The sequence below is a fragment of the Chiloscyllium plagiosum genome, unplaced genomic scaffold, assembly GCF_037043375.1.
Source record: "Chiloscyllium plagiosum isolate Xiang-an unplaced genomic scaffold, Cpla_swu_hap1 HiC_scaffold_11, whole genome shotgun sequence".
Lineage (NCBI taxonomy): Eukaryota > Metazoa > Chordata > Chondrichthyes > Orectolobiformes > Hemiscylliidae > Chiloscyllium > Chiloscyllium plagiosum.
The window spans coordinates 69,436,133-69,577,425 of NW_028270149.1; the positions used below are offsets into that span (position 1 = coordinate 69,436,133).

A 141,293-nucleotide genomic window follows, 5' to 3' on the forward strand; every position below is an offset into this window, starting at 1 on the left:
AGACTTGTGTGTGCGTATGTATGTGTCTGCTCATGTAGATTCCAAGTGTATTCATATCTGTATGCCTTTGCATAGTTCAAACTGTTTGTCAATAGTCTTTGCATCTTTGTTTGAATAAGTTTGATTTTTTGCAACAAACTAAGAATTTATTGTTGCCTAAAAAAACGTAGCTGACTGGAACTTCTACTGAACCTGACAAATCTGTGACCCTTATAATTAGTTATATTACCAAAATGGTTCAATTTAAAATTTGTCGTGACCATGGGAGGAGTGCAACTAGAAAAGAAAATAATGCCCTGTTCTAACCTCAGCTGCACTAAACCTAATAGCATAATGAGATTCAGATCTTTTAATATATCTTCAAATAAACAGAGCCGACACTCAACTTACCAGTCCCATTTTGAGGTTGGTAACATTGTGAAAAGTAAACATAGAACCACAATAGATTGTCTGTCTTTTAATATGTTTGCTGAACAGCCTAGTCCTAAACCCAAACTTCTGCCCCTTTGTTCTTAAAGGGGCAGTTCCATGTGAGCTAGATTATAGAAATGGCAGTATCACTAAAAGTCATCAGCACTCTTGAGTTTTACTATATTTTTCTCTAGCTCTTTCCAAGAAAGATTGAAATCACCTTCAGAACTAGCCAACATGCTGTTATTTATCTGTTGATTGGAGAGCTGACTGATTAGTCAGTAGCTGCTGGAAAAACAGAAAAACAGAAGCTGCTGGAAAAGCTCGGCAGGTCTGGTGGCATCTGTGAAGAGAAATCAGAGTTAACGTTTCAGGTCCAGTGACCCTTCTTCAGAAGATTTTATTTTCTTTCTCACTGGACAGTGACAGTTCCACAACATAACTATTCAAAATCACTGTGTTGCTGCATTTCCTAAAGTAGAGGTTAATGACTAGTATCATCTCCTGCTCTTCATCTAACACCAGCACTTGCACTTCTTCACCTGTGCATTGTGATTGATGCAGTGCAGTGCTGTGGGAGTGCTGAACAGTCAAAGATGCAATCTTTTGGTTCAGACATGCAGTCAAACCCCTCTCTGCTGCCTCATGTAAAAACTCATAGTGCACTATTTTGAAGGTGAGCAACTTCATTCTGATGGTTATAGCTAGTAATATACCTCAATAGCTAAAAGCAATAGAATAGTTCCTTATCACGTTACTGTTTTTGGAACTTGCTTTGAGTAAATTGGTTGCCCTGTTTCCTGCTTTACAAACTGACTACAACATAAAGGTATTTAATAGGCTGTAGAACAATTTGTGGTATCCTAAGGTCATGAAAAGTGTTTTTTAAATGCAGGATTTTCCTTTGCTAAGTTCCTGGTTTCATCTACTGGGATTGATTAATGCTTACAAACACTGATGACAGTAATGCAAGGGGCGATGAGCCATTTTCTTTTTCTGGATCACTGGCACTGCAACAAAATGCTCATTCCGGCAAAAATGACTGAAAAAGAACAACTATTAAGTTGTTTGATCCATGACATACCTTTGAACTCTACTCACATTACACAATACTAACCTGATGTGAATTTTTGCTTTTGAGTGAGTATGTGAGTAAGTAACTGAGTGAGTGAATGAGTGAATATATGATAAGTGGACAAAACATAATAGGAACTTGATGGTTCAAAGACAGTCAAAAGCTGATCATTTCTGCACTCTCCTTGGAGTCAGAATTGGTCTTTGAAATTATCGTCTTTTCACACAAAGAATAAGTCTTGAGAGATTGCAAGTTGAAAGTACAATGATGGGCACATTCCCAACCCACAATTCAATCAATGGCCCTCTTACTGCAATTAGAGGTTTTGGTGCAATGTTTGCTGTGTTAAACCCTTCATTGATGTCATGAGCTGAGAGATTTCCCATTTCAAGCTATATTCTTGTTTCTGTGCTTGGCTTTGGGCATGTACAGTAGCAGCAAAAAAAATTGGATTGTCTGAAGCTAACAGCAATAGAGTAGCATATGGCTTTGCTACATCATTGTTGAACTGTATTTTGATAGTATTTCTTCCGTCCTTTAAACAATGAGCATTGTGTTAATCATCATTCCACTTATTGTTGGATCCACTGCACCACTTCCACCATACAGCAATCAGAGAATCCATTGATAGATGATCCTGGCAATTATGCATAGGTAGCAATAATAGAACACCTCCTTCCTCGCCATGACAAAATGCATAGAGGTGGAACAGGGTCTCTATTAATAGCTTTAGAATATAGCGTTCCCATAAACACAACGGCGAGCTGGTCTTTTAGCCCCTGGAGGACTGTCAATCCCCTTAATCTCTCCCCAAAAAAACTCTTTTTCACCTTTTTCTTTTTGTCATCGCTCTTTATTCTTCCTCCCAAATTGTGTCACTTCATAATTCAGAAAATTCATCCACATGCAAATTTCTGCTAAACTGTCAAAACGTAAAATTATTCATCAGGTTTCATATAGTTTGATGATTTGCACATGTTGGTGGTGCATGCATCTTGTCCAAAAGGTGTCTTTTGAAGAATTGGAAAAGGCAGGTACTTCTCAGAAGTAATGATACGCTAGGTTCAGGGCTGAAATATGATTGAAACTATTGATGTCAGCCAGAGAAATTTTCTTTTGAAGAATTAATAGATTTCTTCATGAAGGAGGTCAACAGAGAAAAGATGTGTTTGCTTGAGGGAAAGAGAAATTACCTGTGGTGAACAGCATAGATTCCATTGCATTAACATTAATGTAATGCCAAAAGTACAAAGGTAGTTGGTAATTTTTTTTTTAAAAAGGATGCAAATACACAGTAAGGTGCTGCAGATTGTCAGGTACACCCCCAGCTAAAGATTAACTGAGAAAGTGGACCAGGATTTTAACTATTGAGAGCAAAATTTCATTTCATCCCTTCCTGTCAGCTTCTGTGCAAGATGCAGCCTTTTTCTGAGGAAAAGAAAAGGATGATGAAGAGAGATGTTATAAAATCAGAACGGAAAACATTGACTAAAAGAATGCATAAGTATTTCAATGATAATGTGTTATTGGTTTTATAACTGAAGGAGAAAGCATTAATGCCTTTGTATTTGACAAATAAATGAAAGCATTTGTACTGCTGATATCTGGTGCAGCATGAATTCATCCTGTTACAGAAATTATCTTTGAATGGAACATTCAAAGCAGACTCTTTGTGATTGTTCGAAACAGATTATCTGCAAAAATTGCCTCTTAAAACTGTTGATTCTTATTCAAAATACTAACAAGTAACATTTAACAAAATGCTCAATTTAAATATTCAGAATTATGAGTAAAATGAAACTTTCACTCATAAATTATAAATTATTGATAGCATAATCATAGCTGTTACTGAGATTAATATTCCATTTTAAATGATGATAATATCAGTTTCCGTGAGGGCATGTGCATCAGTGTCACCAACTCCAGTTTGAACTGAATGCTTTGGCGATGCACATCTGCTGCAAAAGGACAGTTTAATTCTTCCTACATCTAAACTGCTCAATGATTGGAACCACAAGGAGGGACCAGCTTGCAAATACATTCTCTTACTGTATCTAACTTCCTGTGGCCACTAGACAATGTAGAAGAAATATGGCAGCAATCATTCGTAGGAGGGTCTGCATTCTTGGAAGTAAAGGAGGCACCTCTTCGTGAAATGTCTCTTCCCCTTCTGCCTCTGGAAACTAACTCTCATGTGCTGTATTAAAGAGTTACTTATAACCTGCAATACATTGCAGTGCATGGAATTAATTGCTCATGGAGTAAGTTTGGCGCCCAAATTGCCTGCTTGTTGGTTATTGACATTTCTGAGCTATAAATGCATCCTAAATACCATTCAACTCTTAAAGAAAAAGATTGTATTCAGCATGAATACTAAGTATGTAAAATAACCTCGACACACATTCAGTCTGGGTCCTTTTAATTTATTGTACTGGTTCTCTTTACTTCCCATTTTTGTTCAGTTATGCCTGACCGCTTCCACCATCCCCCCCCCCGTCATTCACATTTTCCATTTCTCTGACAATACTTGCTGTTGGTACCTCTGCTTCTCTGACCTTTAAAACTTGCCACCTTATCTGTCCCAACATATTTCTCTTTCATTGATCCTGTTATTACTGTACCGGTTCTCCTGCTGTCATCTGTTCTTTGACTTCTGTTCAGATGACATTCCACAAAAAAAAAGCGTAGCAATCTTTATATATATTGTAAACACAGTTACCACATTGAATACATTTTGCTTCTGTAGTCCATGGTGAACTTTGTACTTAGGCAGTTGAAAAACAACTTAAAAGGGAGGCTTATGATCCCCAGATATAATTTCTCGATGAATTGTTAAGGTCAAACTTGCACAAAAAGCAGGATGCAAATTTTCCTTTGTCTGCTATGTCCAGTGCTGAAATGAATCTTGTCCAGGTGTACAATGGATTTTTAAAGATGGTGCCAGCTCCAGGGTTGACAGTCCATTCCAGAATATCCTGGCAGTGGCAAATAGTCCTGAGTGGAGAAAGTTTTTGAATGGGGTTAGAATAAAGCAAGAGCACTACCATCGGGAAAGGTTAGGTAGTTTACAATGTGAGCTTGGTAAAGTAGAGCGAGAAATCCCACTAGGTCTCACAGAGCAAAACCCTCCGTGAAACATGATAAAATGGAAAGGAGCAAGAAAAGGTAAAGACGCAAGAGATTGTGTACAAGGATAAGAATTTTAAAGTCAAGACATAATTTGTGAGATGCAATGCATGTTAATGACAGGGGTGTTATTGGAAAGGCATTCACTGCAAGTTAAGACATGCAACTGCATTTTGGATGTTCTCAAGGATAGAAAGTCGAAGACTAGCCATGAGTGTATTGAATTAGTCCAGATAGAACAGACGTGTAAATAAAAATATCAGCATTAGGTGGTCTGAAACAGAGAGAAAGTCAGGCGATGTTACCCAAAGTGAAAATAAATTATATTTACGATAGTAAGGTTGTGTTTGGAAGATCATCTAAGGATCAAATTTCATAACGAGCGTGTGAACTCACTGATTTAATCCCAGACTGTTCACAGGGATAAAAGTGGAATTCATAGTGAATAAATGGTTTTTGGACCAAGGACTGAAACAATGGCTACAGCCTTTCTAGTACTTAATTGGAGGAAATGTCTGCTCATGCAGTACTTAATGTCAAATAGGAAGTCTAATAACTTAGCAGAAGTAGGGGAGTTGAGAGATATGGTGATAATGTAGAGCAGGGTGCCAACACCGTATTCAAGTGAGAATTATACAATGTGCCTTCAGGTAATGTCACTAAGAAGATGTATGGATAAGAAATAGGAATGAGTCAAGGATAGATACTGGGATAACAGGGCAGGGGCAAAAAGAGAAGCTATTGCCAATGATTCATTCACAGCATGTGGGCAGCACTGGCTGTACCATTGTTTACTGCCCATCCCTAATTGTCTTGGAGGAAGTGGTGATATGATTTGACTGTTGGATCAATCCTGCATGGTTTAATTACTGTGGAGAGACATTGGACATGGATGGGGTGCTCAACCATTTCAAAGAGTAGGATCACATCGAGATATGGCAGGATGGAAAGTTTGTCTTTGTCACAGTCACATCAGATGTAGATAAGTGCATTTGAGATGTAGTTCCATTTTGATCTCATCGAATGGCACAGCAGGCTTGAGGAACTGCATAGCCTACTTCAATTTTAAATGTTTCCGGAATTTAGAAACAATTTAGGAGTTATATTTTAATCATATCATTGTTTAGATGCAATACAGAGAGTGTAAGTTTGGGAGTTTGTCTCCTTTCTTCACATGTATCTGTACTATTTAGTATAGTATTTAATATTTGCTATTTTTATGTTTGTAAGTAATATATACATGAAGCTCATATTTTTCTTTTGTGCTCACGGAAGATGAGTGCAAGGCCGAGGTAAATGGAGAGCAAATAATTCAGATTTGATTGCAACTCTATGCTGCAGCCACAATTCCATAAATTCACAGTGACTTACAAATGAACCATTTCCAGTTACAACTCCTTGAGTCTCTGGCACATCCACTCTGAAAGGTGGAACACAATGATCCAGATTGTCCAATCAGGATGAGAAAACAAAGTCTGAATTTACCAGAGATTGAGTTCTCATGCTAATCTCTGAAACCCACTGCACTTTGCCTCTAAGGCGCCCCCTTATCTTCCTTTTTGCCAGAGGAAGAAGTAGTTACCAGTGCTGGGACCACCTGGATTCCCAGTGTCAGCACCATTTAGAAAACCCATTTGTCAAGTGCTGCAAGTCAGGAGTTACCACTCACCATGCACATAGTGAGAGGGGAACCAAAAGGTAACCCTTCACAGGGCATATAGTTGTACAACTGACACTTCACTGCAAATAGAAGAACCTATTCCTAAATCGATTGCCATTTAAGAAATGGTCCTTAGCATCATTCCATCTCAGTGCCCTATCTCAGGAATTGCTTTTCCCAATGTCTAATGTCGTCGAACATCTTCTTATTGGTCAATTTGGAACCATCACATACTGGAAAACCTTCAAACACACACGGACACACACGGACACACAGACACAGACACACAGACACAGACACACACACACACACACACACACACACACGGACACACAGACACAGACACACAGACACAGACACACACAGACACACACATACAGACACACACACACGGAAACACAGACAGACACACACACAGACACACAGACAGACACACACACACATACACACACACAGACAGACACACACACAAACACACACAGACAGACAGACACTCATACACACACACACAGACAGACACACACACACATATATACACACACAGATACTCACACAAACAATTTGGGACCATCACATACTGGTAAACATTCAAACACACACAGACACACACAGACAGACAAACACACACATACACACAGACACACACACATGCAGACACACACAGACACACACACACAGACACACACGGAAACAGACACACACACACACAGGCACACAGACACACACACACAGGCACACACACACAGACACACACGCACATAGACGCACACAGACACACACACAGATACACACAGACACACATAGACAGACAGACAGACGCAGACAGACGCACACAGACACACACACAGACACACACAGACAGACAGACACACACAGACACATACACAGACACACATGCACACACGGACATACACACAGACAAACACACAGATACACACACAGACACGCAGACAGACAGACACACACACACACAGACACACACACACAGACACACACACACAGACACACACACACATAGACAGACACACACAGACACACACACAGATACACACAGACACACATAGACAGACAGACAGACAAATGCAGACAGGCGCACACAGACACACACACAGACACACACACACACAGACAGACACACACAGACACATACACAGACACACATGCACACACAGGCATACACACACAGACACACACACAGATACACACACAGACACACGCAGACAGACAGACAGACAGACACACACACAGACAGACACACACACACACAGACAGACACACACACATACACACACACATTTACACACACAGAAACATACAGACAGACAGACAGACACACACAGACACACATACACACACACACAGACACACACACAGACAGACAGGCACACATATGCACACTGACTCACACACAGACACACACACAGACAGACACACACACACACATACACACACAGACACACTCACAGACAGACTGACACACACATACACACACACAGACAGACACATAGAAACAATTTGGGACCATCACATACTGGTAAACCTTCAAACACACACGCAGACACACACACACAGACACACAGACACACACACACAGACACACACCGACACACACACACAGACACAGGCACACACACAGACACACACACAGACACACTCAGACAGACAGACACACAGACACACACAGACACACACGGACACACACACACGCACACACCGACACACACACAGACACACACACATACACACACATACACAGACACACACACAGATACACACACAGACACACACACAGACAGACACACACACACATACATACACACATATACACCCACACACACACAGACACACACACACAGACAGACACACACACACATACATACACACATATACACCCACACACACACACACACACACACATACACACACACAATCACACACACACAGACACACACACACAGACACACACACATACGCACACAGACACACACACAGACAAACAGACACACACACACATTCACACACATACACACACAGACAGACAGATACACACACAGACACACACACAGATACACACACAGACGCACACAGACAGACACACACACACAGACACACACAGACAGACAGACACACATACATACACACAGACACACATACACACAGACAGACACACACACATACACATAGACACACACTCAGACAGACACACACACATACACACACACACTCAGACAGACATACACACACAGACAGACACACAGACACACACACAGACACACACACACACATACACACAGGCACAGACACACACATACACGCACACAGACACACACACAGACACACACACACACACACAGACACACACAGACAGACACACACACATACACACACAGACACACACCCACACAGACAGACACACACAAACTGACACACACACAGACAGACACACACAGACACACACACTTGCAGACACACACACATATACACACACAGAGACTCACACACACAAACAGACACAGACACGCACGCAGACACACACACACACAGATACACACTCAGACAGACAGACACATAGACAGACACATAGACAGGCACACAGACACAGACACACACACAGACACACACACATACACACACAGACAGACACACATACATACACACACAGACACACATACACACACACAAACAGACACACACACATACACACACACATACACACACAGGCACTCCTATACACAGACATGCACACAGACACACACTCCTACAGACACACACACTCCCACACCCATACATGTATCCTCTCACAGACTTAGACACTTTACACTCACACACACATATACACTCTCTCTCACAGACACTCACAACCCCCCACCCCAGACACACACACACACAAACTCCTGAAGACACACACACTCCCACACTCACACATGCACCCTCTCACAGACTTAGACCACTTTACAGTCACACACACACCCATATATACACTCTCTCTCACAGACACTCACAAACCCTGACCCCAGACGCACGCACACACATACACACACAAAATCCACATGCTCACATGCACTTATACGTTTGTGGGGTGAATTTGTACTTGCAGAATTACATTGTACTTTGCTCAAAAACTGCATGAATCCATGTAAGACTCTGTTAACTCACCTTTTAGATTAGAATCAGTCTAAACATTATGGCACAGACAGGGAACACAGGGGGCTAACACCTTCAACATCTTAACATCTTATCTGTGCTGACACCAGTTGTTACACTTAACCTAAGAATGTAACTTTTTAAAAAGGTTTTATGATTTACATATGAAAGAAGTGAAGCCAACAGGGTCATTCTAACATATGAGAGACTTAACAAACAATCAAGGTATTTTTCAATGTATAATTTCAGTTACATCACACTGTAAACTTTTGCAATAAATTCTGTGCCTTACAATTGTGTCCTCCACAACCACCTGATGAAGGAGCGGCGCTCCGAAAGCTAGTGCTTCCAATTAAACCTGTTGGACTATAACCTGGTGTTGTGTGATTTGTAACTTTGTACACTCCAGTCCAACACTGGCATCTATAAATCATGGATGACTTAGTAATGATTGACTGATCATTCCATTTTCACTTTGGGAAACTGCACCAACAGCATTCAGGAATCATCAAGTGCAGAGCTAGAACTTGGTCAGCAAGGTGGTAGCCTTGGATCTCATATCCAATTTTGAAGCATGTGACTATATGGGCGTGGCAGAAGATTTTTTTCATTGCCATCCACACTGAAAAGAGCCCAGACATGGAGAAAAAACAAATTTTCCACAGAAAGACAAACAATGAGATCATCAATGAAACGTACTATCCATTTGAGCTAACTATTGAATGTATAACTAATATAAATTGGTATACAACCTGATTTGGTGATCAAATAGGCATGGCAAATCCAAACCTGATGCTGGATGATAAGTTGACTTGGAAGAGACAAGCTCAAACAGAATATTTGTATTCCTTATCTTTCCAGAAAGAATGTTTAGTAGCGTTAACAAAGATCATTCCAAGCAATAAGCAATCTTATAATATTAGAACAGAAGAAGTGAACAAGTTACCAATATTGCAATGGCTGGGAGTGACTGAGGATGTAGTTATGACACAGGAATACCAAGCCAGGCCAATTCAGACTAATACTAGATTTATAACACAGTGAAATATTTGATGAAACTCAAAATTACTCAATCGTTCCTAAGGAGACCTTACAAATAAATGATCTTAGATACCAAATTTATAACTTAAATACAAATTAATAACTTATCATTAACAATGTAACTTCAGAAGAACAGAGATGAACTACAAAACACTCAAATTAGTTTCTACAATTTTCTTTGATCACTAACCCTCAATCACACACAATGAGAATTAAGGGACTTTTTTTTAAAATACAAAGGAATTGTACAAAGTTAAAAATCACACAACACCAGGTTATAGTCCAACAGGTTTAATTGGAAGCACATTAGCTTTCGGAGTGACGCTCCTTCATCAGGTGATTGTCAACTATCTGATGAAGGAGCGTCGCTCCGAAAGCTAGTGTGCTTCCAATTAAACCTGTTGGACTATAACCTGGTGTTGTGTGATTTTTAACTTTGTACACCCCAGTCCAATACCGGCATCTCCAAATCATGAAAAGGAATTGTAAGTTGCTAGTTAGATAACTATTTCAATAATGAATACCAAGCCTTCAAAAAATCTGATGGTTTGTATTACAGGCATGTAGCTTTGTATTTTGATTGAATTACAATGTCACCAGTCAATGCAAACAATGTCTGGAAATGATTCCTTATAGACCAGGGATCTTTACTCTGGACTTCCAACAAGTTCATAACTGGAGAATAACTGAAGAGAGCAAATCACAAAATCCAAGTTCTGCAGCTTCCAAAGCAACACTGCCTCCTGCCCAAAAGCCTAGTCAAAAAGAAATAGCTCACCCTTTGGTTTCTCTTTCGTTTCAACATGTTCTGTAATTTGCTGGCCAGCACTGGTCAGCACTTGATTGACCGATATAACATCCAACCAGCTTCCAGCCCATGAGCATAACAAGATCTCAGTGCCAGTTCAACGAAAGTATTCTTATAGCGGTGCGAGTTGGTTAGCTCAGTCAGGTGTATGGCTGGTTAGCAAAGCAGAATGATGTCAAGAGCATGGGTTTAATTCCCACATTGGCATAGCTTACCATGAAGGACTCTTCTTCTTAACCTCTCCACTCACCTGAGACATGGTGACCATCAGGTTAAACCATCACCAGTTATCTCTCTCGAATGTGAGAGCAGATCACTAGGTAAGACTGTGACAACTTTATCTTTACTTTAGGGCAGTAGTTAAGCTGTAGTATCTTTCCAGGCCGATTTCCAACATCAGTCTTTTGTTCTCTCCTTTCTATAATAAAAAAGAACAAGCTGCATTTCAAAATTGAAAGCTCGATTCTCAATTGCAACTCACAGTTCAAAATCACAAATGAAAAAACAAATATAAAAATAATGGTAGTTTCAACAATGTCCAGATCAATCAACAAGTTGAAGAGTGGATGCAGTTCAGCAGAGGCCTACAGCCAGATTGAGAATAGAAACCTGCTGACAGAGATTGAAGATGTGGCGCATAAATGGGATCCACCACTGAGAAGGATCAACCAATGTTCAATGATTGAAGAAACTAAAGCCAGAAACTGACTGTTTTGGTGATTCAGGATATTGCAATTTTTCAACAGGGAAGACACCCTCCATGAAATATAGTGAAGTGATTAAAGGCTCTTCAGTTTGAAGATAACTACAGACTTCATACGATCAAGAGAATCAAAGATAACAGACTTTCACCCAGCAAGTTATCAGCCTTATCAGGTATGAAGAACCACTACCCACATTTCAAAAGGATAGTGAAATCTTTGGATTGTCTTTGTAAATTCAGAAATTTGAGGGAGATTGAGTATTGATAATTGTGATAGCATATACAAATACACAAAATTAATAATGAACCGTAAAGCTTGCGGTGTAAGATACATGATTCTGGATCTGAAAAGGTTAATCCTTCGGAATATCAATAATATTACCTATGATGATGTAGTAAGATTTCAGCAGAGTAAAGCTTAGCACCCAGGGCCTCCTCATAGACATTTTCATAGAATCCCTACAGTGTGAAAACAGGCTCTTCAGCCCAACAAGTCCACACCAACCCTCTAAACAGTATCACACCCAAACCCATTCCCCTCCCCTATTACTCTACACTTATCCCTAACTAACACATCCCTGAACACTAAAGGCGATTTAGCATGGTCAATTCACCTAACCGGCACATCTTTGGACTGTGGGAGGAAACCGGAGCACTAAGAGAAAACCCTTGCAGACATGGGGAGAATGTGCAAACTCCATATGGATAGTTGCCTGAGGCGGGAATCAAACCCGGGTCCCTGGTGCTGTGAGGCAGCGCTGTTAACCATTGAGCCACCATGCCACCCATAGTTGTTACAGAGACTATCATATCAATGCAATCTGTAACTAATTGTTGACATGCATAACAGTTTATAATAATTTTTGACTACTACACGGCTTGGTTCAGAATTCATTTAGCTGCCTCATACAATAATGAATAGTTTCCACAATGCAAGCAACAACCAAATTGTGAATGGAGACCAGGGGCAGCTCTGATGCAACACAGTATGCAAATCAACATTCTCAGTAACCGGTCTGATGAGGTGAAGGTACTGTTGTACTAGCTGTATAAAACAAAACAATCTTGATGCTGCATTAGGCTGTCCTGATCTGAAAGATTGATTGCAGAATTACAAACTTGGGTGAAAAGAGAACGAGTACAAACATTTTGCAGGGGTTAAGATAGATGTCACAATGCATATGAAGTTAGGTTGCCAGCATAGGTTCTGTAAATGTTGGTGAGACATATCCACTAAAATTGCTGCTTTTGAGTTAAATGATGTCAACCTAATTACAATTATGATTCACCAGCAATTTCCTCTAGGTAGCAGTGATCTAGTTCTCCAATCTTGCTGTTTGGCTGGGCTGAATCGTTTCATGGTCGTATCTTCTATGCTGTATGCACTCGGGTAAAGCTGGTTCTCATGTAAGAGTCAACACCCTATTTTTGGCCAAGAAGTCTGGAATTTTCCACATATCTTGTTTATAAAGTTGACTCTAGTTATTCATGGATAACAGATCAACATTTGCGAGTCAAGAAAATGAATATTTTTTCACGTTATAATGTGTTATGATGTACAATTCATTCATTGATGCTAACAGTTAAGACACATCAGGTCAGAGTCAGGTGATAACCTCCCTTTGTGTGGAGCTCAGGTGAGCTCGGTTCCCCTGTAGCACTCGTGGAATACTGTCATATACCTATTTGAGGGTTTTCATCACTTTGTGTAAAAATGCCGTCCAGAAAAAAACAAAATATGTACAACAGTGTTTAAACTGAAAGTTATTGAAGTTGCAGAGCGGTAGACGAGATCCAAATGGACTTCAGTAAGGCGTTCAACAAGGTTCACCATGGGAGACTGGTTAGCAAGGTTAGATCTCATGGAACACAGGGAGGAATAGCCATTTGGATACAGAACTGGCTCAAAGGTAGAAGACAGAGGGTGGTGGTGGAGGGTTTTTCAGACTGGGGCCTGTGACCAGTAGAGTGCCACAAGGATCGTTGCTGGGGCCACTACTTTATTTAAATGATTTGGATGTGGGCATAAGAGGTACAGTTACTAAGTTTGCAGATGATACCAAAATTGGAAGTGTAGTGGACAGCAAAGAAGGTTACCTTGGATTAGAACGGGATCTTGATCAGATGGGCCAATGGGCTGAGGAGTGTCAGATGGAGTTTAATTTAGATAAATGCTGCATTTTGGGAAAGCAACTCTTAGCAGGACTTGTACTCTTAATGGTAAGGTCCTAGGGAGTGTTGCTGAACAAAGAGACCTTGGAGTGCAGGTTCATAGCTCCTTGAAAGTAGAGTCGCAGGTAGATAGGATAGTGAAGAAGGCATTTGGTATGCTTTCCTTTATTGGTCAGAGTCGGGAGGTCATGTTGTGGCTGTACAGGACATTGATTAGACCACTTTTGGAATATTGTGTACAATTTTGATCTCCTTCCTATCGGAAGGATGTTGTGAAACTTGAAAGGATTCAGAAAAGATTTACAAGGATATTGCCAGTGTTGGAAGGTTGAAGCTATAGGGAGATGCTGAACAGGCTGGGGCTGTTTTCCCTGGAGTGTCAGAAGCTGAGGGGTGACCGTATGGAGGTTTATAAAATCATGAGGGGCATGGATAGGGTAAATAGACAAGGTCTTTTCCCTGGGGTGGGGGAGTCCAGAACTCGAGAGCATAGGTTTAGGGTGAGACGGGAAAGGTATAAAAGAGAACTAAGGGGCAACCTTTTCACGCAGAGGGTGGTGCATGTGTGGAATGAGCTGCCAGAGGATGTGGTGGAGGCTGGTACAATTGCAACATTTAAAAGGCATCTGAATGGGTATATGAATAGGAAGGGTTTGGAGGGATATGGGCCAGGTGCTGGCAGGTGGGACTAAATTGGTTTGGGATATCTGGTCAGCATGGACGAGTTGGACCGAAGGGTCTGTTTCTGTGCTTACATCTCTGAGACTCTATGACTCTAATTAAAATAACTGGGTAACAGCAAGAGAATTTGGTGTTTCTGGCAAACATGTGAGAGACTGGAGAAAGATATCAGACAATGCGAAAGCAAACGTGTGCCAACAGAGGCAAACCTAGCAAGTGTCCTGAGTACTTGAAAGTGTCAATTGAGTACTTGAAAATCGTCAAAATGGAAACTGTATCAGTGGTGAAGCAACACGAATCCATGCACGAAACAAATCAAAGAAGTACAGAACGTCAGATTTTAAGGCTAGTGCTGTACTTACTGTAATTCATTGTGTTTTATTTTCTTCATTCAGAAATCAATTGGGCTTCTGCTAATGATTCGGTACCCTGAATTGTTGCACGAAATCCAGTTCCTAAAAAGTAGTATCCATGTAATAGTTGACCCCATAAATTTAACCTTAATAGGTCTAAACAATCAACATTTACATGAGTATACACAGTATATTCAATCCACCCTTCCTCCGCTTCACCGAGTTGCTGTGAGATTTTTCTTTCATATAATCTACTCTCAGACACACACATTCAGAGATTTTCTCCCGTATTTTCTGACCTGGATTTAATTCTCCACATTGTACACTATTCACTAACTAAGGGCAGTAATTGCTTTCTCAGATCTTTGCAAATGGTGTTAATTGTACACCTCGCAGTGAGCAGATTGGCCAAGTCTAATTCGATTTAACTGTGTAGCATCCTTTTGTGGAAATAAATGGGATATGCTGGGGAGTATGGACCTCCAACTGACTATTCTGGGATTATGTACCGTAGTACCAATTTACTGTATTAGCATCTGTTTTTCACTAGCCTCATTATCTTTCTCCTCTTTTCCTGTATTTTTGTTTGACCCTCACCTCATGTCTCCTCAGTCTCTTGAATCTTGCTATCGTGTACTATTTTCTTCTTCAGTCAAGAATTCTGTGTTTTACCCCTGCCCATTGTCCCACATCTCCCTCTTTATAACAATCTCAACCTGTGACACACTTGCTTCTTTTACTTCTCCATAATCTGCAGGATCACAAGGACTAATTTTCATTTAAAATGATAGCGGTTGTTTGAGGAATAATATGCTGTGAATAGCTTCAGGAAGCAATGTTGCCAAAGGCAAATTCGACAAAATGTATTGAAAACATCAGGGGTAATGTGATAAAACATCAGCAGCAGACAAAATAAGATGAAAATTTAACATGTAGGCTTCTTTTTTAGGAGCTCAGCAGGATGTTGAGAAATTTACACTTTTAAAAAAATTATCTCTGGAGCGAAATCTTTTTTCCCTCAACAATGTCTTCTTTAGCTCTATTCTTGTACCATCTCTGAAAAAAACAATGGTTGCGTTCAGTTACAGCTGATCTAGGACTGCATATGCTGGAAATTTGGAACAAAAATAGAAATTGCTGGAGAAACTCAGCGGGTCTGGCAGTTTCTGTGCAGAAAGAAACAGATTCAACGTTTCAAGCCCTTCTTCAGAAGAATGCTAACTCCGCTTTCTCTCTTTCCTACAAGGGGGCTAGATTTCAGGTGCTGGATATGGCCTCTGTCAGGGCCATTAAATTCAACCAATTGTGTGAGGAATAACTTGAGAAATTTCTGATACATGTGTTACAGTACTATAAAATTACAAGTTGAGAAGCATTGATAATATAAACAATTGGATGAATGTTAGTTACGTAAGTTTATATCTCTATTCATCCTTTGCATAAAAAAATGCATAAGTACACATGGTTTGACTGCAAACAAAAACTGTGATAAGTTATACACACTGAATCAAAATAATTGATTTTAACTGAGTTTTCAATTTAATTTTAATTTGAGCCAATCTCCAATATTGTACAAAGGTAAAAATCACACAATACCAGGTTATAGTCCAACAGGTTTAATTGGAAGCACACTAGCTTTCGGAGCGACGCTCTGAAAGCTAGTGTGCTTCCAATTAAACCTGTTGGACTATAACCTGGTATTGTGTGATTTTTAACTTTGTACACCCCAGTCCGACACCAGCATCTCCGAATTATGTCCAATATTGTAGTTCAAGTGGGACATGCATGGCCTGCCATTGTTTCTAGCCAGTTGCATAGCTAATATTCTAACCCTTCAATGGTTTGGATATGTTCTGGTCACATTCATTAGCTGAACATGAAGTATGATATTTCAGATGCAATCAGAAAGGTGAGTCTCAGAATGAGTAATTTCTGCTGTGAGAATGTTTGAGTAGATGGAGGTTAAGATTTAACAGAAACATAGGAAGTAGTCACAATCCTAAATATTTATTGCATTGTAACTCAGATAAATAAACAGAGCAAAACGTAGAAATTGATGTTGGTAGAATCTGACTTTCCCCATGAGGAATAACTGGCTAAGTAAACCACTGTGAACTCATTTCATTGCAGGCAGGAAAACAATGCTGGTGTGAGATTGACAATACGTGGGAAACAGGGTTAATCCATGATATTGTTCTCCCTCATATTGGCAAGCCAGCATTTTCATAGAATTTCTCACAGACCCATCCGATTTATGTCAATGCAAGTGTTTTCAAATGTCAGCAGTGGCAGGTAAATGCAAACACAGACAGCGCACTGCAATACACATGGGAGACATGTGGAAGAAACTGCACCTGGAAAGAAGAAGGCTGAACTGTTAAGATACATCACAAAGATCACAATGAGCAGTCTGAAAATTGATCCTTCCTCCCTTCATTTTACAGAATTAAGTTGGCAATTTCCACTTAAAAATTGTCAACCTGCTGTGAAATTGCCTTGAGCAAGCCAGCATCCCATTAATTGGGTCATTTTCTGGCCACTTCTGTGATTACTTTATGTACTAAATAAATTGGATATTAAGCAATGTATTTCAAAGATTGAATGAACAGAATTCAGACAATTTTTTCCATGGTTTTACTTAAGTTTCTCCCCTCCTTTTCTCAAGGCACCCATTCAGGCTCAGGACATGTTCTTAGTGCATCCAACGCAAACATATGCTTCAAGTGCAACTACAGACAATATGTAGAGATGGAATATATTCAATATTGGATGCAATACCACCAATCTAATTTCTGACAAACTTAAAAGGGTTCAGAAAAGATTTACAAGGATGTTGCCAGGGTTGGAGGATTTGAGCTACAAGGAGAGGTTGAATAGGCTGGTGCTGTTTTCCCAAGAGTGTCGGAGGCTGAGGGGTGACCTTACAGAGGTCTATAAAATCATGAGGGCATCGATAGGATAAATAGGCTCCCTGTGCTGGGGGAGTCCAGAACTAGAATGCATAGGTTTAGGATGAGTGGGGAAAGATATAAAAGAGAACTAAGGGGCAACCTTTTCACGCAGAGGGTGGTATGTTTATGGAATGAGCTGCTCGAGGAAGTGGGGGATGCTATTACACTTGCAATATTTAAAAGGCATTTGGATGGGTATATGAATAGGAAGGGTTTAGAGGGATATGGGCCGGGTGCTGGCAGCTTGGCTTGAGATATCTGGTCAGCAGGGACTGGTTGGACCGAAGGATCTGTTTCCATGCTGTACATCTCTATGACTCTATGACCTATGACTTATATTGCACTTTCAAGTAGAATTCACAAAAAAAGGGGCCATTGGCTAGTTTTCCCTCTTCCTAATTTGGGCTGGAGTTGGCTGAATACTAATTCAACCTGTATTATTTCCCTCTTTTCCAGGTACATTTCCTTCCACATGTCTTCTATGTGTATTGCAGTGTCCTGCCTGTGTTTGCATCTGCCTGTCACCGCTGACATTTGAAAATGCTTGTACTGACATAATCGGATAGGTTTGTGAGAAACTCTATGAAAATGCCAGCTTGCATACATGAGGGAGAACAATATCAAGGATTAACCCCTTTCCTTATATATTGTACACTCATTGTAACCCTGTGAGATTAGGTGAGTCAGCTTAGAGCAGAGCCTAAATTAAGTGCCTTTGCTTGCCTGTTCCTCTGACTGTTAAAATTCCAATTACCTACTGACTTGTCGGGAAACTGGGGATTTCATTTGTTCAATCTCTTATAAAAGTTCTTTCTTTTCAATTACCTGTTGCAACTTTTTTTTATTGGGATTTTTCATAAAGGTCAGCTGCACAGAGAAAATATTCATAAAGGAGAAACTTTAGAAATAAACAGAATGGAAAGGTTATGTTTTAAAAAGAGGACTGCATGAGACTGGGAAATTGGTCTCACGAAGCAATGTTGTTGTCAGTGTCAAGGTAGGGCTGAAATTTAAAAAAAGATAAAATGAGTGCTATGCTTCTGGCTAATTCTGCTATTACCAGCACAATATCCTGTGCCAGTAAGACAGCTAGTGGAAGCACAGCTTGTGTGTATTGGCAGTGATGGGTTTGGCCAGATCATGAGGTTAAACAGCCATTCCAAGTGGTGCAATGCGTGTTTCTTGAATTTGAACTGTGTGGATTCATTAACCATCTGCGATAGTCACTCTCTGCTGAAGAAGCATATTTCAAAGGGTCAGCCATTAAATTACTGGTGAGCTACTTTTGACTTACCTCTGCTACGTTAATGTTTCTGGAAGTGGCAAGGTTGGTTTGTGAAAGTCGACGAGTCACCTGGTGCATCTGTTCAGGAAAAGCAGGGTATTTGGTCACCTGCTAGTCTGCAAGAGCCTCTGGGTCTGCATCATGACTAGCAGACAGGAGCAGGAACTGCAGAGAGAGAAGAGCGTGAGGCAGTTTCTCTATAGCAGGCTCTCCCCACCACAAAGGCGTTTCTTATCCTTCCAGCTCAAGCAAATGCAATGTCAGACGCAATTGGGTGATGGTTACAGAAACGTGCTTCCTCTTTCAAAGAGTTCCTACAGCTTATGGGGTGAGGGTGGTGCTGCCTGTGATTGCAAAGCTGAAAGTCACATTAAACCTCCAGCAGGCAGAGGGGACACATCAAACTGCTCCAACACACAGAAGATTGTAAAGGCCTTTAAACATAGGAAGGCAATTTTCATCACATTCTCTCTAAGTCAGAGAAGTAGCATAATCAGGCACATGGATTTAGATTTGCCAGGACAGTGGGATTACTGGCTGTAGAATAAAGGGTCAACTATTCTAAGAATACCCACTGAGTTGAGGATCTATGCCAATAGTTATGTCAAAGGGTGTGGAATAGGGATCTGAGTCTGCAGGGTTTCTGTGATGTCCTCTCTTATCATCCCTTCTAATATATTTATATTTAAAAGGCCTGTTAGTGTTCACTCACTTGAGAATAGAGCTGATGTTACACCAAGTGCAGGGAGCCATTGACTGCACTTATGTGACTGCACGCTCTACATACGAGCAGAAAGAGCAACAGAAATTATAAGGGCATTCCAGCAGCGTACAACTGATCTTTAACATGTGCCACATGCAAACCCATATGTCAGTGCATGTCTGTTTTCCTGTCAGTAGCCAAGATGACTTGACCTGTTAATTCCTACAATCAAGAAGAGCAGAAAGAGGCTAGTAGGAGATAAGGAATGCAGCCTCAACATTGGCTGATGACCACGGTTCTCATCATCCACACTGGGAGTCATGCAGCTAACACAACCATCACCAAGAAGACCACTGGCATTCTCAAGTAGCAGTTCTTATGCCTGGATTTCTTGAGAAAGCCTAACAATGCAGGCCAGTGCGTGTCTTCAAATCTGTGCTGGAATGCTGTACCCCCTGACAATATCATCATCATCAGGATGTGACCTTTATCATGAGGGCTCCGTAGCCCACCTCAGGAACAGGAGGAAGAGGAAGCAGAGAAAGGACAGCCAGGACTCCTTCAGACCAAACAGAGTGTCCAGGATACCTGTTCAGACTCATTACCTTGGCCTTACCATCATTCCCCACTTCGCCATCCATTGTGTCATCTTATGTAAGATGCTGCAATTAAAATGATCATCAGCATCTTACCAAAACATCTTTCGCCAAAAACACATGTCCTTATGCAAACAACAGCTGTGCGATTAACCCTTGCTTGTCCCCCAACTGTCTTTTCCTGTTTTAGTACACCTCAAGTATCGCAGGACTCTGCATGTCACATCCAACCAACCGGCAACAAGCATAGATCACATGATCTCAGCTTGAGCTGGTACTACAACACTGAAATGTCAGATGATTTAGATATTCATGCTGTACACTAGCTAAGAGGATGCCCAGCAGATGTTTGTATGTACCTAGGTCCATAAATGCAGTCATGGTGATTAATACCATTTTGCACGAGAAAAGGTAGGGTTCCAGTCTCTGCACTGTATCTTGTGCTGTGTTAGAGCTGGACTCCTCCATTGCGCTTGGCAGTGGTCTGATGTTATGACTTACTTGTTGATGTCACTGAACATCCTCCTCGGCTGTGTCTTGTATGCTACCCCATCAAAGTCCTCACCCATGTTCCCTGCCGTAGACCCTGTCTATGACCTGTATCTCCATTTAGATTATCCCTTGTACATGAAGGTAGCTCTTCATCATTGGTGCTACTTCTACCTCCCGAGACTGCATTGGCTGCACACGTGTAGGATTGTTTGTTTGAGAGAATATTTAGGATTAAGGATGGAGTCAGAGAAACAGTAAGGATGAGGAAAACGCTCAGAGTTAGGGAGAGTATCAAGGTTAGAGAGGGGTTCAGGGTTAGGGAGGGGTTCAGGGTTAGAGAGGCGTTCAGGGTTTGGGAGAGGGTCAGGAAGGGGGTCAGGATGAGGGAGAGGGTCAGGATAGGGAGAGTGTTGGGGTTAGGGAGAGATGAAACATCTCCTGCTCTTCGATTACTGCCTGACTTGCTGTCATAATTTTCGATTCTGATTCTCCAGCATCTGCACTCCTCGGTTTCTCATAATTAGGGAGAGTGTCAGGACTAGGGAGGAGATCAGGGTTAGGGAGAGGGTCAGGGTTAGGGAGAGGGTGAGGATTAGGAAGAGGATCAGGAAGAGGGTCAGGATTAGGGAGAGGGCTAGGGTCAGGGTGAGGGCCAGAGTTAGCTAGAGGATCAATGTTAGTAAGAAATTTGATGTTAAGGAGAGGGTCAGGGGTATGGAGAGTGTCAGGGATTGGGACAGGGTCAGGGATAGGAGAGGGTCAGAACTAGGGAGAAGGTCAGGAGTAGATAGAGGGTCAGGGACAGGAGAGGGTCAGGGATAGGGAGAGGGTCAGGGGTATGGAGAGTGTCAGGGATAGGGACAGGGTCAGGGATAGGAGAGGGTCAGAACTAGGGAGAAGGTCAGGAGTAGATAGAGGGTCAGAAGTAGATAGAAGGTCAGGGACAGGAAGAGGGTCAGGGATAGGGAGAGGGTCAGGGTTAGGGAGTGGGTCAGGGATAGGGAGAAGTTCAGGAGTAGAGAGTTGGTCAGGGATAGGGAGCGGGTCAGTGATATGGAGAGGGTCAGGGATAGGTAGAGGGTCAGGAATAGGGAGAGGGTCAGGAATAGGGAGAGGGGAGAGAGTGTGTCAGGGATAGGGAGAGGGTCAGGGATAGGGACGGGGTCAGGGATAGGGAGAGGGTCAGTAGTAGGGTGTGGGTCAGGGGTATGGAGAGGGTCAAGGATAGGGAGAGGGTCAGGGATAGGGAGAGGGTCAGGAGTAGAGAGTGGGTCAGGGATAGGGAGAGGGTCAGGGATAGGGATTCGGTCAGGGATAGGGAGAGGATCGGGGTATGGAGAGGGTCAGGGATAGGTACAGGGTCAGGAATAGGGAGAGGGTCAGGAAGAGGGAGAGGGGATGGAGTGAGTCAGGGATAGGGAGAGAGTCAGGGATAGGGAGAGGGTCAGGGATATGGAGAGGTTCAGGAGTAGTGAGAGGGTCAGGAGTCGGGAGTGGTCAGGGATAGGGAGAGGGTCAGGGATATGGAGAGGTTCAGGAGTAGTGAGAGGGTCAGGAGTCGGGAGGGGTCAGGGAGAGAGAGAGGGTCAGGGGTACGGAGAGTGTCAGTGATAGGGACAGGATCAGGGATAGGGAGAGGGTCAGGGATAGGGAGAGGTTCAGGAGTAGGGATTGGGCCAGGAGTAGGGAGAGGGTTAGGGATAGGGAGAGGGTCAGGGATAGGGAGAGGGTCAGGAGTAGGGATTGGGCCAGGAGTAGGGAGAGGGTCAGGGATAGTGAGAGTGTCAGGAGTAGGGAGAGGGTCAGGGATAGGGAGAGGGTCAGGAAGAGGGAGTGGGTCAGGGATAGGGAAGGATCAGGAGTAGGGAGAGGGTCAGGGATAGGGAGAGGGTCAGGAATAGGGAGAGGGTCAGGAGTAGGGAGATGATCAGGAGTAGGGAGTGGGTCAGGTATAGGGAGAGGGTCAGGAGTAGGGAGATGGTCAGGAGTAGGGAGTGGGTCAGCTATAGGGAAAGAGTCAGGAGTAATGAGAGGGTCAGGAGGAGGGAGTGGGTCAGGAACAGGGAGAGGGTCAGGGATAGGGAGAGGGTCAGGAATAGGGAAAGGGTCAGGAGTAGGGAAATGGTCAGGAGGAGGGAGTGGGTCAGGGATAGGGAGTGGGTCAGGAATAAGGAAAGGGTCAGGGATAGGGAGAGGGTCAGGAATAGAGAAAGGGTCAGGAGTAGGGAGTGGGTCAGGGGTACGGAGAGGGTCAAGGATAGGGTAAGGGTCAGAGATAGGTAGAGGGTCAGGGATAGGAAGAGGGTCAGGAAGAGGGAGTGGGTCAGGGATAGGGAGAAGGTCAGGGATAGGGAGAGGGTCAGGATTAGGGAAAGGGTCAGGAGTAGGGAGATGGTCAGGAGGAGGGAGTGGGTCAGGGATAGGGAGAGGGTCAGGAGTAGAGAGAGGGTCAGGGATATGCAGAGGGTAAGAACTAGGGAGAGGGTCAGGAGTAGGGAGATGGTCAGGAGTAGGGAGTGGGTCAGGGATAGGGAGAGGGTCAGGGAAAGGGAAATGGTCAGGAGTAGGGAAATGATCAGGAGGAGGGAGTGGGTCAGGGATAGGGAGTGGGTCAGGTATAAGGAAAGGGTCAGGGATAGGGAGAGGGTCAGGAGTAGAGTGTGGGTCAGGGGTACGGAGAGGGTCAAGGATAGGGAGAGGGTCAGAGATAGGTAGAGGGTCAGGGATAGGAAGAGGGTCAGGAGTAGGGAGTGTGTCAGGGATGGGGAGGGGTCAGGGGTACGGAGAGGGTCAGGGATAGGGTAAGGGTCAGAGATAGGTAGAGGGTCAGGGATAGGAAGAGGGTCAGGAGTAGGGAGTGTGTCAGGGATGGGGGAGGGTCAGAGGTATGGAGAGGATCAGGGATAGGTAGTGGGTCTGGGATAGGAAGAAGTTCAGGAGTAGAGAGACGGTCAGGGATAGGGAGAGGGTCATGGATAGGGTGTGAGTCCGGGATAGGGAGAGGGTCAGGCATAGAGAGAAGGTCAGGGATAGAGAGAGGGTCAGGGGTATGGAGAGGTTCAGGGATAGAAAGTGGGTTAGGGATAGAGAGAGGGTCAGGGGTATGGAGAGGGTCAGGGATAGGGAGTGGGTCAGCGATAGAGAGAAGTTCAGGAGTAGAGATTTGGTCAGGGATAGGGAGCGGGTCAGTGATAGGGAGAGGGTCAGGGATAGGGAAAGGGTCGGGATTAGGGAGAGGGTCAGGTGTAGGGAGAGGGTCAGGGAAAGGGAGAGTGTCAGGAGTAGGGAGAGGGTCAGGGAAAGGGAGAGTGTCAGGAGTAGGGAGAGAGTCCAGGATAGGGAGAGGGTCAGGAGTAGCGTGTGGGTCAGGGGTAGGAAGAGAGTCACAGATAGGGTGAGGATCAGGGATAGGGAGAGGGTCAGAAATAGAGAATGGGTCAGGGATAGGGAGAGGGTCAGGAGGAGGGAGTAGGTCAGGGATAGGGAGAGGGTCATGGATAGGGCGAGCGTCATGGATAGGGAGAGGGTCAGGAATAGGGAGAGGATCAGGAGTAGGGAGACGGTCAGGGATAAGGAGAGGGTCAGGTGTAGGGAAAGGGTCAGAGATAGGGAGAGGGTCAGGAGTAGGGAGAGGGTCAGGAGTAGGGAGAGTGTCAGGGATAGGGTGAGGGTCAGGAGTAGGGAGAGGGTCAGGAGTAGGGACAGGGTCAGGGAGAGGGAGAGGGTCAGGGGTAGGGGGAGGGTCAGGGACAGGGAGAGGGTCATGGGTATGGAGAGTGTCAGGGATAGGGTAAGGGTCAGGAATAGGGAGGGAGTCAGAACTAGGGAGAGGGTCAGGAGTAGATAGAGGGTCAGGGACAGGAAGAGGGTCAGGGATAGGGAAAGGGTCAGGGATAGGGAGAGGGTCAGAAGTAGATAGAGGGTCAGGGACAGGAAGAGGGTCAGGGATAGGGAGAGGGTCAGTAGTAGGGAGTGGGTCAAGGGTATGGCGAGGGTCAAGGATAGGGAGAGGGTTAGGGATAGGGAAAGGGTCAGGGATAGGGAAAGGGTCAGGAGTAGAGAGTGGGTCAGGGATAGGGAGAGGGTCAGTAGTAGGGAGTGGGTCAAGGGTATGGAGAGGGTCAAGGATAGGGAGAGGGTTAGGGATAGGGAGAGGGTCAGGGATAGCGAAAGGGTCAGGAGTAGAGAGTGGGTCAGGGATAGGGAGAGGGTCAGGGATAGGGATTCGGTGAGGGATAGGGCGAGGGTCAGGGGTACGGAGAGCGTCAGGGAGAGGGAGTGAGTCAGGGATAGGGAGAAGTTCAGGAGTAGAGAGTTGGTCAGGGATAGGAAGCGGGTCAGGGATACGGAGAGGGTCAGGGATAGTTAAAAGGTCAGGAATAGGGAGAGGGTCAGGATGAGGGAGAGGCCGGGTAGTGTGTCAGGGATAGGGAGAGGGTCAGGGATAGGGAGAGGGTCAGGGGTACGGAGAGAGTCAGGAATAGGGAGGGGGTCAGGAGTAGGGAGAGGATCAGGGATATGGAGAGGGTCAGGAGTAGGGAGAGGGTCAGGTGTCGGGAGTGGGTCAGGGACAGGGAGAGGGTCAGGGGTACGGAGAGTGTCAGTGATAGGGACGGGATCAGGGATAGGGGGAGTGTCAGGACTAGTGCGAGGGTCAGGAGTAGGTAGAGGTTCAGGGACATGAAGAGGGTCAGGGATAGGGAGAGGGTCAGGGATAGGGAGAGGATCAAGAGTAGGGATTGGGCCAGGAGTAGGGAGAGGGTCAGAGATAGGGTGAGTGTCAGGAGTAGGGAGAGGGTCAGGAGTAGGGAGTGGGTCAGGTATAGGGAGAGAGTCAGGAATAGGGAAAGGGTCAGGAGTAGGGAGATGGTCAGGAGGAGGGAGTGGGTCAGGGATATGGAGAGGGCCAGGAAGAGGCAGTGGTTCAGGGATAGGGAGAAGGTCAGGGATAGGGAGAAGGTCAGGAGTAGAGAATGGGTCAGGAACAGGGAGAGGGTCAGGGATAGTGAGAGGGTCAGGAATAAGGAAAGGGTCAGGGATAGGGAGAGGGTCAGGAATAGAGAAAGGGTCAGGAGTAGGGAGATAGTCAGGAGGAGGGAGAGGGTTAGGGATAGGGAGAGGGTCAGGGATAGGGAAAGGGTCAGGAGTAGAGAGTGGGTCAGGGATAGGGAGACGGTCAGGGATAGGGATTCGGTCAGGGATAGGGAGAGGGTCAGGGGTACGGAGAGGGTCAGGGATAGGTAAAGGGTCAGGGATAGGAAGAGGGTCAGGAAGAGGGAGTGGGTCAGGGATAGGGAGAAGGTCAGGGATAGGGAGAGGGTCAGAATTAGGGAAAGGGTCAGGAGTAGGGAGATGGTCAGGAGGAGGGAGTGGGTCAGGGATAGGGAGAGGGTCAGGAGTAGAGAGAGGGTCAGGGATATGCAGAGGGTAAGAACTAGGGAGAGGGTCAGGAGTAGGGAGATGGTCAGGAGTAGGGAGTGGGTCAGGGATAGGGAGAGGTTCAGGGAAAGGGAAATGGTCAGGAGTAGGGAAATGATCAGGAGGAGGGAGTGGGTCAGGGATAGGGAGTGGGTCAGGTATAAGGAAAGGGTCAGGGATAGGGAGAGGGTCAGGAGTAGAGTGTGGGTCAGGGGTACGGAGAGGGTCAAGGATAGGGAGAGGGTCAGAGATAGGTAGAGGGTCAGGGATAGGAAGAGGGTCAGGAGTAGGAGGTGTGTCAGGGATGGGGAGGGGTCAGGGGTACGGAGAAGGTCAGGGATAGGGTAAGGGTCAGAGATAGGTAGAGGGTCAGGGATAGGAAGAGGGTCAGGAGTAGGGAGTGTGTCAGGGATGGGGGAGGGTCAGAGGTATGGAGAGGATCAGGGATAGGTAGTGGGTCTGGGATAGGAAGAAGTTCAGGAGTAGAGAGACGGTCAGGGATAGGGAGAGGGTCATGGATAGGGTGTGAGTCCGGGATAGGGAGAGGGTCAGGCATAGAGAGAAGGTCAGGGATAGAGAGAGAGTCAGGGGTATGGAGAGGTTCAGGGATAGAAAGTGTGTTAGGGATAGAGAGAGGGTCAGGGGTATGGAGAGGGTCAGGGATAGGGAGTGGGTCAGCGATAGAGAGAAGTTCAGGAGTAGAGATTTGGTCAGGGATAGGGAGCGGGTCAGTGATAGGGAGAGGGTCAGGGATAGGGAAAGGGTCGGGATTAGGGAGAGGGTCAGGTGTAGGGAGAGGGTCAGGGAAAGGGAGAGTGTCAGGAGTAGGGAGAGGGTCAGGGAAAGGGAGAGTGTCAGGAGTAGGGAGAGAGTCCAGGATAGGGAGAGGGTCAGGAGTAGCGTGTGGGTCAGGAGTAGGAAGAGAGTCACAGATAGGGTGAGGATCAGGGATAGGGAGAGGGTCAGAAATAGAGAATGGGTCAGGGATAGGGAGAGGGTCAGGAGGAGGGAGTAGGTCAGGGATAGGGAGAGGGTCATGGATAGGGCGAGCGTCATGGATAGGGAGAGGGTCAGGAATAGGGAGAGGATCAGGAGTAGGGAGACGGTCAGGGATAAGGAGAGGGTCAGGTGTAGGGAAAGGGTCAGAGATAGGGAGAGGGTCAGGAGTAGGGAGAGGGTCAGGAGTAGGGAGAGTGTCAGGGATAGGGTGAGGGTCAGGAGTAGGGAGAGGGTCAGGAGTAGGGACAGGGTCAGGGAGAGGGAGAGGGTCAGGGGTAGGGGGAGGGTCAGGGACAGGGAGAGGGTCATGGGTATGGAGAGTGTCAGGGATAGGGTAAGGGTCAGGGATAGGGAGGGAGTCAGAACTAGGGAGAGGGTCAGGAGTAGATAGAGGGTCAGGGACAGGAAGAGGGTCAGGGATAGGGAAAGGGTCAGGGATAGGGAGAGGGTCAGGGATAGGAAGAGGGTCAGGAGTAGGGAGTGTGTCAGGGATGGGGAGGGGTCAGGGGTACGGAGAGGGTCAGGGATAGGGTAGGGGTCAGAGATAGGTAGAGGGTCAGGGATAGGAAGAGGGTCAAGAGTAGGGAGTGTGTCAGGGATGGGGGAGGGTCAGAGGTATGGAGAGGATCAGAGATAGGTAGTGGGTCTGGGATAGGAAGAAGTTCAGGAGTAGAGAGACGGTCAGGGATAGGGAGAGGGTCATGGATAGGGTGTGAGTCCGGGATAGGGAGAGGGTCAGGCATAGAGAGAAGGTCAGGGATAGAAAGTGGGTCAGGGGTATGGAGAGGTTCAGGGATAGAAAGTGTGTTAGGGATAGAGAGAGGGTCAGGGGTATGGAGAGGGTCAGGGATAGGGAGTGGGTCAGCGATAGAGAGAAGTTCAGGAGTAGAGATTTGGTCAGGGATAGGGAGCGGGTCAGTGATAGGGAGAGGGTCAGGGATAGGGAAAGGGTCGGGATTAGGGAGAGGGTCAGGTGTAGGGAGAGGGTCAGGGAAAGGGAGAGTGTCAGGAGTAGGGAGAGAGTCCAGGATAGGGAGAGGGTCAGGAGTAGCGTGTGGGTCAGGGGTAGGAAGAGAGTCACAGATAGGGTGAGGATCAGGGATAGGGAGAGGGTCAGAAATAGAGAATGGGTCAGGGATAGGGAGAGGGTCAGGAGGAGGGAGTAGGTCAGGGATAGGGAGAGGGTCAGGAATAGGGAGAGGATCAGGAGTAGGGAGACGGTCAGGGATAAGGAGAGGGTCAGGTGTAGGGAAAGGGTCAGAGATAGGGAGAGGGTCAGGAGTAGGGAGAGGGTCAGGAGTAGGGAGAGTGTCAGGGATAGGGTGAGGGTCAGGAGTAGGGAGAGGGTCAGGAGTAGGGACAGGGTCAGGGACAGGGAGAGGGTCATGGGTATGGAGAGTGTCAGGGATAGGGTAAGGGTCAGGGATAGGGAGGGAGTCAGAACTAGGGAGAGGGTCAGGATTAGATAGAGGGTCAGGGACAGGAAGAGGGTCAGGGATAGGGAAAGGGTCAGGGATAGGGAGAGGGTCAGAAGTAGATAGAGGGTCAGGGACAGGAAGAGGGTCAGGGATAGGGAGAGGGTCAGTAGTAGGGAGTGGGTCAAGGGTATGGCGAGGGTCAAGGATAGGGAGAGGGTTAGGGATAGGGAAAAGGTCAGGGATAGGGAAAGGGTCAGGAGTAGAGAGTGGGTCAGGGATAGGGAGAGGGTCAGTAGTAGGGAGTGGGTCAAGGGTATGGAGAGGGTCAAGGATAGGGAGAGGGTTAGGGATAGGGAGAGGGTCAGGGATAGGGAAAGGGTCAGGAGTAGAGAGTGGGTCAGGGATAGGGAGAGGGTCAGGGATAGGGATTCGGTGAGGGATAGGGCGAGGGTCAGGGGTACGGAGAGCGTCAGGGAGAGGGAGTGAGTCAGGGATAGGGAGAAGTTCAGGAGTAGAGAGTTGGTCAGGGATAGGGAGCGGGTCAGGGATACGGAGAGGGTCAGGGATAGTTAAAAGGTCAGGAATAGGGAGAGGGTCAGGAAGAGGGAGAGGCCGGGTAGTGTGTCAGGGATAGGGAGAGGGTCAGGGATAGGGAGAGGGTCAGGGGTACGGAAAGAGTCAGGAATAGGGAGGGGGTCAGGAGTAGGGAGAGGATCAGGGATATGGAGAGGGTCAGGAGTAGGGAGAGGGTCAGGTGTCGGGAGTGGGTCAGGGATAGGGAGAGGGTCAGGGGTACGGAGAGTGTCAGTGATAGGGACGGGATCAGGGATAGGGGGAGTGTCAGGACTAGTGCGAGGGTCAGGAGTAGGTAGAGGTTCAGGGACATGAAGAGGGTCAGGGATAGGGAGAGGGTCAGGGATAGGGAGAGGATCAAGAGTAGGGATTGGGCCAGGAGTAGGGAGAGGGTCAGAGATAGGGTGAGTGTCAGGAATAGGGAGAGGGTCAGGAGTAGGGAGTGGGTCAGGAGGAGGGAGTGGGTCAGGGATATGGAGAGGGTCAGGAAGAGGCAGTGGTTCAGGGATAGGGAGAAGGTCAGGGATAGGGAGAAGGTCAGGAGTAGAGAATGGGTCAGGAACAGGGAGAGGGTCAGGGATAGTGAGAGGGTCAGGAATAAGGAAAGGGTCAGGGATAGGGAGAGGGTCAGGAATAGAGAAAGGGTCAGGAGTAGGGAGATAGTCAGGAGGAGGGAGAGGGTTAGGGATAGGGAGAGGGTCAGGGATAGGGAAAGGGTCAGGAGTAGAGAGTGGGTCAGGGATAGGGAGACGGTCAGGGATAGGGATTCGGTCAGGGATAGGGAGAGGGTCAGGGGTACGGAGAGGGTCAGGGATAGGTAAAGGGTCAGGGATAGGAAGAGGGTCAGGAAGAGGGAGTGGGTCAGGGATAGGGAGAAGGTCAGGGATAAGGAGAGGGTCAGGATTAGGGAAAGGGTCAGGAGTAGGGAGATGGTCAGGAGGAGGGAGTGGGTCAGGGATAGGGAGAGGGTCAGGAGTAGAGAGAGGGTCAGGGATATGCAGAGGGTAAGAACTAGGGAGAGGGTCAGGAGTAGGGAGATGGTCAGGAGTAGGGAGTGGGTCAGGGATAGGGAGAGGGTCAGGGAAAGGGAAATGGTCAGGAGTAGGGAAATGATCAGGAGGAGGGAGTGGGTCAGGGATAGGGAGTGGGTCAGGTATAAGGAAAGGGTCAGGGATAGGGAGAGGGTCAGGAGTAGAGTGTGGGTCAGGGGTACGGAGAGGGTCAAGGATAGGGAGAGGGTCAGAGATAGGTAGAGGGTCAGGGATAGGAAGAGGGTCAGGAGTAGGGAGTGTGTCAGGGATGGGGAGGGGTCAGGGGTACGGAGAGGGTCAGGGATAGGGTAAGGGTCAGAGATAGGTAGAGGGTCAGGGATAGGAAGAGGGTCAAGAGTAGGGAGTGTGTCAGGGATGGGGGAGGGTCAGAGGTATGGAGAGGATCAGGGATAGGTAGTGGGTCTGGGATAGGAAGAAGTTCAGGAGTAGAGAGACGGTCAGGGATAGGGAGAGGGTCATGGATAGGGTGTGAGTCCGGGATAGGGAGAGGGTCAGGCATAGAGAGAAGGTCAGGGATAGAGAGAGGGTCAGGGGTATGGAGAGGTTCAGGGATAGAAAGTGTGTTAGGGATAGAGAGAGGGTCAGGGGTATGGAGAGGGTCAGGGATAGGGAGTGGGTCAGCGATAGAGAGAAGTTCAGGAGTAGAGATTTGGTCAGGGATAGGGAGCGGGTCAGTGATAGGGAGAGGGTCAGGGATAGGGAAAGGGTCGGGATTAGGGAGAGGGTCAGGTGTAGGGAGAGGGTCAGGGAAAGGGAGAGTGTCAGGAGTAGGGAGAGAGTCCAGGATAGGGAGAGGGTCAGGAGTAGCGTGTGGGTCAGGGGTAGGAAGAGAGTCACAGATAGGGTGAGGATCAGGGATAGGGAGAGGGTCAGAAATAGAGAATGGGTCAGGGATAGGGAGAGGGTCAGGAGGAGGGAGTAGGTCAGGGATAGGGAGAGGGTCAGGGATAGGGAAACTGTCAAGAGTAGGGATTGGGCCAGGAGTAGGGAGAGGGTCAGAGATAGGGTGAGTGTCAGGAGTAGGGAGTGGGTCAGGAGTAGGGAGTGGGTCAGGTATAGGGAGAGAGTCAGGAATAGGGAAAGGGTCAGGAGTAGTGAGATGGTCAGGAGGAGGGAGTGGGTCAGGGATACGGAGAGGGTCAGGAAGAGGCAGTGGTTCAGGGATAGGGAGAAGGTCAGGGATAGGGAGAAGGTCAGGAGTAGAGAATGGGTCAGGAACAGGGAGAGGGTCAGGGATAGTGAGAGGGTCAGGAATAAGGAAAGGGTCAGGGATAGGGAGAGGGTCAGGAATAGAGAAAGGGTCAGGAGTAGGGAGATAGTCAGGAGGAGGGAGAGGGTTAGGGATAGGGAGAGGGTCAGGGATAGGGAAAGGGTCAGGAGTAGAGAGTGGGTCAGGGATAGGGAGACGGTCAGGGATAGGGATTCGGTCAGGGATAGGGAGAGGGTCAGGGGTACGGAGAGGGTCAGGGAGAGGGAGTGTGTCAGGGATAGGGAGATGTTCAGGAGTAGAGAGTTGGTCAGGGATAGGGAGCGGGTCAGGAATACGGAGAGGGTCAGGGATAGGTAAAGGGTCAGGGATAGGAAGAGGGTCAGGAGTAGGGATTTTGTCAGGGATGGGGGAGGGTCAGGGGTACGGAGTGGGTCAGGGATAGTGTAAGGATCAGGGATAGGGAGAGGGTCAGAACTAGGGAGAGGGTCAGGAGTAGATAGAGGGTCAGGGACAGGAAGAGGGTCAGGGATAGGGAGAGGGTCAGGGATAGGGAAAGGATCAGTAGTAGGGAGTGGGTCAAGGATATGGAGAGGGTCAGGGATAGGGAAAGGGTCAGGAGTAGAGAGTGGGTCAGGGATAGGGATTCGGTCAGGGATAGGGAGAGGGTCAGGGGTATGGAGAGGGTCAGGGAGAGGGAGTGGGTCAGGGATAGGGAGATGTTCAGGAGTAGAGAGTTGGTCAGGGAAAGGGAGCGGATCAGGGATACGGAGAGGGTCAGGGATAGGTAAAGGGTCAGGAATAGGGAGATGGTCAGGAAGAGGGAGAGGGGAGGGAGTGTGTCAGGGATAGGTAGAGGGTCAGGGATAGGAAGAGGGTCAGGAGTAGGGATTTTGTCAGGGATGGGGGAGGGTCAGGGGTACGGAGAGGGTCAGGGATAGGGTAAGGATCAGGGATAGGGAGAGGGTCAGAACTAGGGAGAGGGTCAGGAGTAGATTGAGGGTCAAGGACAGGAAGAGGGTCAGGGATACGGAGAGGGTCAGGGATAGGTAAAGGGTCAGGAATAGGGAGAGGGTCAGGAAGAGGGAGAGGGGAGGAAGTGTGTCAGGGATAGGGAGAAGGTCAGGGATAGGGAGAGGATCAGGGGTACGGAGAGTGTCAGGAATTGGGAGGGGGTCAGGAGTAGGGAGAGGATCAGGGATGTGGAGAGGGTCAGGAGTAGGGAGAGGGTCAGGAGTCGGGAGTGGGTCAGGGACAGGGAGAGGGTCAGGGGTACGGAGAGTGTCAGTGATAGGGACGAGATCAGGGATAGGGAGAATGTCAGGACTAGGGCGAGGATCAGGAGTAGGTAGAGGGTCAGGGACATGAAGAGGGTCAGGGATAGGGAGAGTGCCAGTAGTAGGGAGAGGGTCAGGGATACGGAGAGGGTTAGGGATAGGGACTCGTTCAGGGATAGGGAGAGGGTCCGGGGTACAGAGAGGCTCAGGGAGAGGGAGTGGGTCAGGAATAGGGAGAGGGTCAGGAAGAGGGAGAGGGTCAGGAGTAGGGAGAGTGTCAGGGATAGGGAGAGGGTCAAGGGTAGGGTGACGGTCAGGAGTAGGGACAGGGTCAGGGATAGGGACAGGGTCAGGGGTAGGGAGAGGGTCAGGAGTAGGGAGAGTGTCAGGGATAGGGTGAGGGTCAGGAGTAGGGAGAGGGTCAGGAGTAGGGACAGGGATAGGGTCAGGGGTAGGGTGAGGGTCAGGGACAGGGAGAGGGTCATGGGTACGGAGAGTGTCAGGGATAGGGTCAGGGTCAGGGATAGGGAGAGGGTCAGAACTAGGGAGAGGGTCAGGAGTAGATAGAGGGTCAGGGACAGGAAGAGGGTCAGGGATAGGGAGAGGGTCAGGGATAGGGAGAGGGTCAGAAGTAGATAGAGGGTCAGGGACAGGAAGAGGGTCAGGGATAGAGAGAGGGTCAGTAGTAGGAAGTGGGTCAAGGGTATGGAGAGGGTCAAGGATAGGGAGAGGGTTAGGGATAGGGAGAGGGTCATGGATAGGGAAAGGGTCAGGAGTAGAGAGTGGGTCAGGGATAGGGAGAGGGTCAGGGATAGGTATTCGGTCAGGGATAGGGAGAGAGTCAGGGGTACGGAGGGCGTCAGGGAGAGGGAGTGTGTCAGGGATAGGGAGAAGTTCAGGAGTAGAGAGTTGGTCAGGGATAGGGAGCAGGTCAGGGATACGGAGAGGGTCAGGGATAGTTAAAGGGTCAGGAATAGGGAGACGGTCAGGAAGAGGGAGAGGGGAGGGAGTGTGTCAGGGATAGGGAGAGGGTCAGGGATAGGGAGAGGGTCAGATGTACAGAGAGGGTCAGGAATAGGGAGGGGGTCAGGAGAAGGGAGTGGATCAGGGATATGGAGAGGGTCAGGAGTAGGGAGAGGGTCAGGAGTCGGGAGGGGGTCAGGGACAGGGAGAGGGCCAGTGGTATGGAGCGTGTCAGTGATAGGGACGGGATCAGGGATAGGGAGAGGGTCAGGACTAGGGCGAGGGTCAGGAGTAGGTAGAGGGTCAGGGACATGAAGAGGGTCAGGGATAGGGAGAGGGTCAGGGATAGGGAGAGGATCAAGAGTAGGGATTGGGCCAGGAGTAGGGAGAGGGTCAGAGATAGGATGAGTGTCAGGAGTAGGGAGAGGGTCAGGGATAGGGAGAGGGTCAGGAGTAGAGAGTGGGTCAGGTATAGGGAGAGGTTGAGGAATAGGGAAAGGGTCAGGAGTAGGGAGATGGTCAGGAGGTGGGAGTGTGTCAGGGATAGGGAGAGGGTCAGGAAGAGGCAGTGGTTCAGGGATAGGGAGAAGGTCAGGGATAGGGAGAAGGTCAGGAGTAGAGAATGGGTCAGGAACAGGGAGAGGGTCAGGGATAGGGAGAGGGTCAGGAATAAGGAAAGGGTCAGGGATAGGGAGAGTGTCAGGAATAGAGAAAGGGTCAGGAGTAGTGAGATGGTCACGAGGAAGGAGTGGGTCAGGGATAGGGAGAGGGTCAGGAATAAGGAAAGGGTCAGGGATAGGGAGACGGTCAGGAATAGAGAAAGAGTCAGGAGTAGTGAGATGGTCAGGAGGAGGGAGTGGGTCAGGGATAGGGAGAGGGTCAGGATTAGGGGTACGTGGAGGGTCAAGGATAGGGAGAGGGTCAGAGATAGGTAGAGAGTCAGGGATAGGAAGAGGGTAAGGAGTAGGGAGTGTGTCAGGGATGGGGGAGGGTCAGGGGTACGGAGAGGGTCAGGGCTAGGTCGTGTGTCTGGGATAGGGAGAAGTTAAGGAGTAGAGAGACGGTCAGGGATAGGGAGAGGGTCATGGATAGGGTGTGAGTCAGGGATAGGGAGAGGGTCAGGGTTATGGAGAGGGTCAGGGTTTGGGAGTGGGTCAGGGATAGAGAGAGGGTCAGGGGTACGGAGAGGGTCAGGGATAGGGTGTGGGTCTGGGATAGGGAGAAGTTCCGGAGTAGAGAGACGGTCAGGGATAGGGAGAGGGTCATGGATAGGGTGTGAGTCAGGGATAGGGAGAGGGTCAGGCATAGGGAGAAGGTCAGGGATAGAGAGAGGGTCAGGGGTATGGAGAGGGTCAGGGATTGGGAGTGGGTCAGGGATAGGGAGAGGGTCAGTGGTATGGAGAGGGTCAGGGGTATGGAGAGGGTCAGGGATAGGGAGTAGGTCAGGGATAGGGAGAGGGTCAGGGGTATGGAGAGGGTCAGGGATAGGGAGTAGGTCAGGGATAGGGAGAGGGTCAGGGGTATGGAGAGGGTCAGGGATAGGGAGTGGGTCAGGGATAGGGAGTATTTCAGGAGTAGAGATTTGGTCAGGGATAGGGAGTGGATCAGTGATAGGGAGAGGGTCAGGGATAGGGAGAGGGTCAGGATTAGGGAGAGGGTCAGGAGTAGGGAGAGGGTCAGGGAAAGGGAGAGTGTCAGGTGTAGGGAGAGGGTCCAGGATAGGGAGAGGGTCAGGAGTAGGGTGTGGGTCAGGAGGATGGTGTGGGTCAGGGATAGGAAGAGAGTCAAGGATAGGGTGAGGATCAGGGGTACGGAGAGTGTCAGGGATAGGTAGTGGGTCTGGGATAGGGAGAAGTTCAGGAGTAGAGGGACGGTCGGGGCTAGGGATAGGGAGAGGGTCATGGATAGGGTGTGAGTCAGGGATAGGGAGAGGGTCAGAAATAGAAAATGGGTCAGGGGTACAGAGAGGGTCAGGAGGAGGGAGTAGGTCAGGGATAGGGAGAGGGTCATGGATAGGGTGAGGGTCAGGGATAGGGAGAGGGTCAGGAATAGGGAGAGGGTCAGGAGGAGGGAGTTGGTCAGGGATAGGGAGAGGGTCAGGAGGAGGGAGTTGGTCAGGGATAGGGAGAGGGTCATGGATAGGGAGAGGGTCAGGAGGAGGGAGTGGGTCAGGGATAGGGAGAGGGTCATGGATAGGGAGAGTGTTGGGGTTAGGCTTATGCCTGAAACATCTCCTGCTCATCGATTACTGCCTGACTTGCTGTGATTTTCCTGCTTCATAATTTTCGATTCTGATTCTCCAGCATCTGCACTCCTCGGTTTCTCATAATTAGGGAGAGGGTCAGGAGTAGGGAGAGGGTCAGGGATAGGGAGAGGGTCAGGAGTAAGGAGAGGGTCAGGGATAAGCAGAGGGTCAGGTGTAGGGAAAGGGTCAGATAGGGAGAGGGTCAGGAGTAGGGAGAGGATCAGGAATAGGGAGAGGGTCAGGAAGAGGGAGAGGGGATGGAGTGTGTCAGGGATAGGGAGAGGGTCAAGGATTAAGAGAGGGTCAGGGATAGGTAGAGGGTCAGGAATAGGGAGAGGGACAGGAAGAGGGAGAGGGGATGGAGTGTGTCAGGGATAGGGAGAGGGTCAGGGATAGGGAGAGGGTCAGGGGTACGGCGAGGGTCAGGAATAGGGAGGGGGTCAGCTATATAGAGAGGTTCAGGAGTAGGGAGAGTGTCAGGAGTCGGGAGGGGGTCAGGGACAGGGAGAGGGTCAGGGGCACGGAGAGTGTCAGTGATAGGGACAGGATCAGGGATAGGGAGAGGGTCAGGACTAGGGCGAGGGTCAGGAGTAGGTAGAGGGTCTGGGACAGGAAGAGGGTCAGGGATAGGGAGAGGCTCAGGAAGAGGGAGTGGTTCAGGGATAGGGAGAAGGTCAGGGATAGGGAGAGGGTCAGGATTAGGGAAAGGGTCAGGAGTAGGGAGATGGTCAAGAGGAGGGCGTGGGTCAGGGATAGGGGGAGGCTCAGGAAGAGGGAGTGGTTCAGGGATAGGGAGAAGGTCAGGGATAGGGAGATGGTCAGGAGTAGGGAGAGGGTCAGGGATAGGGAGAGGGTCAAAACTAGGGAGAGGGTCAGGATTTGATAGAGGATCAGGGACAGGAAGAGGGTCAGGGATAGGGAGAGGGACAGGGATAGGGAGAGGGTCAGAAGTAGATAGTTAGGGACAGGAAGAGGGTCAGGGATAGGGAAACGGTCAGTAGTAGGGAGTGGGTCAGGGGTATGGAGAGGGTAAAGGTTAGGGAGAGGGTTAGGGATAGGGAGAGGGTCAGGGATAGGGAAAGGGTAAGGAGTAGAGAGAGGATCAGTGTTAGGGAGTGTGTCAGGAATAGGGAGTGTGTCAGGGATAGGGAGAATTTCAGGAGTAGAGAATTGGTCAGGGATAGGGAGCGGATCAGGGATACGGAGAGGGTCAGGGATAGGTAGAGGGTCTGGAATAGGGAGAGGGTCAGGAAGAGGGAGAAGGGAGGGAATGTTTCAGGGATAGGGAGAGGGTCAGGGATAGGGAGAGGGTCACGGGTACGGAGAGTGTCAGGGATAGGGAGAGGGTCAGTGATAGGGAGAGGGTCAGAACTAGGGAGAGGGTCAGAAGTAGATAGAGGGTCAGGGCCAGGAAGAGGGTCAGGGATAGGGAGAGGGTCAGTACTAGGGAGTGGGTCAGGGGTATGGAGAGGGTCAAGGTTAGGGAGAGGGTTAGGGATAGGGAGAGGGTCAGGGATAGGGAAAGGGTCAAGAGTAGAGAGTGGGTCGGGGATAGGGAGAGTGTCAGGGATAGGGAGAGGGTCAGGGATAGCGATTCGGTCAGGGATAGGGAGAGGATAAGGGGTACGGAGAGGGTCAGGGTTAGGGAGTATGTCAGGGATAGGGAGAAGTTCAGGAGTAGAGAGTTGGTCAGGGATAGGGAGCGGGTCAGGGATACGAAGAGGGTCAGGAAGAGGGAGAGGGGAGGGAGGGTGTCAGGGATAGGGAGAGGGTCAGGAGTAGGGAGAGGGCCAGGGATAGGGAGAGGGTCAGGAAGAGGGAGTGGGTCAGGATAGGGAGAAGGTCAGGGATAGGGAGAGGGTCAGGATTAGGGAAAGGGTCAGGACTAGGGAGATGGTCAGGGATAGAGAGATGGTCAGGAGTAGGGAGAGGGTCAGGGATAGGGAGAGGGTCAGAACTAGGGAGAGGGTCAGGAGTAGATAGAGGCTCTGGGACAGGAAGAGGGTCAGGGATAGGGAAAGGGTCAGTAGTAGGGAGTGGGTCAGGGGTATGGAGATGGTCAAGGATAGGGAGAGGTTAGGGATAGGGAGAGGGTCAGGGATAGGGAGAGGGTCAGGAGAAGAGAGAGGGTCAGTGTTAGGGAGTGTGTCAGGGATAGGAAGTGTGTCAGGGATAGGGAGAAGTTCAGGAGTAGAGAATTGGTCAGGGATAGGGAGCGGGTCAGGGATACGGAGAGGGTCATGGATAGGTAGAGGGTCAGGAATAGGGAGAGGGTCAGGAAGAGGGAGAGGGGAGGGAGAGGGTCAGGGATAGGGAGAGGGTCAGGGATAGGGAGAGGGTCAGAACTAGGGAGAGGGTCAGAAGTAGATATAGGGTCAGGGACAGGAAGAGAGTCAGGGATAGGGAGAGGGTCAGTAGTAGGGAGTGGGTCAGGGGTATGGAGAGGGTCAAGGATAGGGAGAGGTTAGGGATAGGGAGAGGGTCAGGGATAGGGAAAGGGTCAGGAGTAGAGAGAGGATCAGGGTTAGGGAGTGTGTCAGGGATAGGGAGTGTGTCAGGGATAGGGAGAAGTTCTGGAGTAGAGAGTTGGTCAGGGATAGGGAGCGGGTCAGGGATACGGAGAGCGTCAGGAAGAGGGAGAGGGTAGGGAGTGTGTCAGGGATAGTGAGAGGATCAGGGATAGGGAGAGGGTCAGGAGTACGGCAAGGGTCAGTATTAGGGAAGGGGTCAGGAGTAGGGAGAGGATCATTGATATGGAGAGGTTCAGGAGTTGGGAGGGGCTCAGGGACATGGAGAGGGTCAGGGATAGGGAGAGGATCAGGAGTAGGGAGAGGGTCAGGGATAGGGAGAGTGTCAGGAGTAGGGAGAGGGTCAGGGATAGGGAGAGGGTCAGGAAGAGGGAGTGTGTCAGGGATAGGGAGAAGGTCAGGGATAGGGAGAGGGTCAGGATTAGGGAAAGGGTCAGGAGTAGGGAGATGGTCAGGAGGAGGTAGTGGGTCAGGGATAGGGAGAGGGTCAGGAGTAGGGAGACGGTCAGGGTTAGGGAGAGGGTCAGAACTAGGGAGAGAGTCAGGAGTAGGGAGATGGTCAGGAGTAGGGAGAAGGTCAGGGACAGGGAGAGGGTCAGAACTAGGGAGAGGGTAGGAGTAGATAGAGGGTCAGGGACTGGAAGAGGGTCAGGGATAGGGAGAGGGTCAGGGATAGGAAGAGAATCAGGAGTAGGGATTGGGCCAGGAGTAGGGAGAGGGTCAGGGATAGGGAGTGTGTCAGGAGTAGGGAGAGGGTCAGGGATAGGGAGAGGGTCAGGATTAGGAAAAGGGTCAGGAGTAGGGAGATGGTCAGGAGGAGGGAGTGGGTCAGGGATAGGGAGAGGGTCAGGAGTAGGGAGAGTGTCAGGGATAGGGAGAGGGTCTGAACTAGGTAGCGTGTCAGGAGTAGGGAGATGGTCAGGTGTAGAGAGAAGGTCAGGGATAGGGAGAGGGTCAGAACTAGGGTGAGGGTCAGGAGTAGATAGAGGGTCAGGGATAGGAAGAGTGTCAGGGATAGGGACAGGTTCAGAACTAGGGAGAGCGTCAGGAGTAGATAGAGGGTCAGGGACAGGAAGGGAGTCAGGGATAGGGAGAGGGTCAGGGATAGGGAGAGGGTCAGAAGTAGATAGAGGGTCAGGGCCAGGAAGAGGGTCAGAGATAGGGAGAGGGTCCGTAGTAGGGAGTGGGTCAGGGGTATGGAGAGGGTCAAGGATAGGGAGAGGGTTAGGGATAGGGAGTGTGTCAGGGATAGGGAGAATTTCAGGAGTAGGGAATTGGTCAGGGATAGGGAGCGGGTCAGGGATACGGATAGGGTCAGGGATAGGTAGAAGGTCAGGAATAGGGAGAGGGGAGGGAGTGTGTCAGGGATAGGTAGAGGGTCAGGGATAGAGAGAGTGTCAGGGGTACGTAGAGTGTCAGGGACAGGGAGAGGGTCAGGGATAGGGAGAGGGTCAGAACTAGGGAGAGGGTCAGAAGTAGATAGAGGGTCAGCGACAGGAAAAGTGTCAGGGATAGGAAGAGGGACAGTAGTAGGGAGTGGTTCAGGGGTATGAAGGATAGGGAGAGGGTTAGGGATAGGGAGAGGGTCAGGGATAGGGAAAGGGTCAGGAGCAGAGAGTGGGTCAGGGATAGGGAGAGGGTCAGGGATAGGGATTCGGTCAGGGATAGGGAGAGGATCAGGGGTACGGAGAGGGTCAGGGTTAGGGAGTGTGTCAGGGATAGTGAGAACTTCAGGAGTAGTGAGTTGGTCAGGGATAGGGAGCGGGCCAGGGATACGGAGAGGGTCAGGGATAGGTAGAGGGTCAGGATTAGGGTGAGGGTCAGGAAGAGGGAGAGGGTCAGGACGAGGGAGTGTGTCAGGGATAGGGAGAAGGTCAGGGATAGGGAGAGGATCAGGATTAGGGAAAGGGTCAGGATTAAGGAGATGGTCAGGAGGAGGGAGAGGGTCAGGGATAGGGAGATGGTCAGGGATAGGGAGAGGGTCAGAACTAGGGAGAGGGTCAGGAGTAGATAGAGGGTCAGGGAGAGGAAGTGGATCAGGGATAGGGAGAGGGTCAGGATTAGGGAAAGGGTCAGGAGTAGGGTGATGGTCAGGAGGAGGGAGTGGGTCAGGGATAGGGAGAGGGTCAGGAGTAGGGAGAGTGTCAGGGATAGGGAGAGGGTCAGAAGTAGATAGAGGGTCAGGGACAGGAAGAGGGTCAGGGATAGGGAGAGGGTCAGGATTAGGGAAAGGGTCAGGAGTAGGGTGATGGTCAGGAGGAGAGAGTGGGTCAGGGATAGGGAGAGGGTCAGGAGTAGGGAGAGTGTCAGGGATAGGGAGAGGGTCTGAACTAGGTAGCGGGTCAGGAGTAGGGAGATGGTCAGGTCTAGAGAGAAGGTCAGGGATAGGGAGAGGGTCAGAACTAGGGTGAGGGTCAGGAGTAGATAGAGGGTCAGGGACAGGAAGAGGGTCAGGGATAGGGAGAGGGTCAGGGATAGGGAGAGGGTCAGAAGTAGATAGAGGGTCAGGGCCAGGAAGAGGGTTAGGGATAGGGAGAGGGTCAGTAGTAGGGAGTGGGTCAGGGGTATGGAGAGGGTCAAGGATAGGGAGAGGGTTAGGGATAGGGAGTGTCAGGGATAGGGAGAATTTCAGGAGTAGAGAATTGGTCAGGGATAGGGAGCGGGTCAGGGATACGGATAGGGTCAGGGATAGGTAGAGGGTCAGGAATAGGGAGAGGGGAGGGAGTGCGTCAGGGATAGGTAAGGGTCAGGAATAGGGAGAGGGTCAGGAGTAGATAGAGGGATAGGGAGAGGAAGAGGGTCAGGGATAGGGAGAGTGTCAGGGATAGGGAGAAGATCAGAAGTAGATAGTGGGTCAGGGACAGGAAGAGAGTCTGGGATAGGGAGAGGGTCAGTAGTAGGGGGTGTGTCAGGGGTATGGAGAGGGTCAAGGATAGGGAGAGGTTAGGGATAGGGAGAGGGTCAGGGATAGGGAAAGGGTCAGGAGTAGAGAGAGGGTCAGGGTTAGGGAGTGTGTCCGGGATAGGGAGTGTGTCAGGGATAGGGAGAAGTTCTGGAGTAGAGAGTTGGTCAGGGTTCGGGAGCGGGTCAGGGATACGGAGAGCGTCAGGAAGAGGGAGAGGGGAGGGAGTGTGTCAGGGATACGGAGAGGGTCAGGAATAGGGAGAGGGTCAGGAGTACAGCAAGGGAGAGGAATAGGGAAGGGGTCAGGAGAAGGGAGAGGATCAGTGATATGGAGAGGTTCAGGAGTTGGGAGGGGCTCAGGGACAGGAAGAGGGTCAGGGATAGGGAGAGGGTCAGGGTGAGGGAGAGGGTCAGAAGTAGATAGAGGGTCAGGGCCAGGAAGAGGGTTAGGGATAGGGAGAGGGTCAGTAGTAGGGAGTGGGTCAGGGGTATGGAGAGGGTCAAGGATAGGGAGAGGGTTAGGGATAGGGAGTGTCAGGGATAGGGAGAATTTCAGGAGTAGAGAATTGGTCAGGGATCGGGAGCGGGTCAGGGATACGGATAGGGTCAGGGATAGGTAGAGGGTCAGGAATAGGGAGAGGGAAGGGAGTGTGTCAGGGATAGGTAAGGGTCAGGAATAGGGAGAGGGTCAGGGGTACATTGAGTGTCAGGGATAGGGAAAGGGTCAGGGATAGGGAGAGGGTCACGGATTGGGTGAGGGTCAGAAGTAGATAGAGGGTCAGTGACAGGAAAATTGTTAGGGATAGGGAGAGGGACAGTAGTAGTGAGTGGGTCAGGGGTATGAAGAGAGTCAAGGATAGGGAGAGGATTAGGGATAGGGAGTGTCAGGGATAGGGAGAATTTCAGGAGGAGAGAATTGGTCAGGGATAAGGAGCGGGTCAGGGATACGGATAGGGTCAGGGATAGGTAGAGGGTCAGGAATAGGGAGAGCGGAGGGAGTGTGTCAGGGATAGGTAAGGGTCAGGAATAGGGAGAGGGTCAGGAGTAGATAGAGGGATAGGGAGAGGAAGAGGGTCAGGGATAGGGAGAGTGTCAGGGATAGGGAGAAGATCAGAAGTAGATAGTGGGTCAGGGACAGGAAGAGAGTCTGGGATAGGGAGAGGGTCAGTAGTAGGGAGTGTGTCAGGGGTATGGAGAGGGTCAAGGATAGGGAGAGGTTAGGGATAGGGAGAGGGTCAGGGATAGGGAAAGGGTCAGGAGTAGAGAGAGGGTCAGGGTTAGGGAGTGTGTCCGGGATAGGGAGTGTGTCAGGGATAGGGAGATGTTCTGGAGTAGAGAGTTGGTCTGGGTTCGGGAGCGGGTCAGGGATACGGAGAGCGTCAGGAAGAGGGAGAGGGGAGGGAGTGTGTCAGGGATACGGAGAGGGTCAGGAATAGGGAGAGGGTCAGGAGTACGGCAAGGGAGAGGAATAGGGAAGGGGTCAGGAGTAGGGAGAGGATCAGTGATATGGAGAGGTTCAGGAGTTGGGAGGGGCTCAGGGACAGGAAGAGGGTCAGGGATAGGGAGAGGGTCAGGGATAGGGAGAGGGTCAGAAGTAGATAGAGGGTCAGGGCCAGGAAGAGGGTTAGGGATAGGGAGAGGGTCAGTAGTAGGGAGTGGGTCAGGGGTATGGAGAGGGTCAAGGATAGGGAGAGGGTTAGGGATAGGGAGTGTCAGGGATAGGGAGAATTTCAGGAGTAGAGAATTGGTCACGGATAGGGAGCGGGTCAGGGATACGGATAGGGTCAGGGATAGGTAGAGGGTCAGGAATAGGGAGAGGGGAGGGAATGTGTCAGGGATAGGTAAGGGTCAGGAATAGGGAGAGGGTCAGGGGTACGTAGAGTGTCAGGGATAGGGAGAGGGTCAGGGATAGGGAGAGGGTCACGGATTGGGTGAGGGTCAGAAGTAGATAGAGGGTCAGTGACAGGAAAATTGTTAGGGATAGGGAGAGGGACAGTAGTAGTGAGTGGGTCAGGGGTATGAAGAGAGTCAAGGATAGGGAGAGGGTTAGGGATAGGGAGAGGGTCAGGGATAGGGAATGGGTCAGGAGCAGAGAGTTGGTCAGGGATAGGGAGAGGGTCAGGGATAGGGATTCGGTCAGGGATAGGGAGAGGATCAGGGGTACGGAGAGGGTCAGGGTTAGGGAGTGTGTCAGGGATAGTGAGAACTTCAGGAGTAGAGAGTGGGTCAGGGATAGGGAGCAGGTCAGGGATACGGAGAGGGTCAGGGATAGGTAGAGGGTCAGGATTAGGGTGAGGGTCAGGAAGAGGGAGAGGGTCAGGATGTGGGATTGGGTCAGGGATAGGGAGAAGGTCAGGGCTAGGGAGAGAGTCAGGATGAGGGAAAGGGTCAGGATTAGGGAGATGGTCAGGAGGAGGGAGTGGGTCAGAGATAGGGAGATGGTCAGGGATAGGGAGAGGGTCAGAACTAGGGAGAGGGTCAAGAGTAGATAGAGGGTCAGGGAGAGGAAGAGGGTCAGGGATAGGGAGAGTGTCAGGGATAGGGAGAAGATCAGAAGTAGATAGTGGGTCGGGGACAGGAAGACAGTCTGGAATAGGGAGAGGGTCAGTAGTAGGGAGTGTGTCAGGGGTATGGAGAGGGTCAAGGATAGGGAGAGGTTAGGGATAGGGAGAGGGTCAGGGATAGGGAAAGGGTCAGGAGTAGAGAGAGGGTCAGGGTTAGGGAGTGTGTCCGGGATAGGGAGTGTGTCAGGGATAGGGAGAAGTTCTGGAATAGAGAGTTGGTCAGGGTTAGGGAGCGGGTCAGGGATACGGAGAGCGTCAGGAAGAGGGAGAGGGGAGGGAGCAGGTCAGGGATACGGAGAGGGTCAGGGATAGGTAGAGGGTCAGGATTAGGGTGAGGGTCAGGAAGAGGGAGAGGGTCAGGACGTGGGAGTGGGTCAGGGATTGGGAGAAGGTCAGGGTTTAGGGAGAGGGTCAGAGCTAGGGAGAGGGTCAGGAGTAGATAGAGGGTCAGGGAGAGGAAGAGGGTCAGGGACAGGAAGAGAGTCTGGGATAGGGAGAGGGTCAGGGATAGGGAGAGGGTCAGAAGTAGATAGAGGGTCAGGGCCAGGAAGAGGGTTAGGGATAGGGAGAGGGTCAGGATTAGGGAAAGGGTCAGGATTAGGGAGATGGTCAGGAGGAGGGAGTGGGTCAGAGATAGGGAGATGGTCAGGGTATTGGGAGAGGGTCAGAGCTAGGAAGAGGGTCAGGAGTAGATAGAGGGTCAGGGAGAGGAAGAGGGTCAGGGACAGGAAGAGAGTCTGGGATAGGGAGAGGGTCAGTAGTAGGGAGTGTGTCAGGGGTATGGAGAGGGTCAAGGATAGGGAGAGGTTAGGGATAGGGAGAGGGTCAGGGATAGGGAAAGGGTCAGGAGTAGAGAGAGGGTCAGGGATAGGGAGAGGGTCAGGGATAGGGAGAGGGTCAGGAAGAGGGAGTGGGTCAGGGATAGGGAGAAGGTCAGGGATAGGGAGAGGGTCAGGATTAGGGAAAGGGTCAGGAGTAGGGAGATGGTCAGGAGGAGGGAGTGGGTCAGGGATAGGGAGACGGTCAGGAGTAGGGAGTGGGTCAGGGATAGGGAGAGGGTCAGAACTAGGGAGAGGGTCGGGAGTAGGGAGATGGTCAGGAGGAGGGAGAAGGTCAGGGATAGGGAGAGGGGCAGGACTAGGGAGAGGGTAGGAGTAGATAGAGGGTCAGGGACGGGAAGATGGTCAGGGTTCGGGAGAGGGTCAGGGATAGGAAGAGGATCAGGAGTAGGGATTGGGCCAGGAGTAGGGAGAGGGTCAGGGATACGGAGTGTGTCAGGAGTAGGGAGAGGGTCAGGGATAGGGAGAGGGTCAGGATTAGGGAAAGGGTCAGGAGTAGGGAGATGGTCAGGGATAGGGAGAGGGTCTGAACTAGGTAGCGGGTCAGGAGTAGGGAGATGGTCAGGTGTAGAGATAAGGTCATGGATAGGGAGAGGGTCAGGAGTAGGGAGAGTGTCAGGGATAGGGAGAGGGTCTGAACTAGGTAGCGGGTCAGGAGTAGGGAGATGGTCAGGTGTAGAGAGAAGGTCATGGATAGGGAGAGGGTCAGAACTAGGGAGAGGGTCAGGAGTAGATAGAGGGTCAGTGATAGGAAGAGGGTCAGGGATAGGGACAGGTTCAGAACTAGGGAGAGCGTCAGGAGGAGATAGAGGGTCAGGGAAAGGAAGAGGGTCAGGGATAGGGAGAGGGTCAGGGATAGGGAGAGGGTCAGAAGTAGATAGAGGGTCAGCGCCAGGAAGAGGGTCAGGGATAGGGAGAGGGTCAGTAGTAGGGAGTGGGTCAGGGGTATGGAGAGGGTCAAGGATAGGGAGAGGGTTAGGGATAGGGAGTGTGTTAGGGATAGGGAGAATTTCAGGAGTAGGGAATTGGTCAGGGATAGGGAGCGGGTCAGGGATACGGATAGGTTCAGGGATAGGTAGAGGGTCAGGAATAGGGAGAGGGGAGGGAATGTGTCAGGGATAGGTAAGGGTCAGGAATAGGGAGAGGGTCAGGGGTACGTAGAGTGTCAGGGATAGGGAGAGGGTCAGGGATAGGGAGAGGGTCACGGATTGGGTGAGGGTCAGAAGTAGATAGAGGGTCAGTGACAGGAAAATTGTTAGGGATAGGGAGAGGGACAGTAGTAGTGAGTGGGTCAGGGGTATGAAGAGAGTCAAGGATAGGGAGAGGATTAGGGATAGGGACAGGGTCAGGGATAGGGAGAGGGTCAGGAATAGGGAGAGGGTCAGAAGTAGATAGAGGGTCAGGGCCAGGAAGAGGGTTAGGGATAGGGAGAGGGTCAGTAGTAGGGAGTGGATCAGGGGTATGGAGAGGGTCAAGTATAGGGAGAGGGTTAGGGATAGGGAGTGTCAGGGATAGGGAGAATTTCAGGAGTAGAGAATTGGTCACGGATAGGGAGCGGGTCAGGGATACGGATAGGGTCAGGGATAGGTAGAGGGTCAGGAATAGGGAGAGGGGAGGGAATGTGTCAGGGATAGGTAAGGGTCAGGAACAGGGAGAGGGTCAGGGGTACGTAGAGTGTCAGGGATAGGGAGAGGGTCAGGGATAGGGAGAGGGTCACGGATTGGGTGAGGGTCAGAAGTAGATAGAGGGTCAGTGACAGGAAAATTGTTAGGGATAGGGAAAGGGACAGTAGTAGTGTGTGGGTCAGGGGTATGAAGAGAGTCAAGGATAGGGAGAGGGTTACGGATAGGGAGAGGGTCACGGATAGGGAATGGGTCAGGAGCAGAGAGTGGGTCAGGGATAGGGAGAGGGTCAGGGATAGGGATTCGGTCAGGGATAGGGAGAGGGTCAGGGGTACGGAGAGGGTCAGGGTTAGGGAGTGTGTCAGGGATAGTGAGAACTTCAGGAGTAGAGAGTGGGTCAGGGATAGGGAGCAGGTCAGGGATACGGAGAGGGTCAGGGATAGGTAGAGGGTCAGGATTAGGGTGAGGGTCAGGAAGAGGGAGAGGGTCAGGACGTGGGAGTGGGTCAGGGATAGGGAGAAGGTCAGGGCTAGGGAGAGATTCAGGATTAGGGAAAGGGTCAGGATTAGGGAGATGGTCAGGAGGAGGGAGTGGGTCAGAGATAGGGAGATGGTCAGGGATAGGGAGAGGGTCAGAACTAGGGAGAGGGTCAGGAGTAGATAGAGGGTCAGGGAGAGGAAGAGGGTCAGGGATAGGGAGAGTGTCAGGGATAGGGAGAAGATCAGAAGTAGATAGTGGGTCAGGGACAGGAAGACAGTCTGGAATAGGGAGAGGGTCAGTAGTAGGGAGTGTGTCAGGGGTATGGAGAGGGTCAAGGATAGGGAGAGGTTAGGGATAGGGAGAGGGTCAGGGATAGGGAAAGGGTCAGGAGTAGAGAGAGGGTCAGGGTTAGGGAGTGTGTCCGGGATAGGGAGTGTGTCAGGGATAGGGAGAAGTTCTGGAGTAGAGAGTTGGTCAGGGTTAGGGAGCGGGTCAGGGATACGGAGAGCGTCAGGAAGAGGGAGAGGGGAGGGAGCAGGTCAGGGATACGGAGAGGGTCAGGGATAGGGAAAGGGTCAGGAGTAGAGAGAGGGTCAGGGTTAGGGAGTGTGTCCGGGATAGGGAGTGTGTCAGGGATAGGGAGAAGTTCTGGAGTAGAGAGTTGGTCAGGGTTAGGGAGCGGGTCAGGGATACGGAGAGCGTCAGGAAGAGGGAGAGGGGAGGGAGCAGGTCAGGGATACGGAGAGGGTCAGGGATAGGTAGAGGGTCAGGATTAGGGTGAGGGTCAGGAAGAGGGAGAGGGTCAGGACGTGGGAGTGGGTCAGGGATTGGGAGAAGGTCAGGGTATAGGGAGAGGGTCAGAGCTAGGGAGAGGGTCAGGAGTAGATAGAGGGTCAGGGAGAGGAAGAGGGTCAGGGACAGGAAGAGAGTCTGGGATAGGGAGAGGGTCAGGGATAGGGAGAGGGTCAGAAGTAGATAGAGGGTCAGGGCCAGGAAGAGGGTTAGGGATAGGGAGAGGGTCAGGATTAGGGAAAGGGTCAGGATTAGGGAGATGGTCAGGAGGAGGGAGTGGGTCAGAGATAGGGAGATGGTCAGGGTATTGGGAGAGGGTCAGAGCTAGGAAGAGGGTCAGGAGTAGATAGAGGGTCAGGGAGAGGAAGAGGGTCAGGGACAGGAAGAGAGTCTGGGATAGGGAGAGGGTCAGTAGTAGGGAGTGTGTCAGGGGTATGGAGAGGGTCAAGGATAGGGAGAGGTTAGGGATAGGGAGAGGGTCAGGGATAGGGAAAGGGTCAGGAGTAGAGAGAGGGTCAGGGATAGGGAGAGGGTCAGGGATAGGGAGAGGGTCAGGAAGAGGGAGTGGGTCAGGGATAGGGAGAAGGTCAGGGATAGGGAGAGGGTCAGGATTAGGGAAAGGGTCAGGAGTAGGGAGATGGTCAGGAGGAGGGAGTGGGTCAGGGATAGGGAGACGGTCAGGAGTAGGGAGTGGGTCAGGGATAGGGAGAGGGTCAGAATTAGGGAGAGGGTCGGGAGTAGGGAGATGGTCAGGAGGAGGGAGAAGGTCAGGGATAGGGAGAGGGGCAGGACTAGGGAGAGGGTAGGAGTAGATAGAGGGTCAGGGACGGGAAGATGGTCAGGGTTCGGGAGAGGGTCAGGGATAGGAAGAGGATCAGGAGTAGGGATTGGGCCAGGAGTAGGGAGAGGGTCAGGGATACAGAGTGTGTCAGGAGTAGGGAGAGGGTCAGGGATAGGGGGAGGGTCAGGATTAGGGAAAGGTTCAGGAGTAGGGAGATGGTCAGGTGTAGAGAGAAGGTCATGGATAGGGAGAGGGTCAGGAGTAGGGAGCGTGTCAGGGATAGGGAGAGGGTCTGAACTAGGTAGCGGGTCAGGAGTAGGGAGATGGTCAGGTGTAGAGAGAAGGTCATGGATAGGGAGAGGGTCAGAACTAGGGTGAGGGTCAGGAGTAGATAGAGGGTCAGGGATAGGAAGAGGGTCAGGGATAGGGACAGGTTCAGAACTAGGGAGAGCGTCAGGAGGAGATAGAGGGTCAGGGAAAGGAAGAGGGTCAGGGATAGGGAGAGGGTCAGGGATAGGGAGAGGGTCAGAAGTAGATAGAGGGTCAGCGCCAGGAAGAGGGTTAGGGATAGGGAGAGGGTCAGTAGTGGGGAGTGGGTCAGGGGTATGGAGAGGGTCAAGGATAGGGAGAGGGTTAGGGATAGGGAGTGTGTTAGGGATAGGGAGAATTTCAGGAGTAGGGAATTGGTCAGGGATAGGGAGCGGGTCAGGGATACGGATAGGGTCAGGGATAGGTAGAGGGTCAGGAATAGGGAGAGGGGAGGGAATGTGTCAGGGATAGGTAAGGGTCAGGAATAGGGAGAGGGTCAGGGGTACGTAGAGTGTCAGGGATAGGGAGAGGGTCAGGGATAGGGAGAGGGTCACGGATTGGGTGAGGGTCAGAAGTAGATAGAGGGTCAGTGACAGGAAAATTGTTAGGGATAGGGAGAGGGACAGTAGTAGTGAGTGGGTCAGGGGTATGAAGAGAGTCAAGGATAGGGAGAGGATTAGGGATAGGGACAGGGTCAGGGATAGGGACAGGGTCAGGGATAGGGAGAGGGTCAGAAGTAGATAGAGGGTCAGGGCCAGGAAGAGGGTTAGGGATAGGGAGAGGGTCAGTAGTAGGGAGTGGGTCAGTGGTATGGAGAGGGTCAAGGATAGGGAGAGGGTTAGGGATAGGGAGTGTCAGGGATAGGGAGAATTTCAGGAGTAGAGAATTGGTCACGGATAGGGAGCGGGTCAGGGATACGGATAGGGTCAGGGATAGGTAGAGGGTCAGGAATAGGGAGAGGGGAGGGAATGTGTCAGGGATAGGTAAGGGTCAGGAATAGGGAGAGGGTCAGGGGTACGTAGAGTGTCAGGGATAGGGAGAGGGTCAGGGATAGGGAGAGGGTCACGGATTGGGTGAGGGTCAGAAGTAGATAGAGGGTCAGTGACAGGAAAATTGTTAGGGATAGGGAGAGGGACAGTAGTAGTGAGTGGGTCAGGGGTATGAAGAGAGTCAAGGATAGGGAGAGGGTTAGGGATAGGGAGAGGGTCACGGATAGGGAATGGGTCAGGAGCAGAGAGTGGGTCAGGGATAGGGAGAGGGTCAGGGATAGGGATTCGGTCAGGGATAGGGAGAGGATCAGGGGTACGGAGAGGGTCAGGGTTAGGGAGTGTGTCAGGGATAGTGAGAACTTCAGGAGTAGAGAGTGGGTCAGGGATAGGGAGCAGGTCAGGGATACGGAGAGGGTCAGGGATAGGTAGAGGGTCAGGATTAGGGTGAGGGTCAGGAAGAGGGAGAGGGTCAGGACGTGGGAGTGGGTCAGGGATAGGGAGAAGGTCAGGGCTAGGGAGAGAGTCAGGATTAGGGAAAGGGTCAGGATTAGGGAGATGGTCAGGAGGAGGGAGTGGGTCAGAGATAGGGAGATGGTCAGGGATAGGGAGAGGGTCAGAACTAGGGAGAGGGTCAGGAGTAGATAGAGGGTCAGGGAGAGGAAGAGGGTCAGGGATAGGGAGAGTGTCAGGGATAGGGAGAAGATCAGAAGTAGATAGTGGGTCAGGGACAGGAAGACAGTCTGGAATAGGGAGAGGGTCAGTAGTAGGGAGTGTGTCAGGGGTATGGAGAGGGTCAAGGATAGGGAGAGGTTAGGGATAGGGAGAGGGTCAGGGATAGGGAAAGGGTCAGGAGTAGAGAGAGGGTCAGGGTTAGGGAGTGTGTCCGGGATAGGGAGTGTGTCAGGGATAGGGAGAAGTTCTGGAGTAGAGAGTTGGTCAGGGTTAGGGAGCGGGACAGGGATACGGAGAGCGTCAGGAAGAGGGAGAGGGGAGGGAGCAGGTCAGGGATACGGAGAGGGTCAGGGATAGGTAGAGGGTCAGGACTAGGGTGAGGGTCAGGAAGAGGGAGAGGGTCAGGACGTGGGAATGGGTCAGGGATTGGGAGAAGGTCAGGGTATAGGGAGAGGGTCAGAGCTAGGGAGAGGGTCAGGTGTAGATAGAGGGTCAGGGAGAGGAAGAGGGTCAGGGACAGGAAGAGAGTCTGGGATAGGGAGAGGGTCAGGGATAGGGAGAGGGTCAGAAGTAGATAGAGGGTCAGGGCCAGGAAGAGGGTTAGGGATAGGGAGAGGGTCAGGATTAGGGAAAGGGTCAGGATTAGGGAGATGGTCAGGAGGAGGGAGTGGGTCAGAGATAGGGAGATGGTCAGGGTATAGGGAGAGGGTCAGAGCTTGGGAGAGGGTCAGGAGTAGATAGAGGGTCAGGGAGAGGAAGAGGGTCAGGGACAGAAAGAGAGTCTGGGATAGGGAGAGGGTCAGTAGTAGGGAGTGTGTCAGGGGTATGGAGAGGGTCAAGGATAGGGAGAGGTTAGGAATAGGGAGAGGGTCAGGGATAGGGAAAGGGTCAGGAGTAGAGAGAGGGTCAGGGATAGGGAGAGGGTCAGGAAGAGGGAGTGGGTCAGGGATAGGGAGAAGGTCAGGGATAGGGAGAGGGTCAGGATTAGGGAAAGGGTCAGGAGTAGGGAGATGGTCAGGAGGAGGGAGTGGGTCAGGGATAGGGAGACGGTCAGGAGTAGGGAGTGGTCAGGGATAGGGAGAGGGTCAGAACTAGGGAGAGGGTCGGGAGTAGGGAGATGGTCAGGAGGAGGGAGAAGGTCAGGGATAGGGAGAGGGGCAGGACTAGGGAGAGGGTAAGAGTAGATAGAGGGTCAGGGACGGGAAGATGGTCAGGGTTCGGGAGAGGGTCAGGGATAGGAAGAGGATCAGGAGTAGAGATTAGGCCAGGAGTAGGGAGAGGGTCAGGGATACGGAGTGTGTCAGGAGTAGGGAGAGGGTCAGGGATAGGGAGAGGGTCAGGATTAGGGAAAGGGTCAGGAGTAGGGAGATGGTCAGGGATAGGGAGAGGGTCTGAACTAGGTAGCGGGTCAGGAGTAGGGAGATGGTCAGGTGTAGAGAGAAGGTCATGGATAGGGAGAGGGTCAGGAGTAGGGAGAGTGTCAGGGATAGGGAGAGGGTCTGAACTAGGTAGCGGGTCAGGAGTAGGGAGATGGTCAGGTGTAGAGAGAAGGTCATGGATAGGGAGAGGGTCAGAACTAGGGTGAGGGTCAGGAGTAGATAGAGGGTCAGGGATAGGAAGAGGGTCAGGGATAGGGACAGGTTCAGAACTAGGGAGAGCGTCAGGAGGAGATAGAGGGTCAGGGAAAGGAAGAGGGTCAGGGATAGGGAGAGGGTCAGGGATAGGGAGAGGGTCAGAAGTAGATAGAGGGTCAGCGCCAGGAAGAGGGTCAGGGATAGGGAGAGGGTCAGTAGTAGGGAGTGGGTCAGGGGTATGGAGAGGGTCAAGGATAGGGAGAGGGTTAGGGATAGGGAGTGTGTTAGGGATAGGGAGAATTTCAGGAGTAGGGAATTGGTCAGGGATAGGGAGCGGGTCAGGGATACGGATAGGGTCAGGGATAGGTAGAGAGTCAGGAATAGGGAGAGGGAAGGGAGTGTGTCAGGGATAGGTAGAGGGTCAGGGATAGGGAGAGGGTCAGAACTAGGGAGAGGGTCAGAAGTAGATAGAGGGTCAGTGACAGGAAAAGTGTCAGGGATAGGGAGAGGGACAGTAGTAGGGAGTGGTTCAGGGGTATGAAGAGAGTCAAGGATAGGGAGAGGGTCAGTGATAGGGAAAGGGTCAGGAGCAGAGAGTGGGTCAGGGATAGGGAGAGCGTCAGGGATAGGGATTCGGTCGGTGATAGGGAGAGGATCAGGGGTACGGAGAGGGTCAGGGTTAGGGAGTGTGTCAGGAATAGTGAGAACTTCTGGAGTAGAGAGTTGGTCAGGGATAGGGAGCGGGTCAGGGATACGGAGAGGGTCAGGGATAGGTAGAGGGTCAGGATTAGGGTGAGGGTCAGGAAGAGGGAGAGGGTCAGGACGAGGGAGTGTGTCAAGGATAGGGAGAAGGTCAGGGATAGGGAGAGGATCAGGATTAGGGAAAAGGTCAGGATTAGGGAGATGGTCTGGAGGATGGAGAGGGTCAGGGATAGGGAGATGGTCAGGGATAGGGAGAGGGTCAGAACTAGGGTGAGGGTCAGAAGTAGCTAGAGGGTCAGGGAGCAGAAGTGGGTCAGGGGTAGGGAGAGCGTCAGGGATAGGGAGAGGGTCAGGATTAGGGAAAGGGTCAGGAGTAGGGAGATGGTCAGGAGGAGGGAGTGGGTCAGGGATAGGGAGAGGGTCAGGGTTCGGGAGAGTGTCAGGGATAGGGAGAGGGTCTGAACTGGGTAGCGGGTCAGGAGTAGGGAGATGGTCAGGTGAAGAGAGAAGGTCAGGGATAGGGAGAGGGTCAGAACTAGGGTGAGGGTCAGGAGTAGATAGAGGGTCAGGGATAGGAAGACGGTCAGGGATAGGGACAGGTTCAGAACTAGGGAGAGCGTCAGGAGTAGATACAGGGTCAGGGACAGGAAGAGGGTCAGGGATAGGGAGAGGGTCAGAAGTAGATAGAGGGTCTGGGCCAGGAAGAGGGTTAGGGATAGGGAGAGGGTCAGTAGTAGGGAGTGGGTCAGGGGTATGGAGAGGGTCAAGGATAAGGAGAGGGTTAGGGTTGGGGAGTGTCAGGGATAGGGAGAATTTCAGTAGTAGAGAATTGGTCAGGGATAGGGAGCAGGTCAGGGATACGGATAGGGTCAGGGATAGGTAGAGGGTCAGGAATAGGGAGAGGGGAGGGAGTGTATCAGTGATAGGTAGAGGGTCAGGGATAGGGAGAGGGTCAGGGGTACGTAGAGTGTCAGGGATAGGGAGAGGGTCAGGGATAGGGAGAGGGTCACGGATTGGGTGAGGGTCAGAAGTAGATAGAGGGTCAGTGACAGGAAAAGTGTCAGGGATAGGGAGAGGGACAGTAGTAGGGAGTGGGTCAGGGGTATGAAAAGAGTCAAGGATAGGGAGAGGGTTAGGGATAGGGAGAGGGTCAGGGATAGGGAAAGGGTCAGGAGCAGAGAGTGGGTCAGGGATAGGGAGAGGGTCAGGGATAGGGATTCGGTCAGGGATAGGGAGAGGATCAGGGGTACGGAGAGGGTCAGGGTTAGGGAGTGTGTCAGGGATAGTGAGAACTTCAGGAGTAGAGAGTTGGTCAGGGATAGGGAGCGGGTCAGGGATACGGAGATGGTCAGGGATAGGGAGAGGATCAGGATTAGGGAAAGGGTCAGGATTAGGGAGATGGTCAGGAGGAGGGAGTGTGTCAGGGATAGGGACATGGTCAGGGATAGGGAGAGGGTCAGAACTAGGGAGAGGGTCAGGAGTGGATAGAGGGTCAGGGAGAGGAAGTGGGTCAGGGATAGGGAGAGCGTCACGGATAGGGAGAGGGTCAGAAGTAGATAGAGGGTCAGGGACAGGAAGAGGGTCAGGGATAGGGAGAGGGTCAGAAATAGGGAGAGGGTCAGGAGTAGATAGAAGGTCAGGGAGAGGAAGTGGGTCAGGGATAGGGAGAAGATCAGAAGTAGATAGTGGGTCAGGGACAGGAAGAGAGTCAGGGAAAGGGAGAGGGTCAGTAGTAGGTAGTGGGTCAAGGGTATGGAGAGGGTCAAGGATAGGGTGAGGGTTAGGGATAGGGTGAGGGTCAGGGATAGGGAAAGGGTCAGGAGTAGAGAGAGGGTCAGGGTTAGGGAGTGTGTCTGAGATAGGGAGTGTGTCAGGGATAAGGAGAAGTTCTGGAGTTGAGAGTTGGTCAGGGACAGGGAGTGGGTCAGGGATACGGAGAGCGTCAGGAAGAGGGAGAGGGGAGGGAGTGTGTCAGGGATAGGGAGAGGGTCAGGGATAGGGAGAGGGTCAGGGGTACGGCAAGGGTCAGGAATAGGGAAGGGGTCAGGAGTAGGGTGAGGATCAGGGATATGGAGAGATTCAGGAGTTGGGAGGGGCTCAGGGACAGGGAGAGGGTCAGGGATAGGGAGAGGATCAGGAGTAGGGATTGGGCCAGGAGTAGGGAGAGGGTCAGGAGTAGGGAGAGGGTCAGGGATAGGGAGAGGGTCAGGATTAGGGAAAGGGTCAGGAGTAGGGAGATGGTCAGGAGGAGGGGAATGGTCAGGGATAGGGAGCGGGTCAGGAGTAGGGAGAGTGTCAGGGATAGGGAGAGGGTCTGAACTAGGTAGCGGGTCAGGAGTGGGGAGATGGTCATGTGTAGAATGAAGGTCAGGGATAGAGAGAGGGTCAGAACTAGGGTGAGGGTCAGGAGTAGATAGAGGGTCAGGGACAGGAAGAGGGTCAGGGATAGGGAGAGGGTCAGGGATAGGGAGAGAGTCAGAAGTAGATAGAGGGTCAGGACCAGGAAGAGGGTCAGGGATAGGGAAAGGGTCAGTAATAGGGAGTGGGTCAGGGGTATGGAGAGGGTCAAGTATAGGGAGAGGGTTAGGGATAGGGAGTGTGTCAGGGATAGGGAGAATTTCAGGAGTAGAGAATTGGTCAGGGATCGGGAGCGGGTCAGGGATACGGATAGGGTCAGGGATAGGTAGAGGGTCAGGAATAGGGAGAGGGGAGGGAGTGTGTCAGGGATAGGTTGAGAGTCAGGGATAGGGAGAGGATCAGGGGTACGTAGAGTGTCAGGGATAGGGAGAGGGTCAGGAATAGGGAGAGGGTCAGAACTAGGGAGAGGGTCAGAAGTAGATAGAGGGTCAGTGACAGGAAAAGTGTCAGGGATAGGGAGAGGGACAGTAGTAGGGAGTGGGTCAGGGGTATGAAGAGAGTCAAGGATAGGGAGAGGGTTAGGGATAGGGAGAGGGTCAGGGATAGGGAAAGGGTCAGGAACAGAGAGTGGGTCAGGGATAGGGAGAGGGTCAGGGATAGGGATTCGGTCAGGGATAGGGAGAGGATCAGGGGTACGGAGAGGGTCAGGGTTAGGGAGTGTGTCAGGGATAGTGAGAACTTCAGGAGAAGATTGTTGGTCAGGGATAGGGAGCGGGCCAGGGATACGGAGAGGGTCAGGGATAGGTAGAGGGTCAGGATTAGGGTGAGGGTCAGGAAGAGGGAGAGGGTCAGGACGAGGGAGTGTGTCAGGGATAGGGAGAAGGTCAGGGCTAGGGAGAGGGTCAGGATTAGGGAAACGGTCAGGATTAGGGAGATGGTCAGGAGGAGGGAGTTGGTCAGGGATAGGGAGATGGTCAGGGATAGGGAGAGGGTCAGAACTAGGGAGAGGGTCAGGAGTAGATAGAGGGTCAGGGAGAGGAAGTGGGTCAGGGATAGGGAGAGGGTCAGAAGTAGATATTGGGTCAGGGACAGGAAGAGGGTCAGGGAGAGGAAGTGGGTCAGGGATAGGGAGAGGGTCAGAAGTAGATATTGGGTCAGGGACAGGAAGAGGGTCAGGGATAGGGAGAGGGTCAGAACTAGGGAGAGGGTCAGGAGTAGATAGAGGGTCAGGGACAGGAAGAGGGTCAGGGACAGGAAGAGAGTCAGGGATAGGGAGAGGGTCAGTAGTAGGGAGTGGGTCAGGGGTATGGAGAGGGTCAATGATAGGGAGAGGGTTAGGGATAGGGAGAGGGTCAGGGATAGGGAAAGGGTCAGGAGTAGAGAGAGGGTCAGGGTTAGGGAGTGTGTCTGAGATAGGGAGTGTGTCAGGGATAGGGAGAAGTTCTGGAGTAGAGAGTTGGGCAGAGATAGGGAGCGGGTCAGGGATACGGAGAGGGTCAGGGATAGATAGTGGGTCAGGAATAGGGAGAGGGTCAGGAAGAGGGAGAGGGGGGGGAATGTGTCAGGGATAGGGAGAGAGTCAGGGGTACGGAGGGCATCAGGGAGAGGGAGTGTGTCAGGGATAGGGAGAAGTTCAGGACTAGAGAGTTGGTCAGGGATAGGGAGCGGGTCAGGGATACGGAGAGGGTCAGGGATAGATAGTGGGTCAGGAATAGGGAGAGGGTCAGGAAGAGGGGGGGGGGGAGTGTGTCAGGGATAGGGAGAGGGTCAGGGATAGGGAGAGGGTCAGGGGTACGGAGAGGTTCAGGGATAGGTTGAGGGTCAGGGATAGGGAGAGGGTCAGTAGTAGGGTGTGGGTCAGGGGTATGGAGAGGGTCATGGATAGGGAGAGGGTCAGGGATAGGGAGAGGGTCAGGAGTAGAGAGTGGGTCAGGTGTACGGAGAGGGTCAGGGATAGGGAGAAGTTCAGGAGTAGAGAGTTGGTCAGGGATAGGGAGCGGGTCAGGGATACGGAGAGGGTCAGGGATAGGTAGAGGGCCAGGAATAGGGAGAGGGTCAGGGGTACGGCAAGGGTCAGGAATAGGGAGGGGGTCAGGAGTAGGGAGAAGATCTGGGATATGGAGAGGTTCAGGAGTAGGGAGAGGGTCAGGAGTCGGGAGGGGGTCAGGGAGAGGGAGAGGGTCAGGGATACGGAGAGGGTAATGGATAGGTAGAGGGTCGGGAATAGGGAGAGGGTCAGGAAGAGGGAGAGGGGAGGGAGAGGGTCAGGGATAGGGAGAGGGTCAGGGATAGGGCGAGGGTCAGAACTAGGGAGAGGGTCAGGGGTATGGAGAGGGTCAAGGATAGGGAGAGGGTTAGGGATAGGGAGAGGGTCAGGGATAGGGAAAGGGTCAGGAGTAGAGAGTGGGTCAGGGATAGGAAGAGGGTCAGGAGTACGGAGGGGGTCAGGGTTAGGGAGTGTGTCAGGGATAGGGAAAAGTTCAGGAGTAGAGAGTTGGTCAGGGATAGGGAGCGGGTCAGCGATACAGAGAGCGTCTGGAAGAGGGAGAGGGGAGGGAGTGTGTCAGGGATAGGGAGTGGGTCAGGGATAGGGAGAGGGTCAGGGGTACGGCAAGGGTCTGGAATAGGGAAGGGGTCAGGAGTAGGGAGAGGATCAGGGATATGGAGAGGTTCAGGAGTTGGGAGGGGCTCAGGGACAAGGAGAGGGTCAGGGATAGGGAGAGGATCAGGAGTAGTGATTGGGCCAGGAGAGGGTCAGGAAGAGGGACGGGGTGGAAGTGTGTCAGGGATAGGGTGAGGGTCAGGGATACGGAGAGTGTCAGGGGTACGGAGAGTGTCAGGGATAGGGACAGGGTCAGGGATAGGGAGAGGGTCAGAAATAGATAGAGGGTCAGTGACAGGAAAAGTGTCAGGGATAGGGAGAGGGACAGTAGTAGGGAGTGTGTCAGGGGTATGGAGAGGGTCAAGAATAGGGAGAGGGTTAGGGAAAGGGAGAGAGTGAGGGATAGGGAAAAGGGTCAGGAGCATAGAGTGGGCAGGGATAGGAAGAGGGTCAGGGTAGTGATTCGGTCAGGGATAGGGAGAGGATCAGGGGTACGGAGAGGGTCAGGAATAGGGAGGGGGTCAGGAGTAGGGAGTGTGTCAGGGATAGGGAGAACTTCAGGAGTAGAGAGTTGGTCCGGGATAGGGAGCAGGTCAGGGATACGGAGAGGGTCAGTGATAGGTAGAGAGCCAGGAATAGTGAGAGGTTCACGAAGAGGGAGAGGGGAGGGAGTGTGTCAGGGATAGGGAGAGGGTCAGGGATAGGGAGAGGGTCAGGGGTACGGCAAGGGTCAGGAATAGGGAAGGGGTCAGGAGTAGGGAGGATCAGGGATATGGAGAGGTTCAGGAGTTGGGAGGGGCTCAGGGACAAGGAGAGGGTCAGGGATAGGGAGAGGATCAGGAGTAGTGATTGGGCCAGGAGTAGGCAGAGGGGCAGGGATAGGGAGAGTGTCAGGAGTAGGGAGAGGGTCAGGGATAGGGAGAGGGTCAGGAAGAGGGAGTGGGTCAGGGATAGGTAGAAGGTCAGGGATAGGGAGAGGGTCAGGATTAGGGAAAGGGTCAGGAGTAGGTAGAGGGTCAGGAATAGGGAGAGGATCAGGAAGAGGGACGGGGTGGGAGTGTGTCAGGGATAGGGTGAGGGTCAGGGATACGGAGTGGGTCAGGGGTACGGAGAGTGTCAGGGATAGGGACAGGGTCAGGGATAGGGAGAGGGTCAGAACTAGGGAGAGGGTCAGAAATAGATAGAGGGTCAGTGACAGGAAAAGTGTCAGGGATAGGGAGAGGGACAGTAGTAGGGAGTGTGTCAGGGGTATGGAGAGGGTCAAGGATAGGGAGAGGGTTAGGGAAAGGGAGAGGGTGAGGGATAGGGAAAGGGTCAGGAGCATAGAGTGGGTCAGGGATAGGAAGAGGGTCAGGATAGTGATTCGGTCAGGGATAGGGAGAGGATCAGGGGTACGGAGAGGGTCAGGAATAGGGAGGGGGTCAGGAGTAGGGAGTGTGTCAGGGATAGGGAGAGCTTCAAGAGTAGAGAGTTGGTCCGGGATAGGGAGCAGGTCAGGGATACAGAGAGGGTCAGTGATAGGTAGAGAGCCAGGAATAGTGAGAGGTTCACGAAGAGGGAGAGGGGAGGGAGTGTGTCAGGGATAGGGAGAGGGTCAGGGGTACGGAGAGTGTCAGTGATAGGGACAGGATCAGGGATAGGGAGAGTGTCAGGACTAGGGCGAGGGTCAGGAGTAGGTAGAGGGTCAGGGACAGGAAGAGGGTCAGGGATAGGGAGAGGATCCGGGATAGGGAGAGGATCAGGAGTAGGGATTGGGCCAGGAGTAGGGAGTGGGTCAGGGATAGGGAGAGGGTCAGGAGTAGGGAGAGGGTCAGGGATAAGGTGAGGGTCAGGATGAGGGAGTGGGCCAGGGATAGGGAGAAGGTCAGGGATAGGGATAGGTCAGGATTAGGGAAAGGGTCAGGAGGAGGGAGATGGTCAGGAGGAGGGAGTGGGTCAGGGTAGCGAGAGGGTCTGGGATAGGTAGAGGGTCAGAACTAGGGAGAGGTTCAGTAGTAGATAGAGTGTCAGGGAGAGTAATTGGGTAAGGGATAGGGAGAGCGTCAGGGATAGGGAGAGGGTCAGAACTAGGGAGAGGGTCAGGAGTAGATAGAGGGTCAGGGAGAGGAAGAGGGAGCGGGTCAGGGAAACGGATAGGGTCAGAGATAGGTCGAGGGTCAGGAATAGGGAGAGGGTCAGAAAGAGGGAGCGGGGAGGGAGAGCATCAGAGATAGGGAGAGGGTCAGAATTAGATAGTGTCAGGGTAAGGAAGAGGGTCAGGGATAGGGAGTGTGTCAGGGATAGGGAGTGTGTCAGGGATAGGGAGAAGTTCTGGAGTAGAGAGTTGGTCAGGGATAGGGAGCGGGTCAGGGATACGGGTAGGGTCAGGGATAGGTAGAGGGTCAGGAATAGGGAGAGGGTAAGGAAGAGGGAGAGGGTCAGGAAGAGGGAGAGGGGAGGGAGTGTGCCAGCGATAGGGTGAGGATCAGTGATAGGGAGAGGGTCAGAGGTACGAAGAGTGTCAGGGATAGGGAGAGGGTCAGGGATAGGGAGAGGGTCAGGGGTACGGCGAGGGTCAGGAATAGGGAGTGTGTCAGGGACAGGGAGAAGTTCAGGAGTAGAGGGTCAGGGATAGGGAGCGGGTCAGTGATACGGAGAGGGTCAGGGATAGGTAGCGGGTCAGGAATAGGGAGAGGGTCAGGAAGACGAAGATGGGATGGAATGTGTCAGGGATAGGGAGAGGGTCAGGGATAGGGAGAGCGTCAGGGGTATGGCAGGGACAGGAATTGGAAGGGGGTTAGTAGGGAGAGGATCAGGGATATGGAGAGGTTCAGGCATAGGTAGAGGGTCAGGGATAGGGAGAGGGTCAGGAAGAGGGAGAGGGGAGCGAGTGTGCCAGGGATAGGGAGAGGGTCAGGGATAGGAAGAGGGTCAGGAGTACGGAGATGTCAGGGATAGGGACAGGGTCAGGGATAGGGAGAGGGTCAGTAGTAGGGTGTGGGTCAGGGGTATGGAGAGGGTCAAGGATAGGGAGAGGGTTAGGGATAGGGAGAGGGTGAGGGATAGGGAAAGGGTCGGGAGTAGAGAGTGGGTCAGGGATAGGGAGAGTGTCAGGGATAGGGATTCGGTCAGGGATAGGGAGAGGATCAGGGATACGGAGAGGGTCAGGGTTAGGGAGATGGTCAGGGATAGGGTGAACTTCAGGAGTAGAGAGTTAGTCAGGGATAGAGAGCGGGTCAGGGATACGGAGAGGGTCAGGAAGAGGAGGAGGGGAGGGAGTGTGTCAGGGATAAGGAGAGGGTCAGGGATAGGGAGAGGGTCAGGGGTACGGCGAGGGTCAGGAATAGGGAGTGTGTCAGGGACAGGGAGAAGTTCAGGAGTAGAGAGTTAGTCAGGGATAGAGAGCGGGTCAGGGATACGGAGAGGGTCAGGAAGAGGGAGAGGGGAGGGAGTGTGTCAGGGATAAGGAGAGGGTCAGGGATAGGGAGAGGGTCAGGGATACGGAGAGGGTCATGGATAGGTAGAGGGTCAGGAATAGGGAGAGGGTCAGGAAGAGGGAGAGGGCAGGGAGAGGGTCAGGGATAGGGAGAGGGTCAGGGATAGGGCGAGGGTCAGAACTAGGGAGAGGGTCAGAAGTAGATACAGGGTCAGGGACAGGAAGAGGGTCATGGATAGGTAGAGGGTCAGGAATAGGGAGAGGGTCAGGAAGAGGGAGAGGGCAGGGAGAGGGTCAGGGATAGGGAGAGGGTCAGGGATAGGGCGAGGGTCAGAACTAGGGAGAGGGTCAGAAGTAGATACAGGGTCAGGGACAGGAAGAGGGTCTGGGATAGGGAGAGGGTCAGTAATAGGGAGTGGGTCAGGGGTATGGAGAGGGTCAAGGATAGGGAGAGGGTTAGGGATAGGGAGAGGGTCAGGGATAGGGAAAGGGTCAGGAGTAGAGAGTGGGTCAGGGATAGGAAGAGGGTCAGGAGTACGGAGGGGGTCAGGGTTAGGGAGTGTGTCAGGGATAGGGAAAAGTTCAGGAGTAGAGAGTTGGTCAGGGATAGGGAGCGGGTCAGCGATACAGAGAGCGTCTGGAAGAGGGAGAGGGGAGGGAGTGTGTCAGGGATAGGGAGTGGGTCAGGGATAGGGAGAGGGTCAGGGGTACGGCAAGGGTCAGGAATAGGGAAGGGGTCAGGAGTAGGGAGAGGATCAGGGATATGGAGAGGTTCAGGAGTTGGGAGGGGCTCAGGGACAAGGAGAGGGTCAGGGATAGGGAGAGGATCAGGAGTAGTGATTGGGCCAGGAGAGGGTCAGGAAGAGGGACGGGGTGGAAGTGTGTCAGGGATAGGGTGAGGGTCAGGGATACGGAGAGGGTCAGGGGTACGGAGAGTGTCAGGGATAGGGACAGGGTCAGGGATAGGGAGAGGGTCAGAAATAGATAGAGGGTCAGTGACAGGAAAAGTGTCAGGGATAGGGAGAGGGACAGTAGTAGGGAGTGTGTCAGGGGTATGGAGAGGGTCAAGAATAGGGAGAGGGTCAGGAAGAGGGACGGGGTGGAAGTGTGTCAGGGATAGGGTGAGGGTCAGGGGTACGGAGAGTGTCAGGGATAGGGACAGGGTCAGGGATAGGGAGAGGGTCAGAACTAGGGAGAGGGTCAGAAATAGATAGAGGGTCAGTGACAGGAAAAGTGTCAGGGATAGGGAGAGGGACAGTAGTAGGGAGTGTGTCAGGGGTATGGAGAGGGTCAAGGATAGGGAGAGGGTTAGGGAAAGGGAGTGGGTGAGGGATAGGGAAAGGGTCAGGAGCATAGAGTGGGTCAGGGATAGGAAGAGGGTCAGGATAGTGATTCGGTCAGGGATAGGGAGAGGATCAGGGGTACGGAGAGGGTCAGGAATAGGGAGGGGGTCAGGAGTAGGGAGTGTGTCAGGGATAGGGAGAACTTCAGGAGTAGAGAGTTGGTCCGGGATAGGGAACAGGTCAGGGATACGGAGAGGGTCAGTGATAGGTAGAGAGCCAGGAATAGTGAGAGGTTCACGAAGAGGGAGAGGGGAGGGAGTGTGTCAGGGATAGGGAGAGGGTCAGGGATAGGGAGAGGGTCAGGGGTACGGCGAGGGTCAGGAATAGGGAGGGGGTCAGGAATAGGGAGAGGATCAGGGATATGGAGAGGTTCAGGAGTAGGGAGAGGGTCAGGAGTCGGGAGGGGTTCAGGGACAGGGAGAGGGTCAGGGGTACGGAGAGTGTCAGTGATAGGGACAGGATCAGGGATAGGGAGAGGGTCAGGGATAGGGAAAGGGTCAGGAGTAGAGAGTGGGTCAGGGATAGGAAGAGGGTCAGGAGTACGGAGGGGGTCAGGGTTAGGGAGTGTGTCAGGGATAGGGAAAAGTTCAGGAGTAGAGAGTTGGTCAGGGATAGGGAGCGGGTCAGGGATACAGAGAGCGTCAGGAAGAGGGAGAGGGGAGCGAGTGTGTCAGGGATAGGGAGAGGGTCAAGGATAGGGAGAGGGTCAGGGGTACGGCAAGGGTCAGGAATAGGGAAGGGGTCAGGAGTAGGGAGAGGATCAGGGATATGGAGAGGTTCAGGAGTTGGGAGGGGCTCAGGGACAAGGAGAGGGTCAGGGATAGGGAGAGGATCAGGAGTAGTGATTGGGCCAGGAGAGGGTCAGGAAGAGGGACGGGGTGGAAGTGTGTCAGGGATAGGGTGAGGGTCAGGGATACGGAGAGGGTCAGGGGTACGGAGAGTGTCAGGGATAGGGACAGGGTCAGGGATAGGGAGAGGGTCAGAACTAGGGAGAGGGTCAGAAATAGATAGAGGGTCAGTGACAGGAAAAGTGTCAGGGATAGGGAGAGGGACAGTAGTAGGGAGTGTGTCAGGGGTATGGAGAGGGTCAAGGATAGGGAGAGGGTTAGGGAAAGGGAGAGGGTGAGGGATAGGGAAAGGGTCAGGAGCATAGAGTGGGTCAGGGATAGGAAGAGGGTCAGGATAGTGATTCGGTCAGGGATAGGGAGAGGATCAGGGGTACGGAGAGGGTCAGGAATAGGGAGGGGGTCAGGAGTAGGGAGTGTGTCAGGGATAGGGAGAACTTCAGGAGTAGAGAGTTGGTCCGGGATAGGGAGCAGGTCAGGGATACGGAGAGGGTCAGTGATAGGTAGTGAGCCAGGAATAGTGAGAGGTTCACGAAGAGGGAGAGGGGAGGGAGTGTGTCAGGGATAGGGAGAGGGTCAGGGATAGGGAGAGGGTCAGGGGTACGGCGAGGGTCAGGAATAGGGAGGGGGTCAGGAGTAGGGAGAGGATCAGGGATATGGAGAGGTTCAGGAGTAGGAAGAGGGTCAGGAGTCGGGAGGGGGTCAGGGAGAGGGAGAGGGTCAGGGGTACGGAGAGTGTCAGTGATAGGGACAGGATCAGGGATAGGGAGAGTGTCAGGACTAGAGAGTGGGTCAGGGATAGGAAGAGGGTCAGGAGTACGGAGGGGGTCAGGGTTAGGGAGTGTGTCAGGGATAGGGAAAAGTTCAGGAGTAGAGAGTTGGTCAGGGATAGGGAGCGGGTCAGGGATACAGAGAGCGTCAGGAAGAGGGAGAGGGGAGGGAGTGTGTCAGGGATAGGGAGAGGGTCAGGGATAGGGAGAGGGTCAGGGGTACGGCAAGGGTCAGGAATAGGGAAGGGGTCAGGAGTAGGGAGGATCAGGGATATGGAGAGGTTCAGGAGTTGGGAGGGGCTCAGGGACAAGGAGAGGGTCAGGGATAGGGAGAGGATCAGGAGTAGTGATTGGGCCAGGAGTAGGCAGAGGGGCAGGGATAGGGAGAGTGTCAGGAGTAGGGAGAGGGTCAGGGATAGGGAGAGGGTCAGGAAGAGGGAGTGGGTCAGGGATAGGTAGAAGGTCAGGGATAGGGAGAGGGTCAGGATTAGGGAAAGGGTCAGGAGTAGGTAGAGGGTCAGGAATAGGGAGAGGATCAGGAAGAGGGACGGGGTGGGAGTGTGTCAGGGATAGGGTGAGGGTCAGGGATACGGAGAGGGTCAGGGGTACGGAGAGTGTCAGGGATAGGGACAGGGTCAGGGATAGGGAGAGGATCAGAACTAGGGAGAGGGTCAGAAATAGATAGAGGGTCAGTGACAGGAAAAGTGTCAGGGATAGGGAGAGGGACAGTAGTAGGGAGTGTGTCAGGGGTATGGAGAGGGTCAAGGATAGGGAGAGGGTTAGGGAAAGGGAGAGGGTGAGGGATAGGGAAAGGGTCAGGAGCATAGAGTGGGTCAGGGATAGGAAGAGGGTCAGGATAGTGATTCGGTCAGGGATAGGGAGAGGATCAGGGGTACGGAGAGGGTCAGGAATAGGGAGGGGGTCAGGAGTAGGGAGTGTGTCAGGGATAGGGAGAACTTCAGGAGTAGAGAGTTGATCCGGGATAGGGAGCAGGTCAGGGATACGGAGAGGGTCAGTGATAGGTAGAGAGCCAGGAATAGTGAGAGGTTCTCGAAGAGGGAGAGGGGAGGGATTGTGTCAGGGATAGGGAGAGGGTCAGGGATAGGGAGAGGGTCAGGGTTACGGCGAGGGTCAGGAATAGGGAGGGGGTCAGGAGTAGGGAGAGGATCAGGGATATGGAGAGGTTCAGGAGTAGGGAGAGGGTCAGGAGTCGGGAGGGGGTCAGGGACAGGGAGAGGGTCAGGGGTACGGAGAGTGTCAGTGATAGGTACAGGATCAGGGATAGGGAGAGTGTCAGGACTAGGGCGAGGGTCAGGAGTAGGTAGAGGGTCAGGGACCGGAAGAGGGTCAGGGATAGGGAGAGGATCCGGGATAGGGAGAGGATCAGGAGTAGGGATTGGGCCAGGAGTAGGGAGTGGGTCAGGGATAGGGAGAGTGTCAGGAGTAGGGAGTGGGTCAGGGATAAGGTGAGGGGCAGGACGAGGGAGTGGGCCAGGGATAGGGAGAATGTCAGGGATAGGGATAGGTCAGGATTAGGGAAAGGGTCAGGAGTAGGGAGATGGTCAGGAGGAGGGAGTGGGTCAGGGATAGCGAGAGGGTCTGGGATAGGTAGAGGGTCAGAACTAGGGAGAGGTTCAGTAGTAGATAGAGTGTCAGGGAGAGTAATTGGGTAAGGGATAGGGAGAGTGGGTCGGGGTATGGAGAGGGTTAGGGATAGGGAAAGGGTCAGGAGTAGAGAGAGGGTCAGGGTTAGGGAGTGTGTCAGGGATAGGGAGTGTGTCAAGGATAGGGAGAAGTTCTGGAGTAGAGAGTTGGTCAGGGATAGGGAGCGGGTCAGGGATACGGAGAGGGTCAGGAATAGGGAGAGGGTCAGGGATAGGGAGAGGGTCATTAGTAGGGTATGGGTCAGGGGTATGGAGAGGGTCATGGATAGCGAGAGGGTCAGGGATAGGGAGAGGGTCAGCGATAGGGAAAGGGTCAGGAGTAGAGAGTGGGTCAGGGATAGGGAGAGTGTCAGGGATAGGGATTCGGTCAGGGATAGGGAGAGGATCAGGGATACGGAGAGGGTCAGGGTTAGGGAGATGGTCAGGGATAGGGTGAACTTCAGGAGTAGAGAGTTAGTCAGGGATAGAGAGCGGGTCAGGGATACGGAGAGGGTCAGGAAGAGGGAGAGGGGAGGGAGTGTGTCAGGGATAAGGAGAGGGTCAGGGATAGGGAGAGGGTCAGGGGTACGGCGAGGGTCAGGAATAGGGAGTGTGTCAGGGACCGGGAGAAGTTCAGGAGTAGAGAGTTGGTCAGGGATAGGGAGCGGGTCAGGGATACGGAGAGGGTCAGGGATAGGTAGCGGGTCAGGAATAGGGAGAGGGTCAGGAAGACGAAGATGGGATGGAATGTGTCAGGGATAGGGAGAGGGTCAGGGATAGGGAGAGCGTCAGGGGTATGGCAGGGACAGGAATTGGAAGGGGTTTAGTAGGGAGAGGATCAGGGATATGGAGAGGTTCAGGCGCAGGTAGAGGGTCAGGAATAGGGAGAGGGTCAGGAAGAGGGAGAGGGGAGTGAGTGTGCCAGGGATAGGGAGAGGGTCAGGGATAGGAAGAGGGTCAGGGGTACGGAGATGTCAGGGATAGGGACAGGGTCAGAGATAGGGAGAGGGTCAGTAGTAGGGTGTGGGTCAGGGGTATGGAGAGGTTCAAGGATAGGGAGAGGGTTAGGGATAGGGAGAGGGTGAGGGATAGGGAAAGGGTCGGGAGTAGAGAGTGGGTCAGGGATAGGGAGAGTGTCAGGGATAGGGATTCGGTTAGGGATAGGGAGAGGGTCAGGGGTACGGAGATGTCAGGGATAGGGACAGGGTCAGAGATAGGGAGAGGGTCAGTAGTAGGGTGTGGGTCAGGGGTATGGAGAGGTTCAAGGATAGGGAGAGGGTTAGGGATAGGGAGAGGGTGAGGGATAGGGAAAGGGTCGGGAGTAGAGAGTGGGTCAGGGATAGGGAGAGTGTCAGGGATAGGGATTCGGTTAGGGATAGGGAGAGGATCAGGGGTACGGAGAGGGTCAGGGTTAGGGAGATGGTCAGGGATAGGGTGAACTTCAGGAGTAGAGAGTTAGTTAGGGATAGAGAGCGGGTCAGGGATACGGAGAGGGTCAGGAAGAGGGAGAGGGGAGGGAGTGTGTCAGGGATAAGGAGAGGGTCAGGGATAGGGAGAGGGTCAGGGGTACGGCGAGGGTCAGGAATAGGGAGTGTGTCAGGGACAGGGTGAACTTCAGGAGTAGAGAGTTAGTCAGGGATAGAGAGCGGGTCAGGGATACGGATAGGGTCAGGAAGAGGGAGAGGGGAGGGAGGGTGTCAGGGATAGGGAGAGGGTCAGGGACAGGGTGAGGGTCAGGGTTACGGCGAGGGTCAGGAATAGGGAGAGGGTCAGTAGGGAGAGGATCAGGGATATGGAGAGTGTCAGGAGTAGGGAGAGGGCCAGGGTTAGGGAGAGGGTCAGGAAGAGGGAGTGGGTCAGGGATAGGGAGAAGGTCAGGGATAGGGAGAGGGTCAGGATTAGGGAAAGGGTCAGGACTAGGGAGATGGTCAGGAGGAGGGAGTGTGTCAGGGATAGAGAGATGGTCAGGAGTAGGGAGAGGGTCAGGGATGGGGAGAGGGTCAGAACTAGGGAGAGGGTCAGGAGTAGATAGAGGCTCTGGGACAGGAAGAGGGTCAGGGATAGGGAGAAGGTCAGGGACAGGGAGAGGGTCTGAAGTAGGTAGAGGGTCAGGGACAAGAAGAAGGTCAGGGATAGGGAAAGGGTCAGTAGTAGGGAGTGGGTCAGGGGTATGGAGACGGTCAAGGATAGGGAGAGGTTAGGGATAGGGAGAGGGTCAGGGATAGGGAGGGGTTCAGGAGTAGGGAGAGGATCAGGGATATGGAGAGGTTCAGGAGTAGGGAGAGGGTCAGGAGTCGGGAGGGGGTCAGGGACAGGGAGAGGGTCAGGGGTACGGAGAGTGTCAGTGATAGGGACAGGATCAGGGATAGGAAGAGTGTCAGGACTAGGGCGAGGGTCAGGAGTAGGTAGAGGGTCAAGGATAGGGAGAGGGTTAGGGATAGGGAGAGGGTGAGGGATAGGGAAAGGGTCAGGAGTAGAGAGTGTGTCTGGGATAGGGAGAGGGTGAGGGATAGGGAGAGGGTCAGCGATAGGGATTCGGACAGGGATAGGGAGAGGATCAGGGGTACGGAGAGGGTCAGCGGTAGGGAGTGTGTCAGGGATGGGGAGACGTTCAGGAGTAGAGAGTTGGTTTGGGATAGGGAGCGGGTCAGTGATACGGAGAGGGTCAGGAAGAGGGAAAGGGGAGGGAGTGTGTCAGGGATAGGGAGAGGGTCAGGGATAGGGAGAGGGTCAGGGGTACGGCGAGGGTCAGGAATAGGGAGTGGGTCAGGAGTAGGGAGAGGGTCAGGGTCAGGGAGTGTGTCAGGGACAGGGAGAAGTTCAGGAGTAGAGAGTTGGTCAGGGACAGGGAGCGGGTCAGGGATACAGAGAGGGTCAGGGATAGGTCGTGGGTCAGGAATAGGGAGAGGGTCAGGAAGAGGAAGAGGGCATGGAGTGTGTCAGGGATAGGGAGAGGGTCAGGGATAAGGAGAGGGTCAGGGGTATGGAGAGGGTCAGTAGTAGGGTGTGGGTCAGGAGTATGGAGAGGGTCAAGGATAGGGAGAGGGTTAGGGATAGGGAGAGGATCAGGGATAGGGAAAGGGTCAGGAGTAGAGAGTGGGTCAGGGATCGGGAGAGGGAAAGGGATAGGGATTCGGTCAGGGATAGGGAGAGGATCAGGGGTACGGAGAGGATCAGGGTTAGGGAGTGTGTCAGGGATAGGGAGAACTTCAGGAGTAGAGATTTGGTCAGGGATAGGGAGCGGATCAGTGATAGGTAGAGGGTCAGGAAGAGGGAGAGGGGAGGTAGTGTGTCAGGGATAGGGAGAGGGTCAGGAATAGGGAGAGGGTCAGGAGTAGGGAGAGGATCAGGGATATGGAGAGGTTCAGGAGTATGGAGAGGGTCAGGAGTCGGGAGGGGGTCAGGGACAGGGAGAGGGTCAGGGGTACGGAGAGTGTCAGTGATAGGGACAGGATCAGGGATAGGGAGAGGGTCAGGACTAGGGCGAGGGTCAGGAGTAGATAGAGGGTCAGGGACAGGAAGAGGGTCAGGGATAGGGAGAGGGTCAGGGATAGGGAGAGGATCAGGAGTAGGGATTGGGCCAGGAGTAGGGAGAGCGTCAGGGATAGGGAGAGTGTCAGTCGTAGGGACAGGGTCAGGGATAGGGAGTGGGTCCGGATTAGGGAAAGGGTCAGGAGTAGGGAGATGGTCAGGAGGAGGGAGTGGGTCAGGGATAGGGAGAGGGTCAGGAGTAGAGAGAGGGTCAGGGATATGCAGAGGGTAAGAACTAGGGAGAGGGTCAGGAGTAGGGAGATGGTCAGGAGTAGGGAGTGGGTCAGGGATAGGGAGAGGGTCAGGGAAAGGGAAATGGTCAGGAGTAGGGAAATGATCAGGAGGAGGGAGTGGGTCAGGGATAGGGAGTGGGTCAGGTATAAGGAAAGGGTCAGGAATAGGGAGAGGGTCAGGAGTAGAGTGTGGGTCAGGGGTACGGAGAGGGTCAAGGATAGGGAGAGGGTCAGAGATAGGTAGAGGGTCAGGGATAGGAAGAGGGTCAGGAGTAGGGTGTGTGTCTGGGATGGGGGAGGGTCAGGTGTATGGAGAGGGTCAGGGATAGGTAGTGGGTCTGGGATAGGTAGAGGGTCAGGGATAGGGATAGGGAGAGGGTCAGGGATAGGGAGAGGATCAGGAGTAGGGATTGGGCCAGGAGTAGGGAGAGGGTCAGGGATAGGGAGTGGGTCAGGAATAGGGTGAAAGTCAGGGATAGGGAGAGGGTCAGGATTAGGGAAAGGGTCAGGAGTAGGGAGATGGTCAGGAGGAGGGAGAGGATCAGGAGTAGGGATTGGGCCAGGAGTCAGGGATAGGGAGAGGATCAGGAGTAGGGATTGGGCCAGGAGTAGGGAGAGGGTCAGGGATAGGGAGTGGGTCAGGAAGAGGGAATGGGTCAGGGATAGGGAGAGGGTCAGAACTAGGGAGAGGGTCACGAGTAGGGAGATGGTCATGAGTAGGGAGTGGGTCAGGGATTGGGAGAGGGTCAGGGATAGGGAAAGGGTCAGGAGTAGGGAAATGGTTCAGGAGGAGGGAGTGGGTCAGGGATAGGGAGTGGGTCAGGAATAAGGAAAGGGTCAGGGATAGGGAGTGGGTCAGGTATAATGAAAGGGCCAGGGATAGGGAGAGGGTCAGGAGTAGAGTGTGGGTCAGGGGTACGGAGAGAGTCAAGGATAGGGAGAGGGTCAGAGATAGGTAGAGGGTCAGGGATAGGATGAGGGTCAGGAGTAGGGAGTGTGTCAGGGATGGGGGAGGGTCAGTGGTATGGAGAGGATCAGGGATAGGTAGTGGGTCTGGGATAGGAAGAAGTTCAGGAGTAGAGAGACGGTCAGGGATAGGGAGAGGATCATGGATAGTGTGTGAGTAAGTGCTAGGGCGAGGGTCAGGCATAGGGAGAAGGTCAGGGATAGAGAGAGGGTCTGGGGTATGGAGAGGGTCTGGGATAGGGAGTGGGTCAGGGATAGAGAGAGGGTCACGGGTATGGAGAGGGTCAGGGATAGGGAGTAGGTCAGGGATAGGGAGAGGGTCAGGGGTATGGAGAAGGTCAGGGATAGGGATTGGGTCAGGGATAGAGAGCAGTTCAGGAGTAGAGATTTGGTCAGGGATAGGGAGCGGGTCAGTGATAGGGAGAGGGTCAGGGATAGGGAGAGGGTCGGGATTAGGGAGAGGGTCAGGAGTAGGGAGAGGGTCCAGGATAGGGAGAGGGTCAGGAGTAGGGTGTGGGTCAGGAGGATGGTGTGGGTCAGGGATAGGGAGAGGGTCGGGATTAGGGAGAGGGTCAGGAGTAGGGAGAGGGTCCAGGATAGGGAGAGGGTCAGGAGTAGGGTGTGGGTCAGGAGGATGGTGTGGGTCAGGGATAGGGAGAGAGTCAGGGATAGGAAGAGTGTCAGGAATAGGGAGAGGATCAGGAGTAGGGAGTGGGTCAGGGATAGGGAGAGGGTCAGGGACAGGAAGAGGGTCAGGGATAGGGAGAGGGTCAGGGATAGGGAGGGGTTCAGGAGCAGGGAGAGGATCAGGGATATGGAGAGGTTCAGGAGTAGGGAGAGGGTCAGGAGTCGGGAGGAGTCAGGGACAGGGAGAGGGTCAGGGGTACGGAGAGTGTCAGTGATAGGGACAGGATCAGGGATAGGAAGAGTGTCAGGACTAGGGCGAGGGTCAGGAGTAGGTAGAGGGTCAAGGATAGGGAGAGGGTTAGGGATAGGGAGAGGGTGAGGGATAGGGAAAGGGTCAGGAGTAGAGAGTGTGTCTGGGACAGGGAGAGGGTGAGGGATAGGGAGAGGGTCAGCGATAGGGATTCGGACAGGGATAGGGAGAGGATCAGGGGTACGGAGAGGGTCAGCGGTAGTGAGTGTGTCAGGGATAGGGAGAAGTTCAGGAGTAGAGAGTTGGTTTGGGATAGGGAGTGGGTCAGTGATACGGAGAAGGTCAGGAAGAGGGAGAGGGGAGGGAGTGTGTCAGGTATAGGGAGAGGGTCAGGGATAGGGAGGGGTTCAGGAGTAGGGAGAGGATCAGGGATATGGAGAGGTTCAGGAGTAGGGAGAGGGTCAGGAGTCGGGAGGGGGTCAGGGACAGGGAGAAGGTCAGGGGTACGGAGAGTGTCAGTGATAGGGACAGGATCAGGGATAGGAAGAGTGTCAGGACTAGGGCGAGGGTCAGGAGTACGTAGAGGGTCAAGGATAGGGAGAGGGTTAGGGATAGGGAGAGGGTGAGGGATAGGGAAAGGGTCAGGAGTAGAGAGTGTGTCTGGGATAGGGAGAGGGTGAGGGATAGGGAGAGGGTCAGCGATAGGGATTCGGACAGGGATAGGGAGAGGATCAGGGGTACGGAGAGGGTCAGCGGTAGGGAGTGTGTCAGGGATAGGGAGAAGTTCAGGAGTAGAGAGTTGGTTTGGGATAGGGAGCGGGTCAGTGATACGGAGAGGGTCAGGAAGAGGGAAAGGGGAGGGAGTGTGTCAGGGATAGGGAGAGGGTCAGGGATAGGGAGAGGGTTTGGGGTACGGCGAGGGTCAGGAATAGGGAGTGGGTCAGGAATAGGGAGAGGGTCAGGGTTAGGGAGTGTGTCAGGGACAGGGAGAAGTTCAGGAGTAGAGAGTTGGTCAGGGACAGGGAGCGGGTCAGGGATACAGAGAGGGTCAGGGATAGGTAGTGGGTCAGGAATAGGGAGAGGGTCAGGAAGAGGAAGAGGGCATGGAGTGTGTCAGGGATAGGGAGAGGGTCAGGGATAAGGAGAGGGTCAGGGGTATGGAGAGGGTCAGTAGTAGGGTGTGGGTCAGGAGTATGGAGAGGGTCAAGGATAGGGAGAGGGTTAGGGATAGGGAGAGGATCAGGGATAGGGAAAGGGTCAGGAGTAGAGAGTGGGTCAGGGATCGGGAGAGGGAAAGGGATAGGGATTCGGTCAGGGATAGGGAGAGGATCAGGGGTACGGAGAGGATCAGGGTTAGGGAGTGTGTCAGGGATAGGGAGAACTTCAGGAGTAGAGATTTGGTCAGGGATAGGGAGCGGGTCAGTGATAGGTAGAGGGTCAGGAAGAGGGAGAGGGGAGGTAGTGTGTCAGGGACAGGGAGAGGGTCAGGAATAGGGAGAGGGTCAGGAGTAGGGAGAGGATCAGGGATATGGAGAGGTTCAGGAGTATGGAGAGGGTCAGGAGTCGGGAGGGGGTCAGGGACAGGGAGAGGGTCAGGGGTACGGAGAGTGTCAGTGATAGGGACAGGATCAGGGATAGGGAGAGGGTCAGGACTAGGGCGAGGGTCAGGAGTAGATAGAGGGTCAGGGACAGGAAGAGGGTCAGGGATAGGGAGAGGGTCAGGGATAGGGAGAGGATCAGGAGTAGGGATTGGGCCAGGAGTAGGGAGAGCGTCAGGGATAGGGAGAGTGTCAGTCGTAGGGACAGGGTCAGGGATAGGGAGTGGGTCCGGATTAGGGAAAGGGTCAGGAGTAGGGAGATGGTCAGGAGGAGGGAGTGGGTCAGGGATAGGGAGAGGGTCAGGAGTAGAGAGAGGGTCAGGGATATGCAGAGGGTAAGAACTAGGGAGAGGGTCAGGAGTAGGGAGATGGTCAGGAGTAGGGAGTGGGTCAGGGATAGGGAGAGGGTCAGGGAAAGGGAAATGGTCAGGAGTAGGGAAATGATCAGGAGGAGGGAGTGGGTCAGGGATAGGGAGTGGGTCAGTTATAAGGAAAGGGTCAGGAATAGGGAGAGGGTCAGGAGTAGAGTGTGGGTCAGGGGTACGGAGAGGGTCAAGGATAGGGAGAGGGTCAGAGATAGGTAGAGGGTCAGGTATAGGAAGAGGGTCAGGAGTAGGGTGTGTGTCTGGGATGGGGGAGGGTCAGGTGTATGGAGAGGGTCAGGGATAGGTAGTGGGTCTGGGATAGGTAGAGGGTCAGGGATAGGGAGAAGATCAGGAGTAGGGATTGTGCCAGGAGTAGGGAGAGCGTCAGGAATAGGGAGAGTGTCAGTCGTAGGGAGAGGGTCAGGGCTAGGGAGTGGGTCAGGAAGAGGGAGTGGGTCAGGAATATGGAGAAGGTCAGGCATAGGGAGAGGGTCAGGATTAGGGAAAGGGTCAGGAGTAGGGAGATGGTCAGGAGGAGGGAGTGGGTCAGGGATAGGGAGAGGGTCAGAACTAGGGAGAGGGTCAGGAGTAGGGAGTTGGTCAGGAGTAGGGAGTGGGTGAGGGATAGGGAGAGGGTCAGGGATAGGGAAAGGGTCAGGAGTAGGGAAATGGTCAGGAGGAGGGAGTGTGCCAGGGATAGGGAGTGGGTCAGGTATAAGGAAAGGGTCAGGGATAGGGAGAGGGTCAGGAGTAGAGTGTGGGTCAGGGGTACGGAGAGGGTCAAGGATAGGGAGAGGGTCAGAGATAGGTAGAGGGTCAGGTATAGGAAGAGGGTCAGGAGTAGGGAGTGTGTCAGGGATGGGGGAGGGTCAGGGGTATGGAGAGGATCAGGGATAGGTAGTGGGTCTGGGATAGGAAGAAGTTCAGGAGTAGAGTGAGATGGTCAGGGATAGGGAGAGGATCATGGATAGTGTGTGAGTAAGCGATATGGCGAGGGTCAGGCATAGGGAGAAGGTCAGGGATAGAGAGAGTGTCAGGGGTATGGAGAGAGTCAGGGATAGGGAGTGGGTCAGGTATAGAGAGAGGGTCACGGGTATGGAGAGAGTCAGGGGTAGGGAGTAGGTCAGGGATAGGGAGAGGGTCAGGAGTATGGAGAGGGTCAGGGATAGGGACTGGGTCAGGGATAGAGAGAAGTTCAGGAGTAGAGATTTGGTCAGGGATCGGGAGTGGGTCAGTTATAGGGAGAGGGTCAGGGGTAGGGTGAGGGTCAGGAGTAGGGAGAGGGTCAGGGATAGTGAGAGGGACAGGAGAATGGAGAGGATCAGGGATACGGAGAGGGTCACGAGTAGGGAGAGGGTCAGGAAAAGGGAGGGGGTCAGGAGTAGGGAGTGGGCCAGGAGTAGGGAGTGGGCCAGGAGTAGGGAGAGGGTCAAGGATAAGGAGAGGGTCAGGAGCAGGGAGAGGGTCAGGGATAGGGAGAGGGTCAGGGATAAGGAGAGGGTCAGGAGTAGGGAGTGTGTCAGGGATGGGGGAGGGTCAGGGGTACGGAGAGGGTCAGGATTAGGTAGTGGGTCTGGGATAGGGGGAAGTTCAGGAGTAGAGAGACGGTCAGGGATAGGTAGAGGGTCAGGGATAGGGAGAGTGACAGGAGTAAGGAGAGGGTCAGGAGTAGAGAGAGTGTCAGGGGTACGGAGAGGGTCAGGAGTAGGGAGTGTGTCAGGGATGGGGGAGGGTCAGGGGTATGGAGAGGGTCAGGGATAGGTAGTGGGTCTGGGATAGGGAGAAGTTCAGGAGTAGAGAGACGGTCAGGGATAGGGAGAGGGTCATGGATAGGGTGTGAGTCAGGGATAGGGAGAGGGTCAGGCATAGGGAGAAGGTCAGGGATAGAGAGAGGGTCAGGGGTATGGAGAGGGTCAGGGATAGGGAGTAGGTCAGGGATAGGGAGAAGTTCAGGAGTAGAGATTTGGTCAGGGATAGGGAGAGGGTCAGGGATAGGGAGAGGGTCGGGATTAGGGAGAGGGTCAGGAGTAGGGAGAGGGTCAGGGAAAGGGAGAGTGTCAGGAGTAGGGAGAGGGTCAGGGAAAGGGAGAGTGTCAGGAATAGGGAGAGAGTCCAGGATAGGGAGAGGGTCAGGAGTAGGGTGTGGGTCAGGAGGATGGTGTGGGTCAGGGATAGGGAGACGGTCAGGAGGAGGGAGTAGGTCAGGGATAGGGAGAGGGTCATGGATTGGGCGAGGTTCAGGGACAAGGAGAGGGTCAGGGATAGGTAGAGGGTCAGGGATAGGGAGAGGAACAGGAGTAAGGAGAGGGTCAGGTGTAGGGAGAGGGTCAGGGAGAGGGAGAGGGTCAGGAATAAGGAGAGGGTCAGGAGTAGGGAGAGGGTCAGGCGTAGGGAGAGGGTCAGTGGTAGGGAGAGGGTCAGGAGTAGGGAGGGGATCAGGGATAGTGAGAGGGCCAGGAGTAGGGAGAGGATCAGCGATAGGGAGAGGGTCACGAGTAGGGAGAGGGTCAGGAAAAGGGAGAGGGTCAGGAGTAGAGAGAGGGTCTGGTATAGGGAGAGGGTCAGGAATAGGGAGTGGATAAGGGATAGGGAGAGGGTTAGAGGTAGGGAGAGAATCAGTGACAGGGAGTGGGTCAGGGATAGGGAGAGGGTCAGGAGTAGAGAGAGGGTCAGGGATATGCAGAGGGTAAGAACTAGGGAGAGGGTCAGGAGTAGGGAGATGGTCAGGAGTAGGGAGTGGGTCAGGGATAGGGAGAGGGTCAGGGAAAGGGAAATGGTCAGGAGTAGGGAAATGATCAGGAGGAGGGAGTGGGTCAGGGATAGGGAGTGGGTCAGTTATAAGGAAAGGGTCAGGAATAGGGAGAGGGTCAGGAGTAGAGTGTGGGTCAGGGGTACGGAGAGGGTCAAGGATAGGGAGAGGGTCAGAGATAGGTAGAGGGTCAGGTATAGGAAGAGGGTCAGGAGTAGGGTGTGTGTCTGGGATGGGGGAGGGTCAGGTGTATGGAGAGGGTCAGGGATAGGTAGTGGGTCTGGGATAGGTAGAGGGTCAGGGATAGGGAGAAGATCAGGAGTAGGGATTGTGCCAGGAGTAGGGAGAGCGTCAGGAATAGGGAGAGTGTCAGTCGTAGGGAGAGGGTCAGGGCTAGGGAGTGGGTCAGGAAGAGGGAGTGGGTCAGGAATATGGAGAAGGTCAGGCATAGGGAGAGGGTCAGGATTAGGGAAAGGGTCAGGAGTAGGGAGATGGTCAGGAGGAGGGAGTGGGTCAGGGATAGGGAGAGGGTCAGAACTAGGGAGAGGGTCAGGAGTAGGGAGTTGGTCAGGAGTAGGGAGTGGGTGAGGGATAGGGAGAGGGTCAGGGATAGGGAAAGGGTCAGGAGTAGGGAAATGGTCAGGAGGAGGGAGTGTGCCAGGGATAGGGAGTGGGTCAGGTATAAGGAAAGGGTCAGGGATAGGGAGAGGGTCAGGAGTAGAGTGTGGGTCAGGGGTACGGAGAGGGTCAAGGATAGGGAGAGGGTCAGAGATAGGTAGAGGGTCAGGTATAGGAAGAGGGTCAGGAGTAGGGAGTGTGTCAGGGATGGGGGAGGGTCAGGGGTATGGAGAGGATCAGGGATAGGTAGTGGGTCTGGGATAGGAAGAAGTTCAGGAGTAGAGTGAGATGGTCAGGGATAGGGAGAGGATCATGGATAGTGTGTGAGTAAGCGATATGGCGAGGGTCAGGCATAGGGAGAAGGTCAGGGATAGAGAGAGTGTCAGGGGTATGGAGAGAGTCAGGGATAGGGAGTGGGTCAGGTATAGAGAGAGGGTCACGGGTATGGAGAGAGTCAGGGGTAGGGAGTAGGTCAGGGATAGGGAGAGGGTCAGGAGTATGGAGAGGGTCAGGGATAGGGACTGGGTCAGGGATAGAGAGAAGTTCAGGAGTAGAGATTTGGTCAGGGATCGGGAGTGGGTCAGTTATAGGGAGAGGGTCAGGGGTAGGGTGAGGGTCAGGAGTAGGGAGAGGGTCAGGGATAGTGAGAGGGACAGGAGAATGGAGAGGATCAGGGATACGGAGAGGGTCACGAGTAGGGAGAGGGTCAGGAAAAGGGAGGGGGTCAGGAGTAGGGAGTGGGCCAGGAGTAGGGAGTGGGCCAGGAGTAGGGAGAGGGTCAAGGATAAGGAGAGGGTCAGGAGCAGGGAGAGGGTCAGGGATAGGGAGAGGGTCAGGGATAAGGAGAGGGTCAGGAGTAGGGAGTGTGTCAGGGATGGGGGAGGGTCAGGGGTACGGAGAGGGTCAGGATTAGGTAGTGGGTCTGGGATAGGGGGAAGTTCAGGAGTAGAGAGACGGTCAGGGATAGGTAGAGGGTCAGGGATAGGGAGAGTGACAGGAGTAAGGAGAGGGTCAGGAGTAGAGAGAGTGTCAGGGGTACGGAGAGGGTCAGGAGTAGGGAGTGTGTCAGGGATGGGGGAGGGTCAGGGGTATGGAGAGGGTCAGGGATAGGTAGTGGGTCTGGGATAGGGAGAAGTTCAGGAGTAGAGAGACGGTCAGGGATAGGGAGAGGGTCATGGATAGGGTGTGAGTCAGGGATAGGGAGAGGGTCAGGCATAGGGAGAAGGTCAGGGATAGAGAGAGGGTCAGGGGTATGGAGAGGGTCAGGGATAGGGAGTAGGTCAGGGATAGGGAGAAGTTCAGGAGTAGAGATTTGGTCAGGGATAGGGAGAGGGTCAGGGATAGGGAGAGGGTCGGGATTAGGGAGAGGGTCAGGAGTAGGGAGAGGGTCAGGGAAAGGGAGAGTGTCAGGAGTAGGGAGAGGGTCAGGGAAAGGGAGAGTGTCAGGAATAGGGAGAGAGTCCAGGATAGGGAGAGGGTCAGGAGTAGGGTGTGGGTCAGGAGGATGGTGTGGGTCAGGGATAGGGAGACGGTCAGGAGGAGGGAGTAGGTCAGGGATAGGGAGAGGGTCATGGATTGGGCGAGGTTCAGGGACAAGGAGAGGGTCAGGGATAGGTAGAGGGTCAGGGATAGGGAGAGGAACAGGAGTAAGGAGAGGGTCAGGTGTAGGGAGAGGGTCAGGGAGAGGGAGAGGGTCAGGAATAAGGAGAGGGTCAGGAGTAGGGAGAGGGTCAGGCGTAGGGAGAGGGTCAGTGGTAGGGAGAGGGTCAGGAGTAGGGAGGGGATCAGGGATAGTGAGAGGGCCAGGAGTAGGGAGAGGATCAGCGATAGGGAGAGGGTCACGAGTAGGGAGAGGGTCAGGAAAAGGGAGAGGGTCAGGAGTAGAGAGAGGGTCTGGTATAGGGAGAGGGTCAGGAATAGGGAGTGGATAAGGGATAGGGAGAGGGTTAGAGGTAGGGAGAGAATCAGTGACAGGGAGAGGGTCAGGAGTAGGGACAGGGTCAGGGATAGGGAGAAGGTCAGGGATAGGGAGAAGGTCAGGAGTAGAGAATGGGTCAGGGATAGGGAGAGGGTCAGGAATTAGGAGAGGTACAGGAGTAGGGTGTGGGCCAGGAGCATGGAAAGGGTCAGGGATAGGGAGAGTGTCAGGAGTAGGGTATGGGTCAGGGATAGGGAGAAGATCAGGAGTAGAGAATGGGTCAGGGATAGGGAGAGGGTCAGCGATAGGGAAAGGGTCAGGAATAGGAAGTGGGTCAGGAGTAGGGAGAGGGTCAGAGGGAGGGAGTGGATCAGGGACAGGGAGAGGGTCAGGATTAGGGAGAGGGTTAGGGATAGGGAGAGGGTCAGGGGTACGGAGAGTGTCAGGGATAGGGCCACGGTCAGGGATAGGGAGAGGGTCAGGACTAGGGAGAGGGTCCGGGATAGGGACTGGGTCAGGAATAGGGTGTGGGTCAGGAGGAGGTAGAAGGTCAGGGATGAGGGATAGGGAGAGGGTCAGGGATAGGGAGAGGGTCGGGGATAGGGAGAGGGTCAGGGGTAGGGAGTGGTCCAGGGGTACGGAGAGAGTCAGGGATAGTGAGAGGGTCAGGAGTAAGGAGAGGGTCCAGGAAAGGGATAGGGTCAGGTGTAGTGTGTCCGTCAGGAGTAGGGTATGGGTCAACAATAGGGAGAGGGTCAGGGATAGGGATAGGGTCAGGGGTACGGAGAGGGTCAGGAATAGGAAGAGGGTCAGGGATAGGGAGAGGGTCAGGGATAGGGAGAGGGTCAAGAGTAAGGAGAGGGTCAGGAGTAGGGAGAGCGTCAGGGATAGGGAGTGGATCAGGAGTAAGGAGAGGATCAGGGATAGGAGAGAGGCCCTGGAGTAGGGAGAGGATCAGGGATAGGGAGATTGTCAGGGGTAGGGAGAGGGTCAGGGACAGGGAGGGGGTCAGGGGTACGGAGAGGGTCAGGGGTATGGAGAGGTTCAGGGACTGGGAGAGGGTCAGGGATAGGGTGTGGGCCAGGAGTAGGGAGAGGGTCAGGGATAGGGAAAAGGTCAGGGATTGGGAAAAGGTCAGGAGTAGAGCATGGGTCAGGGATAGGGAGACGGTCAGGGATAGGGTGAAGGTCAGGAGTAGGGTGTAGTCCAAGGGTAGGGAGAGAGTCAGGGATAGTAAGAGGGTCAGGAGTAGGGGAAGGATCCGGGAAAGGGACAGGGTCAGGTGTAGTGTGTCCGTCAGGAGTAGGGTATGGGTCAAGGATAGGGAGAGGGTCAGGGATAGGGATAGGGTCAGGGGTATGGAGAGGGTCAGGAATAGGAAGAGGGTCAGGGATAGGGAGAGGGTCAGGGATAGGGAGAGGGTCAGGAGTAAGGAGAGGGTCAGGAGTAGGGAGAGGGTCAGGGATAGGGAGTGGATCAGGAGTAAGGAGAGGGTCAGGAGTAAGGAGAGGATCAGGGATAGGGAGAGGGCCTGGAGTAGGGAGAGGATCAGGGATAGGGAGATTGTCAGGGGTAGGGAGAGGGTCAGGGACAGGGAGAGGGTCAGGGGTACGGAGAGGTTCAGGGACTGGGAGAGGGACAGGGATAGGGTGTGGGCCAGGAGTAGGGAGAGGGTCAGGGATAGGGAGAGGTTCAGGAGTAGGGTGTGGGTCAGGGATAGGGAAAAGGTCAGGGATTGGGAAAAGATCAGGAGTAGAGAATGGGTCAGGGATAGGGAGAGGGTCAAGGATAGGGAGAGGGTCAGGAATAGGGAGTGGGTCAGGAATACGGAGTGTGTCAGGAGTAGGGAAGGGTCAGATGAGAGGAGTGGATCAGGGATAGGGAGAAGTTCCGGAGTAGAGAGTGTGTCAGGGATAGGGAGAGGGTCAGGGATAGGGAGAAGGTCAGGGATAGGGAGAGGGTAAGGAGGAGGGAGAGTGTCAGGGATAGGGAGAAGGTCAGGGATAGGGAGAGGGTCAGGAGTAGAGAGTGGGTAAGGGATAGGGAGAGGGTCAGGGATAGGGAGAGGGTCAGGGTCAGGAGTAGGGAGTGGGTCAGGGATAGGGAGAGCGTCAGGGATAGGGAGTGAGTCAGGAATAGGGAGTGGGTCACTGATAGGGAGAGAGTCAGGGATAGGGAGAGGGTCAGGAATAGGGATAGGGTCAGGGGTACGGAGAGGGGAGGGAGTAGGGAGAGAATCAGGGATAGGGAGAGGGCCTGGAGTAGGAATAGGATCAGGGATAGGGAGAGTGTCAGGGGTAGGGAGAGGGTCAGGGTCAGGGATAGGGAGTGGTCCAGGAATAGGGAGAGGGTCAGAGATAGGGAGAGGGTCAGGAGTAGGGAGTGGGTCAGTGATAGGGAAAAGGTCAGGGATTAGGAGAAGGTCAGGAATTAAGAATGAGTCAGGGATAGGGAGAGGGTCAGGGATAGGGAGAGGGTCAGGGATAGGAGTAGGTCAGGGTTAGGGAGAAGTTCAGGAGTAGGAAGAGGGTCAGGGATAGGGAGAGGTTCAGGGATAGGGAGCGGGTCAAGGATAGGGAGAGGGTCAGGAGTAGGGAGCGAGTAAGGAGGAGGGAGTGGGTCAGGGATAGGGAGACGTTCAGGGATAGGGAGCGGGTCAAGGATAGGGAGAGGGTCAGGAGTAGGGAGCGAGTAAGGAGGAGGGAGTGGGTCAGGGATAGGGAGAGGGTCAGGGGCAGTGAGAGGGTCAGGAGTAGGGAGAGGGTCAGGGATAGAGAGAGAGTCAGGAGTAGGGAGTGGGTCAGGGATACGGAGTGAGTCAAGGATAGGGAGAGGATTAGGGATAGGGAGATGGTCAGGAGTAGGAAGAGGGTCAGCGATACGGAGAGGATCAGGAATAGGGAGAGGGTCAGGGGTACGGAAAGGTTCAAGGATATGGAGAGGGTCAGGGGTAGGGAGAGGGTCAGCGATACAGAGAGGATCAGGAGTAGGGAGAGGGTCAGGGGTATGGAAAGCTTCAAGGATAGGGAGAGGTTCAGGAATAGAAGAATGACTAGGGTAGGAATAGGTCCAGTCAAGGATAGTAGTGGGAAGTTGCGTGTGGAGGCTGAAGAGGTTGGGGAGACACTGAATGAATACTTTTCGTCAGTATTCACTCAGAAACAGGACATTGTTGCCGATGTGAATATTGAGTCACAATTAATTAGAATGGATGGCTTTGAGGTATGTAGGGAAGAGATGTTGGAAATTCTGGAAAGGGTGAAAATAGAAAAGTCCCCTGGGCCTGATGGCATTTATCCTAGGATTCTCTGGGAAGCAAGGGAGGAGATTGCAGAGCCATTGGCCTTGATTTTTATGTCCTTGTTGTCGACAGGAATAGTGCCAGAAGACTGGAGGATAGCAAATGTGGTTCCCTTGTTCAATAAGGGGAGTAGGGATAACCCTAGTAACTTTAGGCTGGTGAGTCTCACTTCTGTTGAGAGAAAGGCAAAGTCTAAGGCAAAGTCTTAGAGAGAATTGTAAGGGATAGGATTTATGAACATCTGGATAGGAATAATGTGATCAAGGATAGTCAGCATGGTTTTGTGAAGGGCAGGTCGTGCCTCACAAGCCTTATTGAATTCTTTGAGAAGGTGACTAAGGAGGTGGACGAGGGGAAAGCGGTAGATGTGGTGTATATGGATTTTAGTAAGGCGTTTGATAAGGTTCCCTATGGTAGGTTACTGCAAAAAATACGGAGGTATGGCATTGAGGGTGAGTTGGAGGTTTGGATTAGGAAGTGGCTGGCTGGAAGAAGACAGAGGGTAGTAGTTGATGGTAAAGGTTAATCTTGGAGTGCAGTTACTAGCGGTATTCCGCAAGGATCTGTTTTGGGACCATTGCTGCTTGTCATTTTTATAAATGACCTGGAGGAGGGGCTAGAAGGTTGGGTGAGCAAGTTTGCGGATGATACGAAGGTCGGTGGAGTTGTTAACAGTGTGCAAGGATGTGGCAGGTTACAGCGGGATATAGACAAGCTGCAGAGCTGGGCAGAAAGGTGGCAAATGGAGTTCAATGTAGCTAAGTGTGAGGTGATTCACTTTGGTAAGAGTAACAAAAAGATGGGGTGCTGGGCTAATGGTCGGATACTTGGTAGTGTGGATGAGCAGAGGGATCTTGGTGTCCATGTACACAGATCTCTGAAAGTTGCCACCCAGGTAAATAGTGCGGTGAAGAAGGCATATGGCGTACTGGCATTTATTGGTAGAGGAATTGAGTTCCGGAGCCCTGAGGTCATGATGCAGTTGTATAAGACTCTGGTGCGGCCGCATCTGGAGTATTGTGTGCAGGTTTGGTCGCCATACTATAGGAAGGATGTGGAGGCCCTGGAACGGGTGCAGAGGAGGTTTACCAGGATTTTGCCTGGTATGGTAGGAAGATCGTATGAGGAAAGGCTGAGGCACTTGGGGCTATTTTCATTGGAGAAAAGAAGGTTTAGGGGTGACTTGATAGAGGTGTACAAGATGATTAGGGGTTTAGATAGGGTTGACCATGAGAACCTTTTTCCACGTATGGAGTCAGCTATTACGAGGGGGCATAGCTTTAAATTAAGGGGTGGTAGGTATAGGACAGATGTTAGGGGTAGATTCTTTACTCAGCGAGTCGTGAGTTCATGGAATGCCCTGCCAGTAGCAGTGGTGGACTCTCCCTCTTTATGGGCATTTAAACGGGCATTGGATAGGCATATGGAGGATAGTGGGCTAGTGTAGGTTAGGTGGGCTTGGATCGGCGCAACATCGAGGGCCAAAGGGCCTGTACTGCGCTGTATTCTTCTATGTTCTATGTTCTATGGGTCAGGAGTAGGGAGAGGGTGAGCGATGGGGGAGGGTCAGTGGTACGGAAAAGATCAGGTATAGGAGTGGGTCAGGGATAGGGAAAAGTTCAGGAGTAGGGAGGGGCTCAGGGAGAGGGAGCGGGTCAGGGATAGGGAGAGGGTCAGGGCTATGGAGAGGGTCAGGATTAGAGAATGGGTCAGAGATAGCGGGAGGGTCAGGAGGAGGGAATGGCTCAGGGATAGGGTGAGGGTCATGGATAGGGCGAGGGTCAGGGATAGGGAGAGTGTCAGGAGTAGGGAATGGGCCAGGAGTAGAGAGAGTATCAGGGATAGGGAGAGAGACAAGAGTAGTGAGTGGGTCAGGCATAGGGAAAAGGTCAGGGATTGGGGGAAGGTCAGGAGTAGAGAATGGGTCATAGATAGGGAGAGGGTCAGGGATAGGCAGAGGGTCAGGGATAGGGAGTGGGTCAGGGATAGAGAGAAGTTCAGGAGTAGGGATTTTGTCAGGGATAGGGAGTGGGTAAGGGATAGGGAAAGGATCAGGAGTATGGAGAGGCTCAGGAGGAGGGAGTTGGTCTGGGATAGGGAGAGGGTCAGGAGGAGGGAGTGGGTCAGGAGAAGGGAGAGGGTCAGGAGGACTGAATAGTTCAGGTGTAGGGAGAGGGTAAGGGATAGGGAGAGGGTCAGGGAAAGGGAGAAGGTCAGGAGTAGGGAGAGAGTCCGGGATAAGGACAGGGTCAGGTGTAGGGTGTGGGTCAGGAGGATTGTGTGGGTCAGGGATAGGGAGAGAGTCATGGATAGGGAGAGGGTCAGGGATAGGGAGAGGGTCAGGATTAAAGAATGGGTCAGAGATAGCGAGAGGGTCAGGAGGAGGGAGTGGGTCAGGGATAGGGAGAGGGTCATGGATAGCGTAAGGGTCAGGGGTAGGGAGAGGGTCATGAGTAGGGAGTGGGCCAGGAGTAGGGAGAGAGTTAGGGATTGGGAGAGGGTCAGGAGTAGGGAGTGGGTCAGGGATAGAGAAATGTTCAGGGATTGGGAGAAGGTCAGGAGCAGAGAATGGGTCAGGGATAGGGAGAGGGTCAGGGATAGGGAGAGGGTCGGGAATAGGGAGTGGGTCAGGAGTAGGAAGAGGGTCGGGGAGGGAGAGGATCAGGGATAGGGAGAGGGTCAGGAGTTGGGAGAGGGTCAGGGATAGGGAGAGGGTCAGTGGTAGGGATATGGTCAGGGATACGGAGAGGATCAGGAGTAGGGAGACGGTCAGGGGTATGGAGAGTTTCAAGGAAAGGGAAAGGGTCAGGAGTAGGGAGTGTGTCAGCGATGGGGGAGGGTCAGGGGTACAGAGAGGGTCAGGGATAGGAGTGGGTCAGTGATGGTGAGAAGTTCAGGAGTAGGGAGAGGGTCAGGGATAGGGAGAAGTTCAGGGACAGGGAGTGGGTCAGGATAGGGAGAGGGTCAGGAGTAGGGAGAGGGTAAGGAGGAGGCAGTGGAACAGGGATAGGGAGAGGGTCAGGAGTAGGGAGAGGGGCAGGGATAGAGAGAGGATCAGGAGTAGGGAGTGGGACAGGGGTACGGAGAGGTTCAAGGATAGGGAGTGGGTTAGGGATAGGCAGAGGGTCAGAAATAGGGAGAGGGTCAGGGATAGAGGGAAGTTCAGGAGTAGAGATTTGGTCAGGGATAGAGAGCGGGTCAGGGATAGGGAGAGGGTCAGGGATAGGGAGAAGGTCAGGATTAGGGAGAGGGTCAGGAGTAGGGAGAGGGTCAGGGATAGGGAGAGGGTCAGGGATAGGGAGAGGGTCAGGGATAGGGAGAGGGTCAGGATTAGAGAATGGGTCAGAGATAGGGAGAGGGTCAGGAGGAGGGAGAGTGTCAGGGATAGGGAGAGGGTCATGGATAGGGCGAGGGTCAGGGATAGGGAGAGGGTCAGGAAAAGGGAGAGGATCTGGAGTAGGTAGAGGCTCAGGAGGAGGGAGTTGGTCAGGAGTAGGGAGAGGGTCAGGAGGAGGGAGTAGGTCAGGTGTAGGGTGAGGGTAAGGGATAGGGAGAGGGTGAGGGGGAGAGAGTCAGGGACCGGGAGAGGGTCAGGTTTAGGGAAAGAGTCAGGATTAGGGTGAGGGTCAGGGAAAGGGAGAGGGTCAGGTGTAGGGAGAGGGTCAGGAGCAGGATGTGGGTCAGGAGGAGTGTGTGGGTCAGGGATAGGGAGAGAGTCATGGATAGGGAGAGGGTCAGCGATGGGGAGAGGGTCAGGATTAGAGAATGGGTCAGAGATAGCGAGAGGGTCAGGAGGAGGGAGTGGGTCAGGAATAGGGAGTGGGTCAGGAGTAGGAAGAGGGTCGGGGAGGGAGAGGATCAGGGATAGGGAGAGGGTCAGGAGTTGGGAGAGGGTCAGGGATAGGGAGAGGGTCAGTGGTAGGGATATGGTCAGGGATACGGAGAGGATCAGGAGTAGGGAGACGGTCAGGGGTATGGAGAGTTTCAAGGAAAGGGAAAGGGTCAGGAGTAGGGAGTGTGTCAGCGATGGGGGAGGGTCAGGGGTACAGAGAGGGTCAGGGATAGGAGTGGGTCAGTGATGGTGAGAAGTTCAGGAGTAGGGAGAGGGTCAGGGATAGGGAGAAGTTCAGGGACAGGGAGTGGGTCAGGATAGGGAGAGGGTCAGGAGTAGGGAGAGGGTAAGGAGGAGGCAGTGGAACAGGGATAGGGAGAGGGTCAGGAGTAGGGAGAGGGGCAGGGATAGAGAGAGGATCAGGAGTAGGGAGTGGGACAGGGGTACGGAGAGGTTCAAGGATAGGGAGTGGGTTAGGGATAGGCAGAGGGTCAGAAATAGGGAGAGGGTCAGGGATAGAGGGAAGTTCAGGAGTAGAGATTTGGTCAGGGATAGAGAGCGGGTCAGGGATAGGGAGAGGGTCAGGGATAGGGAGAAGGTCAGGATTAGGGAGAGGGTCAGGAGTAGGGAGAGGGTCAGGGATAGGGAGAGGGTCAGGGATAGGGAGAGGGTCAGGGATAGGGAGAGGGTCAGGATTAGAGAATGGGTCAGAGATAGGGAGAGGGTCAGGAGGAGGGAGAGTGTCAGGGATAGGGAGAGGGTCATGGATAGGGCGAGGGTCAGGGATAGGGAGAGGGTCAGGAAAAGGGAGAGGATCTGGAGTAGGTAGAGGCTCAGGAGGAGGGAGTTGGTCAGGAGTAGGGAGAGGGTCAGGAGGAGGGAGTAGGTCAGGTGTAGGGTGAGGGTAAGGGATAGGGAGAGGGTGAGGGGGAGAGAGTCAGGGACCGGGAGAGGGTCAGGTTTAGGGAAAGAGTCAGGATTAGGGTGAGGGTCAGGGAAAGGGAGAGGGTCAGGTGTAGGGAGAGGGTCAGGAGCAGGATGTGGGTCAGGAGGAGTGTGTGGGTCAGGGATAGGGAGAGAGTCATGGATAGGGAGAGGGTCAGCGATGGGGAGAGGGTCAGGATTAGAGAATGGGTCAGAGATAGCGAGAGGGTCAGGAGGAGGGAGTGGGTCAGGGATAGGGAGAGGGTCATGGATAGGGCGATGGTCTGGGATAGGGAGAGGGTCAGGAGTAGGGAGTGGGCCAGGAATAGGGAGAGGGTCAGGGATAGGGTGAGCGTCAGGAGTATGGAGTGGGTCAGGGATAGGGAAATGTCAGGGATTGGGAGAAGGTCAGGAGCAGAGAATAGGTCAGGGATAGGGAGAGGGTCAGAAATAGGGTGTGGGTCAGGAGTAGGAAGAGGGTCAGGGCGAGGGAGTGGATCAGGGATAGGGAGAGGGTCAGGAGTAGGGAGAGGGTCAGGGATGGGGAGAGGGTCAGTAGTAGGGAGAGGGTCAGGGATAGTGAGATGGTCAGTAGTAGGTAGAGGGTCAGGGATACGGAGAGGATCAGGACTAGGGAGAGGGTCAGGGGTACGGAGAGGTTCAAGGATAGGGAAAGGGTCAGGGGTAGGGAGTGTGTCAGCGATGGGAGAAGGTCAGAGATATGGAGATGGTCAGGGATAGGAGTGGGTCAGGGATAGGGAGAAGTTTGGAGTAGGGAAGAGGGTCAGGGATAGGGAGAAGTTCAGGGATAGGGAGCGGGTCAGGGATAGGGAGAGGGTCAGGGACAGGGAGAGGGTAAGGAGGAGGGAGTGGAACAGGTATAGGGAGAGGGTCAGGGATAGGGAGAGGGTCAGGGGCAAGGAGAGGGTCAGGGATAGAGAGAGGATCAGGAGTAGGGAGTGGGTCAGCGTTACGGAGAGTGTCAAGGATAGGGAGAGGGTTAGGGATAGGCAGCGGGTCAGGGATAGGGAGTGGGCCAGGGGTGCGGAGAGGGTCAGGGATAGGGAGTGGGTCAGGGATAGAGAGAAGTACACGAGTAGAGATTTGCTCAGGGATAGGGAGCGGGTCAGGGATAGGGAGAGGGTCAGGATTAGGGAGAGGGTCAAGAGTAGGGAGAGAGTCAGGGATAGGGAGAGGGTCAGGGGTATGGAGAGGGTCAGGGATAGGGAGTGGGTCAGGGATAGAGAGAAGTTCACGAGTAGAGATTTGGTCAGGGATAGGGAGCGGGTCGGCGATAGGGAGAGGGTCAGGATTAGGGAGAGGGTCAAGAGTAGGGAGAGGGTCAGGGATGGGGAGAGGGTCAGGATTAGGGAGAGGGTCCGAAATAGGGACAGGGTCAGGAGTAGGGTGTGGGTCAGGAGGAGGGTGTGGGTCAGGGATAGGGAGAGAGTCATGGATAGGGAGAGGGTTAGGGAGAGGGGTAGGGATAGGGAGAGGGCCAGGGATAGGGAAAGGGTCAAGAGTAGAGAGTGGGTCAGGGATAGAAAGAGGGTCAGGGATAGGGATTTGGTCAAGCATAGTGAGAGGATCAGGGGTACGGAGAGGGTCAGGGTTAGGGAGTGGGTCAGGGATAGGGAGAAGTTCAGGAGTAGAGATTTGGTCAGGGATAGGGAGAGGGTCAGGGAAAGGGAGAGGGTCAGGTGTAGGGAGAGGGTCAGGAGCAGGATGTGGGTCAGGAGGAGTGTGTGGGTCAGGGATAGGGAGAGAGTCATGGATAAGGAGAGGGTCAGCGATCGGGAGAGGATCAGGATTAGAGAATGGGTCAGAGATATCGATAGCGTCAGGAGGAGGGAGTGGGTCAGGGATAGGGAGAGGGTCATGGATAGGGCGATGGTCTGGGATAGGGAGAGGGTCAGGAGTAGGGAGTGGGCCAGGAGTAGGGAGAGGGTCATGGATAGGGTGAGCGTCAGGAGTATGGAGTGGGTCAGGGATCGGGAAATGTCAGGGATTGGGAGAAGGTCAGGAGCAGAGAATGGGTCAGGGATAGGGAGAGAGTCAGAAATAGGGTGTGGGTCAGGAGTAGGAAGAAGGTCAGGGCGAGGGAGTGGATCAGGGATAGGGAGAGGGTCAGGTGTAGGGAGAGGGACAGGGATGGGGAGAGGGTCAGTAGTAGGGAGAGGGTCAGGGATAGGGAGATGGTCAGTAGTAGGTGGAGGGTCAGGGATACGGAGAGGATCAGGAGTAGGGAGAGGGTCAGGGGTACGGAGAGGTTCAAGGATAGGGAAAGGGTCAGGGGTAGGGAGTGTGTCAGCGATGGGAGAAGGTCAGAGATATGGAGAGGGTCAGGGATAGGAGTGGGTCAGGGATAGGGAGAAGTTTGGAGTAGGGAGAGGGTCAGGGATAGGGAGAAGTTCAGGGATAGGGAGCGGGTCAGGGATAGGGAGAGGGTCAGGAGTAGGGAGAGGGTAAGGAGGAGGGAGTGGAACAGGCGTAGGGAGAGGGTCAGGGATAGGGAGAGGGTCAGGGGCAAGGAGAGGGTCAGGGATAGAGAGAGGATCAGGAGTAGGGAGTGGGTCAGCGTTACGGAGAGTGTCAAGGATAGGCAGCGGGTCACGGATAGGGAGAGGGTCAGGGGTACGGAGAGGGTCAGGGATAGGGAGTGGGTCAGGGATAGAGAGAAGTTCACGAGTAGAGATTTGGTCAGGGATAGGGAGCGGGTCAGGGATTGGGAGAGGGTCAGGATTAGGGAGAGGGTCAAGAGTAGGGAGAGGGTCAGGGATAGGGAGAGGGTCAGGATTAGGGTGAGGGTCTGGAATAGGGACAGGGTCAGGAGTAAGGTGTGGGTCAGGAGGAGGGTGTGGGTCAGGGATAGGGAGAGAGTCATGGATAGGGAGAGGGTTAGGGAGAGGGTTAGGGATAGGGAAAGGGTCAGGAGTAGAGAGTGGGTCAGGGATAGGAAGAGGGTCAGGGATAGGGATTCGGTCATGGATAGGGAGAGGATCAGGGGTACGGAGAGGGTCAGGAGGAGGGTGTGGGTCAGGAGGAGGGTGTGGGTCAGGGATAGGGAGAAAGTCATGGATAGGGAGAGGGTCAGAGATAGTGAGAGGGTCAGGAGGAGGGAGTGTGTCAGGGATAGGGAGAGGGTCAGGGATAGGGAGAGGGTCAGGAATAAGGAGAGGATGAGGAGTAGGGAGTGGCTCAGGAGAAGGGAGTGGGTCAGGGATAGGGAGAGGCTCAGGAGGAGTGTGTGGGTCAGGGATAGGGAGAGGGTCATGGATAGGGCGAGGGTCAGGGATAGGGCGAGGGTCATGGATAGTGCGACGGGCAGGGATAGGGAGAGGCTCAGGAGGAGGGAATGGGTCAGGGATAGGGTGAGGCTCAGGAGGAGTGTGTGGGTCAGGGATAGGGAGAGGGTCATGGATAGGGCGAGGGTCAGGGATAGGGCGAGGGTCAGGAATAGGGTGAGGGTCAGGGATACGGAGAGGATCAGGAGTAGGGAGAGGGTCAGGGGTACGGAGAGGTTCAAGGATAGGGAAAGGGTCAGGAGTAGGGAGTGTGTCAGCGATGGGGGAGGGTCAGGGGTACGGAGAGGGTCAGGGATTGGAGTGGGTCCTCGATAGGGAGATGTTCAGTGATAGGAGCAGGTCAGGGATAGGGAGAGGGTCAGGAGTAGGGAGAAGGCAAGGAGTATGGAGTAGAACAGGGATAGAGAGAGGGTCAGGAGTAGGGAGAGGGTCAGGGATAGGGAGAGGATCAGGTGTAGGGAGTGGGTCAGGGGTACGGAGAGGGTCAGGGGTAGGGAGTGGGTCAGGGTTAGAGAGAAGTTCAGGAGTAGAGATTTGGTCAGGGATAGGGAATGGGTCAGGGATAGGGAGAGGGTCAGGGATAGGGAGAGGGTCAGGATTACGGAGAGTGTCAGGAGTAGGGAGAGACTCAGGGAAAGGGAGAGGGTTAGGAGTAGGGAGAGGGTCCGGGATAGGGACAGGGTCAGGAGTAGGGTGTGGGTCAGGAGGAGGGTGTGTGTCATGGATAGGGAGAGAGTCATGGATAGGGAGAGCTTCAAGGATAGGGAGAGGGTCAGGATTAGAGAATGGGTCAGAGATAGGGAGAGGGTCAGGAGGAGGGAGAGGGTTCGGGATAGGGACAGGGTCAGGAGTAGGGTGTGGGTCAGGAGGAGGGTGTGGGTCAGGGATAGGGAGAGAGTCATGGATAGGGAGGGGGTCAGGGATAGGGAGAGGGTCAGGAATAGGGAGAGGGTCAGGAGTAGGGAGAGGGTAAGGAGGACGGAGTGGAACAGGGATAGAGAGAGGGTCAGGAGTAGGGAGAGGTCAGGGATAGGGAGAGGATCAGTTGTAGGGAGTGGGTCAGGGGTATGGAGAGGGTCAGGGGTATGGAGAGGGTAAGTGATTGGAGTGGGTCCTGGATAGGGAGATGCTCAGGGATAGGGAGAGGGTCAGGGGTATGGAGAGGTTCAGGGATAGGAAGAGGGTCAGGGATAGGGAGAGGGTCAGGGACAGGGAGAGGGTCAGGGGTATGGAGAGTGTCAGATATAGGAAGAGGGTCAGGGATAGGGAGAGGATTAGGAGTAGGGAGAGGGTCAGGGATAGAGAGAGAGTCAGGAGTAGGGAGAGAGTAAGGAGGAGGGAGAGTGTCAGGGATAAGGAGAGGGTCCGGGATAAGGAGAGGGCCAGGAGTAGGGAGACGGTCAAGGATAGAGAAAGGGTCAGAGGTAAGGAGAGGATCAGGGTTACGGAGAGGTCAGGGACATGGAGAGGATCTAGGATAGGGTGAAGGTCAGGAGTAGAGAATGGGTCAGGGAAAAGTGAGAGGGTCAGGGATAGGGAGAGGTTAGGAATAGGGAGTGGGTCAGGAGTAGGGAGTGGACCAAGATTAGGAAGAGGGTCAGGGATAGGGAGAGGGTCAGGAGTAGGGAGTGGGTCAGGGATAGGGAGTAGGTCAGGGATAGGGAGATGTTCCGGAGTAGAGAACGGGTCATGGATAGGGAGAGGGTCTGGGATAGGGAGAGGGTCAGGAGTACTTAGAGGGTCAGGGACAGGAAGAGGGTCATTGATAGGGAGAGGGTCAGGGATAGGGAGAAGGTCAGGAGTAGAGAATGGTTCAGGGATAGGTAGAGGGTCAGGGATAGGGAGAGGGTCAGGAACAGGGAGTGGGTCAGGAGTAGGGAGAGGGTCAGGGGGAGGGATTGGATCAGGGATAGGGCGAGGATCAAGAGTAGGGAGAAGGTCAGGGATAGGGAGAGGGTCAGTAGTAGGGAGAGTGTCATGGGTACGGAGAGGGTCAAGAATAGGGAGAGGGTCAGGAGTTTGTCAGTGATGGGGGAGGGTCAGGGGTACTGTGAGGGTCAGCGATAGGGAATGGGTCAGGAATAGGGAGAGGATGAGGAGTAGAGAGAGGCTCAGGAGGAGGGAGTGCGTCAGGGATAGGGAGAGGGTCAGGAGTAGGGAGTGGGCCAGGATTAGGGAGAGGGTCAGGGGGAGGGATTGGATCAGGGCTAGGCAGAGGGTCAAGAGTGGGGAGAGCGTCAGGGATAGGGAGAGGGACAGGAGTAGGGAGTTTGTCAGCGATGGGGAAGGGTCAGGGGTACTATGAGAGTCAGGGATAGTGAGTGGGTCAGGGATAGGGAGAGGTTCAGGAGTAGGGAGAGGGTCAGGGACAGGGAGAAGTTCAGGGATAGGGAGTGGGTCAGGGATAGGGAGAGGGTCAGGATTAGGGAGAGGATAAGGAGGAGGGAGTGTGTCAGGGATAAGGAGAGGGTCAGGGATAGAGAGAGAGTCAGGAGTAGGGAGAGTGTCAGGGATAGCGAGTGGATCAGGAATAGGGAGTGGGTCAGGGGTATGGAGAGGGTCATGGATAGGGAGAGGGTTAGGGATAGGGAGAGGGTCAGGGATAGGGAGAGGGTCATTGATAGGGCGAGGGGCAGGGATAGGGAAAGGGTCAGGAATAGGGAGAGGATGAGGAGTAGGGAGAGGCTCAGGAGTAGGGATTGGGTCAGGAATAGGGAGAGGGTCAGGTTTAGGGAGTGGGTCAGGGATTGGGAGAGGGTCATGGATAGGGTGAGGGTCACGGATGGGCAGTGGGTCAGGAATAGGGGGAGGATCAGGAGTAGGGAGAGACTCAGGAGGAGGGAGTGGGTCAGGGATAGGGAGAGGGTCAGAGATAGGGAGAGGGTCAGGTGTAGGGAGATGGTCAAAAGGAGGGAGTGGGTCAGGAGTAGGGAGAGGGTAAGGAATAGGGAAAGGGTCAGGGGTACGGAGAGTGTCAGGGAAAGGGACAGGGTCAGGGATCGGGAGAGGGTCAGGACTAGGTAGAGGGTCAGTAGTAGGTTGAGGGTCAGGGAAAGGAAGAGGGTCAGGGTTAGGGAGATGGTCAGGGATAACGAGAGTGTCCGGGATAGGGACAGGGTCAGGAGTAGGGTGTGGGTCAGGAGGAGTGTGTGTGTCAGGGATAGGGAGAGTGTCAGGGATAGCGAGAAGGCCAGGAGTAGAGAATGGGTCAGGAATACGGAGAGGGCCCAGAATAGGGAGTGGGTCAGGAGGAGGGAGTGGATCAGGGATAGGGAGAGGGTCATTGGTAGGGCGAGGGTCAGGGATAGGGAGAGGATCGGGAATAGGGAGTGGGTCAGGGGTACGGAGAGGGTCAAGGATAGGGAGAGGGTTAGGGATCGGGAGAGGGTCAGGGATAGGGAGAGGGTCAGGGATAGAGCGAGGGTCAGAGATAGGGAAAGGGTCAGGAATAGGGAGAGGATGAGGAGTAGGGAGAGGCACAGGAGGAGGGAGTGGGTCAGGGATAGGGAGAGGGTCATGGATAGGGCGAGGGTCACGAATAGGGAGAGGGTCAGGAATAGGGAGAGGATCAGGAGTAGGGAGAGGCTCAGGAGGAGGGAGTGGGGCAGGAGTAGGGAGTAGGTCAGGTATAGCGAAAGGGTAAAGGATTAGGAGAGGGTCAAGGGTACGGGGAGGTTCAGGGAGAGGGTCATGAGTAGGGAGAGTGTCAGGGACAGGGATATGGTCAGGGGTACGGAGAGTGTCAGAGATAGGGACAGGGTCAGGGATAGGGAGAGGGTCAGGGATAGGGAGAGGGTCAGGAGTAGGGAGTGGGCCAAGAGTAGGGAGAGTTTCAGGGATAGGGAGAGGATCAGGAGTAGGGAGGAGGTCCGGGATAGGAACAGGGTCAGGAGTAGGATGTGGGTCAGGAGGAGGGTGTGGGTCAGGGATAGGGAGAGAGTCATGGATAGGGCGAGAGTCAGGGATAGGGAGAGGGTCAGGAGTAGGGAGTGGGCCAGGAGTAGGGAGAGCGTCAGGGATAGGGCGAGTGTCAGGAAGAGGGAGTGGGTCAGGGATAGGGAGAGGGTCATGGATAGGGCGAGAGTCAGGGATAGGGAGAGGGTCAGGAGTAGGGAGAGGGTAAGGTGGAGGGAGAGTGTCAGGGATAAGGCGAGGGTCAGGGATAAGGAGAGGGTCAGGGATAGGGAGAGGGTCAGGGATAGGGAGAGGGTCATGGATAGGGAGAGGGTCAGGAGTAGGTAGAGGGTCAGGGACAGGAAGAGGGTCATTGATAGCGAGAGGGTCAGGGATAGGGAGAGGATCAGGAGTAGGGCGAGGGTCAGGGGTACGGAGAGGGTCATTGATAGGGAGAGGGTTAGGGATAGGGAGAGGGGAGAGGGTCAGGGATAGGGAGAGGGTCATGGATATGGCGCGGGTCAGGGATAGGGAAAGGGTCAGGAATAGGGAGAGGGTGAGGAGTAGGGAGAGGCTCAGGAGGAGGGCGTGTGTCAGGGATAGGGAGAGGGTCATGATTAGGGAATGGGTCAGGGATAGGTAGAGTGTCATGGATAGGGCGAGGGTCACGGATAGGGAGAGGGTCAGGAATAGGGAGAGGATCAGGAGTAGGTAGAGGCTCGGGAGGAGGGAGTGGGTCAGGGATAGGGAGAGGGTCAGGAGTAAGGTGAGGGTCAGGAAGAGGGAGTGGGTCAGGAGTAGGAAGAGGGTCAGGAGGAGGGATTAGGTCAGGTATAGGGAGAGGGTAAGGGATTGGGAGAGGGTTAGGGCTATGGGGTGGGTCAGGGAGAGGGTCATGAGTAGGGAGAGGTTCAGGGATAGGGAGAAGATCAGGAGTAGGGAGTGGGTCAGGGGTACGGAGAGGGTCAAGGATAGGGAGAGGGTTAGGGATAAGGAGAGGGTCAGGGATAGGGAGAGGGTCAGGGGTATGGAGAGGGTCAGGGATAGGGAAAGGTTCAGGAACAGGGAGAGGATGAGGAGTAGGGAGAGGCTCCGGAGGAGGGAGTGGGTCAGGGATAGGGAGAGGTTCGGATAGGATGAGGGTCACTGAGAGGGAGAGGGTCAGGAGGAGGGACTAGGTCAGGTATAGGGAGAGGGTAAGGGATTGGGAGAGGGTCAGGGCTACGGGGAGGGTCAGGGAGAGGGTCATGAGTAGGGAGAGGGTCAGGGACAGGGAGAGGGTCAGGGGTATGGAGAGTGTCAGATATAGGGAGAGGGTCAGGGATAGGGAGAGGGTCAGGAGTAGGGAGGGGGTCAGGGATAGAGAGAGAGTCAGGAGTAGGGAGAGAGTAAGGAGGAGGGAGAGTGTCAGGGATAGGGAGAGGGTCCGGGATAAGGAGAGGGCCAGGAGTAGGGAGACGGTCAGGGATAGGGAAAGCGTCAGAGGTAAGGACAGGATCAGGGGTATGGAGAGGTCAGGGATATGGAGAGGATCTAGGATAGGATGAAGGTCAGGAGTAGAGAATGGGTCAGGGAAAAGTGAGAGGGTCAGGGATAGGGAGAGGGTCAGGGATAAGGAGAGGGTCAGGAATAGGGAGTGGGCCAGGGATAGGGAGAAGGTCAGGAATAGGGAGTGGGCCAAGAGTAGGGAGAGGGTCAGGCGGAGGGAGTGGGTCAGGGATAGGGAACGGGTCAGGAATAGGGAGAGAGTCAGGCGTAGGGAGGTGATCAGGGATAGGGAGAGGGTCAGGGATTGGGAGAGGGATCAGGAATAAGGATTGTGTCAGGGATAGGGGAGCATTAGAGGTACGGAGAGGGTCAGGGATAGGGAGTGGGTCAGGGATAGGGAGAAGTTCAGGAGTAGGGAGTGGGTCATGGATAGGGAGATGGTCTGGGACAGGGAAAGGGTCAGAGATAAGCAGATGGTCAGGAGTAGGTAGAGGGTCAGGGACAGGAAGAGGGTCATAGATATGGAGAGGGTCAGGGATAGGGCGATGGTCAGGAGTAGGGAGAGTGTCCAGGATATGGACAGGGTCAGGAGTAGGGTGTGGGTCAGGAGGAGGGTGTGTGTCAGGGATAGGGAGAGGGTCAGGGATAAGGAGAGGGCCAGGAGTAGGGAGAGGGTCAGGCATAGGGAGAGGGTCAGTAGTAGGGAGAGGGTAAGGAAGAGGGAGAGTGTCAGGCATAGGGAGAGGGTCAGGGATAAGGAGAGGGCCAGGAGTAGGGAGATGGTCTGGGATAGGGAGAGGGTCAGGAGTAGGTAAAGTGTCAGGGACAGGAAGAGAGTCAGCGATAGGGAGAGGGTCAGGGATACGGAGAGGGTCAGGGATAGGGAGATGATCAGGAGTAGGGAGTGGGTCTGGAATAGGGCGAGTGTCAGGGATAGGGACAGGGTCAGGGATAGGGAGTGGGTCAGGGATAGGGTGAAGTTCAGGAGTAGAGATTGTGTCATGGATAGGGAGTGAGTCAGGGCTAGGGAGATGGTTAGGGATAGGGAGAGGCTCAGGAGTAGGGAGAGGGTAAGGAGGAGTGAGAGTGTCAGGGATAGGTAGAGTGTCAGGGATAGGAAGAGGGTCAGGGGTATGGACAGGGTCAGGGATAGGCAGTGGGTCAGAGATAGAGAGATGTTCAGGAGTAGGGAGTGGGTCAGGGATAGGGAGAGGGTCAGGGATAGGGAGTGGGTCAAGGGTAAGGAGAGTGTCAGGGGTACGGAGAGGCCAGGGATAGGGAGAGGGTCTGTGATAGGGAAAGGGTCAGGGATAGGGAGAGGGTCAGGAGTAGGTAGAGGGTCAGGGACAGTAAGGGGGTCATGGATAGGGAGAGGGTCAGGGATATGGAGATGGTCAGGAGTAGGGAGTGGGCCAGGAGTAGAGAGAGGGTCAGGAATAGGGAGTGGGTCAGGGATAGGGAGAGGGTCAAATTTAGAGAGGGGGTCAGGAGGAGGGAGTGGGTCAGGATTAGGGAGAGGGTCAGGAGGAGGGAGTAGGTCAGGGTTAGGGAGAGAGTAAGGGATAGGGAAAGGGTCAGGAGTACGGGGATGTTCAGGAAGAGGGTCATGAGTAGCGAGAGGGTCAGGGACAGGGAGAGGGTCAGGGGTACGGAGAGTGTCAAGGATAGGGACAGGGTGAGGGATAGGGCGAGGGTCAGGACTAGGGAGAGGGTCAGGAGTAGGTAGAGGGTTAGTAGTAGGTAGAGGGTCAGGGATAGAAAGAAGGTCAGAGATAGGGAGAGGGTCAGGGGTAAGGAGACTGTCCGAGATAGGGACAGGGTCAGGAGTAGGGTGTGGGTCAGGGATAGGGAGAGTGTCATGGATAGCGAGAAAGTCAGGAGTAGAGAATGGGTCAGGAATAGGGAGAGGGTCAGTGATAGGGAGAGGGTCAGGAGGAGGGAGTGGGTCAGGGATAGGGAGAGTGTCAGGGATATGGAAAGGGTCAGGGATAGGGAGAGGGTCAGGAGTAGGTAGAAGGTCTGGGACAGGAAGGAGGTCATTGATAGGGAGAGGGTCAGGGATAGGGAGAGGATCAGGAATAGGGAGTGGGTCAGGGGTACGGAGAGGGTCAAGGATAGGAAGAGGTTCAGGTATATGGAGAGGGTCATAAATAGGGAGAGGTTCAGGAGTAGAGAGTGGGTCAGGGATAGGAATAGGGTCAGGGATAGCGAGAAGGTCAGGAGTAGAGAATGGGTCAGGAATAGGGAGAGGGTCAGTGATAGGGAGAGGGTCAGGAATAGGTAGAGGGTCAGGGACAGTAAGGGGGTCATGGATAGGGAGAGGGTCAGGTTTAGAGAGAGGGTCAGGAGGAGGGAGTGGGTCAGGTATAGGAAGAGGGTCAGGGATAGCGAGAAGGTCAGGAGTAGAGAATGTGTCAGGAATAGGGAGAGGGTCAGGGATAGGGAGAGGGTCAGGGATAGCGAGAAGGTCAGGAGTAGAGAATGGGTCAGGAATAGGGAGAGGGTCAGTGATAGGGAGAGGATCAGGAGTAGGTAGAGGGTCAGGGACAGTAAGGGGGTCATGGATAGGGAGAGGGTCAGGTTTAGAGAGAGGGTCAGGAGGAGGGAGTGGGTCAGGTATAGGAAGAGGGTCAGGGATAGCGAGAAGGTCAGGAGTAGAGAATGTGTCAGGAATAGGGAGAGGGTCAGGGATAAGGAGAGGGTCAGGGATAGCGAGAAGGTCAGGAGTAGAGAATGGGTTAGGAATAGGGAGAGGGTCATGGATAGGAGAGGGTCAGGGATATGGAGAGGGTCAGGAGTAGGGAGTGGCCAGGAGTAGGGAGAGGGTCAGGGATAGGGAGAGGGTCAGGAATAGGGAGAGGGTCAGGTTTAGAGAGAGGGTCAGGAGGAGGGAGTGGGTCAGGAGTAGGGAGAGGGTCAGAAGGAGGGAGTAGGTCAGGGTTAGGGAGAGGGTAAGGGATAGGGAAAGGGTCAGGAGTACGGGGATGTCCAGGAAGAGGGTCATGAGTAGCGAGAGGGTCAGGGACAGGGAGAGGGTCAGGGGTACGGAGAGTGTCAAGGATAGGGACAGGGTGAGGGATAGGGAGAGGGTCAGGACTAGGGAGAGGGTGAGGAGTAGGTAGAGGGTTAGTAGTAGGTAGAGGGTCAGGGATAGAAAGAAGGTCAGAGATAGGGAGAGGGTCAGGGGTAAGGAGACTGTCCGAGATAGGGACAGGGTCAGGAGTAGGGTGTGGGTCAGGGATAGGGAGAGTGTCAGGGATAGCGAGAAAGTCAGGAGTAGAGAATGGGTCAGGAATAGGGAGAGGGTCAGTGATAGGGAGAGGGTCAGGAGGAGGGAGTGGGTCAGGGATAGGGAGAGGGTCATGGATAGGGCGAGGGTCAGGGATAGGGAGAGGGTCAGGAGTAGGTAGAAGGTCTGGGACAGGAAGAGGGTCATTGATAGGGAGAGGGTCAGGGATAGGAAGAGGGTCAGGGATACGGACAGGGTCAGGGATAGGGAGTAGGTTAGGAGTAGGTTGAAGGTCTGGGACAGGAAGGAGGTCATTGATAGGGAGTGGGTCAGGGATAGGGAGAGGATCAGGAATAGGGAGTGGGTCAGGGGTATGGAGAGGGTCAAGGATAGGAAGAGGGTCAGGTATAGGGAGAGGGTCAGAAATAGGGAGAGGTTCAGGAGTAGAGAGTGGGTCAGGGATAGGGAGAGTGTCAGGGATAGGGAGAGGGTCAGGAATAGCGAGTGGGTCTGGGATAGAGGGAGTGTCAGGGTTACGGACAGGGTCAGGGAAAGGGAGTGTGTCAGGGATAAGGTGTAGTTCAGGAGTAGAGATTGTGTCAGGAATAGGGAGTGAGTCAGAGATAGGGAGGTGGTAAGGGATAGGGAGAGGCTCAGGAGTAGGGAGAGGGTAAGGAGGAGTGATAGTGTAAGGGAAAGGGAGAGTGTCAGGGATAGGAAGAGGGTCAGGGGTACAGACAGGGTCAGGGATAGGGAGAAGTTCAGGAGTAGGGAGTGGGTCAGGGATAAGTAGAGGGTCAAGGGTAAGGAGAGTGTCAGGGATATGGAGAGGTCAGTGATAGGGAGAGGGTCTGGGATAGGGAAAGGGTCAGGGATAGGGAGATGATCAGGAGTAGGGAGTGGGTCTGGGATAGGGCGAGTGTCAGGGGTACGGACAGGGTCAGGGATAGGGAGTGGGTCAGGGATAGGTGAAGTTCAGGAGTAGAGATTGTGTCAGTGATAGGGAGTGAGTCAGGGATGGGGAGATGGTCAGGGATAGGGAGAGGCTCAGGAGTAGGGAGAGGGTAAGGAGGAGTGATAGTGTCAATGATAGGGAGAGTGTCAGGGATAGGAAGAGGGTCAGGGGTACGGACAAGGTCAGGGATAGGGAGTGGGTCAGGGATAGGGAGAAGTTCAGGAGTAGGGAGTGCATCCGGGATAGGGAGAGGGTCAGGGATAGGGAGTGGGTCAAGGGTAAGGAGAGTGTCAGGGGTAAGGAGTGGTCAGGGATAGGGAGAGGGTCTGGGCTAGGGAAAGGGTCAGGGACAGGGAGAGGGTCAGGAGTATGGAGTGGGCCAGGAGTAGGGAGAGGGTCAGGGATAGGGAGAGGGTCAGGTGTAGGGAGAGGGTCAGGAGGAGGGAGTGGGTCAGGAGTAGGGAGAGGATCAGGTGTAGGGAGAGGGTCAGTAGTAGGGAGAGGGTAAGGAAGAGGGAGAGGGTCAGGCATAGGGAGAGGGTCAGGGATAAGGAGAGGGCCAGGAGTAGGGAGATGGTCTGGGATAGGGAGAGGGTCAGGAGTAGGTAAAGTGTCAGGGACAGGAAGAGAGTCAGCGATAGGGAGAGGGTCAGGGATACAGAGAGGGTAAGGAGTAGGGAGTGGGTCGGGGTACGGAGAGGGTCAGGGATAGGGAGATGATCAGGAGTAGGGAGTGGGTCTGGGATAGGGAGTGGGTCAGGGATAGGGACAGGGTCAGGGATAGGGAGTGGGTCAGGGATAGGGTGAAGTTCTGGAGTAGAGATTGTGTCATGGATAGGGAGTGAGTCAGGTCTAGGGAGATGGTTAGGGATAGGGAGAGGCTCAGGAGTAGGGAGAGGGTAAGGAGGAGTGAGAGTGTCAGGGATAGGGAGAGTGTCAGGGATAGGAAGAGGGTCAGGATCAGGGATAGGCAGTGGGTCAGGGATAGAGAGATGTTCAGGAGTAGGGAGTGGGTCAGGGATAGGGAGAGGGTCAGGGATAGGGAGTGGGTCAAGGGTAAGGAGAGTGTCAGGGGTATGGAGAGGCCAGGGATAGGGAGAGGGTCTGGGATAGGGAAAGGGTCAGGGATAGGGAGAGGGTCAGGAACAGTAAGGGCGTCATGGATAGGGAGAGGGTCAGGGATATGGAGAGGGTCAGGAGTAGGGAGTGGGCCAGGAGTAGAGAGAGGGTCAGGAATAGGGAGAGGGTCAGGGATAGGGAGAGGGTCAAATTTAGAGAGAGGGTCAGAAGGAGGGAGTGGGTCAGGATTAGGGAGAGGGTCAGGAGGAGGGAGTAGGTCAGGGTTAGGGAAAGAGTAAGGGATAGGGAAAGGGTCAGGAGTACGGGGATGTTCAGGAAGAGGGTCATGAGTAGCGAGAGGGTCAGGGACAGGGAGAGGGTCAGGGGTACGGAGAGTGTCAAGGATAGGGACAGGGTGAGGGATAGGGAGAGGGTCAGGACTAGGGAGAGGGTCAGGAGTAGGTAGAGGGTTAGTAGTAGGTAGAGGGTCAGGGATAGAAAGAAGGTCAGAGATAGGGAGAGGGTCAGGGGTAAGGAGACTGTCCGAGATAGGGACAGGTTCAGGAGTAGGGTGTGGGTCAGGGATAGGGAGAGTGTCAGGGATAGCGAGAAAGTCAGGAGTAGAGAATGGGTCAGAAATAGGGAGAGGGTCAGTGATAGGGAGAGGGTCAGGAGGAGGGAGTGGGTCAGGGATAGGGAGAGGGTCATGGATAGGGCGAGGGTCAGGGATAGGGAGAGGGTCAGGAGTATGGAGAGTGTAAGAAGGAGGGAGAGTGTCAGGGATATGAAAAGGGTCAGGGATAGGGAGAGGGTCAGGAGTAGGTAGAAGGTCTGGGACAGGGAGAGGGTCAGGGATAGGACGAGGGTCAGGGATACGGACAGGGTCAGGAATAGGGAGAGGGTCAGGGATAGGAAGAGGGTCAGGGATACGGACAGGGTCAGGGATAGGGAGTAGGTTAGGAGTAGGTAGAAGGTCTGGGACAGGAAGGAGGTCATTGATAGGGAGAGGGTCAGGGATAGGGAGAGGATCAGGAATAGGGAGTGGGTCAGGGGTACGGAGAGGGTCAAGGATAGGAAGAGGGTCAGGTATAGGGAGAGGGTCATAAATAGGGAGAGGTTCAGGAGTAGAGAGTGGGTCAGGGATAGGAAGAGGGTCAGGGATAGCGAGAAGGTCAGGAGTAGAGAATGGGTCAGGAATAGGGAGAGGATCAGTGATAGGGAGAGGGTCAGGAGTAGGTAGAGGGTCAGGGACAGTAAGGGGGTCATGGATAGGGAGAGGGTCAGGTTTAGAGAGAGGGTCAGGAGGAGGGAGTGGGTCAGGTATAGGAAGAGGGTCAGGGATAGCGAGAAGGTCAGGAGTAGAGAATGTGTCAGGAATTGGGAGAGGGTCAGGGATAGGGAGAGGGTCAGGGATAGCGAGAAGGTCAGGAGTAGAGAATGGGTCAGGAATAGGGAGAGGGTCAGTGATAGGGAGAGGGTCAGGAGTAGGTAGAGGGTCAGGGACAGTAAGGGGGTCATGGATAGGGAGAGGGTCAGGTTTAGAGAGAGGGTCAGGAGGAGGGAGTGGGTCAGGTATAGGAAGAGGGTCAGGGATAGCGAGAAGGTCAGGAGTAGAGAATGTGTCAGGAATAGGGAGAGGGTCAGGGATAAGGAGAGGGTCAGGGATAGCGAGAAGGTCAGGAGTAGAGAATGGGTCAGGAATAGGGAGAGGGTCATGGATAGGAGACGGTCAGGTTTAGAGAGAGGGTCAGGAGGAGGGAGTGGATCAGGAGTAGGGAGAGGGTCAGGGATAGGGAGAGGGTCAGGTTTAGAGAGAGGGTCAGGAGGAGGGAGTGGGTCAGGAGTAGGGAGAGGGTCAGAAGGAGGGAGTAGGTCAGGGTTAGGGAGAAGGTAAGGGATAGGGAAAGGGTCAGGAGTACGGGGATGTTCAGGGAGAGGGTCATGAGTAGGGAGAGGGTCAAGAGTAGGTAGAAGGTCAGTAGTAGGTAGAGGGTCAGGGATAGGAAGAGGGTCAGGGATAGCGAGAAGGTCGGGAATAGAGAATGGATCAGGAATAGGGAGAGTGTCAGGGATAGGGAGAGGGTCAGGAGGAGGGAGTTGGTCAGGGATAGGGAGAGGGTCATGGATAGGGCGAGGGTCAGGGATAGGGAGAGGGTGAGGCGTAGGGAGAGTGTAAAAGGAGGGAGAGTGTCAGGGATAGGGAGAGGGTCAGGGATAAGGAGAGGGCCAGGAGTAGGGAGAGGGGTCAGGGATAGGGAGAGGGTCAGGGGTAAAGAGAGGATCAGGGGCAGGTAGAGGGTCAGGGACAGGGAGAGGGTCAAGAGTAGGGAGAAGGTCAGGGATAGGGAGAGGATCAGGAGTACGGAGTGGGTCAGGGGTACGGAGAGGGTCAAGGATAGGAAGAGGGTCACCTATAGGGAGAGTGTCTGCGATAGGTAGAGGGTCAGGAGTAGGGAGTGGGTTTGGGATGGGGGAGTGTCAGGGATACGGACAGGGACAGAGATAGGGTGTGGGTTAGGGATAGGGTGAAGTTCAGGAGTAGAGATTGTGTCAGTGATAGGGAGTGAGTCAGAGATAGGGAGATGGTCAGGGATAGGGAGAGGCTCAGGAGTAGGTAGTGGTTCAGGGACAGGAAGAGTGTCAGGGATAGGATGAGGGAAAGGGGTACGGACAGGGTCAGGGATAGGGAGTAGGTCAGGGATAGGGAGAGAGTCAAGGGTAAGGAGAGTGTCAGGGGTATGGAGAGGTCAGGGATAGGGAGAGGGTCTGGGATAGGGAAAGGGTCAGGGATAGGGAGAGGGTCAGGTGTAGGTAGAGGGTCAGGGACAGGAAGAGGGTCATGGCTAGGGAGAGGGTCATGAGTAGCGAGAGTGTCAGGATGAGGGAGTGGGTCAGGAGGAGGGAGTGGGTCAGAGATAGAGAGAGGGTCAGGGATAGGGAGAGTGTCTGGAGGAGGGAGTGGGTCAGGGATAGGGAGAGGATCATGGAGAGGCTGAGGATCAGGAGTAGGGAGAGGATCAGGGACATGGAGAGGGTCAGGAGTAGGGATTGGGCCAGGAGTAGGGAGAGGGTCAGGAATAGGGAGAGTGTCAGGAGTAGGGAGAGGGTCAGGAGTAGGGAGTGGCCAGGAGTAGGGAGAGGGTCAGGTATAGGGAGAGGGTCAGGAATAGGGAGAGGGTCAGGTTTAGAGAGAGGGTCAGGAGGAGGGAGTGGGTCAGGAGTAGGGAGAGGGTCAGAAGGAGGGATAAGGTCAGGGTTAGGGAGAGGGTAAGGGATAGGGAGAGGGTCAGGAGTACGGGGATGTTCAGGGAAAGGGTCATGAGTAGGGAGAGGGTCAGGGACAGGGAGAGGGTCAGGGGTACGGATAGTGTCGGGATAGGGACAGGGTCAGGGATAGGGAGAGGGTCAGGAGTAGGGAGAGGGTCAAGAGTAGGTAGAGGGTTAGTAGTAGGTAGAGGGTAAGTGATAGGAAGAGGGTCAGGGATAGCGAGAAGATCGGGAATAGAGAATGGGTCAGGAATAGGGAGAGGGTCAGGGATAGGGAGAGGGTCAGGAGGAGGGAGTTGGTCAGGGATAGGGAGAGGGTCATGCATAGGGCGAGGGTCAGGGATCGGGAGAGGGTGAGGAGTAGGGAGAGTGTAAGGAGGAGGGAGAGTGTCAGGGATAAGGAGAGGGTCAGGGAAAAGGAGAGGGCCAGGAGTAGGGAGTGGGCCAGGAGTAGGGAGAGGGCCAGGGATAGGGAGAGGGTCAGGGATAGGGAGAGGGACAGGTTTAGAGAGAGGGTCAGGAGGAGGGAGTGGATCAGGAGTAGGGAGAGGGTCAAGAGGAGGGAGTAGGTCAGGGTTAGGAAGAGGGTAAGTGATAGGGAAAGGGTCAGGAGTACAGGGATGTTCAGGGAGAGGGTCATGAGTAGGGAGAGGGTCAGGGACAGGGAGAGGGTCAGGGGTACGGAGAGTGTCGGGATAGGGACAGGGTGAGGGATAGGGAGAGGGTCAGGAGTAGGGAGAGGGTCAGGAGTAGGCAGAGGGTCAGTAGTAGGTAGAGGGTCAGGGATAGGAAGAGGGTCAGGGATAGCGAGAAGGTCGGGAATAGAGAATGGATCAGGAATAGGGAGAGTGTCAGGGATAGGGAGAGGGTCAGGAGGAGGGAGTTGGTCAGGGATAGGGAGAGGGTCATGGATAGGGCGAGGGTCAGGGATAGGGAGAGGGTGAGGCGTAGGGAGAGTGTAAAAGGAGGGAGAGTGTCAGGGATAGGGAGAGGGTCAGGGATAAGGAGAGGGCCAGGAGTAGGGAGAGGGGTCAGGGATAGGGAGAGGGTCAGGGGTAAAGAGAGGATCAGGGGCAGGTAGAGGGTCAGGGACAGGGAGAGGGTCAAGAGTAGGGAGAAGGTCAGGGATAGGGAGAGGATCAGGAGTACGGAGTGGGTCAGGGGTACGGAGAGGGTCAAGGATAGGAAGAGGGTCACCTATAGGGAGAGTGTCAGCGATAGGTAGAGGGTCAGGAGTAGGGAGTGGGTTTGGGATGGGGGAGTGTCAGGGGTACGGACAGGGACAGAGATAGGGTGTGGGTTAGGGATAGGGTGAAGTTCAGGAGTAGAGATTGTGTCAGTGATAGGGAGTGAGTCAGAGATAGGGAGATGGTCAGGGATAGGGAGAGGCTCAGGAGTAGGTAGTGGTTCAGGGACAGGAAGAGTGTCAGGGATAGGATGAGGGAAAGGGGTACGGACAGGGTCAGGGATAGGGAGTAGGTCAGGGATAGGGAGAGAGTCAAGGGTAAGGAGAGTGTCAGGGGTATGGAGAGGTCAGGGATAGGGAGAGGGTCTGGGATAGGGAAAGGGTCAGGGATAGGGAGAGAGTCAGGTGTAGGTAGAGGGTCAGGGACAGGAAGAGGGTCATGGCTAGGGAGAGGGTCATGAGTAGCGAGAGTGTCAGGATGAGGGAGTGGGTCAGGAGGAGGGAGTGGGTCAGAGATAGGGAGAGGGTCAGGGATAGGGAGAGTGTCTGGAGGAGGGAGTGGATCAGGGATAGGGAGAGGATCATGGATAGGCTGAGGATCAGGAGTAGGGAGAGGATCAGGGATATGGAGAGGGTCAGGAGTAGGGATTGGGCCAGGAGTAGGGAGAGGGTCAGGATTAGGGAGTGGCCAGGAGTAGGGAGAGGGTCAGGTATAGGGAGAGGGTCAGGAATAGGGAGAGGGTCAGGTTTAGAGAGAGGGTCAGGAGGAGGGTGTGGGTCAGGAGTAGGGAGAGGGTCAGAAGGAGGGAGTAGGTCAGGGTTAGGGAGTGGGTAAGGGATAGGGAAAGGGTCAGGAGTACGGGGATGTTCAGGGAGAGGGTCATGAGTAGGGAGAGGGTCAGGGACAGGGAGAGGGTCAGGGGTACGGATAGTGTCGGGATAGGGACAGGGTCAGGGATAGGGAGAGGGTCAGGAGTAGGGAGAGGGTCAAGAGTAGGTAGAGGGTCAGTAGTAGGTAGAGGGTCAGGGATAGGAAGAGGGTCAGGGATAGCGAGAAGATCGGGAATAGAGAATGGGTCAGGAATAGGGAGAGGGTCAGGGATAGGGAGAGGGTCAGGAGGAGGGAGTTGGTCAGGGATAGAGAGAGGGTCATGCATAGGGCGAGGGTCAGGGATAGGGAGAGGTTGAGGAGTAGGGAGAGTGTAAGGAGGAGGGAAAGTGTCAGGGATAGGGAGAGGGTCAGGGAAAAGGAGAGGGCCAGGAGTAGGGAGTGGGCCAGGAGTAGGGAGAGGGCCAGGGATAGGGAGAGGGTCAGGGATAGGGAGAGGGTCAGGTTTAGAGAGAGGGTCAGGAGGAGGGAGTGGATCAGGAGTAGGGAGAGGGTCAAGAGGAGGGAGTAGGTCAGGGTTAGGAAGAGGGTAAGTGATAGGGAAAGGGTCAGGAGTACAGGGATGTTCAGGGAGAGGGTCATGAGTAGGGAGAGGGTCAGGGACAGGGAGAGGGTCAGGGGTACGGAGAGTGTCGGGATAGGGACAGGGTGAGGGATAGGGAGAGGGTCAGGAGTAGGGAGAGGGTCAGGAGTAGGCAGAGGGTCAGTAGTAGGTAGAGGGTCAGGGATAGGAAGAGGGTCAGGGATAGCGAGAAGGTCGGGAATAGAGAATGGATCAGGAATAGGGAGAGTGTCAGGGATAGGGAGAGGGTCAGGAGGAGGGAGTTGGTCAGGGATAGGGAGAGGGTCATGGATAGGGCGAGGGTCAGGGATAGGGAGAGGGTGAGGCGTAGGGAGAGTGTAAAAGGAGGGAGAGTGTCAGGGATAGGGAGAGGGTCAGGGATAAGGAGAGGGCCAGGAGTAGGGAGAGGGGTCAGGGATAGGGAGAGGGTCAGGGGTAAAGAGAGGATCAGGGGCAGGTAGAGGGTCAGGGACAGGGAGAGGGTCAAGAGTAGGGAGAAGGTCAGGGATAGGGAGAGGATCAGGAGTACGGAGTGGGTCAGGGGTACGGAGAGGGTCAAGGATAGGAAGAGGGTCACCTATAGGGAGAGTGTCAGCGATAGGTAGAGGGTCAGGAGTAGGGAGTGGGTTTGGGATGGGGGAGTGTCAGGGGTACGGACAGGGACAGAGATAGGGTGTGGGTTAGGGATAGGGTGAAGTTCAGGAGTAGAGATTGTGTCAGTGATAGGGAGTGAGTCAGAGATAGGGAGATGGTCAGGGATAGGGAGAGGCTCAGGAGTAGGTAGTGGTTCAGGGACAGGAAGAGTGTCAGGGATAGGATGAGGGAAAGGGGTACGGACAGGGTCAGGGATAGGGAGTAGGTCAGGGATAGGGAGAGAGTCAAGGGTAAGGAGAGTGTCAGGGGTATGGAGAGGTCAGGGATAGGGAGAGGGTCTGGGATAGGGAAAGGGTCAGGGATAGGGAGAGGGTCAGGTGTAGGTAGAGGGTCAGGGACAGGAAGAGGGTCATGGCTAGGGAGAGGGTCATGAGTAGCGAGAGTGTCAGGATGAGGGAGTGGGTCAGGAGGAGGGAGTGGGTCAGAGATAGGGAGAGGGTCAGGGATAGGGAGAGTGTCTGGAGGAGGGAGTGGGTCAGGGATAGGGAGAGGATCATGGATAGGCTGAGGATCAGGAGTAGGGAGAGGATCAGGGATATGGAGAGGGTCAGGAGTAGGGATTGGGCCAGGAGTAGGGAGAGGGTCAGGAATAGGGAGAGTGTCAGGAGTAGGGAGAGGGTCAGGGATAGGGAGTGTCTGGGATAGGGAGAGGGTCAGGAGTAGGTCGAGGGTCAAGGACAGGAAGAGGGTCAGGGATAGGGAGAGGGTCAGGGATAGGGAGAGGGTCAGGAATTGGGATTTGGCCAGGAGTAGGGAGAGGGTCAGGAATAGGGAGAGTATCAGGAGTAGGGAGAGGGTCAGGGATAGGGAGAGGGTCTGGGGTAGGGAGAGAATCAGGGATAGGGAGAGGGTCAGGGATAGGGAGAGGGTCAGGAGTTGGGATTTGGCCAGGAGTAGGGAGAGGGTCAGGAATAGGGAGAGTGTCAGGAGTAGGGAGTGGGTCAGGGATAGGGAGAGGGTCAGGGGTACGGAGAGGGTCAGGATTAGGGAGAGGGTCAGGGATAGGCAGAGGGTCAGGAGTTGGGAAAGGGTCAGGAGGAGGGAGTGGATCAGTGATAGGGAGAGGGTCAGGGATACGGAGAGGGTCAGGGATAGGGAAAGAGTCAAGGGTATGGAGAGGGTCAGGGTTAGGGAGAGCGTCAGGAATAGGGAGAGGATCATGAGTAGGGAGAGGGTCAGGAGGAGGGAGTGGGTCAGGGATAGGGAGAGGGTCTGGGATAGGGAGAGGATCAGGAGTAAGGAGAGGGTCAGGTGAAGGGAGTGGGTCAGGGATAGGGAGAGGGTCAGGCATAAGGAGAGGGCCATGAGGAGTGAATGGGTCAGGGATAGGGAAATGGTCACTGATAAGTAGGGGGCCAGGAGGAGGGAGATGGTCAGGGATAGGGAGAGGGTCAGGGGTACGGAGAGAGTCATGGATAGGCAGAAGGTAAGGGGTATGGAGAGGTTCAGTGATAGGGAGAGGTTCAGGGGTACGGAGAGTGTCAGGAGTAGGTAGAGGGTCAGGGATACGGAGAGGGTCACGGATAGGGAGTGTGCTCATGGTAGGGAGTGGGTCAGGGATAGGGAGAGGATCAGTGGTACGGAGAGGGTCAGGGATAGGGAGAGGGTCAGGAGTAGGGAGAGGGTCAGTAGGAGGGAGTGGGTCAGGAGGAGGGAGTGGGTCAGGGATAGGGAGAGTGTCAGCGATAGGTAGGGGGTCAGGAGTTGGGAGTGGGTTTGGGATGGGGGAGTGTCAGGGGTACGGACAGTGACAGGGGTAGGGCGTGGGTTAGGGATAGGGTGAAGTTCAGGAGTAGAGATTGTGTCAGTGATAGGGAGTGAGTCAGAGATAGGGAGATGGTCAGGGATAGGGAGAGGGTCAGGGAAAGGGAGGGGGTCAGGGAAAGGGAGGGGGTCAGGGGTAGGGAGAGTGTCAGGGGTACGGAGAGTGTCAGTGATAGGGACAGGTTCAGGGATAGGGAGAGTGTCAGGACTAGGGAGAGGGTCAGGAGTAGGTCGAGGGTCATGGATAGGAAGAGGGATAGGGATAGGGATAATGTCAGGGATAGGGAGATGGTCAGTAGTAGGGATTGGGCCACGAGTAGGGAGAGGGTTAGGAATAGGGAGAGTGTCAGGAGTAGGGAGAGGGTCAGGGGTACGGAGAGGGTCAGGATGAGGGTGAGGGTCAGGGATAGGGAGAGGGTCAGGGATCGGGATGTCAGGAGTAGGGAGAGTGTTGGGGGGTAGGGAGAAGGTCAGGAGTTGGGAGAGGGTCAGGAGGAGGGAGTGGGTCAGGGATAGTAACTGGGTCAGGGATTTGCAGAGGGTCAGGAGTAGAGAGAGGGTCAGGGATAGGGAGAGGGTCAGCGAGAGGGTCAGGGATAGGGAGAGGGTCAGGAGTAGGGAGAGGGTCAAGAGGAGGGTGTGCGTCAGGGATAGGGAGAGGGTCATGGATAGGGCGAGGGTCAGGGGTAAGGAGAGGATCAGGGATATGGAGAAGGTCAGGTGTAGGGAGAGGGTCGGGAGTAGGTCAAGGGTCAGGGACAAGAAGTGTCAGGGATGGGGGAGGGTCTGGGATAGGGAGAGGATCAGGAGTAGGGAGAGGGTCAGGGATAGGGAGAGGGGCAGGTGTACGGAGACTGTCAGGGAGAGGAGGAGGGTCAGGGGTACCGAAAGAGTCAGGGATAGGGAAGGGTCAGGTGTAAAGAAAAGGTTAGGGGTAGAGAGCGGGTCAGGATGAAGTAAAGGGTCAGGTGTAGTGGGGGGAGTCAGGCGTAGGGAGAGGGTCAGTAATAGAAGAAGGTTGGGTTTAAGGAGAATTTTGAGGTTATGGATAGGGTCAGGCAACATTTTTTCAATAATGATGCAAGATTAGTTTCACATATACAATCATTAATATAGACGCATAAATGCTCACCCTGTAAATATTTTCAAAATACACACACCGAAACACACACAGACTCTTCAGGAAAAGAGAAACAAAATGTAACTTTAACTCTGGGGATTGGCTTCCTGAACCTAAAAGACAAGTTGACTAAGGAAGTTAACGAGATAACGGTTGGGAAGTTCTGGAGTCTGTTGTTCTGATGCTCTGGCACATATGGTGAAGTCAATAATTTCTTTCTCTGAAGTCTTGCAGCTTCAGTTTGCTCAGGAAATGTTCTTTCAATCACTCCTCCAAATGAACACACAGATTTTATCCCAATTTTATGTGGCAGAAGTTGGAGAGATCAGCTGAGTAGCTTGTTATTCGTAGACTTGCCTCTGACTCTGTTTCTTCCTGGCTTTCCTCCAACTGAACCAACTAAAACAAAAACATCTCTGAGTCACTGTGTAAACAGCCCCAGCACATTCTACAGCAGCGTATGCAATTATCACCAGGTACATGATTTCTGGGAAACCAATGCCAGTGACCACAGTCTCAACTTTCAATGAATTCTTTAGAAAGAAACACTCCAGCTATGACCACAAAATTTGAAATAAATTCCTATTTTCACAATCCTTCAAAATGTGAGTTCTTTCACCAATATTAAATATAAAGTTCTTCATAAGATAAGACCATAAAACATGGGAGCAGAAATTAGTCTGCCCATCAAGTCTGCTTCATCATCCAATCATGGCCGATAGGTTTCTTAACCCCACTTCCCACTTTCTCCCCTTAACCTTTGAACCACTTGACACTCAAGAACCTCTCTATTTCAGTCTTAAAGATACTCAATGACCCGGCTACCACAGCCTTCTGTGGCAATGGATTTCATAGATGCACCATTCTCTGGCCGAAGAAATTTTTCCTTATCTCCATTCTAAAAGGTCTTCCCTTTACTCTAAGGCTCCTTGGGTCCTCATCTCTCCTACCATTGGATAAAAATGTCCCACTTACCTCCATTATTAAGTCCACAGTGGCTCATCAGTGAACAGGGGTGCCCTCTCTCTGCATGTTGTATTAATTTTGTTTCTTGCAGCCAATTGTATTACCAGTGATCCACAACAGATTCTTTTCAGTCAGTGTAGATCCTCTTGAGGCTAGCTAGCTGTGTGGCGTCTGCAGCCAGCCAACACTGTGGATCAAACTGGGCTGTATGGTACAATATAATTCGACAATTGATAACTGTGGGAACAGGAAGTTTGCAAACTTGCTTGCCACGATGAGATGCCTGTGTGAATGGATTGTAGGTAAATGCAATTTTTGCATTTCCTCAATGATAAACGAATGAGAAAAATGCCACATCTCTTTTTCTCAATCCGAATGACATATTTTCTCCAATGGTTATATTCATTCTTTTCTCCTGCCACTCCAGTCTTTATGGTTTAGTTTTTAGTTCCTCTCTCAATGTGTATGCTAAGGGGATTTCTGATTTTACACTGTGAGGAATGTTTTGGACTATCTCAAAAAATGCCATATAAATATAATTTGGTTGATTACTGCAGTCTACTTTTCAGTATGTTTGAACACCATAGTCTATTGTTGATGCTGTAAATGCTAGTGGAGAAACTAATTGTGATTAAGCATGGACTCATGACAGAAATCAGAAATATGATCATTCAACAGATCATGTTACAGTACAGTGGGCCAATGAGCCCGTCTTGCCCGTGCTGGCTCTGTAAATAAGCCACATTAATTAATCTCACTTCCTTGCTCTCTTCCTATAGCTCAGAGTATTATTCTTTGTCAAAGATGTATCACATTTCAGTCTTTAAAATGGTTATTTAATCTTGTTCCATCACTTTTTCAAGCAGTGCATTCCAGATCTTAACAACATCCTAGATAAAAAAAAATCTAATTTCCCCACTGATTCTTTTCTCAATTATCTTCTATCTACATCCTCTGGTTACTGATCCACATGCCAATGGAAAGGGTTTGGCCTTATTTACTCTATCAGAGCCTCATCTAAATTTGAGTACCTCTGTTAAATTGACCCATAATCTGCTCTGATCCATGGAGAACAATCTCAGATTCTCTCGGCTCTCCACTTAAATCTTCGTGAGTGACATGCCTGTGCCACCAGGGGCTTATTGACTTTCCCAGCTGCAAAACGCAATGCATAAATGAAAGGTTGTTAAAAAGGTGGGTCATGTTCTTCTTTATTTCAGTTTCCTCCTCTCGTCTCAACCTAAATGGGAATATAATTCCAAATGTTCTACAATACCCATGTGTCCTGTGAAAGTACTGCAGACTGGTCTTGACAGTGACTCCAGAATCTTGAAAATGTTGTTTTGAAAAATTATTAACGATGATGTGCATATTTCAGCAGCCGCCAGTTGATCTCCAATGGCATCACTATGGAAGCTAAATAGTGCTGTCATTAAAATGTCTTTGAATTGCTGCTTCTCTTTGTCTCTGTATTTATCTTCTGTCTTGCTTCTTTCACTTTAACTCTATTTTTGCTTTTCTCTTTGTTTCCTCCATTTCTCCCCCTCTTTAAGAAAACACTTCATGATGCTCTCATAGCTTCTTAAAACCTCTTCCTAAAATAATACCACAAGGCCATCAGAGGGGAGGTGACAGACGAGTGATGTTATTGCTGGACTATTAATCCAGAAACTCAGGTAATGTTCTGGTGACCCAGGTTTGAATCTTGCCACGATAGATGGACAGATTTCAAATTTTAAAAATCTGGAATTAAGAGTCTAATGATGACGGTAAGTCAACTGTCTGTTGTTGGTTCACTAATGTCCTTTAAGTAAACTACCATCCTTCCCATGTCTGGTCTACATGTGACTTAAGACCCACAGCAATGTGGTTGACTCTTATCTCCCCACTGGACAATTAGGAAGGGGCAATAAATCCTGTGGCTGAGAATAAAGAAGCTGTACTCTACATTTTACACTCACTCGTGACCATCACTCTCCCAGTGTGTGAGGGAAGCAACACGGGGGTCAATTTAAGTTACTTCTATCCATGAGTTTTGCAGTATCCAACTTGCTTTGTAGCCACTCTGTCAGTATTGAATTAGAACCAGAATGAAGTTTTACTGTCATGTGCACTCAAGGACAAAAAGTGTCCAATGTCGCCACGCATGGCATCATCTTAGATATGAAGTACCTAGTTACAAATTTCAGGTACTAAAATAGATTAGGTACAAAAAAATGGCTAAAAGTTCTACATTGACAGTATAGGAACTTTTCTACATGATGTCATAGCAGCCAAGTTTTCTTTAAGATCAGGGAATTGGCATTCACCTTCTGAAAGTTATGCAGTGCACAATATTACCTTACAAATTCTTAATTCATCAGTGTTAAATTGCTTTTCCTGCTATTTTAGAAGGCGTTAATCTGATTTTAATTACCCCAATTAAAATTAGCGAAGTAATTTCTTATGAATGTGTTAACGACATTCGGTAATATCCCTATGTAATTTTTAGCTTATTATAATTTAAGATGCACTATAAGCAACTGCAGTAAAACAAATGTAGGTTTCCATGTACCAGTGGGAGTAGGTTTGTGTAACTTTTTTTGTTTCAAGATCTAAATTCGAATTCCTTCAGAAAAATTGTAATGTAAAATTACCCGAACAACACAGACCAGTATAGATAATTACTGGATACTTTTTGTTTCAAGAGGACACACAGAGACAATAAATATTTCCACAATTGAGTTTGACCAGATAAATTCTGAGTAATTAAACCTTAACTGAATTATGGTCAGCCTCTCAGGTACTTGACTGCTGGATGTGAGTTATTCAATTCGTATTTTATGCAAGATTTAAAATTTGATTTTTAAAAAACCTTTATATTTTTATCATCCCTAGTGCTACATATACGACAAAAATATATTTCTAGTCTTTTTCTGGTATAGCAACTAAAAGGACTAATCCTGACTCTCTTGCAATCTTGGATAGTTGTATTCCTGATAAACCATTTCTAAACAATAGACATCGATAGTGAATGAAAACATGAAAAACATATTCTTTATATGAACATCATTATATGTAACAAGCAATGTGTTAGCATTCATTTTATCATTTATCTGTCCTTTCAGCATAAATAATGAAGTAAAATGGTTCTGAACAGACCCTGAATTTTTTTGGGGGGTACTATGGAGGTGATGGGAGTTTTGGACACTTGCTGAAAAGCCAGAAACAGATGCTTACCGCTTTCTTGGAAGGCCCAGCATTATTGAATACCAATTAGGCAATTGCTAGGACAACAGTGGGTCTTCTTTGGGATCAGAACCTCAAGGGTGTCTTTGAATGAGGTATCACCTTTGGAGATGGCAAGCACTCTATAAAAAACTGAAATCGAGTGGAGGCAGGAAAGTGACAGGTTCCCTACCTGTCACCATCTCACCTGATCAAATGGTCTCTCCATCTCAAAATTCATCATGTGGAGAGGATAAAATCATGGCCTGCACTATTGTCTCTAAAATGGCTTCCTGCTAAAAAGTTTGTATATCGCCTGTGACACTGCTCACAGATAATCTCAATAGTCCAGCCACACCATTGCTATCAGACACAAATTCACATTTTATTACCTTGCAGGGAAGAGGCCATTGTATCTGCACCAGCTCTGTTACCTAGTCCAACCCTATTATCTAGTACCACTTCCCTGTTTTTTTCACCATATCCCTGTGCACATTACAATCTAAATAACCTATCTCTAACAACTACTTGCTGTTAGGTGGGGGATCCATCTAACAGCAAGGAGCCACATTGGGACAGCTCCCTGACAAAGCTGAGAACATGCCTCAGCAGCAGGGGCAGGACGTGGGCAAGTTCGTGGGTTTGCTGTCCACTCTACAAATAAGGTCAGCAATTTATGTCATTAGGGTTGCTATTCAAGGCCATCGAGGAGATGATGTCGACACTTTGTCTAGAGGCTCTGTGGCCAAAGGCAGGGTCATAAACTGGAAGGCAGCCTGCATGTACCAATGATTCCACACAGGCGCATCTCTTTTGATCGGGGGAACGTCCCACCCTGGACCACCATGAGCCTATGATTGCCATGTGCCTGTCCTATGCTTTGAGACAGTCTCTTCAGGCATATTACTTGTGTTGCAGCATCCATATGTGCAGCCAGAGCTGCTGAGATTTCAGAGTTAGCAGCCTCGTTGTCATTAGTTGGACAGTGGGGCCAAAAGTGGCCAAATTGATGACTGTCCCTGGTAAAATCCATGAAGTGATCCAATTGGTGGTGAATGGAGATTTGGGACTCACATTTGACCCTGAGCTGAGATTTCAAGTCTGCACTAAAATGTTGCCCATTGAATCGTTGAGAAATTGTACTACACAAAGTACTGGAAATACAGATCTCACAAATATACTTGTTTATATAATTTTACAAAAGTAGCTTGAAAATTCTAATTATTGTTTCTCTTTCCTTCTCAAAATCTCACTTATTTAAATTGTGCAATCTGATATATTGCATTAATGTGTGATGATTGACAGCAACATTCTAAAATTAAACTTGAGAAAAATTGTTTCATTTTTTGCTATGTTCTCACATTCAACCTCAAGAAAAGGTTCCTACAGGTATACTGGCAGGTGATGCTGTGATTGCAACATTTTGCCACTAATGTGACATTACTGTCAATCATCTGGAGTTAAGCTCCTTATGCCAGTTCTAATTTAATGCATTTGCCAAAGCATGTTCCTCAGAAAGCGGCAGGCATCTTGCTTAAGGTAAGTAAAGGTAACTACACTGTACTTACCTCAAGCCCTCATAAATCTTGCATGATTCATTACTCTGCTCACATTTTGCCAATTACTTTGGACACAGCTTCTGTAGCTCCTTTTGCTCCTAACAACTTTGTTTTACAACAGTATTGAGTCTCTCGTTATTCTTACTGCTTTTGTTAATTTTCATGATCTTTGATGAACTTCCCCCAGTGAAGGTCTAACCTTAATTAATTTTCCCTTATAGAGACCTATCTTTAAGTGCTGTGCTTTCTGAAGTGTGGTCTGACTTTAATTAATTCACCCCTGTGAATCCACAAACTTTAATTAATTCCTCCAGTGTAATGTTGACCTGGCCTCCCCCAGTAAAGTCTTGATCTTGTTTTCCAGTGAAGCCCTAATCTTTAATTATTTTTCCCCAGTGATAACTTGGTTTTGCAAGTAATTTCCCCAGTGATTCTCTGATCTTAATTACCTTCTCCAGTGCAGCCCTGATTTTAATTGATATCCCTTGTGAATCACAATCGTTACTTTTTTCATTTTCCCAAGACACCCCAATGTTAATTCATTTTTCATAATGGGGGCCTGGATTTGAAGTAATGTCTCCAGTGTAATAATTTTCATTAATTAATTCTCCCCAGTGAAGCTCAAATATTAATTATTTTTCCTCAGTGGGGCTTAGATCTTAATGAATATTTCCCAGAGAATTCCTAATCTTTCAATCATTTTCCCAGTGGTGCCCTGACCCAGATTCCTTTCTCCCCATGCATCCTTCACCTTTAGCTAATCTCCCCAATTAAACAATGGGTGGAAATTTCCCCCTCTTTGAGGTGGCGAGAATTAATCGGACAAGAGTTCCAAAATCAGATTCTTGCCATCCAGGTAAAAATCTTCTCAGTTCTCCCACCTTAAATGGCAAGTCCATGATCTTGCTGTTGGGTGATGAGAAACTATTTTGCAAGCATTTGTATCTCATTATGAGCCTAACTTGTGGTACTAACATTACACTTCCAATCTTCCTCTCTTTCATCAAGAAACGCAAGCTTGCAAAAAGCACCCACTTGTTGAACTTGAGTGGATACTTGGTGGTTTGTCATCTCAGAGTCCCTTGCAGCTTATGGAGTGGCTGAGCTGCCCATTCAGCTTCTCTTTTTCTCTTCTACACAAGGCGTTTCACTCTTCCTAGACCATTCATCCACACAACCTGGCATCAGCAGATCACAGCATCATCATGCTGGGGCTCAGCTTAACTCAGCCATGATTTCGAAGCTTCAAGCATGTACATTGGAACTTGCAGTTCAGTTAGTACTGAGGGACAATCAGACATCTGATGTACCTAAACAGGATTTTTAGCAGTGACATGGAATCAGGCATCCAGTACACCTTTGTCTGCTTTTTAGCACACAAGATCTTGAGCACTGAATTGACAGTCAACATTTTCTGTGGTTGGTCTGATATAAGGAGAGGAGAGTTGGTGGCAATTGAACTGAACAGTCAATGTTTCAAGAAGGGATGGGCAATTTACTGTACAGCCCTGAGCTGTGATAGTATCAGAAGAGCAGCATGTGACAACAGCTTATGTGCCAAACACACTGAATATGCTTTGAAGAAAATGGAGATGTCAAAGAAGACAAGTGTTGAGTTTGTAAGAGTGGACTGCAATCAGTCAAGGGGCTGATATCATTCCAGTCAAAGGAGGTAACCACAGGCAGTAAGGCATTAGGTCCTGTCTATCGGGATCTATGTTCTTGCAGTCCAGAGTTTAGGACACAGTTGGTCCTCCAGATGAAGTGCAAGGAGCCAGGGATTCCAGATACATCAATCAGGCTGTTGTTAGGAGATCTGCCTGTGGGTGAACTATGGTCAGGCCTGGGAGTTTGGTCAATAATGGTAAAGGGGCTTAACACGGGGTAGTTCCTGGAGTCCTGTTGGAACAGGCAGCTCAAGTCTGGGGATGCGTTTTATTGAATTAGATCGGTGTGGAAATGATGACAGCAATTGAGATAAGTGTAGAAATTACAGTGGAACCTCCTAGAGAATAGGTCTGGAAGATCCAGTGTGGGAGGTGAAGGATTCACACGTGCCATGGAGAGAGTGTATGGCCAACAAAGGCATGGGAATTTCCAAAGTCATGGGCTCTGGCGATAAGGTGCCAGATAAAGGGCACAATGTAAATGAGGGGAGGCTGAAAGCTCATAGAGGCCACAAGCAATGATCCCTCTAACCTTTGTTTTCTCAAGCATAGATCTCCGAGGTCTCTGCATGCACAGTTGAAGAGGTTTTTTTAACATTCATTCATGGGATGAGGGCATTGCTAGTTAGGTCAGCACTTATTAACAATTCCTAATTGCCCAGAGGGTAGCCACATCGCTGTGCGTCTGTGAGTCACTTCAATAGATATTGTCTCCAGATTAGCCTGAAGTGGACAATCTGATGAGCGTATTATCAACACATCTCTGCAACAAGTTGAGTGAGGGCAAGGTCTGCATTGTTATTTTATTTTTGGATAACACAGCATCTGGCATGTGAGTCACATAAAGGCCAGACCATGTAAGGGTGGCAGTTTCTTTCATAAATGGCATTAGTGAACCAGATGCATTTTTGCTGACAATAAATTCATGGTCATCATTAGACTCTTACCTCCAAAGTTTTACTGAATTCAAATTCCACCATCTGTCATGACAGGATTCAGAGCTGGGTCCCCAGAACATTACTTGGGTCTCTGGATTACCAGTCCAGTGATAATACCGTGAGGTCATTATCTAGTTAGAATCGTGGCAGCCCTGTTAGTGTGAAGTAGCAGAAAGAAGATGCTATCACTTACCCTTGTGCAGGGAAGGACGTCATTGATCTTCTTGTGCACTGTTGGTAATCCCTTTTGATAGTAGAGACATTACTGACTGTTTACAGCATGGGGCAAACCCTCCTGCTTAATTTAGAACCAGCAACACAGAAAAGATTTATCCTGTGCAGTAATCTGTAAAAACTTGAGTGGCCAAGAACTATTTAAAGTAAAAATTATCAACTTTATTTCTTAAAATGTAACAGATAATAATTAACTAATGACTATTTACAATTCCTTCCTCGAACCTATCTTTTACCTTCCCTTCTATAATACTAACCCAATAAAACTCCCAATTAAGATTTACAGAAAGTTTCAAATGTTAAAACCAACCAGCTGTTGAATCTTCTCTTTGTCTTCCTCAGTAGATTTGCTCTCCAGGTCAGTGTTGAGGTTTTTCCCTGTGCAAACGTCTCCTCTACACAGATACCTCACAGAGAGTTCTGACTAGCAGCCTTCATCTGTTGGTAGTTCTCCTTCTAACTGTTCAATTTTTCCTGATCTTATACACCAAAGCATCGGATTGTGTAATTGGTTTTTAAGATTGTCCATATACTCAATTCAAACTTGATTGGAATTTGGTATTTTCTGGGGTATAATATAAACTGATTGGCCTAATTCGAATCTGTTTAATTGTTTCCAGGCAACCAGCTACCCCATTAGCTGGAGCACATGTTACCTTGTGTCTTATTGAGAATGCTTGGTCCTGTCACTGCTAGCTTTTACTCTCTTAAAGGTACAGTATACCCACATTTTCATAACACTGGCTCATGCTGCTATCTCTGCTCACACTGGAAAATCTAATGGGATCACCTCGATTTGTGTTCAGAAAGGAAAAGGACTGACATCTGCCCATTACTTTATGTACCAATCTCTTGAGAAGTGAGGAGTTAGCTTATTTCTGTTTTATACCACATGTTAATACTTCAGCTTTTAAATCTCCTAAAATGTTTAATTTCTTCCAAAAACAAATATCCATTCAGACCTGTTTTAAAAATTAAATATATAGCATGAAACAACTGGACGTGTTTTGTTTTTTGTCCATCCAGAATTGCCCTTAAACTGTTTGGCTTACTTGGGCCATTTCAAGTCAACAATATTGATATGGATCTGGAGTTATATGTGGTTTGACAGGCAGATTGCCTTTCTTTAAGGGTTTTGCTGAATCAGAAGGTGTTTTAGAACAATTGATGACAGCTTCATCATCACCACCAAGAGAACTAGTCTATAATTCAAGATTTATTGAATGAATTCAAATTCAACGAGCTGCTGTAATCATATTCAAACTCATATCTCCGGTGTATTATCCTGGGCCTCTAGTGATATTACCACTACACTGCTGTCCTTACTCTGGCAAAAACAGATAGCGCTTTCATAGCTTCTTTGAACTGTCAATCAAATCGGGAACTCAGAAATCCCTGTGAAGAACATCATATCTTTTGAAGCTCAGTCGAGTATTCAGCTTTTTGGAGAATGTTAACAAAGAACTTGACTGAAACTGCATAATCACATGATAATTTTTCTTCCAACATGCACAAGATTGCTTGTCAATCAAAGCAGTCCATCAGAAGATTTTTTTAAAAAACTTTAACAGTTGAATATTTAGCCTTAACAGTGTTAATCACTTCTTTCCTTGCAACTTACAACTCTCAAAAGAAATGTCTGTCTAACACTTTGTTAAATTCAAGTGGCCCTGCTGAACATGGGCTTTCTTTCTGAGCTGGGAATAAAAATGGCTCTTTAGATATTTGGGTGTGACTTCCACATCCAAATCCTACTGACTTTTAAAGGACTTGGAGTCTTCATGACTCCATGAAAATCTGGTCTCAAGTTTCTAAAGAAATTCCTCCCAAGCTAACCTGATCTTCAAACAATTTTCCCCAATGAAAACTTGATCTTAATTAATTCTCCCTGTTGAATTATTACGTAACTGCAAAAGAGCAATTGTGTCAGTACTCATGTCAAAAAGGCTTTCATTAGGCAGAAAATGAAAGATGTCAGTGGACAATTAAACTGAGAAAGTGAGGACTACGGGTTCTGGAGATCAGAATCAAGCCCGCTGATGAAGGGCTTATGCCCGAAACATCGATTTTCCTGCTCCTCGGATGCTGCCTGACCTGCTGTGCTTTTCCAGCGCCACAATTTTTGACTTCAAATACAATTGAGAACAAGAAGATTCAGAGGGGAATAAAAAAAGCAGCTCAGAGAAGAAATGAGAGAGTGTGTAATGAGACTGACTGCTAATGGAAAAGGGAACACAAAAGTCTTCTCTCGACATATAGAAAAGGAAAAGAGTTGTGAGATTAGCATATTGTAAATTCATCCTTTTGGTATGAAACTTCACCTGTTGGGTTTTACATCAAACAATTGGATGCTTTGAGGCCATGCTCTGGACATTTTTACATTCATTAAATGTAATGCAGGGAGCCACCTTCAGGTAATTGGTCATTGTATATATTACCGTAACAAAACATGTAGCTTTAAAGAATAAATTTGCAGGACAACCACGAGGCATCTGAGACTTGGGCTGGAACGTTCTGGTTATGTGGAGAGATTAGACAGACTGGCATTATTTTCCTTGGAGTGGAGAAGATTGAGGGAGGACCTGATTGAGATGCAGAATATTATGAGGGGCATAGGTAGAGTACACAGATAGGAATGTCTCCCTTTGGTGACCCAGGAGCATAGATATAAGGTAAGAGCCAGGAGGTGTAGAGGGGATGTAAGAAAACCATTTTTTCACCCAGAAGGGAGTCGGAATCTAGAGCTGACTGACCATAAGCGCGATCGAGGCAGAAACCATCATAACTTATACAAAGTATTTGGATGTATATTTGCGGTTTCAAAGACATACAAGCTATGTGCCAAGTGTTGGAAAGTTAGGTACCTGTGTTTGACTGGTGAAGACATGTTGGGTCAAAGGTGCTTTTTCTGTGCTGTAGGCCTCTATGATTCATTGTTGGAATTGTTCCCTATCATACAGCAAGGAATGCTAAGAGAAGTTATGTTTGGGATGTTTAAAACTGTGACTTGACGAAACACCACAAAACTCAAGGTAAAGGTTGAAATCGTTCTTGAAGCACATGTATGGAAAGACAGTCATAGACAATAATCTGAAAAGTCACAAGTTCCCATTTCTTATATGTACCTCAAGTCACATGCACATACCCTTATTCAACTCCAATGAATATACAATCACATGTTAAACAGATATCTCCATGTCTATTTATTTAATTCCTATGAAACGTGCATCAGGCATTGTTATTTATTCTAGGTTTCACAAATCTCACTGAATGTGCTATCTAAGCTGACCTCATTTCCATGCTTTTTGCTCTATTCTGATTCCGTATCCTGTCGAGAGTACATCTGCTAACCTTCTATGCTGCACCTTTAGGTGTACATGTTACTTTACTAAAAGACACTTGTAAATAAAACCACTTAAACCTTTCAAAACCATTAAGTGCTTAGACAGAGCAAATAAAAATATGCTGTATCCATTTGCTGTATAGGTTCAATCTTAAGGTTAATGGTGAAGGAACCAGAGATGACAGGGGGAAAAAAAAAGAAAATAGAGAAAGAGGCACAATGGTTTAGAATCCACCACTTGTCAAGGCTGTGGAGAGAAATTCAATAGTAACCTTCAGGGAGGAACTAGGGAAGTATGTGAAAGAGAAAAACTACATGGATAAGAAGAAAAAGCAGGGGAGTAGGATTAATTAGATTACTGATCAAAACGCCTGGCTCAAGCTTGACTACATGCACAATCTCTCACCTTTGTGCAGGAGTATTCAGTAAGTCTTGGTTTTATAAAGATAAAATTACTGCATCTGACACTCAAAATAATATATAGAATTAAGATTTAACATGATAATATGATAGCACTGCAGAGTCTCTTGAACTGGACTAAGAAATTTTGCATCTGGGAGCTTTCAGGAAACAAAATGCAAGGCACACTTTAAATAACAGATGATACGATTTTAATATTGTAAAGTGCAGGGAATCATTCCTGTAATCCAACCCTCTTTTGCACAATACCAAGACAGATAGTGCTTTCATGAACATGGCAATGCTTAAACCATTTCAAATGACTGTTTTTGAGGTCAGTAGCCATGCAAAAGGACTGTTTTGTTCCTTGCATTGCCATTACTTTTTCAGCATTGCTACGTCAGAACTAATGTTTTGAAATCTTCCTGTCAACTATATTTACTAATGCCTTGGAGTTCAAAACTAATTTTTCATATACAGAATCCTAGATGATTTTTTGGAAAGAAGTAATCATCACAGCAGAACGAAACACACCAAAAAATGACCAGTTAGATGTATATCTTTGATTTGTAAAAATATGATCCCCATTGTGATCTCAGGATATTCTAAAGTACATTACATCCAACAAGATAAAGTTGAGTATGCACTGTTTTAATGCTGGGAATGCAACAGTGGAGCCCCATAAATAACTTTTAAATAAATGATGGGATCACCTGTTTTGTGGTGTTAGCTGATGGCTGTATGTTATGATGTGGAGGTGTTGATATTGGACTGGGATGGGCAAAGTCTGAAATGACATGACACCGGGTTATAGTCTAACAGGTTATTTTTAAATCACAAGCTTTCATAACACTGCTCCTTCGTCAGGTGAAATTTGCTGTGGGACCTTTTACCTGTCTGATAGGGAAGATGGTTTAATGTCTCACCTCTACTTGGGCCATTCTAAAATTGCAGCTGTCTCCAGGGACTTATATCTGGAAGGACAGCCTGAGAGGGTAGTGGAGGCAGTTTCTATCATGGACTTCAAAAGGGAATTGGACAACTATCTGAACAGAAAAAAAATTGCAGATTTAAGGAATCAGGTGAAGCTTTGGGATTAGATAAATTGTAATGATCTGGCATGGACAAAAGAGGTGAATGGGCTCCTTCAGTGTTATGAGGAGAAAGTGAGGTCTGCAGATGCTGGAGATTAGAGCTGAAAATGTGTTGCTGGAAAAGCGCAACAGGTCAGGCAGCATCCAGGGAACAGGTCAGGCAGCATCCTGTTCCCTGGATGCTGCCTGACCTGCTGCGCTTTTCCAGCAACACATTTTCAGCTCCTTCAGTGTTATAACAATTCTACTACATTGATACTATAAGTTAATCTTCATGTTAATGTTAACACTAGAGTGTTAAATGTCTTTGGAGTGGGATTTAAGCTACTGCTGAGGCACAACAAGGAACATAGGGCTCTGGTTAACTTCAGTAGCTTAGTTCTCTGTTTACATTTGAATGAATCCTGTTTTAAGGATCAGCAGAATGTGAATTCAAATATCCAATAATATGCATACTCCAGCATTCTGAACATTTAACTAAAGATGACTGATTGTCGTTTTATGAGAACAAGCTGTTCGATCTTTAATTTTCTACAATATGCACACTGAAATATTAAATGCTACCAAAACCAATAACACAAGCAACTTAGTGACATAAAGTATTAAAAGGTTTTTTTTCTCCAATATAGTCAAAAATAGAACTAAAATCTGACACATCCCGAATTACTGTCAAACTATTTTGATAATAATAAATTAAGAAGCTTTCATGTTTTTGGAAATGAAGGTCAAACAGAATGGAGCCTGGAAACTATGGTAATAATTGGTACATCAGCAAAATGGGGAGAAATCTAGTGGTCCTTAAAGAGGACAGGGAAGTCATGATGCACGGCTAACATGCACCCATTGCTTCAGAAACAGGCAGCATGCTATCCTCCTTTCATATTTAACTGATGACAATGTCTAGCACTGAAAAAAAAATCTGCTGAATATCTGATCATCTAAGCAAGGGCCACAAAATCTTGAGTTGAGTGTGTGTTCAAATCAACTTGTACTATATAAGGTCAGCTTCCACCTTTTAAAGGAAAGGGGTATTTTGGATGGAATAGGTACTGGAATTTATTCTGAAAGTCACTATTTTTATAATCCATTTATGGGACATAGGTGTAACCAACACTTATAACCAATTCCCAATTGCCCAGAGGCAGTCAAGAGTCAACCACATGGCAGTCCGTCTGGAGTGACATGTCGGCCAGACCAGGCAAATGTGGCAGATTTCCTTCCCCAAAGGACATTAGTGAACACAGATGGAATTTTATGACAATGGTCACTGTTAAGCCAGCTTTTAATTCCAAATTTTCTATTGAATTCAGATTTCACTATCTTCCATGTGGGGTTTGAACCCATTTTCCCAGAACATGAGCTTGGAGTTCTAGATCACTTATCCAGTTATATTACCATGATGTTACCACCATTTTGTTTACCAAAAAGATACATGGGAATGGCACAAAAGAAAGGCTAGTTCCAATGTTCTTTGAGCCGCACAGAATGATTTGGTGTAAGAGTTAGAGAGGAGGAGATATACAGCCCGAGAACCTCACTACAGTGGCTTAAGCAGTTCAAGCACTGCACAAGAGTGAGTGAGGTCAGAGAACACATCTTTAAATGCTTCTCCAATGGTAGGGTCACAACTATGCAACAGTGGTTGACTCTTCATTTGGGAATTGGGAATTGGTTATAAGTGTTGGTTACACCTATGTCCCATAAATGGATTATAAAAATAGTGACTTTCAGAATAAATTCCACTTAATGAACAACAATCTCTCAATCACAGCTAATACCTCATGGTTATAGCTTTACCTCAACCTCACACAGTTAGGACTGATGCCATACATTTCTCACAGCTTGAGCACACTTCCAGTTATTTAATACCAAAAGCCACATCACCCAGAAAATACTGCACCACCTTTGTTGGAACACATTTCTGTCGTTTGCAGAATAAGATGGCTCAAAGCAAAAGACATTAGTAATTAATCAGCAGGAGACAGGTATATCTGCATGTCTCAGCTTACAAAGGGGACCATAGCAATCATCTTTGGAGCGGCCATGACTGAGACTATGGTGAGATGAGTGATGGAGCTGAAAGCATCAAAATTGACTGATTGCTTGCGCCTGTTTCTCCTCCCTCTACAATATGTTCTGAATTATAAACAGCAGATGATCTAAACTTGCACCTCTTGATTTATCTGTTTTCTCACAACAATTACACCTTTTCAGATACCCAAGAATTACAACCTGGCCAGACCATACTTCAGAAGTGTGAGATGCAAAAAAGAAGAACAGACAGATGATGAAGGCACACCCTGATGTTCGCAACTAGCTCAGAGATTAACAATGTGCACACTTTAGAAGCAGCATGAGGCATGGGCAGATGTGCCTGCAACCTCCCCAGGTGGACAATGTAGGGTCAGCTTGCAGTGCATGTGGTAATACAAGAACTCTGCTACTTAGGAATCCGAAAATATGCTGATGGATATACACACTGAAATACATGCAGCATTTACAGGCTTGCTTCAACATTGAGAACTTTTAAAATAAAAATCAGTGGACATCACTGGCAAGATTTATTGTCCATCACTAATGGAGGAGAAAGTGAGGTCATTCCTGATGAAGGGCTTATGCCTGAAACGTCAATTTTCCTGCTCCTCAGATGTTGCCTGACCTGCTGTGCTTTTCCAGCACCACACTCTCGACTCTGACCATCACTAATGCCCAGAATGTAGTTGAGTGTCAGTTACACTGTTGTGTGTCTGGAATCATATGAAGGCTGGAAGTAAGGTTGGAAAATTTCCTTCCCTAAAGCACACTGGTGAACCAGATGCTTTTTGCAATAATCTACAATGGTTATTCGGTCACCATTAGGCTAGTTTATTATTTCAGATTTTTACTGGATTCAGATTTCACCATCTGCCATGGTGGGATTTGAAACCAACGCTCCAGAACATGAGCTTAGTGCTCCGGAGGAGGTTGTACTGACTTGTACAGTATTTTCCACAAGGAATGGAGCCAATCGTTTCCAGTGTGGAAGTGGTTGTGAACTCTTGGGGACTCAGTTATGATGGTGTGATGGCCAATATTTATCTCACCTAACTTCTGGGTGCTGCAGGGAAGCTTAGGCTGAAGACATATGAGTGGAGCGTGATCTCACTTTAGCTTAGACTGTGCCCCCATCATGGCTGTTGATACCAATGTTCAAAATGGTATATGGGGTATCACAGCAATCTGGCAATCTATGCTCAAACTAAACCTTTCTGAGGAATGCCTTGAGGGAGTGACAGTGTGACAGTGCCTCTCTCAGGATGATAACGTTTGTCCACCATCTAATACAAATTGCCTTGTGCCCTTGTGTTACCTGTCAGGTAGCTGCTGCTGCCAAAGCCAAAACAGTACAGTTCAAAGATAAACATGCCAAGGCCAGATCTAGGTGATAATGAGTGTGACATGTTCACTGCCATGTAGTATAGAGCTCCTCCAGGCATACCAAGCACTGGAAATATTACTTAAATCTTCCAATACTCTGTTCGATGGCATTCCTCAAGGGAGCATGGCTCTTGTTCTCTGGATGCAGCCCATGCTTGTGAGGGTAGTGAAGGAAGTGAGGCAGGTGGTCAGTGGATAGCCCTTTTCTCCAAATAGCCACTGCCCAGTTCCTCAAGGTACCTCAAATACCAGTAGGACAGCAAACTGCTGTAGGAGGAAAAAGCATTATGATATACTTGCATGAATTGAACTCCATGGTTGTTGAGTCTGCAATAGTACATTCAGGGAGCCGGCTCCTTTGTAATTGGTGTACTTTTATAAATTTGATGCCTGTAATATATCTTCAGCGAAATGGAACGGTCCAACAAATTGTTCCATGCTGCAGCCTATTCCTTAGGCAAGGAGAATTACAACCTGATGGATATTGCTTCCAACTCAGGATACTTGTCTTCTTTTTCCCAACTTCCTCTTTGAATTGCTCTGAGATGAAACGGGAAAGGGGGAGAAGTTGTTGATTTGAAATCATGGAATTCCTACCGTGTGGAAGCAGGCCATTCAGTCCATTAGGTCCACACTGACCCTCTGAAGAGCATCCCACCTCAGACCCACCCCAACCCTGTAACCCCGCATTCTCCATGGCTAATTCATCTAATGTACATATCCCTGCAGACTATGGAACAATTTAGCATGGCCAATTCACCTATGGACTGTGGGAGGAAACCAGAGCACCCCGAGGAAACCCACGCAGACACGGGGATAATGTGTAAATTCCACACAGACAGTCGCCAGAGAGTAGATTTAAACCTGGGTCACTGGCACTGTAAAGCAGCAGTGCTAGCCACTGAGTCACAATGCCGCTTGAATGCTTTTCTCCACGTTTACTGTGAGACTGGCTGAGTACTGCCAGCATGTACTGTTTCTATTTCACATTTCCAGTGCCAGTGTATGTTCCCTTTTATCCTCCTGCATCTGGACGGGATGATCTTCAGAAGGTCGTTGTGCACTCGATGGGCTGAAGGATCTTCTTCCACACTGTAGGGATTCTACGATCCTCAGTCTGTGTTGTCTCTGTTGTAGGCCATGATGAATGAGCACTACAGCATGAAGGAGCTGCAGTAAATGACCGCAGCAATGTGTAGAGGGGTGAGGTGTGGTATGTAAGAAGGAGAAGGGGGGGCCTGACTACTGCTGAATCATGTTCAGAGAAGGGGTTAGCTGGAGCTCTGAGCTTGAAGCAGAGAGCACTGTAGTCAAGTCGGTGCCATACCCTGACTGACATCATGAACTGCATGCCGCTAACTAATGCTGCTAGGGCCAGCCTCGTTAACCTATCCTACATCTGACACTGGCCATACCTCGAGCCATGGGTGCATGACACAGACTTCATTTAAGATGTGAAACGGGCACCAACAGTATCAAACAGACCAGAGTAATGACTACTAATTGCGTGTGTTCGATAAATAAATGCAACAAAGCAAAGGGAAAAGAGCAGCTGCTCTATGATTATTTTCAGCCTTGACTTGCTCCCATCCCCTAACAACACATGATCCCACCCATTCCCCCACCATCCCAACCTTCTGTCCACAGCACTGTGACTTTAGGGGAGATTAAAAACAAAACAGGAAAAAAAGAGGAAAAGATTCTCTTAAAAAATTCTCCACGTAGCCATTCCAAAGAAGATCACCTGTGCCCCGAGGTGTTATTTGTTAATCCAAAAACCTGTGGCATGGTATAAAATCTGCCCCATTAAGAACTGATATAGCTCCCTCTTTAATGCCTTTGAAAATTCATGTTAGCTATCACTTATTTCCGTAAATTAGAATCTTCGTTATGACATCACTTCAAATAAATTATTGATGGCTCTCTAAAAGTGGCACACCATGGGATCCATTTTGGAAAACTGTTTGCAGTTTACATGAATGATTAACTTGGTGACTGAGGACTTCTTTAGCTTACATCTTGTCCATCTCCTTGAAAAATTAAAACGTATCATAATGGAGCAACACCAACGCTTACAGGGCACTGAAAAGCTAATGACCTTTGAAATAGTTGGAAAGAAATAAAACTCATGTATTAACCGCAATCTTGTAATATATGAGCCTTCTCCCTAGCACGAAGCATTCAGAATTTAATATTCAAAGGTTTAAGGAATACAGCACTGTCATTTTTTGGAGCTTGGCTGCCGATCTTAATTACATACAAATGAATTGTCAGCAAGGAAAGGTGACACTTATTTCATGTTAAACAGCTAAAGCAACACTGGCATGAGCTTCAGGCTCAAGCTTCGTTGAACCTAGAATCTGTATGAACAGCAAGCTGAAATCAACCTTGCAGAATCCAATCCTTTTTCATTCAGCTAAAAATATACTTGAGTAATGCAGCATATAGAAGCAGGAATACTAACTACTCACCTCAGTAGTTCAATGTATTTGCCATTTGTATCTTTCCTGTTAGAGTGCCTGTACCGAAGAAGGTCCATATTGCATAATAAGTCCAGCTGTGCACGGCAGATATCAGTTCTAGCAACTGATATCACAATGTAGAATGCAATAATAAAATGGAGGGAAATCAGAATTTAAATTATGGTAATACAGATTGCATATGGAATTTCTACCCTGGTACTCTTATAATACAGTGTGATCATACATTTATATAGTGCCTTGTATAACTTCAGGATGTCCCAAAATTATTTACAAATGAAGTATTTGTGAAATGCAGTCACTTTCGTAATGTGTAAACATATCAGTAAAATTGTACACAGCACTAATCCATGAGTCAGTAATACACTTGTTTGAATGATTGGTTTCATCGCCAGACAGAATTTCCTTGCTCTTTTTTTTAATACAATAAGATGTTTTAGTTGAGAAAAGGTAAAGTTAGCATAGTCCCAGACGGCTGCTCACTCATTAGGGAGCGAGAGAGAGATGATTATGGTAGTTTAACCTGAGGGTCAGCAGGCCTCAGGCGAGGGGCAAAGTTGAGAAGGAGACTCCATCATGGGAACAGGAAATGACCCACTCAAAGACGGGTGGGAATAGAGGAAGGAGGTGTGGTATGGGAGCTGGAAGGATGGATTTCCAGAGTGGGGTGAGGTGGGGACTTGGAATAATTTGAATAAGGGCTTGATCAGGGGTAGGGAGAATCTGAAAATAAATTGGAGAATGGGTTGAGGATTAATAGACTACCATATTTTGAAGGAACTTTCATTTGTAGAGGAGACCGGTATGACAGATCAAATAGCACAGACATTATTTCTGCTCTGGATCAAAGTCTCATTACGTCCGCAGTATGCAATCAGAAATTTGGATATTTGCTCTTTATCATTTCTATCTCTAATGGTTGAAATTAATGGGTAGATCATATTTGCACTATAAATGCTGGCCTAGTCAAAATCAATCACATCCTGTAAGAGCTTAGTTTAAAAAAGTGTTCATTAGAAAATGCCATTTAATTAATTTAATAAAATTACCTTGTATTACTGTATTCACTCTTATTGATATTTCCTGTTAAACTTATACTCTCACTTTTTAAATAATAAGCTGTAAAATATGGATTGAAATATAGTAGGATTTTAATTTCAATATTCTGCTTGATATTGTGATGTTTCTGTGGCACCATTAGTCTCTGCCTACCTTTTTTGACAATAATTAGCTGACTGATAATGGAATATATGAAAGTGCAAATGCAGACTGAACACTATATTAGTAAAGGAATGTGCACAGGTTCATTTGAAGACTGTCAACAGTTTACAAATTCTGATATCAATGCTGTACAAAGTTAAATTTTCAGCCACAGGGCTGGAAACTGGGCAAAAACTCCATTTTTTGGTAAAAGCAAGGTCTGCAGATGCTGGAAATCAGAGTCTAGATTATAGTGGTATTGGAAAAGCACAACAGGTCAGGCAGCATCCAAGGAGCAGGAAAATCGATATTTCGGGCAAAAGCCCTTCATCAAGAATAGAGATGATGACTATGTAAATATTAACAGCATTGATTCATTGAGGAAAGAGTCATGGAGAAGGCTCTTTCCTTTTGTTATATTCTCCAAGGCAAGACACTGACCATTCAGTCTATCTGCTGGTCTGAGTTGTTAACAGTTCCTGCTTTCTCATCATGCCAAACGTGGTCCAGCCAATTAATGCCACCTTCTCATGTTTATAATTGGCATTGCCCAGCCAAGTTTGGCTTTTTGGCTTCCTATGCATGGCCTGCTAAGTCCAAGACTTCAGTTTTTTGTCTCTGTTTATCAATGTTTAAGAACTATCTTTATAAAACTACAGAGATACCTATAGCACTAACAGTAACTGATTTGATTTTGTACCTTTTGCAATGTCGAATTTGATTCATCATACGTGTTTATAAATATTATGAATAAATCATGTTTTTGGAAAAATATTTGTAAAATATTGACGTCAGTGTTTCAATTTTCAAACACTATGCCATGCCTTGACTTAAACTTGTAGTCATGAAAGCAATGTTAAAATGAGTGATGTTAAATGGGATTTTGAACACGTTATAGCCTAATTGCTGCATGTTTTCTTCTGGCTGTTGATGCAACTCTTTTTATGGATTTTTTAAGCTTCAACAGCAGTTGAAAAAATTTTGAATAGCGTACAAGGAGTTATCCTAGTGATGCTGAAGTCCTTTTTGTTCTTTAAGAATCTTGTTCCAAAGCAAATTGCTTCCAGGCATTGGCGATCTTGTAGGCCTTCTTTTTAGAATTGAACATGACTAGTCACATATGAATGAAGCCACATAGAACAGGATAAATTGTTAGTAGATTCTCAGCAGCAGGCATCTGCCCACAACCTACAGGAATCAATTATTTTTCCTTAACTTCCAAGGGGACTGGATCTGAGGAGTCATCATTCACTAATGTGATTATAATTGAAATCTATCAATTGGCACAGTTTAACTGCAACTTCAAAGAAGAGCAAGGGTCACAAAGCATGTGACAGTCAAGGTGATAGTGGCTCCTAACTTCTAAGTATCTGAATCCTTCAAAACTGCTACTGGAGTTATTAGCATCATCTCACAGCTGGCAGTATATTGCTGCATAAGAGATATCACTTAGACTCTTTATTCACAGAGACAAAGCTAAGTGATTCCACAACCAATGCATCGGTTCGAATTTCTCCAGCCATTAATGCTGGTGGACAATCAATTAATGAACAGCATGATGTTGCTTCATAAATATCTACAAACTCATTGATGAGGAGCACAGTGCGTCAGAAACAAAAAGACAAAGCTGAAGCATTTGCGAATGTCTTCAGCTGAAGTGCTGAATTGAAGATGTATCTCAGCCTCTTCTTGAGGTCCCCAACATCACAGTCTTCAGAAAATTCAATTCACTCCATGTGATATGGCAAACCAATTGAAGGAATTGGATCATAATCAACATCTTGAGTTGCAATTAACTAGAAACCAAACTCTATTTCTACATAAATGGTGAGCCTGCAGCAGAAGGTGAGAGACTGGGACTTCTGATATAGTAACTCACTTCCCAGCAGGGTGTCGGTGAGCAGGTTATTGTTGCTTGATAGTAATGTTGATGACACTTTCCATCACTCATGATACTAGAGAATAGACTGATGTTCGGTAATTGGCAGGGTGAGGTTTGTCTTGCTTTTTGTGTACAGGAAATAGCTGGGCAACTTTCCATATTATTGGGTAGGTGCCAGTAATGTTTTGGAATGGCTTGGCTGGGAAAGTGGAAAATTCCAGAGCGTAAGTCTTCAGAACTATTGCCAGAATGTTGTCAGGGCCCATAGCCTTTGTACGACTACACAAGCAATCATGTGAGGCAACAGGCAGCACAAATGCAGCACCCGACCTGTAATGAAATGACCACAATCTCTAACCTCTGTTTTATAGGTTAGCCAATTTCGCTGACTCCAGAGTAAAAGCCAAAAGGACTGTGGCTGCTGGAAATCAGAAACAAAAACAGAAATTGCTGGAAAAGCTCAGCAAGTCTGGCAGCATCCATGGAGAAAAATCAAAGTTAACACCTCAGGTCCCATGACCCTTACTCAGAACTGATGTTAGGAAGGAAAAAGGTTTATTTTTATGCAGAAGATATGAGGGGATGGGCTCAGGAAAGTAAGCCATTGACACACATAAAGGCCGAATTGGGAGAATAATAGTTGGACAGACAAAGGAGTGGATAATGATCAGCCCAGGAGAATAAATAGCTACTAATGGGGAGTATTCATAGCTAACAATGGTTGTGTGTAACAGCAGACCATGTAGGGATTGGGGTAAGCACATGGGAGAAGGGGCCTCAAGGTCTAACATTGTTGACCTCAATATTGAGTCCACAAGGTGATAGAGTTCGCAAATGGGAATGAAGTGCTGTTCTTTCACTTTACGCTGAGCTTCACTGGAGCACTGCAGCAAGCCTGAGACAGAGATATTGGCCAGGGAACAGGGTGGTGTATTGAAGTGGTAGGCAATTGGAAGCTCAGGGTCTTTTTTCAAACAGAATGTAAGTTTTCTGCAAAGCGGTCATCCAGTCTACACTTTGTTTCCACAATATAGAGGAAGACTATATTGTTAGCAGTGAATGCAGTAGACTACATTGAGTGAAGTGCAGGTAAAGTGCTGCTTCTCCTGGAAGGTGTGCTTGGACCCTTGGATACTGAAGAGGGAGGAAGTAAATGGATGTATTACATCTTCTGCAGTTGCAGGGAAATGCGGTGCGCTGGGGGAGGGTGTTGGGAGTGAAGGAAGAGTGGACCAGGGTATCGCAATGGTCCATGCAGAATGCAGACAAAGGAGAGGAAGGGAATATGTGTCTGGTGGTGGCATCCTTATGGAAGTAAAAGGAAATGGGGCTAATGATCCTCTGAATGTGGATGCAGGTGGGATGAAAGGTGAGGACAAGATGACTCCTGATGAAGGGCTTTTGCCCGAAACATTGATTTTCCTGCTCCTTGGATGCTGCCTGACCTGCTGTGCTTTCCCAGCACTACTCTAATCTCGGTGAGGACAAGATTCTATCTCTGTTGTGGGAAGGAAGAAACAGGGTGCGGGCTGAGGTGTGGGAGATGGGTAATTCTACCTCCTTCGCAAAATCCACCAACAGGACTGACCAGGCAGACCCATTGTTTCAGCCTGCTCCTGCCTCACAGCACTCCTCTTTTCCTACCTTGAGTCGATGAGTGTGGCACTGGAAAAGCTTGCAGGTTAGACAACATCCGCGAAGGAGGAGAATCGACGTTTTGGGTATAAATCCTTCATCAGGAATGCGGCTTATGTTCCTCAGATGCTGCCTGACCTGCTGTGCTTTTCCAGCACCACACTCTTCGACCCTGATCTCCAGCATCTGCAGCCCTCACCTTCTTCCTACCTCAACTCAATTTCTTCTCCCCTTGTCCATTTCCTTCTCATTTACATCCATGATTCCTCCGATGCTTTTCTCCAGTTTTGGAATTTCCAGTTTGCGGGCTCCAGCCATCTCCTCCTCCTTACCATGGACATGCAATTCCTTTGCTTATCCATCCCCCACCAGGATGATCTCAGGGTTCTCCATTTCTACTTGGAGCAAAGACCTGAACCATCCCACCCACCACCATCCTCTTCCACCAAGCCGAGCTCATCCTCCCCCTCAACAACTTCTCTTTGAAATTCCCTCATTTTCTTCACGTCAAAAGAGTGGCTATGGGTACCCACATGGGCCCCAGCTATGTCTGTCTCTTTGTATGGTACATGGAACATTCATTTGCCCTATTCTGGCCCCCAACTTCAATTCTTTTTCTGGCATATTGATGATATTATTGGTGCTGCTTCCCTTTCGCGACCGGAATTGGAGAGGTTTATCGATTTCACTTCCAATTTCCACTCCGCTCTCACCTTCACCATCTCTGACTCCTCCCTTCCCGTTCTTGACATCTCTGTTTCCATTACTGAAGATACGTTGGCCACCAATATCCATTATAAACCCACCAACTCCCACAGCTACCTGAACTGTACAACCTCACATTCTACTTCCTGTAAGGATTCCCCCAGTTCTTCTGGCTCCATCACATCCATTCTGATGACGCCAACTTCGACAAGAGAGGTTCCAAAATGTCCACCTTCTTCCTGAACCAAGGATTCCCCAGCACTGTAATTGACAGGGCCCTCAGCCATGTCTGAATCATCTCCCTCGCTTTGGGCCTCATCCTCTCTCTTCCTTCCTACAACAGCAATAGGGTTTCCCTTACTCTCACCTACCATCCCACCGGCATCCACACCCAGAGGATCATTAGCTATTATTTCCACTACATCCGGTGGAATGCCAGCATCAGACACATATTCCCCTTCCTTCCTTGTCAGCTTCCCTTCGGGAGACCCTGGTTCACTCCTCCTTCACTCCCACATCACCCCCGCCCAACCCTTCACCCCACAACATCTTCCCTGCAACTGCAGAAGGTATAATACTTGTCCACTTACTTCTTCCCTTCTTAATGTCCAAGGCGCCAAACACACCTTCCAGGGGAAGCAGACCTTGACCTGCACTTCTCACTGTCTAGTCTACTGCATTCACTGCTCACAATGTGGTCTCCTCTGCACTGGGGAAACGAAGCATAGACTGGGTGACCGCTTCATAGGACCCCTATGTTCTGTCTGCAGAAAAAATCCTGAGCATCCAGTTGCCTGCCACTTTACCTGTTACCTGGCCAACATCCATGTCTCAGGTTTGCTGCATGCTCCAGTGATGCTCAGCATAAGCTGGAAGAACAGCACCTCTACTGTGAACTCTACAGCCTTCTGGACTCAATATCGAGTTCAACAATTATAGGTCCTGAGGCACTTTCTACCATATCTTTACTCCAACCTCCACACACCAGGCCTTGTTATCGCATGGTCTGCTATTACCCACAGCCCATTGTTAGCCACTAAGTCCTCATTAGTAGTTATCCACCCTCTTTGGCTGATCATTATCCATTCCTTTATCTGTCTAACTGTTCACTCTCCGTGGGCTCTATTTCCACTTATCACTTACTCCTTACCCTGACCCTATTTTTGCATAAAAAGCAACCTTTTCCTGGCTACCATCAGTTCTGATGAAGGGTCACTGGACTCAAAACATTAATTCTGATTTCTCTCCACAGAGGCTGCCAGCCCTCCTGAGCTTTTCCAGCAATTTCTACTTTTGTTTCTGAGTCGAAATATTGGTTGTGAAGACACTCAATGAGATACTGTGGTCTGTTAATTGTGAAGTTTCAGAGAATCTCTAGAGTCTGTGCCAGATACGGCAATGGAAGAAACAGACCACCCTCAACCATAAGAGAAACTTTGGGAAAAGTGTGTTCTCATTTCTGACCATTCACATGTTTATAGTATTTAGGAAGCCTGTTGCAGTCACATAAGTGCCAGATTCTGTACTGAACCCCCATAAGGATAAAACAAAATAAAAGAAACCGACTTATTTTACGACAGAATCTCTGCATACCTAAATGGCTGAAAATTCAGATGAACAGACTTCACCCTTTAAACACTGAGAAATCAAGTCTGTGAAAATATTTAGTGGAATGCATGTATGCAAATTCATTAATTGCCCACGCCACAATGACTTTGGACATTTTATAAAATAATGGCTACCTATATAAAATGTATCTGAGTAGTTAATAAACAAAGAATCAGCTGTCAGCTGAGATACATGAAAATATTAAGCATGGGCTGGAACATACCATTTTTTGGATACATTTGCGTTTGTGAAGGTTTCTGGAGAGAGATTCTCATTACAGCTCCCAGTGAAATCACTCACTGTATCTTAGCAACCGTGCCTCATTAACGAGCTATACCACCTTGATGGTGTCCTCAGGTCTGTAACCGCACAACACTTGGGTCTCCCTCGGAGTTTCAGGCACACACACCACTCACCTCATGCGTTCTCACAGCCATTTTCTTTCTCATTATGTAGTTCCAGTTTCTACTGTGATGGAAGGGTTAGTGAACACGGTTCAGCCAGTGAATTCCAGCCTTCACCTCCACCTGTCAGTGAGGTCTGCAATATTTAGATCTCCTTCCTGTTAGTGCTTCTTATGAATTCCGCAGCTCTGCAGGACTCACATGAAGCCATCTACATGAGTCTGCAATTATCTACCTTTCCCCGTACAGCTCATGGTTTATAAGGTGACCATGCCAAGTATGACTCTTCCTTGAAACCAAAGTGCTCTTGGTTGTGAATGAAAACTTCCTGCATGGCAGCCCTTCCCATTCATGTTTAACCAGACTCTTCACAACTGCCATGGCCCCTTCCTCTAGCATGGAATTCCCAATCCCAAAGATTGTGTTCCCAAGCCTCTTTCACAGGGAATCAGCCTCTTCATCTCCATCACTCCAAAGGACCCTCATCACTTCATTTCTGTGGATGAACCCCACAGACAAATCATGGCCCAAACCTTGGAGCAAACCTAACCAAACAGCTCTGCAATGCCCAGACCCTTGACTGGTTGCTGTCCATCTCATCAACTATGTTAGCCCCAGTCCCCAGACTCTCTGCTGTGGGGTTGCACAGCCAGCCACCACCCATCCTTGGGCTGCAGAAGCACAGGGCTCCTGACTGAGGATGTTTCTCAGACTGTTCACTTCTCACTGGCATTAACTGTTTTAGTAGACAGAAGGTTGAACATTTAAAACAGTCTTGTAAAGTCTGTGACCTCAATTTTCTTACCGTATATACTTGAGCAATAGTCAAATTTTTTTGACCACTTTTTAAGGTTAAATTTATGGGGTCGATTACTACAAGGAAGCCCTTTTGAGGGGCTGAAATTCATGCCTGTCAAAATTCATTGCATATCATAAGCAGAAGCCCAACTGATTTCTAAACGAGTAAACAAAAAAAAACAAATTATGGTAATTCTGAAAACAACAGCCAGCGGATTGGGAGACCAGGTGAGGAATGGAACAACTGGTAGGCTGGAAAGCTGGAGCAGGACATGATGGTTGGCACACTGACTCATAAACGTTGACGTTTACACATGATATGTGGAAAATTCCACATAATTTGGCCAAAAATAAGAATCATAGAGTCATAGAGATGTACAGCATGGAAACAGATCCTTCAGTCCAACCCGTCCATGCCAATCAAATATCCCAAACCAATCTAGTCCCACCTGCCAGCACCCTGCCCATATCCCTCCAAACCCTTCCTATTCATATACCCATCCAAATGCCTTTTAAATGTTGCAATTGTACCAGCCTCTACCACTTCCTCTGGCAGCTCATTCCATACACGTACCACTCTCTGTGTGAAAAAGTTGCCCCGTAGGTCTCTTTTATATCTTCACCCTCTCACGCTAAATCTAAGCCCTCTAGTTCTGGACTCCTCAACCCCAGGGAAAAGACTTTGTCTATTTATACTATCCATGCCCCTCATAATTTTATTAACCTCTACAAGCTCACCCCTCAGCCTCTGATGCTCCAGGAAAACAGCCCCAGCCTGTTCAGCCTCTCCCTATAACTCAAATCCTCCAATCCTGGCAATATCCTTGTAAATATTTTCTGAATCCTTTCAAGTTTCACAACATCTTTCCGATAGGAAGCAGACCAGAATTGCATGCAATATTCTAACTGTGGCCTAACTAATGTCCTGTACAGCCACAACATGACCTCCCAACTCTTGTACTCAATACTCTGACCAATAAAGTAAAGCATACCAAACACCTTCTTCACTATCCTATCTACCTGCGACTCCACTTTCAAGGAGCTATGAACCTGCACTCCAAGATCTCTGTTCAGTAACACTCCCTAGGACCTTACTATTAAGTGTATAAGTCCTGCTAAGACCTGCTTTCCCAAATGCAGCACCTCGCATTTATCTGAATTAAACTCCATCTGCCACTTCTCAGCCCATTGGCCCATCTGGTCAAGACCCTGTTGTAATCTGAGGTAACCTTCTTCACTGTCCACTACACCTCCAATTTTGGTGTCATCTGCAAACTTACTAACTATGCCTCTTATGCTCACATCCAAATCATTTATATAAATGATAAAAAGTAGAGGACCCAGCACCGATCCTTGTGGTACACCATTGGTCACAGGCCTCCAGTCTGTAAAACAACCCTCCATCACCACCCTCTGTCTTCTACCTTTGAGCCAGTTCTGTATCCAAATGGCTAGTTCCCCCTGTATTCCGTGAGATCTAACCTTGCCTACCAGTCTCCCATGGGGAACCTTGTCGAATGTCTTACTGAAGTCGATATAGATCACATCTACCACTCTGCCCACATCAATCCTCTTTGTTACTTCCTCAAAAAATCTCAATCAAGTTTGTGAGACATGATTTCCCAAGCACAAAGCCATGTTGCCTACCTCTAATCAGTCCTTGCCTTCCAAATACATGTCCATCCTGTCCCTCAGGATTCCCTCCAACAACTTGCCCACCACCGACGTCAGGCTCACTGGTCTATAGTTCCCTGGCTTGTCTTTACCACCCTTCTTAAACAGTGGCACCACGTTAGCCAAACTCCAGTCTTCCAGCACCTCACCTGTGACTATTGATGATTCAAATATCTCAGCAAGAGGCCCAGCAATCACTTCTCTAGCTTCCCAAAGAGTTCTCGGGTACACCTGATCAGATCCTGAGGATTTATCCACCTTTACCCGTTTCAAGACATCCAGCACTTCCTCCTCTGTAATATGGGCATTTTTCAAGGTGTTACTATCTATTTCCCTGCATTCTATATCTTCCATATCCTTTTCCACAGTAAATGCTGACGCAAAATACTCATTTAGTATCTCCCCCATTTTCTGCGGCTTCACATAAAGGCTGCCTTGCTGATCTTTGAGGGGCCCTATTCTCTCCCTAGTTACCCTTTTGTCCTTAATATATTTGTAAAACCATTTGGACTCTCCTTAATTCTATTTGCCAAAGCTATCTCATGTCCCCTTTTTTGCCCTCCTGATTTCCCTCTTAAGTATACTCCTACTGCCTTTATACTCTTCTAAGGATTCACTTGATCTACCCTGTCTATACCTGACATATGCTTCCTTCTTTTTCTTAACCAAACCCTCAATTTCTTTAGTCATCCAGCATTCCCTATACCTACCAGCCATTCCTTTCACCCTGGCAGGAATATACTTTCTCTGGATTCTCATTACCTCATTTCTGAAGGCTTCTCATTTTCCAGCTGTCCCTTTACCTGCGAACATCTGCCTCCAATCAGCTTTTGAAAGTTCTTGCCTCATAGCATCAAAATTGACCTTTCTCCAATTTAGAACTTCAACTTTTAGATCTGTCTATCCTTTTCCTTCACTATTTTAAATCTAATAGAATTATGGTCGCTGGCCCCAAAGTGCTCCCCCATTGACACCTCAGTCACCTGCCCTGCCTTCTTTCCCAAGAGTAGATCAAGTTTTGCACCTTTTCTAGTAGGTACATCCACACACTGAATCAGAAAATTGTTTTGTACGCACTTAACAAATTCCTCTCCATCTAAACCCTTAACACTATGGTAGTCCCAGTCTAAGTTTGGAAAGTTAAAATCCTCTACCATAACCATCCTATTATTCTTGCAGATAGCTGAGATCTCCTTACAAGTTTGTTTCTCAATTTCCCTCTGACTATTAGGGGGTCTACAATACAATCCCAATAAGGTGATCATCCCTTTCTTTTTTCTCAGTTCCACCCAAATAACTTCCCTGGATGTGTTTCCAGGAATATCCTCCATCAGTACAGCTGTAATGCTATCCCTCATCAAAAACACCACTCACCCTCCTCTCGCCTCCCTTTCTATCCTTCCTGTAGCATTTGTATCCTGGAACATTAAGCTGCCAGTCCTGCCCATCCCTGAGCCATGTTTCTGTAATTGCTATGATATCCCAGTCCCAGTAAGGGGTCAACATTTACATGAGATTGACTATTACTCGACTATATACAGTAACAATGTTAAACATCTCTCTTATGCCAACATGAGAGACCTCAGTGGATGTTTAACCTCCTTGTGTTCCATCATGAGTCTGGAAACTATCGGTTTCCTCTTGATTGGTTAACGAGTAGTTGTTTGTTCCTAGACCAGTGTTTGGAAAACAGTTTGCTTCAGGACTAGTTGCT

General features: G+C 50.8%; 2 protein-coding genes and 1 pseudogene across 2 annotated transcripts; all 3 read right to left on the reverse strand.

Annotated features, from left to right (window-relative positions):
- Positions 1–20,281: 20,281 nt before the first annotated feature.
- LOC148148823 (uncharacterized) lies at positions 20,282–64,507 on the reverse strand (the record flags this gene model as incomplete). Its single annotated transcript, XM_087991804.1, has 10 exons — positions 20,282–20,335; positions 25,947–26,699; positions 27,676–28,006; positions 35,412–35,629; positions 55,876–56,205; positions 59,118–59,382; positions 60,996–61,246; positions 62,397–62,525; positions 63,182–63,321; positions 64,402–64,507. Coding segments are annotated over 10 exons (2,577 nt in total), but the record flags the coding sequence as incomplete, so codon positions are not given.
- A 6,341-nt stretch (positions 64,508–70,848) lies between these two features.
- Positions 70,849–73,453, reverse strand: LOC148148824 (uncharacterized; the record flags this gene model as incomplete). The annotated part of the gene is made up of 4 exons (XM_087991805.1): positions 70,849–71,255; positions 71,669–71,978; positions 72,128–72,475; positions 73,241–73,453. Coding segments are annotated over 4 exons (1,278 nt in total), but the record flags the coding sequence as incomplete, so codon positions are not given.
- Positions 73,454–91,379: 17,926 nt separating this feature from the next.
- LOC148148825 (uncharacterized) lies at positions 91,380–114,771 on the reverse strand (annotated as a pseudogene).
- Positions 114,772–141,293: the final 26,522 nt, after the last annotated feature.